The sequence below is a fragment of the Falco peregrinus genome, chromosome 11, assembly GCF_023634155.1.
Source record: "Falco peregrinus isolate bFalPer1 chromosome 11, bFalPer1.pri, whole genome shotgun sequence".
Taxonomy (NCBI): Eukaryota; Metazoa; Chordata; class Aves; order Falconiformes; family Falconidae; genus Falco; species Falco peregrinus.
The window spans coordinates 25,720,032-25,863,712 of record NC_073731.1 but is presented as its reverse complement, the minus strand read 5'-3'; the positions used below and the strand labels follow the sequence as shown (position 1 = coordinate 25,863,712).

The window sequence follows — 143,681 nt, the reverse complement described above, 5'->3', positions numbered from 1 at the left end:
ATTTTATATGGTGTATTCTTCAACATTTATAAAAAGTGAAGGATGGAAGAAAAAAGTGCTCCATGTTTCTCAGGATGGGTCTTGATGTGCCCAGTTTAAACGACAGAAACCTCATGAGGTTGCACTGTTACGCAAGCCAATTCCTATTCTACCACGTCGTGTTGTAACCCATCACCAGTCCTAGACTAAAGTGACAGGCTAGGATTTGTGGCCCTACTGAAATTTGGCCCAGGAGGGACAGTGAGGGCTGGGTCTGGAGCAGTCCGTGGGGTACTTACTGAAGAAGAGACCAACAGGGTTCAAGGCTTCAGCGGTGCATCTGCCCCTGGCACAAGGACGACCCAGCTCACACTTACCCCACCACTTGTAGGACTGGACAGCCACCAGTTCCCACCCATGTCCTGCGGGTTCCTGTGCAGCAGAGGGTCCTCTGACTCACATCTGCATGAACATCAGCCAGGGGAAACCCTAAAATAGCACCCTGCAAATCTGAACGGGACAGGGGAGGGAGAGAGTCTGATTACCTTCAAGGCAAATGGCCTTTCAATATCAAATTCCCAACCTCGCAGCAGCAGGAGCCTGACGATCTCTGGGGTTCAATGTGACACCAAAGGGGGTGGGGAACAAGTCACTAAATGGTGCGTAGTGACCTAGTACCACTGCCAGTGGGTGGACAGGCTGGAGAGCTGCTTCTTCTGAACAGCGAGGCTGTGGGCCAGCTCCGGGGCTCATCCGTGCAAGCACGGAGCACTCCAGCGATGGGGGCTAGCCTAGGAGCTCATGCTTTTCGGAAACACACTAAATAAACAAGCGGACCAGGGATTGGTAACCACTGCTCCTGTAGGAAATCTATGCAATGAAAAAGTCATCAGCCCTGCCTTTTTTTATCCATTCCTCTCATTCCTCAGATTGAATTTCTTTCCATGCCATGCTTTCCCACCCCTCAGCCCCCCCCCCTCAAACATCGGTTCCCTTCAGAGCTGCAATATTGGCCACCAGCAAGAAAGAAAAAGCTGATAAAAGATGATACACCACTCTCATTATTCCATAGTTTTCTCTTGATAGATTTAGAAAGGTCCCGAATGCAAAGAGAAATTAAATCAGCAGGTAGGAAGACAGATGCAAAGTGAAATTCAAGATGCTGGAAAGCTGCTTTTCTCCAGAGGTCCTACTCTTCCCTCCGTCCGGAAGACAGGAAAGAGCAGACTGTTCATGACAGAGGAGAGAAAACTTCTGGGGGTCTTTAGGGGGAACTCAATCAAAGAAATTATTTTCCCACAGACCAGAGCTGAGCAAACCTTAATGGCTTTTTCCTGATTGAAGAATAAACCAACTGTTAATTTATGACCTGAAGTGTATATAACAACACTCCAAATGTTTTCCAGTTCTGCAAGTAGTGATGCTCGCGTCCTTTTTTTGGGTTTTATTCTTGCCAGCTAATTTAGCTAACGGGCTAAATATTCCTCACAAAGCTGTGGCTTCAAAAAAAAGAATGCTTAATTAAAAAAAAAGGCCAGCCATGTGTTTCTAGCATAATATTATACGGGTACGCATAGAGATCCACATGTATTAGAGATAAAGTTAAGTGTAAGCACATGGCGGGCTGGCGGGGAGGGCGTTTGCGTGGGGAAACCAAGGTCCCATGTGCAGGTTATTAGGGGGGGGGGGGGGGGGGGCAGGAATCCTGTACGGTGGGAGCAGAGGCAGCGTGGAGGGGGTGCAGGGGGGGGCCGGGGGGGGTCAGCACACACTGTCACTGCCGGGACATCCTGTTAACTGGACCTCTGTGGAATTGATAAATAGCTCTGGATCACTTTGTTTATTTAAATGGAAGCCCAAGTTTTAACAGCAATAAAAGGCAGGCTAAATAATTCTCCGGGCTGGCTATCAAGACGAGTATGATCTCTGAAATATACGGACTGCACTGAAGAAACTGAACCCCACCGCCCTTTTGTTTGTATGCACACACTGCTTGGGCAGCCAGTATAAATTGTAAAATAAGATGACAATATTAGCATCTTCCCTTGGCTTCCCCTCGCTGGAAGCGAACTGCAGAAGGAACACTACTCAGGCGTTTCCTTTATGCTTATAAGTTAATCGAGAAACATCAGGGAATGGAACGGTTTTATAGCTTTGCAGTAAAATGCGCTACAACGCGCAGACACCAAGTGGTTTTACAGTTACCTTTCCAAAGTGTGGCAAACTGAAGAACAAGGAGAAAATAAGCCCAACCAATGCTTGCCCCTTGCTCTGGGAGGCTGGCAAGGAGGTTGCAGGAGAAAATAATGTGTTTGTGATTTCCGAGCCGGCCGCCTACGGACAGAAATAACAACAGTAATGAAGCCTCGGAACATCTTGAGCAGTTTACGTGAGGATTGTGCTCAGAGTATTAAGCTCCACCACAAAAATTACACGATCGCTGTTGTTTCAAAGGCAGGGCTCGATCCTGCCACGGGTGGGGGGGGTTCTCCCTGATGCCTTTGGCAGCCCCGTCCCCTGTCCCCAGCCCATGTCCTGCTTAAGCCGGTTCCCCCAGAGAGCTCCCTGCCCTTGGCTGGGGGTGGGTGGGGGGGGGTGGGGGGGTGTAGTGATGGGTAGGCCCGGGGGAGACTGAAGCCCCCCGGGGCAGAGCCCGGCTGCTTGGTGCTGGACCCCCTGTAGCATCCCTCTTCCAGGCTGAAACTTTAGCACCTCTTACACCGCTCTAAAGAAGGCAGTCGGAATTAAAAGAACCCCCCAAATAAACCCGCCCCTCCTCTCACACCTTCGCCAGCCAGGCCTGTGGAACGGGGGAAAGGGGGGAAAACCTCCCACCATCACCCACTTAATAACGCGAGTGGGCCCCCCCGCATCCTCCCCTCCAGGTACTGCCGGGCAATAACACTGCCAAGGACCCCCCCCTTCAAACGCTAGTGTGAAATGGCCTCCTGCCCAGCATCCCTGCCCGGCATCCCTGCCCGGCATCCCTGCCCGGCATCCCTGCCCGGCATCCCTGCCCGGCATCCCTGCCGCTGCTCCCCAGCGCTCCATGCTTTAGGTTTGGGAGCCGTTCCCGCACCGATGCCTTTATCAAGAGAGAAGAGAGAGGCATCGGAAGGGAGCCCGGAGGGTGGCCGGGCACCCTGTGGGTTTGCAGCCCCGGCTCCCCTCGGCAAACACCGCTGGTGCGTTTTGCTCTTCATCTGCCTTTCACCCGCTCCAACGTTTATAGCTAAACAAGTTCACAGTTTACACACAGTAAAACGCCGATATTACGCTTAATGCTTGCGCAGAAAAGGCTGTTCGCAGGGATCCTCATAAAAGCCCCTTTATTTAGTTTCGAGCATTTTCTGGTAATCAATAAAAGTTGGCTGTTATCTCCCGGCGCATTTAGCGGGGAAGTTTATTGCTTGCCGGGCGGCTTAAGGGCGAGACGGGAGTGCACCATACAAGGAAGGGACTCCCGAGTCCCTGCATCCGAGCCCCGGGTTCATAAAATATAACCATCCATTACGCTGCCGATATCTGGAGCCAGCAAATATATACAGACTATAAATTGTCGCCGGCGGGGTGCGGGCCGGCCGCGGGCGCGGGGGCTCTGCCCGCCCGCATTCCTGCCCGCGCCGGGGGGGGCGCCGGGGGGGTCCCCGGCCCATCCATCACCGCCGTTATGACTCTGCGATGCAGCAAATGGGTTGTGTAAAGAGGCAGCGTTTGACAAGGTGGCATGGTTATCCTGTCCAAATGATGCATAATATTAGTATTAGGGCTTAGATCATCGCATGCTTTTAAAATCATCACCGCTAACTGGGGGTAGGGCGGGGGGGGGGGGGGGGTCGGGGCTGGGGCTGCAGGGGGCAAAAGTTTCCATGTAGATAATGATTATAGATGATGGGATTCATGAGGAGGGGTGCTCGCACAAATAAACACGTCTACTGTAGCCGGCGAGAGGGGCCCGATCCGGCCGGGGCCTCCCTCCCTGCCCAGGGCGGGTTGCGGGAGCGAGGGGCGGGGGGGCCGAGGCACCCCGCAGCCCGGGGAAAGCCATCGGGGCTGTACCCCTCCCACCCCCCGGAGGCGTCCCCAAGGGCTTGCTTGAGAAGAAAGCAGAGACCCTCCAGCCCGCACCCGCCGACGGCTAACCGGCCACGGCTGCGCTGACAGACACCAGCGGGTGGGGGGCGGGAAGGGGGTCTCCAGGGCGGGGGAAGGGGCCACTCGGGCCAAACCGTCCGCACCGGGATCTGCCCCTGGAAACACAGTGTGGCGAGCGAAAATTTCGGGGAGACGGGCCGGCGCCGTGCAGCATCCCATCCTCCTCCTTCCCGCTTTCCGAGGCTGGGGCCAGGCACGGGCTGGAGGCTCGGGAGTCCCGGCGCGGCTGGGGGTCTGTCCCGCTCCCGCACGGCTCAGCGCCCTCCGCAGCCCGGCGTGGCTCGGGCAGGGCAGGGCCGGGCGGGCCCCTCCGCCTGCAGCAGCCCGCCCGCCGAAGGGCTAAGGGAGAGAGTGCCTGAGGCGAGGGGAGAGGGAAGGGGGAAAGGGGGAGCCCCGGCTGCAGCCTTCCCGGTAACCCCGCCGCCGCTTCCCGGGCCGGGGCACCGCGCAGCGCCCGCTGCCCGCGAGTCGCCGTGGCAGGCGGCGTTTTTCCAGGGAAAACGGCTTTGGGCTGCCGCTCGGGCCAGCAAACGGGAAAGGAGGCGCGGGGGGGGGGGTTGAGAAAGTGCCTCCGGCTTTGGCATCTGCGCTGCCGCCTCGCCCGGGGCCGGTGCCGGGGCACGGCTGGCGGAGCTGGGCAGCAGAGCCCGGGGACAGCGGTGCCGCGAGGAGGGTTAAATCCCCGCTTGTCGTGATTTATCAGCCGTCTCTGACCCCTGAATAGTTGACTTACATGGTTGGTGACACATTACCCAGGAAATGGGGCTGGCGTGATTTGTGGAGTGTCTGTGCCCCCCCTCCCCCCCCCCCAACCCCCTCCCCTCCCCAACCCCCTCCCCTCTTTTCTGCTGCTGGGCCCAGGAAACCTCCTGCCTCTCCGTCCCGCCCAGCATCCCCGTCCCCTCCATCACCCCCATCCCCGCATGCAGGCAGCCGGGGTAACCCCCACGGGCCCGGCCCGGCCGACGGGGTGGTCCCGGGCAGCCTCCTCCTCTAGGCGCTGGTCATCGCAGTGGAGGGGGGGGGAACAGGCGATGGCAACGAAGGCCGGGAGAGATGGCCTGGGATCAGGCATAGCTGGAGGGGTGTGATGGCTGCAAACCTTTGATTTGGGGTTTGCCTGGAGAACAGGGGTGGAGGAGGGTGGCCTGGGTTTTTTAAGGCAAGCAGAAATTTGATTATAGCGTACGGCAGAGGTCTGTGATTTGCGGTGAGCGGATTTCATTAACTACGGCCGTTTGAGTCTCGGAAAACCCGGTCAGGCCCGCGGGGCCAGGGACGAAGCTGACCCCGAGGGCGGTTGGCGAAAGGGGCTCGGCCGCGGCGCCGGTTCTCCGGGCCGGGGAGACCCGCGACGGCTGCGGGGCTGGCACAGCCGCGGGCACTGCCCTGCGGGTCCCTCGCCTCGGCCTCCCGCAGCCCCCAGGGCATAGCCCGGGTGGAAGGGAGGGCGGGGGGCGGCCGCTTTCCCCGCTGCCCCGGCGGGCAGGGGCAGCCCCGGCCCCTGCGCTGGCTTTCTGCAGGGAGGCCGTGGGGCGCAGGGAGCCTTTCGCCCCACCTCCACCCGTGTCACCTGCTGCAGCCGTCACCGAGGCGAGAGGAGGGTGGGTTAGCTCGCCCTACCTCGAGGTTTAGCTACGGCGGTCCCATTTTTGATGATGATGATGGTGGTGGTGGTGTGGTGAAGGAGGCAGCAGCGGGCGGGGGGTGTCCGGAGCGGCAGCGCAGCCCGCCCCTTCGGGGGCTTTCGGGCTGTCCGCCGGCGCAGGAGTGGTATCGGGTCTAATTGCCGTCAACGAATGTCACCGGCAGAAGGAAAAACAAAAGCTGCCTCCAAAGATCCCGGAGCAGAATTTGGCAAGGCTCCTAAAGACACCAATTAGCAAAGGCTAAACCCATTAATGAAGTGGCGGCTCTCTGGTTTCAGCCAGGTGGTGCAGATCAGAGCGCCTGTATCTGCAGCAGAGCTCCGCTTCCCTCCAGCCAGGACCTCACAGCAAACCTCCACATCAATAATACGCTTAATGGATCTCATTAGGGCTGGGGCCGCTGGTCCCGGCCTGGGAGCAGGGGGGCTGAGCGGAGCAGGGGGGCAGCACTCCCCCCGCGGAGCGACGGGCTGCCTTCCCCGGGGGGCGACGACCGGGCGGGGCGGGTACCCCCCGCAGGTACCTGGCTCTCTTTCTACCTGTCCGAGCCCGTGGGTTCGAGCAAAACCCATTTTCAGCCGCCTCTTTCGAATCAAGAAGACCTTGCCGTCGCCTCGCCGGGCTCACACACCACCACCACCACCACCACCGCCCCTTTCCCCTTGATCCGAGCACTCCCGGCCCGCCAAGCCCCGAGCATCCCTGGGAGGTCGGGCAGCGGGAGGTGGCGGGGGGGGAAAGGGGGGTGGTTGAGGGGGGAACGCCTTGCCGCGAGCACAGCAGCCCCCGCCGCGGCTGTGCAAGGGGAGGGAAGGGGCTCTGCACATCGATTTAGGAAGAGCAGCGTCCAGACCTCACCTCTGTAAAAGGGGAGAAGGGAAGAAATATTTCCGCTTCTGCTAGGGGAAAACAAAAAACAGGGGAAAAAAAGGGAAAAAAAAAGAGAAAAAAGGAGGAAGGAAGGAAAGCTGGGGTAGGGTAAGCTCGGCCGAGGTGAGCTAGAATATTTAGCTAATGGAGGTGGACGATGAAAGGAGACTTCATATTTCTCTCCGAGGAGTCTCTCCAGGTCCGCAGCCGAGAATACACACAGCAAACGTTGTGCTTGAATTATAGCTGAGGGTTTGCTTTATTTGAATTCACTAGTGTTTATTTAAGAAAGTGAATAAAGGTTTTGTGTAAACAGCCATTATTTCTGATGAGCGCTCAACAGCAATAAGAAGGGGGTGGTTTTTTTAGTCGAGATTGTGGCAAAAGTTGACATTTCGGAGATTGCAGTTTGTCTTGCCGACGCCAGGCAGTCCCGAGGCATGAGCTGCAGGGAAAGCTGTGTGTGCCTGTGAGTGTGAAACGGCGATGCCGAGCGAGCCGGGGTCTGAAAACAATTATTTTTTAAGACATCAGCTTAAGCCCGACATTAAAATAAAATAAAAATATTTTCCTAAGGAGCGGGGCCGGTCTCGCTCAGCTAACGAGGGAGGCGAACTCAGGTTTCGCTGCCGCCGGCCCCGCGCCCGCGGGCTCTGCCGGGGGGGCAGCGCCGACCCGGGGGGCTGCGGCGGACACCCACCCCCCCCGGGCGGGGCAGCGGTGGACCCCAAGGCGAGCTCCTCGCCTGGCCCTTTTCGTACCGTAAATCACTCGCTTGAAGCATTCCGTCTGTTTTGGTTTATTATTGTTATTTCTCTCGTCTTCTTCTAACGCGGCTGTTATTTCCCAGATTGACTCGAGTCTCTTTGGAGATGGGAGGTTTTTGGTAAGAAAACGGGCGAGAAGGAAAGGATCTCGTTGGACTTAATACAGCGCCCGGGGAAGGTGGTGATTATTGGTAAGGTGCTCCCCGGGAAAGAGCTCAGCAGGAGCTGGCTCTGAGCAGCCCGGCTGCGCACCTCTGCGGGTGTGGATGCTCGTAGACGGGGCTGGGATGCCGGAGGGGCACGGAGAGGCCTCCCGCTTCGTTATTAATCCGATTTCCCACACATGCCACGCAGGGAGGAGGCAGGGAAACCTCCGCTCGGCAATGCGTATCGTTCCCGTGTCTTGATCTCCCGTACAAGCTCTCATCTGAAATAAGCCCGAAAAATCTCTGCCGGGCACCGGGGAGGGGAAGCGTGTGCTGAAGAGCCTGTCCTGGCCGCGGGGACGGGCGGCAGCGCGGGGGAAGCCCCCCAGGCCCCTCCGAGGGGACCCCGGCCCCGGCCAGGCGGGGAGAGCCGCGCCAGCACAGACCCGTTGCGGGTTGGGTGTAGCCCATGGGATTTGGGTTCGGCTGGCACAGGTCTGAAGAGAGTCACAACGGATTTAGGGGGGGTAAAGAGACCGCCCGAAAAGCTGCGACCCCCAGTTGAAAGATCGTCGAGGAACCGGATCGGCGGGGGAACCGCGGGCTCGGGCATTTCGCCTTCAGAAATAACCAGCATCAAAATCCTTCCGTGTTACCAGCGATAATAAAGCAAACAAAAAAGGGGTACCCCCCGAATTTTTTTTGGACCTGTCTGGGGGGGGTGGTGGTGCATTGAGCTACGGACAGGTCGACTTCGCCGACGACCGGCGGCCGGGCTGCCTGCAATCACGACACTATCCAGACTTTTCTCCGCAGAAACGGAGCAGCAACTGCAGCCTCGCAGGACCGGGCAAACTCCCTTCCCTGGCGCGACGGGCACAAATCCCTCCACCCGTTCATCTTTCACTAAACTCGTTTTCGTGGGTTTGCTCTACCTGCCCGAAGAAGTGCACAACGGGAGCAATGGGTGGAGAGAGATTATTTTTTCCCTATCGGTGGGAGAAAGGAAAAAAAAATTCCCTCCCGGCCCCGCCGCTTGGCCAGAGCAGCAGCCCGAGGTGCGCGGAGCACCAAAGTCGGGGGGCGGGGGCAGGGGGGCGGGGGTGGGGCGGGGGTGCACGGAGGCAAATTCAGGGGCAGAGCGAAGGAAATTTACTCCAGCCTTTCATTCGGATCTGAGCATCTTTCTTGGTAGCCTGAGTCCCAACAATGTTTTTTTCCCCATTTCACCGCGTTATCTTAAAAAGGTGCCATAAAGGCGCTGTTTCTGCTTTCTCCCCGATCCGGGGGCCAGGCGGGCATTGCTCTCCCGTTATTTAGGGAGCCCGGCGGGACGGTGGGTGTACAGCCTGCCCCCTTCGCTTGGAGGTGCGGATTCCTCTAACCCAAAGGGAAAAACCACTTTCCCGACTCGATTTTCCTTTCTCATCTGAGAAGAGCCACCTTACACCCCTCTCTCCGCACGGCTTAGTCTTTAGGAAGCAAAACCAAGAGGCAAATAAATCCCTGCGTGTCCCCAAGCCGCACCACGGCGGTTTATCGGAGGCCAAAGAGTCACGTTTCGCTGGACATCTGTCCCCAGCTTCCCGTGCTGGCGGGGGGGCACGGCCCGCCGCAATCCCCGCGCTGCTCCCCGGGAACAGCCGCTTTCTGGGGCTGGAAGCGAACTGCAGGGCCCGCTCCGCGCCCGAAAAGCCGTGACACCCCCCTTTTCCTCCCTGACTGTGTCTTCAAGGCAGAACCGATTTACAGGCCCCTTCCAGATCCTTCCCGCCGCTTCCCTGTCCCAGCAGGGCTCGGCCGGGGACGGCGCCCCGGGTGCGTCCAGGGGCGCAGCAGAGCTTCGTGCGCGCCCCTCCTGGAAATGTCCCAGCCCGTCGTGGCTCTGGCGGAGCCGCTGCCCGCTCCGTTACGCCTAATTTACCATTTCACCCGTCCCCTCTTCGCACAGCCAGACGGCCCCTGGGCTCGCCGCTGGCCCCAGCTCTTTTCCCCCTAGCGCTTGTGGCGGGGGGATGCTGCCGGCATTGCCTCCTCCCTCCTCAGGTGTTGGCTCGTGCCAGTGTCCCCCTGCTAGCAGGGGTGGCCTCGAGGAGCGTGTCCTCCCCAGCAGACACACACACACCCCGGCCCCAGAGGATTTCTCGCCCAAGCCCTCAGGGAAGCAGCAGGCGAGGGCCAGGCGCTCCCTCGCCACCGCATCGCCGGAGGACACTGGGGATTTTTCGGTCTTTCGCCTTATTTCTCCTTCTCCCCTTCCTTTCTGGCGGTGTCACAGGCTCAGCGCCCGTCGGCCTAGTAGAGGGCTTCGCTTCGCCTGCCCGAGCCCTAACGCCCCTGGGCAGGACCGGGCCTGCCCCGGCCCCGCGCGCATTGGCAACGGGATTGCTCCGACGGGGGCCCCACCGGGAGCGCCGAGGCCGGGGGCTCCTCACCGCTGCGGCTTTAACCGACGCTGCTGGGGCTGGAAGGAGGGGGAAGCAGCCAGGCCGAGAAGCGGCTCCTCGCCCTCCCCCGAGCCCCGGCAGCCGCCAGCGCCGAGCACCCCGGCGCTTTACACACTTCCGAGGAGCGAAGCGGGAGATGAACCCGAGCGGAGCGGGCGGGCGCCGGCCTGGACCCCAGGGCAGCCCCGGCAGAGCCGCCCGGCTGCACGCTCCCTCCTGGGGAGGGCAGCCAGCCCGGCAGCGCCCGCCGAGGGGGAAAAGGGGCCGCCGCGACCCTCCCCCATCCGCCGGCGCAGCGCCGCGCTCCCGCCCACCGCCGCGGCCCGATCCTGCGCTCGGGCACCGCGCCGCGCGCGCGTAGCGCCTGCGTGACGTCACAGCGCGCCCCCCCCGGGCCGCACAGTCACGCTGTGACGTCACAGCACGACCTCCCCACCCCGCCGCGGCGGTTTGCGGAGGGCTGCGCGGCAAATCGGAGCGACACCAAAGCAAAGCCAAGCCAACATGCAAACACCCCCTCGCACCCCTCCCCCGCACCCCCCCCGCACCCCAGCGCGGCCCCGCCAGCTGGTGGCAGCGCCCCTGCGAGTGGCGGCGAGCCGGGCAGCCCCGGCCCGGGGGGCACCGCAGCCCGGCAGCCGCCCCGCGAGGGACATATATGTGCATCTACAGATGTAATTGGCAACTTTCTCAGCGAGGCACAATTTTGCGTAATCAAATCCGGTCGTTGTCATCGCCTCCATTAGAAAAGGAAGGGGGAAAGAAGAAAAAAAAAAAAAAAAAAAAAGGAGGAGGCTGCCTCGGGAGGCTTTTCGAGGCGAGGAGAGACAGCGGCTGCCTGTGAGCGGGGCGAGGGCAGCTGGGGCAGCCTCACCAGCCCTCGGCCCTGGTCAACAGACTGACGTGGTTACAAACCATAGCAAACATTTTATTTACAGGAGATAGATAGATATATATTTATATATTTTGTCAGTGCAGTATTTCTTGGCCAGATTATTCGAAGCAACACGTTGCAACCGATGAGGACGTTGGCAAAATACTTCACATTGTAAATTGTTGGGGGGGCGGGGAGGGGAGAGAGGGATTTCGGAGCAAGGTCTCGAAGTCCCTCGCTCAGGTTTTCCTGGAGAGGACAAGGGGCGGGAAATGGAGAACAAAATAAAATTAAAAATAAAAATTAAAAAAAAAAAAAAAGAGAAATCCCGCTCTCCTGCGAGCAGCGTGGAGGGGCAGGCGGCCGCCTCACGCACAGCCATCCCGGAGCCGGGGCTCCCCGCTCCGCCCGCGGCCCCGGCCCCTCGCCCCGGGCCGGTGCCGGGCCGGCCCCGCCGCGCTCCCGGGGCGGAGGAAGGGAGATAAATTAGCGCGCAGGTCCCGGGCGCGGGGCCGCCCCGTCTATAGGCCGCTCCGCGGCTCGGGGCTGGCGGCGGCGGCGGCGGGCGGCGGCGAGGGGAGGCCGGTGCTGGCGGAGGGCTTGCCGAGCCCGGCGGCTTGCAGGCTCCGCTCGGCGCCCTCAGTCCGTTCCATGTCGCTGGGGGCCATGTCGAGGGATTCGGCGTCGCTGCTGTCGCTGTCGCCCTCGGAGCGGCTGGGGCTGTGCTCGGGCTCCCCGGCGGCGGCGGGCGGTGCGGCGGCTCGTTGGGCCTCCGGCTCCAGCTCCGGCGGCGGCTCCTTGTCCTTCTGGGCCTGCGCCTCCTTGGAGTGCCGCCACTTCATCCGCCGGTTCTGGAACCACACCTTCACCTGCGGCCGCGCCGCCCTCAGACGGGCGGCACGGCCCCCACCGCGCACCGCACCGCTCCGCACCGCGCACCGCACCGCCTTCCGCCGGGGACGCGCAGCGCGGGGAGAAAAGGAGGCGCCGGCCTCACCTCCCCCTGCCCACACCCGCGACCAAGGTGGCTTTTAATTTTTTTCTTCTTCTAGGTCGTGTGTTTAAATACCAAACGCGCACCCCCTTCCACCCGCCGTTTTCTTCCCCCCCCCCCCCCCCCCCCCTTCTGCTTCTTCTTCCAGGAAACCAAATCTTGCTCAAGAAACCACAGCGTTATACAATTCTGTGCGCTGCGGGCCCTCAATAGTGGAATCATTACAGAGTGGCGTTTAATGATTCCGTTTGAAGAAGAATTTTCACTTCCCCAGAACTAAGGATTTCACAACGCGGGGAGAGATTTAGAAAAAAAAAAAAAAAAAAAACAAACCAAAAAAACAGAACAGAAGAAAAAATAAGGGACATTAAAAATAGTGTCTTCTTTTCTACTTCCTTTGACCTAAACTGCCTCCTACAGCGAGTTGCACTTCAGCAAAGCGCACACAGCTGATCCGCCCCGGCCCTGCTCGGGCTGCTCCGCGCTGGCCCAAACGAAGGCGAAAGCTCCGCGCCGGGCCGCGGAACGCCGGAGAACCTGCGCGCAGGCGGCGGCCGGGCCGAGGTGCCGCTCCTCAGCCAGCCCCGGCGGAGGTTAAGGAAGTGAAAAGGCTTCGCAGCCCACCCGCACCCCCCACTCCCTCCCCCGGCCGTACGCCTCCGAACTGGAAGTAAGATTTGAAATAAACCCGAAGCCGTTCTTACTTGAGCATCTGTCAGCCCCAGCATCGCCGCCAGTTGCTTTCTGTCCGGTTTGGTGACATATTTCTGGATTTCGAACCGTTTTTCTAAACCTTTCCTCTGCAGGTTGGAAAAAACAGCCCTGGACCAGGAGCGTTTCCTCTTGTACGTCTGGGGCAGCGTGTCCTTGGTTAAAACTGCATATGGACCTGGGGGTGGGGGGGGTGGGGGAGAGAGAGGGAGACGGCGTTATTAATACCGATGCCTGAAAGGGAGCCTTAAATCGATGGAAATACCGGCGGCGTGCGGGGAAGGCCCGGGCCCGTTGCCTGCCCGCCCCGCCAGCCCGCGCCTCCTGGGGCAGGGATGGAGCCGCTCGGCCCCCCGCGTCCCTTCCTCGCCCCCCGCCCGCCCCTGCTCTCAGGGCCCAGCTATTATTTTTGACCTAGACGGGACGGTCCTCTGGGTCAGGCCCTAGCCAGCTCTTCCTTCCCCCCCCTCGCAGCCCGACTTTCGCCCAAAATCTGAGCCTCGCTAGAAAACGTACGCCCTGGCCTTTCAAAAGAGTCTGGCAAGCCCCTCCGGGAGGAGAGCGCCGGGGCCGGGGGGGCTGCTCCGGGACGGAGGGCCCTGCTCCACGGGAGGGTCGACGAGGGACGAGATGTACCTGGAAAAGTGTCTTGAAACTGGTGCTGAACTGAGCTCCTTGGGTTTGTGTTTAAGGGACCCAGGATAGCAGAGGCCTCGTTAATGGGCTCTAGAGACGCGAAGAACTGGCCGGCGGAAGGCTGCAAGTTGGGGAGATGAACCCCAGTTTGGCGGCTGGTAGTTAATAAGGAGGTCAGATCTGTGAGCACAGGAACAAGGAGAGCTCTGTTACACCGCGGTCCGTTCCGGGCGACGGGGCCGGGGGGGAGCAGGTCCCCGGCCGGAGGGGCTGGGCGGGAGGACGGGACGAGACGACACCGGGCATCGCCTCCTCGCCCCAGGGCTCTGCTCGGGGGAGGTGGCCGCGCCCCGGCCGTCGGGCATCCCCGCTGGATTCGCTCCCTTGGTGAGGGTGTTTATACGCCGCGGGGGGAGATGGCTTGCAGCGAACGCCTTTCAAACGGGCTGCGCCCTCGGGGCACAGAGCCGCGGCCCGCTCTGGGACGCGGGGGCCGTTTCACTCGCTATTTTTACGCTATCGCTATTTTCCCCAGCGGCGCAAGTCCTGTGCCGCGGGCTGCTGCCCTGCTCGGGGCCGGGGGGGCTGTTTTAGGGAGCGCTGTTAGAGACTCGGCTTTCTAAGGCTTTGGTGAGTAACTCTTTCTCCCGGCTAGCTGGGGCAGCGTTCACACCGCGGTTCTACTCGCTATCAGCACCGACAGCAGAAATCAGAGAGCCCCAAGAGCGCGCAAAGCGGGCAAGCCACGTTCTCTACCTCTCAGCGTGTTGCCTTCCTTGACTTTGGGGTCAAACTCCGCCGATAAAATGCGGTCGATGCCGAATTTCAGGTCCTTGCTGGCGGGCGCCGGCGCCGAGCCGTGCGTATGGCCGCCCGGCAGCCGGGCGGGGGCCGGGGCGCCTCCGCCGCCCGCAGCCGCCGCCGCCGCCGCCGCGGGGGACCGGTGCTGCGGGGGGCGGTGGTGGTGGGAGTGGTAGGCGGCGGAGAGCGGCGAGAGGCGCGGCGGGAAGGCGGCGGCGGGGGCGTCGGGGGCCACGACGGGCGTGGGCCGGAGCGGCGAGGCGGCGGCGTGGAAGGGAGCGCCGTGGTGGACGGCTCCCAGCGCCGCCGGCATCCCGGTGCCGGGACCTCCGGGCAGGCTGTCGGCGGGTCCTCCCGCCGCCTCGCCGCCGGCGTGGAGGATGTCGGCGATGCAGAAAGACGGCTTCTTCGCCGCCGCGGCGTCCAGAGGGAAGCAGCCGCCGGCTGCCGGCCCCGATGCCGAGCAATACGCCGCTGACCACAAGCTGAAGTTGGAGGCGTAGAAAGGAGCCAGCCCGGCCGTGTACATCCTGCCCGGGGAGGGGACGCGCCGCTGCCGCTGCTCAGCTCCCGGGTGCGCGCCGCGGGGCTGCCCGCTGCCCCGGGCGCATGGGGAGGGATGGCGGGGCGAGAGGCGGCTGGCGGAGCACTTGCCGGATGGGCAAGAAGGGGGTAAACCCAACCGCCACCAACAAAAAAAAAGAAAAAAAAATATAAAAAAAGGAAAAAGTCCCCAGAAACCCACGGCGAGAAAGAGCGAGCGGGCGAGGAGCGGAGCGGCGCAAGCAAAACAAACCCAAACCAAACCCCCTTTCCTCGTACTGGGGGAAAAAAAAATATCCACCCCTCCCCAAAACTTTCTCTGGCAGCGACACTCCCGGCTCCGGAGCAGCCCTTGCTCCCTCCCTACGCCCAATCCACGATCCGCGGGGCCGGGATGCACCGCCCGCCGACACGCCCACGCAAGGGCCGGGTCGCGGGTACGGGCCACCGCGCCGCCAGCGCGCAATTTGCGCGCTGGCGGCGCGGTGGCCCGTACCCGCGACCCGGCCCCACCCGATGTGCCCCACAAGGTACCCACCTCCCCCCACCTCCTTAAATTCCCCCCTCGACTATTAACCCCCCCCCCCCAAAAAAAAAAAACCAACACCAAAACACCTCCATGCTCTTGCCGCCGCTGTTTCCAAGCGTTTGAAAGAAACGCGCAAGAAAATTCTTGGCCGTTGCAAGCAGGGTCGCCCTCTTAGAAATTATTCCCAAGGAAATGTGTTTCCTTCCCGGATAAATGAGCCTTGGATAGCCTGGAAGAAAATCATCTTTTCTTTTTCTTCCACGCACGCAACATACGTATTGATGAGAGCTCTGAGTTTTTCTGGGCCCAGGGCACGTTGGATCCTGTATTAGCAGCGACTAATTAATTTTATTTTGTCGATAGTGTAATTTTATAGATTTTTACCGTGTTCTCCAGCCTGGTGGCTGCATCTGCTTCCACACCAATTTCAAATTAAAAACTAGTTTGCATTTTACAAACCTTTGACAACCGAATTACCCCCATTTTTTTAAGAACACAATCTATTCACTGCAGTAGTTCAGGGACAGATTTATCAAAGCGTCTTTTGCCCTGTTTTTCTCCCCTCTAACACCCACATTTGTCCCGACCTGACTCTGAAAAAACACGTTTAATTAATAAACACGTGTATTTAATTTTTGTTTTCATATACGTAAACGAGTCGCTGCCGTTTTGAGCAGGCTCGCGGGTCGGACGATTGCAGGTTGGCTTTGATTTTGTTTTTTAAAAAATAATATATTTTTAAATAGCTTCCCGACTTCTGAAGGTTGTCGGGGAACCGCCAGAAAGGCAAAGTATTTTTCTTTCGCCAGGTATGAAGACGTAGCTCCTGTGCGAATATTGAAACCACCTGCGAGCGAGGGGAACGCGGTCCTCAGCCATAATCCCGCGCAGGGGCAAAGGTGAGGCTGGTTCCCCCGGACAAGCCAGGCACCGCTTCGCTTCGGTTTTTATTAACGAGACGAAACCGAAAAATAAAGACGGGCTGGCTTGCCGCAGCGCGTCCCGAAACCGACGGCGGCTAGAGAAAGGCTTGGTTAGGTTTGAACTTTTCCTGCTTCGACAGCGGAAAGCCCCTTTTCCTTGCATCCCCCGGCCCTTTATTTATGATCCGAGAGCCAGCCTCTTGCTCTCAAACCGGATCGAACGACTCCAGTTTCCCCCGCGTTTCCCCCTCGCAACGAAGCCGCCCGCCCGCCGCCTCCCGAGCCCGCCCCGGCACTGCCACCGGCACCGGGGCTGCTCGCCAGGGAGGAAAACCACACCACGGCGTTTTGTGTTGGCTATTATTATTATTATTATTATTATTATTATTATGGTTGTTATTATTTTAGGAGCTTATTTCAGAGATCCGCTCGCCTCGCTGCCGTGCGGCGCCCGGCGGTGAGCAGCACCGGAGGGCAGCGCCCGTTTGCGGGGTCCCCGGGCAGCCCCAAGCCGGGGCACGGCCACAGCTGCGCTGCCCCGGCGCTGCCGGTGCCCGGGAGCGCGCTGGTCCCGGTGCTTGGCGTGCAGAGAAGCGCTCCTTCCGCGCTGTCCCCCCGCGGGGACCGAAATGCCACCAAAGGGAACACTGAACCCGTCGCAGCAAAGCACTTGCCCCCCGGGCAGGGCCTGGGGAGGACGAGGCAGTGGGGGACCCCGAGCCGGGGGGCAGGTGCCTCCCCGGGGCCCGCTCGCTCCACGCCCGGCCGCGCTGTGCTGCGCCCCTGCGCATCCCCCGCCGGCGCACCGAGGCGCACCTGCCTTTTCCCCCCCCGGGCCTCTCCCGGGGGACAGGGCTGTCCCAAAGGCCCCCGCAGGCCTCCCTGCCCGCGCACCTTCCTCCTCGGCGGCCGGGGAGGAGCAGGGCTGCGCGGCCGCGCTGGCCGGGGGGGCGGCCGCCCCTCCTCCCCGCGCAAGGAGGGAGAAGGCTGCAGGAAACCCGGGGCTCGCTGCAGTCCAGGTCATCTCCTGTTTTTTGAGAGGTTCCAACTCGGACTAAATGAGCGGATGTGCCTGCGAGATTTGTCCCAAAATAGAAGCGGCTTTAGTATTTTAGGATACAGCAGAAATCCTTATTTCTTCCGGAGAAAAACTTCATAATGAGCGCGAGCACTTCCCTTTTCAATATTTGTGCAACTTTATCTCGACCAGCAAGTTGCTTTGGTGACGCAAATCCGCCCTTGTGTATTGCAACTACAAAAATAAATGCAAGGAAATCAATTCCCTTCTAGCAATGAAAACATAAATATACAGCTGCGACTTTCCCCTTTAATCTTGCTTTCCGAGGGACTCGAGGAGGCGGCGAATAAACTGTGCAGGCGGGAGCGATGCCTTTTTTTTTTTTTTTTTTTTTGAGGAATGGAGTCTCGAAGGACCCCCTTTTTTTTTTTCCTTCCCCGAGGCCGACAAAGGAGGTGGAAAAAAAATTATACGAGCCTTACGAGGGGAAAATAGCAGCGCTAACCCCGAGGCGCTGTAGCTCGGCGGCCCCACCGGCGGGCAGCCGGCCGGGAGCATCCCGGAAAGGGCCGGGCCCTGCCCGCCCGCGCCCCACCGGGGGGACGGGCCGCTCCTTCGGCCGCCCCAGCCCCTCCGAGCTCCCCGTGCTGAGCAGGCCGAGCCCGTCGACCCTGCCGGGGCAGCCGGAGCCCCCCGACCGCCTCCCCGCGGCTGCCAGCCCCGAGCGGTGCCGGTCCCCGACGGGGGCTGTCGCCCCGCCGCACGGCCCCCGCGGGGTCGGGGCCTTCCCTTGGCTGCAAGCAGCGCTGGGCGGCCCGGCCGCGCTCCCTGCCGGGGGGGCGGGGAGCCACGGGCGCCCCTCCGAGCCTGCCCAGGCTGCTGCGGGGTGCCCCCCGCCTCCGCCCTGCCCGGCGGCTCTCAGGCTCCTGTAGGCGTTGCTCATACCTCTATCTGTATAGCCGCACATATATCTGCAATATATAAAAGCACAAGGCAAATATTTTTTACAATTCCTACTCTCTCTCCCTAGCAGTCCTTTTAAAAGCAACCATTTACACCTCGTGGCAAGTCCTTCGGGGAGGCGGTTTGCTGGGGTGGCGTTACTGGGCTGGCTGCCGCCCCCCGCCCGCCGCCGGGGTCCCGCCGCGCCCCCCCCGCCCCGCCCCGCCCGCGGCCGCGCTGCGCCGAGCGCCCGGCCCGCCCCAAAGCCCGTTCTCTGTCGCCACCTGCCGACACGGCCCCCCCCCACGCCCGGCACCCCCGGGACCTGCCTGCCCCCCCCAACTCCCCCCGCCCCCGTGCGAGCAGGCAGCGAGCAAATTTTGCGAGCCAAGCGCAAAAAAACCCCCAAACCCAAACACAGCTCCAGCCGCCCAAAGCGTGCAGGGTGGGCAGGAGCGTTTTGCAGACTGGCGGGGGTGGGGTGGGGGGGGAGCCGTGCCCCCCCGCCCCAGCACTAGGGCCGCGGCTGGATGCGGGCTCGGTACCTGCAAGGCTGCACAGCAGCCCCGGCGCGGCAGGCGGGACCTGCCCGCCACCGCAAGTGAATGCAGTGACGAAGTGCCGCAGCAACTCGACGTTTCCTTTCTATTGTTTCACGCGTTACTTAGTCGAATACCTGTGTCAGTGAGTAACCACTCGTGTTATGTCATCCGCCGAGCGTGAGTGGAAGGTGCCCGAAAACAGGCAGCATCCCGGTTTCCATGCGGTACGGTGGGATTTCAAGTCTCCTGCAGGTGCATTTGCACCAGGATTGGAGTCTGGGTCAGAGTGTGCTTTTGGAGGGAATCACCTGATCCTGATCACCTGCAGCTTTGCATCACAGGGAGGTCTCGGGATGCACAAGCAGGTATCCTTGATGAGAACTGAGTCCATGCAGCATGCTAAAATGACTCTGACACAAAAATATGTCTGAAATGTGTATATTGTAGATGTCTGAAAGCTCCACGGGGTTTTCTGCACATGAGCAGTCCTGAGAATTGTCCATGTGATATGGCAGAATAGGTCCCACTGGATATAAGTCCGTATGTTGGAGTGGATGAAACCCCAAGGCACCCAGCTCCAGGGACAGCACGGTAGCCCCTGAGCTGGAGCCTGGTCCTCACACTTGCACATGGGCACTCCGCGTCTTTCTTTCAACTGCTGGTCTGATGAAACGCATCAGATCACGTGAAGCTGACGGGTTTCGAGTGGAGAGACTTTTTGCATTCCTTCAAATGCTGTGTAGTCCCTCAAGTCCCTTCAGAGGGGACCTGAAAACACGGACTCCTCTCTGTCCCTGAGTGCCTGGCTGGGAGATCTGGGATGTGGGAGGACACCGCACCTTTCCACAGCCATGTTTACAAGAGAAAGGGGTGACCTTTCCTTCCTTTCTTTTTCCTTTTTTTTTTTTTTTTTTCCCCACAAGAAAAGCTGCAGATACATAAATCTTAAAGAAGGGTCAGGGTAATAAATAGCAGTTGGAAAGAAGTGCCTCTGCACAGCCCCGGGAACGCAGGCTGCGTTCTGAGGAGCGGAAGGGTCAGGACGGTCCCTTCCTCGGGGTTTCCTACGAGTTAGAGCAGGCAGGTCCTGCCTGCTGTCCTGGCTTTTGTGAAGCCCATTTTTAGGCATCTGGTGCTGTGCCGGGAGCCAGGCACTGTGAGCCTGCAACGCTGTAAAGGTTTAAGGTGCTCGAGGTTGAAGTGCCAAGTCTCCCACACTTGCTCCATCCTTGCCTGGCTGCTCCTGTACCCAGGAATGTCAAACTGCAGAAAATTAACTCTGCCAGTAAGAAAAGCTTTTCTGCTGTCATAGTTCCCCAAAGCAACTTTTTTATCATGTGGCCAGCCAGGGTGAGGGAGCTGGGGAAAACACATATTTGGGGAGGGGGGGTGACAGGACAGTCACCCATTAATTAAAGTGCTGCCTCTTGGAACTGCTTTCTGCAGTCTATATGGGTCCTTCTCACCTGGAACGACCCCAAGTTTGCTTTCATTTCCATCAGCATCACTGACTTCACAGGTTACTCCACTTTTACACTGCGGTCAGACTGTAATCTGCTTGCAGACGGAGTTATTGCGGGCTAGTTGCAGGCTAGTTGCGATTCTTCGGACCACACCAACAGAGAGGGCTGCAGAGAGCTGGTCTGCAATTAACCCCCAGTAGCTGATTAAAGGTGATGTGCAGAAGTGCTGACCCACTGCTCTAATGTGCAACCGCCGATGAGAGAAGCATTTGTATGCACGCTCCACATTTAGTTTGCACAGTTGGCAGTGACTGAAAACAAGCATCGTCGCATAAAATGATGGCGATTCGACTCTCAATGCAGAAAGATCAGCCACAGGTTATTTCCTAAATCCAACAGGCGAGTATAATTACACCTGTTTTCAGCTGAGACCCAAAGGGGCAGCTCTTTAACTGAGACAAACTGCTCTGTTGAGGACAGGCTCAGTGTAACTTGGTTCAAGTTGCATATTTAGGTGCAAGTACAGATGGAAACTGAAGGAGGGATTTTCTATTCCTATAGTGGGTCACTACCCCTATGATCTTGTTAGAGCAACCCCATCTATTTCCACAAAACCAGGCTAATGCTTTAGGCCCACCCTCCAGCAGCAGCACATCGAAGTCACAGTGCAGAAAAGCTGTTCATTATTGAAGAAGGAAATACTAATAACTGCCTAATAAAAGTTTTAGTAAGAAACAGTTTCCTCCTTCTTGCCAACAGTGGTCAAAAATGTGGGGAAGCTGGAAATAAAGCTATCAGAATGCAGTCGCGTGAAAGGCAAAATCAACCCCTGAAGGAAGTCAGGTTTCTAGAAGAAAATTACTCTGTAAAATTCATCTGGATTTGAGAACAGTTACTGTTTTTCTTCCAACCCTCCTTTCATGTTCTAAGTGGACTTAAATGCAGTAGGTATACATCAGTCCAGCTTTAAAACCAGCTCCTTCCTTACTATTAGCATATATAGAATCCCAGCAGAATAATGCCATCAGAGCCCTTAAAAAAACATCTCATTTTAACCGTTTTTGCCCAAGAGAGGTGCTTTCTGGTGGATGCCAAATGCAAGTGCCAGCCAGGGAAGTTTTACAGTCCCATAAGCAAGCATGCCAGATTATACAGCACATACATCACACCCTGCGGACCTGCCTCCCACACCAGGACCGAATCTGCCGTAGATGAAGCCCAGCCATCACTTCTCAGCCCCGTGGGCAGCTCACGGCTTCCCTGTGCCAGGCCTTGGAAGACCCAGGTCCCCTCCCTGTGAAATACCCGGGAGGGTGAGGAGAGGCTCTCGGAGCTGAGCAGCGTGGCGTAAGGTATCCCCTTCCCCGCTGCGGGTCTGGGATGCTGCCTACAGCAATAGCCATTCCTCCACGCCTTTGGCAAATGGAAACGAAAACAAAGGAGGCACAGTCAACGGAGCAACACAGCACACAGGGGAAGTAATTTCCTACTGATACCTCTAACACATCATTTTGTATCTCGATGCCTGGGATCTGGTTACCTTTATCTTAGCCAAAAGGCTGTAGTGGTCATAAAATGTATTTTGCTTTTACTTCTTCTAGAAAACTTTATCATGAGATTTTGATTATCTGTCCTGCAGCAGTGAATCCCAAAGGTTCATTATCTCCCATGTCTGCCTTCACTGTCCTGTCCTCAGCTTTTTTCCTAATTTCTCAGCTCCTTGAGGCATCCATTCATCCTGGAATTGTGAAACGGAGAGAAAAAAGGCAAGGCTGACTAGTTTTTCCTTTCATTTGTCACTGTGTCTAACCCAAATGTTTACCCTCGCCCCCCAGATGTATAAACTCCTTTCCAAGCCAAGACATTCTCATTTTCCCAGCTAAGCAATCTGTTTCATTTTGAGGCCACGCTGAACGGTAACACAAATCTCAACACAAAGCCTCAGCCTCACTTTTGCAAGGAATAAAGACATCGAAGACGGTCTCATTACTGCGCCCTTTCCCCAACACTAACGAAGCAGCACCCTCTAGTGCAAGCTAACAATGAAATCCTCAACAACAACAACAACAACTCTCCCGGGTCAAATTCAGTCTTGGTGCTTCACCACTGGGACCGCTGAGGATGAGCTCAGCCACAGGGCTTCTCCCTCCTGCCCTCTGAATCTTTCACAGATTTCCTCCCTAGGACCCCCAACGGGTGCTCTGGGCACCCGTCGGATGCTGAACATGGCCCAGGTGTCTGGCAGACCCAGGCAGCAGCAGCGCCCGCAGGCAGGAGGCATGGACTCACCATCGCGCCATGCTGCTTTCCTTTCTATGGGATGCTGCTGCCTGCCGGAGCCTGGAGGTGAGAAATTTTCCTTGCCAGGAGTCTGTGTCACATCTTGGGTGTTTTGAGAGCTGTGAGAGGGATCCTACCTGGTTGGAAAGGACTGGGGGCAAAAGAGAGGGTGAACAAGGGGTCAGCTGATGCAGGGAGGGGGCTGAGCCTAGGGCTGGCGTGGGGAGGGGGGACCGGGACTTGCACACAGAGAAAGGTGCTGGGAAAGTTTGTGCTAAAGCTGGGGACTAACTGGGTGTGAAAGCAAAGACTGAGGGCAACACGGTGTTGTATTACTTCTGGTGCACTTTTCGTTCATTACTAGCTCTTTCCATAGGTTTCATCAGTTTTATTGTCGTTAGGAGGAAGGAGAACAAGAAAACGACACAATTCTGGCAGACCCCGAGCAGGGGGTGGCCTGTGGGGTGAGCGAGGGGGAGCGCGGGGTCATTCCTGGATGCCATCGGCCACAACACGGAGGCAGGGTAACTGTGTTGTGTCCTGCACAAAATCCCATTGCCCAGGCACGCATCTAGGGATTTTATAAAAACACAGAGCTCCTCTCTCACGCTCTAAAAATAACAGTGAGTAAATGGCTACTCAAGATTTTGCAAAAATTAAAAAAAAACATACCTGGTTAACCAGAGGTGGAAATTTTCTCTAGCATTTCAAGGCTAGACCTTCCTTTCATTAAGAACTAGGAGGGAGCTGCAGCGCTTAAGCCAGGGAAGGAGAGTAAATCCCTCGGTGTCAAGCCAAGGTGATGCTGAGGGTCGGGAGCTGGCGTGTGCCCACACACAGCTGGGGCGAGCGTACACTGTGGGCACATGTGGCTCCTCACAGGGACATACCAAAGCCAGAGCCCCCGGGGAGAGCAGGCAAGGCACCAGACCTAATGAGCTATGCGGTGGCGTTACCTACTTCTAATGCCGCTTCTTTTTTAATGTACCGGGCATGCTGTGAGTCCAGCTGTGGCTTCAGCACCAAAGGGAAGTGTGGGGAGCGACGCTTTTTCTCGAGATGTGATAAATAACGGCTGGGGCTGCAATTTGGTTTTGGGTAGCGCTATTTTTAGGTGGACGACACGGAGTTCCAGGGTGAGGTTGGACTGTGCGGGTAAGGGGGTGGAGGTGGCCTGAAGCCATCTCAGCACTCTCCAGATGTAAGGCTGCACTGGGGAGGAAGCAGGGGCGGGTGGAGGGAGGCTGGACCCCTTCCCTTGCCCAGCCCGAGCAGCCATGGAGGCCTGTGGGAAACAGGGCAGCAGCGTTTTGTAGTGATGCTCCAATTTTGCAGAGCAGCCCTTTGCCCCCATCCCCATTCCCTACCACCTCCGGGGGCGTCTGCACCGTGGCCGGATACGTCCCTGCTGCGCAGGAGAGGGGATATCTTACAACAGATGCAAAAACCCATAGCGCTGGAGAGAAGAAACGGTTCTCTACCTTCTCCATCTCCACACTGTGTTTTACTATTCTCTTTAAATGAAGCAAACATCATTATTTCCCGTTAGGTGTTCCTGTTGCAAGAGTATTTCATTGAAAAATGGTTCTTTAATGCTAATGGGAATTAGACTCCTAGCGTGATTTATATTAATACAGCATGTGCAGTTCCTTAGTACACTCAGACCCAGATGGGAAATGGGATATTATTATTTTTTTTTGTCCTTCCACACAACATCTGATGAAGTGCTCCAAGCATACAATTTAACAAGCTATTCTCCTCTGGCCTTACAGATGAAAAATAGTCCGTTGTGTCAACTCCTCAGATGCCTATTTTTACACCTTCTGTTTGTTCTTAGTTTGACGTTGTTAATCACGGTCCCACCAAAGCCCCATTGTTCAGCTCTTCAAGAAGAATGTTGTTATATTGACTGTTTGTGCGTCAGCCTAGCTCTCTCTGGAGCTGCACTTGGATGAAATTAGATAATTTCCATTAGGAGAACAGGCATTATTAGTCCCCAATGCCAAACTGAAAAGAGAGCCAAGATTACTATTTCTGGCCGTGTTCACCTCAGGAAGGAACCTTCTCAGCTTTAATGGGATTTTGCTATTGTTGGTTGCCTTCTGTTTGACACCGGGCCAGCAGGGTTGAAAATTGTTTAGAAAGCTGCATGAAATATAATAGAGCCCAAGCCATTTGCTGCAGCACATTCCAGCGTGATGTTTATTTTGAAAAAAAAAAAAAAGGAAAAAAAATTATTGTCCTTGGCAGAAAAAAAAAATCCCACTAACTTGAGTCTCAGAACATATGCTTCTTGTTGCTGTTGTGCTTTCAAAATGTGCTGCCAGGATTGGCGCGTTATGTACAGAAGTGATAAATCTGATACTATTTGTAATGATCCACGGGACTTGTAGATGCAGATTACAGGCAGGGATGGTGACTTTACGACAGGAAAATGAAGCGAGGGATGATCCCAGGTCAGGCCAAAAGGAAAAAGTCGAGTCCCATGTTTGTCAACAAAATGGGCATCTTCATGTTCTGTGGCTGGGTTTTCCCATCTGTAGAATGGGGTCAAGCCCACATCCCCACCAGCTGAAGAAATCAGGAGGACACGTGCGCCCTGGACTGCCTTTGTGCGTGCCAGGGGTCTTCTGAGCCAGGCTCAGCCCACCCCCAGCCCCGGGTGCACAGCCCTGCCATCCCACCAGCCACCTTCCCCCGGCAGGGGCCAGGCTCTGCTGTCGCTGTCACCACTCGCAGGGCAGCTCTCCTTCCCCCCTTGGCCGTCACCTCGCCCGAATGCCTCGCCTGCATCTCAGGACGCTAATCCTTGACGTTCAGTGCCAGAGTGGGGCTGGTGGGCTGAGCTCGAGCTGAATTCCCCATGGGGCTCTTTCTGGTCCATATAGTACTGTTTTGTTCTCTGAACGCCGTCTTAAAATAATTATTAATGAAAGTAGAGTTGATTTTGGAGCGAAAGTTTCCGGTTCCTTGGCATTTCCAACATGTAAGCTATCTAAGGGTATTGAAATGTGGGACATTTTTTGGATGAGATCAGAATCCAAAAACACATTTTCCCTCCAGGCCCCTTTGGAGCCAGACCCACCTTTACCGCACTTTACCTCTTGTCTACTCAAGCCTGTAAGAAGCTGAGCAAATAGAACAAAGTTAGCCATCTTTAGAAAAATAAATAGAGCCAGCAATCTTCAAAGCCTTCAGCTGAGGATTCACACCACAATGCCGGCGCTATCCCTGGGCAATAAACCAGAGCGCTCTTGTGTTTATACAACCTAGTGTTTACTTCTATTTTAACCCGCAAACATCCACTGATTGCATACTCTTGGCTCGCAACCATCCGCCAAATAATTAAAAATACAATTAGGCTAAAAGAAAAAAAAAAACCCAAACATGGAAGACGCCAGCCGAGACACACCAAGCTGCCACCCGCCGGCACGGAGCTGCTTCAGCTTAGCCAGAGCAAAGCGGTGATCGCCCCCAGCAAGACCACCACCCGAGCCCCTGGATAGACCCAAAGCACCAGCCACCCCAGTGCCTGCCCCCACGGAGGCTCCTGTGAGCTGGGCTGGCAGGCACGGCTCGAATTTGGCAGGTCCTGGGTGGGGATGACCCCTTCCCGTCCTTGCTCATCTCCCAGATCCACTGTCCAGTGCTGCAGGCATTTTTAGGAAAGGTCAGGTCTGAAGCTGACCCCAGGCTGTCCCTGCTCAGAGCATCCTTTGGCACCTGCCTGACACAGGAGAGGTTTTGGGTGGTCTGTGGGAGAAGACGCTGCCCCTTCCCCATGGGATCTGGTAACTGGGCTTCTCTGGGAGATTTCCTAGGTCTCTTTCTTTCCCCACCACCCCAAGCCGCAGGAAAGTGCGGTGCCACCACACAGGTCACCCACTGGTTTCACAGCCCATAAGGAACAAACTGGTCCCGATGTGACCTGTCGCGGAAGGTCACCCCCAGCAGCTTGCAGAGGCACGTGTCCCCCCAGACCCCATCCTAACTGCCACCGCTGGCAGCTGCAGGCAGGGAGGCCTTTGGTGTTTGGACCATCGGGCTGAGGTTTATGGGTCCCAGGTGGAAGTGTCCAGATGATGCTCAGGTCCCTGTTTTCACCCCTCAATAAACTCTGGAGCTGACTCAACCAGAGAAACGTTCCAAAGTTGTAGATTAGACAGAAAATAATCTGTGTTTACAAGGCCAGGGGAGCTCATCTGTACCCTGGTCTCTCTTCACATAGAGCATTTGTCTTCTCACCAACCTTTTTATTTTTTTTTCTCTTCATGCTGTGAAATGTTCATTGTCTCCCGCTAAGGAAAGTTTGATAAGGATCTTGCTGAGAGTGGCTTTTAGGAAAACCCATTGCTCCGAAAAGGAACCAACCATTGTAGAGCCAGCACTTCAAAGTTATAGCAGTATCTTGGTTTTTTGTACCAAATAAATAAATAAAATGAAGATGAACAATGTGTTTCCATTTAAGGGGGAGTGTGGGAAAATCCAGGTCTCATCAGACTGGGAAGCGGAGTGGTATATGCTGACTAAGAGACTGGAAATAGCGCGGCTGTCAATTGAAGGAATTCAGGGTTGAATAATCACGTCAAGCAGTCAACGTCAGATGGGAACTGTGGCCCCAAACCTGTTCATTTGAACTTGTCAAGATTCACATGAGAAAATCCACATTGACTCCACATGTGGCTTCAGGGTAAGCTCAGGGCCGGGTCACCCCATCCCTGCTGCGAGCCTCCACGAGCGTGTGCCCGCCTGGGCACCCACCACAGAGCGACGTCTCCAGCGCAGCAGGTCATGTGAGTTGTACGTGCTGCCTTATGTTGCAACCAAAACTGGTGCCTGCCCTTGTAAAACCCCTCTCCTTGGCTTCAGACACCTCTGTATGGGAGTTCACTGCCCTGTGGTTCAATCTATTCATCCCCTCAGCGCTTTTGTTTGGATACAGGGCTGAGGTCCTGGATTGCAGAGGGACTGCAGGTCACTGCCTTTGCCTTCCCTAAGGCATCTTCCACTCTTCACCCGGCATTGGCTGACACGTGCTCAGGCTCAGTCGCATGCTACAGGTCTAAGGGGAGCACAGGCTGTGTCCAGCGTGACCCATCGTCAGGATGGTGGTGGTGGTGGTGTGATGCTAATCCTTGGCTGTTCCTCCATCTCACAGTGGCACTTCAGGGTGGGGGTGGTTCAGCTGCAGGAGATGGGGACCTGTACCATGGCCCCATCCTGCACCCCCAGCACCCCCAGTTCAGCCCAGCCATCAGGGATGGTCCAATGTTTTCTTTTATGGATAATTACCTTTTTTTTTTTTCCCTTAGCTGTTGAGGAAGGGAGAAAAGTGCAGGAGACATCCCATCCTTTGGTGCTGTGGGACTTGGTGCTGTTTAAATAACAACAAAATATTGAAAAGGAAAAAAAAATTGCAGCGTATCAGCATGTTTTTAAGGTTGGTGGGAAAAAAAAGACCTTCTAGTCCCAGTGGTATCAGTGAGGAAAACGTCCATTGGATTCTAGTTCTTAAAAAAAAAATATCTGAGTCATGCAGAAAGTGCTTGGCTTGGGTAATGTGGTTACTGGAGCACTTGGTGAGGGGGAAGGGAAACACGAGGCTAGTCCGGAGCCTCATCATGGCCTTACGAAAATTAACACGTCTGTGAAGATGTGTCCTCTACCCAGAAGGGTGCTGCTTGCCCAGGGGAAGAAGAGGGGGAGGAGAAGGAGGGATTTTTCGCTTCCATCTCACTCCAAACTTGCTAAATTCAGCCCTTCATGTGCTGAAGAACTTAAAAATCACACTCCACCTGGCAAGATAATTTTCCCCCCTAGTCACCAAAGGCTGGAAAATGGGTGTCTGTGCTGTAGGAATTTTTCTGAATAGGTGATGACAGTTACAACTTTATTCCTTTTCCACTGTTTTATGGAGATTTAAGTGAGTCCTCCAGTCTGTACCCACAAGAAAGCCCGCTTGCCAAAGGTGTGATCGGGCAGAGACCCTCCGCACCTGTGGGGAGAGGGTGCTAAGTACATATATGTTCACGTATGCATGCACGGGCAAAGGGCAGCACCGCAAAGACACAGCTGGGAGGACAGAGCCAGGGCAATGAAAATGGAGGAAGGGATTGTGGTATTTCACTCTTTTCCAGAAAGAAGCTTCTTTGAAGGTACGCCAGAACACAGAGACACCGCGGTGGAAAAGGGATCTGTCCACCTTACCAGTTCAACTGGCTTACAGTAGATCCCTGCTGTGGATTGCAGGCTGCTCCCACCGCGGCTGTGCAGTGGCAGGCTCTGCCTCTCCCACCCCTGGCTGAAACGACAGTAATGGCAGGAGCCATCTCTCCTCTTGGAGATGCTGGGGAGAAGCCACCCCCCACCTCGCTCCAGAGAGCCAGGAAAGCCGAGCAGGGAGCCGAGCAGCCCCCGTGCCGGGCTGCCTACCCTGAGCCCAGGGTCCTCCCAGCCTTCCCAGCCAGCAGCCGTTTCTCCCAGGGCACGTTCCTGTGACTTGGGTCGACTGTAACGCTGCTGTTGGTCTGAGGGTCAGATGAAAGCCTGAATTCCGCTGCAGCTGGCCCGTTTAGGAGCTCATTCCTCAGCTTCAGGCTTACTGCTGGTGTCTTCATCCACCCCCAGCTACAAGCGAGCAGGGATTTCTCTTGCTTCTTCACCAAAAACATCCCATTTTTCAGGTTTTCAGTAAAACTGGGAAGTGTCCGTGCATGTTAAACACTGTTGAAAGAGAAACCTTTCATTTTTATCAACAGTTCCCAAGGACACAAGGTTTCTCAGCAGCTCTGTGGACAAGATATGTGAGTGAGAAAGACGAGGGTTTAATCACTGTCCCTCAGCCAGGCCAGGTGGAAGGAAGATGTTTTTTTCTATGCCTTAAACAAAGGCCTTATTTCCAAAAGAAATTGGTGACAGTGGCTGCTTAACTCCAGGCAACAGTGGGATGCATCATTAAGGGACGGGGTCCTCCAGCTTTCTGAAACATCGGACCTCTGGGGTGTGACAAAAGGAACCAGACAGAACCACAGTCCCCTTAAAAACAAACAAACCAACCCAAATAAATGGGTCAGTTTTTGCCTGTCACCCACACGCAGGCCTACGAAGGAGTCCCCCAAGGTCCAGATCCAGCTCTACAACCCCCAGAAAAAACACAACTAGAACTTCAAGCTGGAGGCATCTCTCCAAACATGCTGCAAATCCCTTTGCAAAGAGAAACACTTCAAAATCCTTCTATTTGTGATTGTCCCTCCAAATTTAAACACACATTTAAAAAATAAATAGGGCATGGGTGATGTGCCGGAACAGCTTGCTGCTTCTCTCTCTCTCTTTTTTTTTCTTTTTTTTTTTTTTTTTTTTTTTTTAATAAAACAGCCTTAAAGAGGCCCCCTCAAATGAGTTCTGTTCATTTATTTTTCTTGGAAACTTCCAGTCTCCTTAACTTCTTTTAGACACATAAGAGGTGAATGATTAAGTTGAAACTATTATCTTTGCAAAGAACATCTCTGCTGGCTGCCGGCCAAGTGGAGAGGAAAAGTGAAATGAAATAAACATGCCGGAGCTATTGTGTCCCCAACCGGTCCCTGCGGCGAGGTGCTGGGAAGCTTGGCGAGGTTGAAAGGAGGTCCCTGGGTGGGGACTGTTAATGAGGCAGGGCACATTTTGGAAGAACGTTTTTCTGGCCAGAAATAAGAGCGTATGAATTACTTCACGTGAGATGAAGTCAACCCTCATATAAACAGGTGCCACTTGGAGCTGCAGCGCGCTGGTGGCTGCCCCTGCCAGCTGTGGCTGCCAACCTCCTTCCCTTGGCCACCCCTCCAGAACATGAAAGCAGAACCTTTGCCAACGAAGGGCATGAAATAAATTAAGCTTCCAAGTGCCCTATTTCATGAGACAGCATAATGTCCACTACTATTTCTCCTGTCTCTGGATGGGTGCAGTGCTCTGGGGCGGTGGGCAGGGAGAGGGACCCTGCGGCGCCGGGCAGCAGCGAGGAGGGCAGCGGGCATGCTCTCCCCCCCGTCCCCAGGACACGCAGTGATATGAGCCCCCACGTGAGATGTGTGCCCATTACTGCCGGCTCTGCCACCGGCTGCTGGTCCTCCGGTCGGTGATAGCCTGTGCAGCTGTTTCCCAGCTGACACATGAGCTTTGGGAAGATGCTGCCAGGTGAGTTTGGGAAGGACTGAAGCCTTGTGCATAAAGAGAGGAGCATCCTCAGCGCCCAGCTCCTGGGGCTCCAGCAGCTGTGGTTACCGCTCTCTGAGCCTCCCAGGACAGCACCAAGACGCTGCTGCCTTGGCACCGAGGAAGCTCAGGGACGCATCCAGCTGTTGGTGCAGGAAGACACAAGCTGCAGCTGCCTGGGGGGATGGTTCGCAGCCCCAGAGTGACCCACTGACAGCAGACCGCTCGGGGGAGGGGCTGTGCCAAGGTGCCAGCAGTCAGCTGGACTGCTGGCCTCTGCATGGGCACACAGGGACATCGAGTGTGACATCTCACTGTGCTCATCCTTACAAAAAACCCGGGCAAGTGTGCGTCTGGAAAGGTGACAAACACTTACACTGTTACAGCTGCATCTGATTCAGAAGAAATTACATGATATCCTGAAACTGAGGTGATTTAAAAGACCTAAATAGTTTGATCCAGCTTGATTTCCAGACTTCAGACTATGGAATTCACTTGTCCTTAAGAAAAACATGAGATGCAAAATACTTACTGATTTATTACTCCAAAACCGTTACAAGAAATACTTCAGTATCTTGCTCAGGACAGAGACACCAGTAAGTTGACAGGCAGAGCAGTGGGGTTCACGCAGGCAGTTACACAGGATACATATACTGAAGCTGCTCCGAAAATTTGTCTTACTTGCTAATTCCATTTGAAAAGATGACTTGTAAGGTATTGGCAATTGTCCCTGGACCTGACTGAGTCAAGGAAAAGCTTGCAACGACCACCACAGGCCCACATGTCTCACATACCAGTTGACTGTTGCTTTGGAATCACCCCACTGGATTACTTTTTTTAAATAAAAACTAAACCAGAAGTAACATTTACGTCACAAGTCACATCTGCTCCTGTAAGTACTTTCCTGTCGGCTGTTTTCGGCAGAGAAGGAAACCTAACAGAACTGGTATCCAACAATGGATTACAATTCACCTCCTTAAAATCTCCTGGGTTTCTGAAGGGCGTAAACCCCACGGCACACAGTTGATCCTCAGCACGTGGCCACGAGGACGACAGAAAAATCAAATACTTGGCTTTGACAGCGTGTTTACAGATCACTCACCGGGAAAGGAAAGCCTAGAAAATCCCTCCTGTGAATCTCCTATGTGTGCACATAGCCCTACACAGCGCAACGATGCCAAAGTCCCCTGCCAGGCTGAGCTGCTGCAGGAGAGGGAAACCCACGTGGAGCCAGCGGTGCTGGCTCATTGAGGCTTCATCTTCAAGCCACACACCATCAAAAGACCAACAGTCCAGCAGCAATCGCAGCGCCCGCACACGTGTGCAGAGCGATGGTACTGCAGCCAGGGCAGGCTGTTTAAGTGTGGGTCACTTAGAGAAGTGCAAATAACCTGGCAGACTATAGAGAAAGAGAATCAAAATTGTGTTTGCAGGTCATTTCCAAAGAAAACACACAATGTGCACAAACAGATGAGAAAGGGTGGGTTTTCTGCAAGAGCAGAAGCCGGGGATGACGCAAAGATCCTTTGTGCTATACCCTGAGCTCAGATCAGCTAACGGATAACTTCCCTTGCCTTCTCCAGAGCAGGAGGAACAAGAAGCAGCATCTGTTTGCTGCTTCACCACAGCCAGGAATTTCTTTGTTTCGATTTAAGACTGTGATAGGTAAATCATGAACCGTGTCAGCACTAAAGCACAGAAAATCCTTATTCCCTTACTGCTGCTACGTACCCTGGCAGAGGTATTGTCTTTCCAGCCTGGATGCCCTCCTGGCGCTGCAGCAGCTCGTTCAGGCATCAGATGCTCTGCAGAGATATCCTGAGCAGGGCTGAGCCCCTCCCCGGGCTTGCTCGGCCCCTTGCCCTGCAGCAGTGATGCACCTCTGCACACAGGGAAAAGGTTTCTTTTCCTTCCCTGCACAGTGGGTGCCACTCAAGTTTTATATTCTTAATTTTTTTGATGGCATTTGGTCCCCATGGTGGCAGGCACCCACAGCCCTGGCCAGCTCAGCTCAGGAGGAAGCTTTGGCTGCATTCCTGCATCAGCTGTTGGGAGAGAGCGGTGGTGACTTTCCCAAGCAGATGGAAAAATGATCTCCCAGGAACACTGGATCCAGACATTCAGTGTGACTTTCAGCACCAAGTCTGCAGGGACTGATTTCTGTGCTACAGCTGTCAAGACCAGAGCACCAGTCCCATTTCATTCATCTTCATTTTCTTCCTTTTTCTTAAAGCAAATCTAAAAATTATTCCAAAACTATTGTTTTAACAGACACGCAATAAATCAGACTTTGTAAGGGGAGAACACTGCTGTTCCTCGAGCCAAACGCATTCTGTATTTCCTGGCCAAGGATGGTGACCATCAGGGCAAGCATTACATTTCAGCTTTGCTTGGGCCTGAAGTCAGTGGCCGGCCAGAGGGTCTCCATCTGGAGTCATTTTATAGCACTAGAACGGTTCTCCTCCAGCAGCAGCCACCGCCTGCTAATATAAAAATACTTGGGAGAAAAAGCAATACATTTTATTAGGTTGGTAGGAGGCAAAAAAAGCTCTATTCAAGACTTCCATTAACTTTTATGAATATCTCCAAAGAGATTTATTTTTATAACATTGAAGCAGAAGTATAAAACCCAGGTTTCTTGACCCTCGCAATTACGATTTCTCACCAGAGGCAAGTCCAGAGTATCCGTGGCCAAGCCCTGCTCACCTTGTTCACGCGGAGAGCACCTCTGAAAGCCAGAGCCTGGCTGCAAGAGGAAGGGTGGCCCTTGGCTGGCACCCAGGGGACCTGTGCTTGTATCTTGATGCTGCTGCAGGCTCCCTGCATGACCTTCTCCGCACCACTGGTTTGACCTGGTGAAGTTCAGATCCGCTCCTGGAGTCCTACCAAGTGCCAAAGTAACCCATGCCACTTCAGATCCCAGCCTGCAATGATCAGAGGTCATATTTGCCTGAAAGTTTAGCATTTCTACCCAATTAATACAAGGTGCCCTCTCTTGACTTCAGTGTCTCAGCATCCACACTGTCCATCCAAACACCCACCAGCCCTTTCCAAAACCCTCCACATTGCTGGCCGTTGCTGTCTCCTGCAGCAGGGCGAGCTCCTCAGCCTGGACACATCAGATAAAAATACTTCCTCTGATCCGTTTTGAATTTGTCACCTTCTAATTTCATTGAATGCCCCTTTGTTCCAGTGTTATACGACAGGATCCCGTCAATCTATTTTTCTCGAGACTATTTATTATTTTCCTTCCCCTCTTAAAACCTGAAGCAACATTACAGAAGGAAAAAAAAGAGGGGGGAGAAAAAAAAAAAGAAAAAAAAGTGCTCCCCAGGAAATTGTACTAATAAAAAAAATGATTATACTTCATGGTGTGGCCTTGCTGCTCTCTACAGCTGTTGCAAACAAAACCGGTGTGGTGTTGAGCTGTCAGGACTAAGGCATCACACATGAGATGCTCACGCATGGTCCAGGCAGCCCAGGTGCACCGGCACAAGGAGGGCAGGCACCGGGAGCAGAGCGATGGAGGCACCAGCCGAGGCTGCGCCCACGAGCACTGGCAGCATCCCCAGCACTGCTGGCACAGAGCTGGGAACGTGTTTGTTTGATTTTGAGGCAAACCCTGAGGCACTTCAGCAGCGCAGCTCCCACCCGGCTGTTGCTGCCAAGAGGGGAAGGTCCCTCCGGTGCCCAACCAGGTCCAGATGCTCGAGAACCACGCTCTCACCAACCCAGCAGGAACAACACAAATATCACTCTGACGAGTTAAAGCCCCTCGACAGGGAGCACTTTCCTAATGAGATTTCAAATACCAGCTGGGCGCAGTCGGCTGGCCAGGGTGTTTGCAAGGTCGCTGCAGCAGGCGGCTCCTGCTCCGAGCAGCTCTGGGGATGTGCTTTATGTTGCAGCCACTGCAAGGTGTGAAGCAGAAGAGCCCCTGGCCCCCTCCCCAGGCACAGCTCCATCCCGCATTGTTTATTATGTTTTCAGCTGCATTTTGAAAGCGTGGCTTTCTCCATTGATACACTGCCCAGTGACTATGCAGCTCCTATTGGGAAGGTCTGGGGAGCCCATGGAAACTGGGTGAGATGGCCCATCACACGCAGGAGCACTGGGACCAGACTCAATATTGGTGCAAGCAAGGTGATCCCACCAGTCCCCTGCTGGGCCTTCACAGTCCAAGTTGATGAGTACCTGCTCAGCCTCGGCAGCAGACACGTGTCCCTGGTTGCCCAGCCCACCATCCACCTTGTGGCCAACAATGTGGCCGTGAAATACCAAAATGCTGAAGTAACAGCTACTCCTCCCAGCAGTAAGCCAAGAGACAGCACTGACATTTTTTAAATAGCCCTGAGGTAAACAGGGCTGCTCGCTCCTTGTTCCAGGCTGGCCACAGACTCAAGACTTAGGACGACACACGGATTTATACTGGGATCACCGTGCTCTGCCCCACCACAAAAACCTGGTTGCCTTTCACCTTCTGCCTTCCTTCAAACAAGCGGAACAATAAAAGCTCAAATTCTGCAGTGCAGGTTCTGCAGCCATCGCACAAGTGACCCCTTCCAGCCATTCCAGCAGCTGCATCCTCCCAGCATCCAGAGGCTCTCAAACCTCTGAGCAAGACGACCCTGTACCACAGGGGCCTGATATTCCCTGAGGAACAGCCCAGGCCTTCAGAGTTCCGCGTGAATACAACCACCAACAGCTCCTGGCACCAGGTCCAGGGCCACGGAGCGCCAGGGCAATGCGGTCAGCACAGCACCGCCCGTCCGCCTGCTTCACCCAGCAGGTCGGCAAGGGGCTCCCGCAGGGTGGCCAGGGCACAGGGGCAGAAGCAGCAGCTCACCCATCCCTGGCTGGAGCAGAAAGAGCAGGGCTGGTCCTCCAGGGCTCAACCCAGACACCTGAGCTCACCCTCTCCTCCCTGGAACAAGAGGACTCCGGCCTTGGCCCCTTACCCAGGCTGACGCCATTTACACTTTCCTAAGGTCCTAAGCAGCCTTGAAGGGCTCAGAGCAAAGCACGCAGCGAGCAAGCACGGTACAACCAGCCTGTTCAGGTACTTGTAAATTAGGAGAAACCCCCCCCCATGGTTGTCATCTCTGGACATTATCCCCCACAGCGTGGACAAGGCTCCCTTTGCCGGAATGGCAGGCACGTGTCTTTTCTGGGGAAAGACTGGCCTGCTCACTCTGCTTCCAGTGACCGCGGTCCCCGAGGGCAGGACGTGCCGAGCATGAGAACAGCACACATTCTGCTCAGCACAGCACTCTGAGGCTGTCCCCCACCGCAGCGAGGCAAGCAGCTGAAGGCAGCTCCATTTGAAACTTGGGAAGATGCATATTTAAGGGAGAACAATTTTTCCAGTCGGTTGTTTCACGTCTCTGCAGTTCCCGCTCCCAGCTTGAAGAAGCTCCACGAACCATCAGCAATTTGTCCAGTTTCAGAGGAACATCAGAGGCCAGGGACAAGGAGTCAATCTCCCTGTCTCTCTCGTTAAGTGGAAGGGTTTGGGGGATGGGGGTACTGCCTAGCCCCCGGGCAGGGCAGCAGGCTCAGCCCCAGGGCTCCCCGCACCGTCCGCTGTATCCCACTGCCCTCTACCCGGCGGCGTGGGACGTACAGCGCGGCTGGAGCAGCCCAGCCCAAGCCCACCCCTCGCCAAGCAATGCCATCAATTATAAAAAAAAAAAAAAAAGAAATGCATCCAGCCCTTAGGACATACCCTCTTTATTTTCTCAAGACTCATGCCACAACGCCCCGAGTAAGGAAAATGTGCCATTGCAAATGTTTATAACATCTGATTTAATGTTATGCAGCTTCTCCCAGCCATAAACCAGAACAAATACTCCCAAGATTTATTACATCCTTCCTTCCAGGGCCTGAAGCAATTGTACTTGATTAATTCAGCAGTTAAATGGCACCAAGCAGAAGCTTGATAATTTTGCATCCAGGATTCCTAAGACACATACTGTTTTCCGCAAGGATTTAGGTCTAAAACCAGAAAGATGAGTTTCTAAATATGCTCTTACCCATTTGCATGGGATAACAACACACGCTGGATATTTTCTCCTTGCAGAGAGATGCTGAGCAAAGTTTCTTCTTGCTCTCTGGCAGTAAGAACTCCTCATCACTTTGTACAATACCTGTTCCTCAGTGTACATTCTGGATACTTGTCCTAACAAGTATTCTCAAACTTGACTTACTGCAGTGTCATTTTAAGTGACAGAAATATTTCTTCAGTTAACAAGAATGAGACCTTCCGGTGCATTTCTCCCGAGCTCAACATCTGCAAGCAGAGTCCAGAAACTTCCCTTTGCCCCAACCCCATGCACAGATACCCAAATTTGCCTCCATTCTGCTTCCTTGCAAATCTGTGACGGCATTTTGGAAGTTCATTCTTTTCCTTGCTCTGCATGAACACCTTGCAGCAACGTGTCCAGGAGGGGAGATTCAATTGCACTGGCAGCACGCTGGCGTCAGAGATAGGTATGGTGACAGTTCCCCCCCCCACCCCCCCAGAAAGGCACTGGAAAAACAGAGACCACAAGTTTCTTACACACTGCCCCAGGACCTCTCAGACCAGGTCTATCCACATGACAAGAGCCCTTCAAGTGCCAGCTTGGAAACATGGACAGGAGCTGGAAGAAAACAGGTAGCCCTCCTGCTTCAAAGCTTCTTCCAGGGTCCCATCATGCCCCGCAAGTGACCTGTGTCCCCAAGAAAGGGTGTAAGCCAAGGAAGAAAGCAAACCTGCCTTTTGCATAGAGTTAATGAATTTATGGCAACAGAACCAGAAAGGAGTGCTTGCGGACAGTGTATCAGCTCTGAAGTGCTCCAGCAATTGAAAACAGCGAGCCTATTTTATATCATCACTGCAGTGAGCAGGGGGCACCGAATAAGGTGCACTTCGGTTAACAATAATGCGCAGAATTTATTGCAAATTAATCTGTTTACTGTACAAAGCAATTTGCAAGCACTGTCACGCTCACAAGTTTTTTTACTGTTGACTTTTCAAGTATTAAAACCCCATCGAAACAGTATTAATTGAATGCTCCCTATGCCCTTCCATATCCTCAAAGACATTTACACATCTTCAAGTAATCCAGAAAAACGACCGAGATTGTAGAACAGTAATGACCCATTAGATGCAAACAATACCCATTGGAAAATGCATGTTAACAGCGGTTTGACAATAATGTATTTGAAGAGACACAAAAAATTGCAGAGTGTATAGACTAATGCTTCAATTGATTTGAAATATGGTCTAGCATTTGTCTTGGCTGCATTAACAAGGTCTGTTTTACCAATACATTTGTATTTATGATGACTAAGGGCAGATTATAGTTGTTAAAATTTGTCCTCCTGACATGAAAACACTATTTTGTCATTAATACATTTTGTAGCATAAACTATGATGTCAGGTCAATGTAAAGGGTAAAAACTTTCCTAAAGTATGCACACATCATTTTTTTTAAAGCTATTGAGCCTAATGGAATAACAGAGGTCATAATAACAAACCATTACAGCTTTGGTCTTGGCAACTATGTCCACAGAAGAATCCTCCAAGAAACAATCATCATTTCTCCAATGTTATGGCATTAGGACGACAGGAATGGTTCACAAATGAGTCATGTGAGCCCAGAAACGCAGTAGCTATGTGAAAGCTGAGCAATCAATTATTCAATTGTTTACCAAGAGCTTTCTCAGCTGACATTAACCAGAACTTCTTAAAAAGAAGAACTTTACAGCTGTCCTTGGCTGTCCCATGAGGCTGCGCTCAGAGGCTGAAAAGATTGCTTAATTTCTCTGTAAGTAATCTGGTATTTTTATTGAAATAAACAACAATATATGGATTAATTGAGTGGGTTCAACCTGAGACCCAGCAGGTGTCAAAATATCAAAGACCCAGGGCTGGGGTGACGGTAAGATGGGAGACCAGGGCAGAGAAAAGGATGGTTTAAGCAACCAAAACTCTAGCTCTTGCTCAAAACGCAGTACACAAAATCCCAAGTGAGCTGTCCTGTACGTGGCATGTTGAGGATACAGGGATACATCTTGGTTGCATTAATACACATAAATAATCCACTCTGATTAAGTTACTTTTTTCTCATTTTGTAGTGACTGTTTACCCTAGATCCTATCAAAGTTGTTACACTGAAATCTTGTTCAACCACAAATGAGTAAGATTTAAAGAGGTTTAAATAACGCACCTTCAACTCTCTTTAATCTATGTTCTTTTTACCTTTTTTGGTTCGAACGACCCATCCAAACCAGGGAAAACTGCCACATGAAAGGAACTGAGAAAATCTGGACATAAACACAGCGCAATCAAGTGCAAAGCAAGCACATTAAAAGAGCTGATCTGAGTGGAGTTAATTTTTTTTTTTTTTTAAACAGTTACTTCTACATGCTAAAGCTATGAGGAACGCTAAAGCTTTGGATAAATGCAGAGAGCAGAAAAATGTTTATACATGGGACTCTACCACATTACATCTGAACTCCATTAATATTTCTAGATGAAACAAAACTGAGAAAAACCTGGAACAGTAAAGTCTTTCATGCTGAACGTGCCCATCACGTCCAGGGTAGATTCTCAAGATGCCATCTGTGAGACCAAAGAGAAATTATTATGGAGTTGGGGATTTCAGTTTTTCAAAATTGCTAGCAAATCAAAAATCCTACCTTAACCTTTTGATATTTACCCTGATCAATCAGCCTCAGCTTAATTTTGTTTTCTTTTTCAGACAGAACACACAAAAATGTGTGCATACTTTAGGAAACGTTTAACCCTTTACATTGCATCCACCTCTAGCAATAAGGGCAGTAGAAAGTACACTGTTTTAACAGCATACCTTATTGGTTGGACTCGATAATCTTAAAGGTCCTTCCCAACCTAGATTATTCTATGGTTCTTTAAAAAGCCTGTTATATTCCTAGCATTTGTAGCAAGAATTCAGAATTTGTCAAGAAGAGCCTCCAGCAGGATTTGAGCTGTGACGAGGCACTGCTGTGAAACCCGCTTGCTGAATAAAGAAGAATCTCACTTTTCATAGGCTCTTTTAGCATTTCTAAGTGCTTTACCTACCCACCCTACACATGTTGCTCGAACCCAGTGTCCCTCCTCCATCATTTATAAAAACAACTGAACAAAAATCAGCAAAATCTTGCACTTACTGGAAGAGCAGCTGGGATTGCTAGAGTGCCTCGGTAGCCAGGGAAAAGCTTGGAGAGGACCCAGGAGTCCTACTTTTACTTCTTCCCCCAATTATGCTTAACGATACTGACACTTCAGATAGTTTATTACTAAGCACAGCTCCGTCTTCCTGCTTTATGAGGAAAGTGAGTATCAATCCACCTACGTCAAAGCTAAAATGCAGGAGGCTCAGAAAGGCTGCGCAGGGTCACTTTAGGCTGAGCTAGGAACAGAATCCCTGCCTAAACAAAAGTCTCAGCTGTTTCACCCCACTACTCTCCTCTAAATGATTATGCCAGCCCTGTGAGCTATAGGCTGTCTATAGGTAAAATCCCACCCCGTCTACTTTCACTAACAGAAAAATGAAGAGATACACTGTGAACAAACAAAAAGCGAATGAGAATAGCTGCCTTTCTGCATTAGCCACTACAAAGAGGAAATTCAGGAGAATAGGGAAATCCTGGTTCCAATCATGAAGCTACAGCCAGAAAACAGATGGATGAAATGTGTATCACCACCCTTCCAATACATTTATCTCTACACCATGGGCTACTTCTCAAGGTATTTAACCATCTAATACAAAAGTCTGTGTAGAAGGAAGAGTCAACGTTGCTTTCGATAGACCCGCCTTGAAAAGCAATTGCCTCTTCTGTCAAACGTGTGACTGTCACCTGAGAGTTGTGGTTTGGTTTGGGGTTTTTTTGTGCATATATGAGTTTAGGGATGGAGGTGTACAAAACACACGTAACAAAGACCAGGAGCTGATAAAAATGAGAACGCATAACATGAAGCCATGTATATCTAGATTGCTTTTAAAAAAAATAAATACTGCATTTAAACAAACTTTTTAGCATTTCAGTTGATTTGAGCTCCTATACGTGAAATGCACTCTAAGTATACACACTGTTCATTTGCATGAGGTCTGAGCTGCTTATTCAGATCAAAGAATGAAGAAGTCACGAGTAAAGAGTGAGAGTTATCACTCACAAAAGGTTGAACCTTCCCAAGGCCACCTCTCCTCAAAAGGGTCTCCACCTTCGGAATATCTGAGTTACAGTCCTATCTGCAACAGGTAGTATAATACTTCATGCAGTTAGTTGGAAAATCAATCCCACATTGTGACGTATGAAGGCACAGACCCCAAGTGAGACCCCCCAGTTGCATACAGATATATAATCACTTATCCACCCAAGTTTTGCTCTAGAATATACCTACCTGCAGCAAAGCACCTTTGCAGCCAGTTCACACTCCACCAAGCTGTTTACTCCCTCCCTGCTCATCTGAGAAGATCTCTTCTTCCCCGATACTTAAGCTGTGGGAGGCTTTGGGCAGCCCCTCACTGCACACAGGTGTGCACAGAATTAATTTGCAGGTGAGCTGAGAGCGCCACGTTTAGTGTTGGTTGTTTCCTCACTACATTTTCAGGTGTAATCACTCTGCAACCTGGCACCCAGACAATGAAAAAAGCCTTTTCTCAGAAAGGGCCCCTACACTACATATTAATTAATTTTCCATGGAAATAATGACACGACATGACATTATTTCTATACAGTTCTAATAAGTTAATGGAAACAAATAATGCTACACTAATGGAGCTGCGCTAGGGTGAATGTAAAGTTGCCACCTTCACCTTCTTTGCCCCAAACTGCTAACTGGGAGCAATGCAAATGAAATCCCCATCTTCTGATTTCTTTCACTTTTCCCAAAGCCATTTTTGTCACAGATGATTAAACCTTCCCTGGCACTCTGACTACTCTTCTCCAGCAGCCCAGTTTGAGGAAGGGTTGACTACAGGCGGCACATCAGCAATACAGCGGTAGCCAGCTGCTGCCCCAATATATTCTTCATTTGGAAACCAGCCCCGACACCCACCCAGCTACCATGTGGCTGGTTCCTGGCTCCGGGAGATCCTAAATCCGTGGCCTAATTTTGGACATCCTTCTCAGAACAGTTTCCAGCCCCTTTTTGATAAAAGCTGATCTTATAATCACTGCAGCAGAATCGCTAGGTTTCAAACGCTGACACAGCACTGCTTGTTTAAATATCCCATTGCTAAACCACCCTGCCCCTTCCCTCCTTTGTCCTGCACACCACCACGCTCATGGAAAGAGCCACCTTCAGTGCTTTAGGGTTTCACAAACAGGCAGCGATGGGTACGGGCTGCAGGAGGTTGCATCTCCTCCCGGCACCTGCCCAGAGGCACAGCGAGCTCCAGCTCAGCACTGGCCGCATCCTGCCTGAGATGCTCAGCCCCGCTCTGGGAGCAGCAGAGCCCAGCGCTGTGGCACTCACCCTCTGTCACTTTAGCGCTGGCTGGAGTATCTGTGCCTTTCGGAAAAGCAGGGGAAAACAAGGTCTTGTGGAAGTCAGTGGGAGGCTGAGCAGGGATTATCCATCACCAGGCACGTCGGTAGCTCATGGGTGTTATGGAGAGACAGCAAAGGCAAGGAACAACCACACGAGCACCGGCAAGCAAAGACAAAGTAAAGCCACAAGGACAGATTAGCACAGGGGAAGCAGACAGGTGGCAAGGAAAGGAAATTAATAAAGACTATCACAATACAGATAATGATGCTCATGACTAAGTGACTTGCCACAACCATTTAACAGCATTCTTTTTGGTTGAGAATATTTTTTCAGGCCATTGCCCAAGCTGTAACTGCACAGAAAAGAAAGCAAATTTCTCTCATCTAACCTGTGTTCTAGTGAATTGGTCTGCTAGAAAAAGTACCGTAAACAAGAACTGCCTTCTTTGTCATATTCCTTCTGTTTCACTCCCCCACCGACCAGATAAAAATACACTCTGAAATAAAATTCATATTCATTTCAGGACTGTTCTTTTATTAGAAGGAGCAAGCTCATGCTGTAAAGAAAACCTGAAGATTGAACACGGATATATCACCTGGTGACATGAGAGGAAAGAATAAATAAAGTTTGTCAAGTCCTAAGATCTGTGTATGGATAATACTTTGCCAGAAGTCTATGTGATGCAAAACCCAAATGAGAAGGGAATATGGTAGTTATTTCAGAAATACAGTTTGGAAAAAAATATTTGCAGATAGCTTTCAAGAGAAATGTATTCCCTTGCTCAGTTTTTAAGTGGGAGCCTGGATTCCCTCCAGCCAACTCCATGTATGAGATTATCTTTGCTTTCTTCAAACCGGAAGGACAGAGGCACCTCTTGAGGATGGTTTGGCCCTGGTAACTCCAGATTCCTCCTCCAGACGCTGCAGCTAGGTGGGAAGTTTTCTGGAAGGCATGTCTATGCTGAAGTGCATCACCAAGCAGCTGATGCTTTCAGAAAGAGCCTCCTCACTGGAAGCGAAACCAGTTTATTAAGATGATTCAGAGAAGGATCATTTAAGCTGTACCTTGAGTACCACTAAAAGTTAAACTCATCAGCAGAAAAGCAGAAACACTGTTTCTTAAACACAGTTTTTAGCTGGCACTTTTCCTCCCCCCGTGATAAGAGGGCAAAATATACTGCAGCATAATGTGTTGGCAATGCCTGCTTGTGGATGTGCAAAGCTTTGCTTTCTCTCCCAGCTCATCATTAGAAACCCCTCATCTGCTGCCAGAAGAGTTGGGTGCTTTCGGAATTTGCAAGGAGCAGAGAAGTGTATCTGGGAGAACCTGAAAGGCCACAGGTTGCCTAGTATGGGTGGCCTTGTTCCCTGCTTTTATTATACATTTTTCATTCAGTGAGTGAATTGAAATGCTCTGAAACAAGGAAAGCACATAAAATCAAACTGTTAAAGGTCTGATCCTCTTCCTATTGAAAACAATGGCAAAACTTCCACTGATACACTGGGCAGGCAATTCAACAGTAAAACAACCAGCGGGGTGTTTGCAGACACACCCCAAACAAGCAGCACATGGGAGAGGAAGATCTCTCCTAGGATCCCAGCCAGAAGAGTTTCATTTCCAGTAATACCAACACCCCCAAATACACTAAGGGAAGCAAAGCTCCCTGAAACATTCAGCCCAGGGTGATCTGAGCTCCAGTAACGGCAACAGAGCCCTGACAGGTGAGCAAGAGCGACTCGATTCAAATGTGGGTTTAAAGTGAATTTATACTTTACCAGTAATTTAAGATCTTAACTTTTTTATTTATTTAAAAAGCAGCAGCACTGTCAAACAGCTGACAATAAGAGTAAAATGCAGCTTTACCTCTTGAACATCTGGAAAAGGATAGGGGTAGGAGAACTGTTTGCCGACAACTGCAGAGCTAGCACAGATTTAGGACCCCGCATTGCCAAACGCAAAACCTCTCCAGGCAAAAGCGAAGAATCCTCAGCTGAATCTGTCATCTGGGATGCAGCAAAGGACATCAGTCCCTCAAATTAATGATTCCCTTTCCTAGAAACCTACGCTTTGTTGTATTTATGGGAGCTTAAAGTTCATGCACAGTCCTAAGGGAGGCTAGAGAGCTCAGGGTGAATTCTTTTATCTGGGAGAAGTTTATGAGTTTTTTAAGATGGTTGAAAATGGGCAGAGTTCAGTTTATTTTCATTGAAGTCCCTTACAGACACAGTCCTTATTTATCCACACAGACACTCTAGTGAGCAGGTACACAGCAGCACAACACATCAGGACTTCTTGGAGTGTGGACGTCAGCTAGAACAGGTCTCACAGCAAAAGTGCTATGTTTCCAGTGCTCCATTTTTTAATATAAATAACACAGTAATAAAACCAGGGATGCTCCTGCGTGGGAAGTTTATCAGGCTAAACAGCTCACAAAAAACCAGAGCTCTGAAGAAACAGCACAAATCCCTGAGATATTGTTCAACAAAAACATCTCGAAGAAAGGGGAAAGGCAAAGAGCATCTGTAGCACACTGAGATCTCAAGTCCAATCCTACTCACCTTACTCAGGTGAAATCAGTCTTCAGTTTCAGGTCTTGGAGATGCTCACTCTTGGAGATGCTGGATGTATGGCTTCTTAGGGCTTACAAAACCTTAACAGTTCAAATAAGATAACTAAAAATGCCTGTGCTAAAAATGCCTGTGATTCAGCCTGTGTCTATTCAAATGAAGAGCTACTGAACTGTGGAACATGTCAGGAACCACAAAAAGAACACAAATAAGGAATGAGTCAGTCTAGAAGCAATTTCCAGTGGAAAGGGAGGGTGAAAATGTACTATATTGTGCTGTGCGATTTGACAAATATAGATGAAAGCTGAAATGAAACCATGTCAGTTTGTTGCGCTCTCTGGATAAGCAAGGCTCATTCAGCTTTTCATTGTGTCCACAGATGACATATGCTCTAGGTTGGGTTATTTTTTGTTTTATTTTGTTTTGCCCAGAAGGTGCAAGAGTTCAATAACAATCTAAATCACTTCTAGCCTGTCTATTCTTTGTACGGAGTTTTCTATCCAAAGTTATCTATTCCAGCATAGGCAGGAATTAGCATTTGTTTTTAATGACTTAAAATGCCAGATCTATACCGTAAGTGGCTAAACCCATAGGATACACTGTTTTAAACACCATTCCAGGCCATGCCTGCTGGGCCATACCTACCTATGCATACTTCTTACTTACATCGCCCAAAGACCACTTCTATAGTTGGAAGAACGCATCAGCACAGGCCAGCGTGTTTTCGTAAGCAGGGAAGAGGGACGTCATAAAACACATCTGTGCTGCCAGCACCCTTGGGAAAGGACATCACTGCTGTAAGTGCTGCACTTACACATCCAGAAAGAATTTACAAATTAAACCAGCAACGCAAAAAAATAGAACAAGGGGATGGAAAGGACTGTGATAAATCATCCAATTTCATCCCTGCTCTAAGGCAGGATTGGTTACTATGATATTTCTGGGCAAGGTTTGTCCAACTTGTCCTTAAAAATCTCCAATAGCAAAATCCAGTCCAGCTTCTCCCCCTTTGCCACTCAGAAACGTTCTCCCCATGCCTAACCTGGATGAGCTCTGCTGCTCGGCTACCCACAGACCTAGGGCTGCCATACCTGCAAGTCTCCTTAAATCCTTTCACACCCTAAACTTATCAGGGCAGGCTGCTTGGGCTGCAGCAAAATGAGGAAGATGGGACATCTTGCACAGAAGCCTTCTGCCCTCCTCCCTGAAGGAACAAAATGCTGGATCCACTGCAGCTGTGGATCAGCCTTGACTACCCATGACGGTGACACACCATTATCACCAGTCTTTGCTTCAGAAAGGGAGACAACTACAGCCTACACCTCACGGGAAGAGGAGCTAAAGGTGTTTCTACCCCAGGAAGCCAAGTACAAGGCAAAAATGTCCTCTGTAGCACCAACCCAGTCTCACGGCACAGCCAAGCACCAAGCAGACACCTTCAGCAGGATTCACGTTATGTCCATGCTGCATTCAACCCAGCCAACCCTGGGTGCCAGGTCCACCCCGCACCACCACGGGGCTCCCGGACCCAGGTCTGGCGCAGGGTGCCCCCCGGCACGCCGGGGGCTCCTGGATGCTGCCGGCTCACTGCACACACCCCATGCACTGCCGGTGCCCAAAAATCGCCTGGCAGCCCTCCAGAAGCCACTGCTTTCTGACTGTGAAATGCTGGCAGGAGCCGGGCTGTCATTACCAGAGCACTTTGCTGCTCGTGTTTCACCCTGCCCCTCTCCGAGCAAGAGAGGACGGTTGCCCGTGCCCCTTGGGGGCCGCAAGAAGCCCAACGGCTGCCAGGTGCAGAATTAACATGCCCGCGGTGCTGCAAGCCCTTTGTGGGGCAGCTGCTGGAGTATTTTACGTGACTCCTGGCTCTAATTCAGAAGGGGTCTCCTGCCCACTCAACAACATTTTCACGAGCTTGTTACCACCAAGATAAAAACCAAGAGAGACTGGAGACTCTTATCCCTCCACCCCCCGCTGGTGCCACCTCCAGCACACACAGGCAGCACAGCACTGCTGGGCAGCAGCGCCAAGCAGGATGGTACCAGGGGCTGAGCCATGCATCCTGGTGCCCAGAGGAGGGATTTCCCTAGGGCTCTTCCAAAATGTAGTGGAAGTCCATTTATTTTTTTGTAACATGCACAGAGTGCTTTCTTCCACGTCTTCCGATCCATCAAAAGGATGTTAAAAGAATGATGTTAAAAACACCGAACTTCTGGCCAAAAGGAAGGCATGTGAGAAGGCAAACCACTTCCAGGAAGCCATGCCCCTCTCCAGTACTGCACACCCCAGGAACACCAGTACCCCAGCACCCTTGCTCAGGGTACGCTGCCCAGTCATTACGCACCCACGTGTCCACAGATAACTTCTCAGTTATTGCAACTATTCACATGTCAATTCAGCAACCATAGGTTACTGCAGATAAATCCTGCCCCCCTGACTCCAGGAAAGACTCCCTGAAAGAACTGCTTTGTCGAACGAAGCGTCATTTCTGCAATGTCACTTAGGCCTGCCTTGAGAGCAGCTCCCAGAGATCTAGATGATTGCTTTCCCACTTGTTTAGTCCCTGTTGCAGAATTTGTGAGGGTATCTTAAAGCAGAAAAGCAGCTTGCAAGATATTGCCTAAAGTAGTTATTCCTTTTCAGAGACTGACAGTGTGCACAGCTTTTTTTTTTTTTCCCCCAAGAAGCTGATCTGTGTGAAATCTTCATGCATTTATTCTCACCCTTGTGTTTCTGCCTGGCTTGTCCCATGCAGTTGAAGGAAGGCTCCCTAAAGCACTGGTTCCAGTCACAGATCCAACCGAAACAAAAATAATCATGCACAAAACTTCACTTGGGACAGCTCTGAAGAGAGAATCTCAGTCCGTTATTTATTTCTTGGTGCTGCTGATTGCCAAGATTTTTTAATTTCAATATGGTGTGGAGATTCAAAGCAGAGAAGCAGAACCCCTGACACCAATGGGATTACACATAAATACATTCACTCTAACCCAGTAAGCCTGGGACATCTTACATCCCAAACTGATTTTGCATCTTTCTTTCTCAGTATATATCATCCTCAAGAGGTAGCTATTTGGCACGCGTCTACAGTAAAGCCAGGTGATAACATTAATCAAAAGCTTCTGTGACAGCACAGGTACAATCAACATGTAGGAAGGCGTATCGCACTGGAAAACCCCACGTCCCAGCACAGTGCACCTAAGAGATCACTTGGGAAAGACAGGGAAAGATTTACTGAAGCTGCAAAACCTAGATAAGCAACGCCATTCTCCAGAGAAGGCCAGAAGACAGCCTTCCGCAGAGAGCACCTCCCAGTCACAGCAAAAGCTAAAGCAGACTACACACTGCAACTGGCCATTAGCACCCACCAGGCCGGTTTCCAGTTCCACTGGATACCTCTGGGGATGCCACCCGTTGCCATCCAGCATGCAGAGGCTTCTTTTACAAGGCTGCACAGATCTGCACATGTTGGAGCTGTCACTCGGCTCCACAGCACAGGGGAAGGCTGCAGGACCAGTTCCTTGTCTCCGTGCACAGTTACCCCCGCAGATGCCACTGGGATGGCTGGTGGAAACCCCAGCTCACCCCAGCATCACAGACTCCCTCACAAGCACGTACACCTGCGACGCAGCCAGGTGCAGCCCACCAGGCACTGGGGGTTGGTGTTTCCAGGATGGGGCTGCATTTACGACCATGTGCTCATCTCTTTCGGAACCTGCCAGGCACACCGGGGTAAAACATGGAAACCAGCCAGCAATGGCGAGGGTCCTGTGTTCTCGGCAGAACATGCCCTTATCCAGCAGAAACACATTATCCCCTGGGCCTTATATCAAACTATTTCCCATTCTAATGAATTATGATCGTTGTTCTTCTCCCTTTCCTTCCCCTAACCTCACTACACACTAAGGTGAGCGGAGTCCCAGTGCCATCCCACCACCTGCTTCCCACCCGACTGCACTACACCCTGAGAGAATATGTGAGCAACCGCACCAAGAGCCACTGTAGGTCTAGGAAAGATTTTCAACTTGCAGAAAAGGTGACTGAGTACTCAAATACACTAAGGGATGCACCATCTGTATGACAGAGAGGGATATGAAGTGCAGCAGGGAAGCACCGAGGCCAGACATTTAGAAAAAGCTTCCTTTAAGATCCCTGACACTAGGTAACTTCCCAGTCACTAAAGATGGAGAAAGGAGAAAGAAAACTCAGCCAAGAATCACAACTTCATCCAGGGCTGGGACACTACGTACCATCTTGCTTTATTTCACTGATGCCAGGAGACTTTTAATCCAAAGGATGTACCAAAAGTGACGCCTCCATTTTTATTTTTTTTTTAGTGGAAACCTGCCAGGAAAAAGAACAAAAAAATCCATGCAAACATCTATAATAGGTTGTGGTGAACATGAAACCAGAATAGCAAGCCAGGGAACCTTCACATTTTGCAGGAACGGAGCTTCCATTCCCTTACACAAGTTAAATATGTCATTCAAAAGGATTTTCTCATGGGAAAAAGTAAGCAATCAGGAATGGAAATAAAGTGGTCAGAGCTGATTATCTTGCCAACTTGAGATGCCTTCCAACATGTGTTTGGGGCAGGGGAGCCTGACAAAATGAAGTATTTGAGTATGAATGCAAACCATGCCATTTTGAAACAAAGGTTGGTTTCTTATGCATTCAACGATAAATATGCATGCATGCATATATACACCTAGACACACACACTCTGCAAACAGCTGACCACAGTAAGGGTTTAAAAGGGATGCAAATGCAATGTCCATATTGCATTACCCCCTAAAGAAAGTGAGAATTTGGAAGAATTGAATTGCTTTCTCAAACCCACATCTGTGTTGTATGATTTTTGCGGAGAACTTCAGGTTTTTGTGATTTTAGGGGGAATATGCAGATTAAACGTTGACACTCCACAAATAAAACCTAAACAAAACCAAAAGCATTGTCTGAAGCCTATTATAAATAATGCACAACCAAATTTTATTTTTTCAAAGGAATAAACGAGCTTGGTTAAGTGTGGTTGTATTCAGACTCACCTGTGGGCATGCTTCCCTTCCCCCCTTTTAAATTTGCATCTTGATGTCTTCAAATCCAGCTCCAAATCCACATTGACAGCTCCACCTAGATGAACAGATAAAATACACTGACCTCTCCTACTTGAATTAACAGAGGATATATTAAACAGCACCTGTGGGAGGCCCCTTCAGAATGGGCCAGAGACACATACTTTACCCAAACCTACTCCTTTTAAAAAGGGCAAACAATCCCAAGGGGACCGGGGAGGGCAGGAACTATCCGTGATGCTAATAGCTTTAAATATACTCTATTTTCTTCAAACGTAGCTGGCATCAAATATATTTATGTACGTAGAAAGTTCAGCAGGGTAGGAACAGCTATTTTTGGGTTGCAGAAATGTCAGAGGAATGCAAGCTAAGCATTGGTGTTCCAAAGCTCTTGTGAGGACGCTAAACTTGACAGGGCTTTTTAGGAAAACGCATCTTTAGTAAAAAGATGCTGGTTGATAGCTTGATGATGATTACATGTATTAAGGACTCTACTTGTCGATCAGCTATAGGTCTTTTCTACTGTTTGGAGCTGTGTTGTTGGGAATCTTTTTCACAACAAACAAACCAACCCCCCAGGATTTTTTGGTTTTAGGGGTTGGGGTTTGTTTTTTCTTGGGGGGTTGGGGTGTTGGTGTTTTTTTTTGGGGGGGTGTTTTGTTAAAGTTTGTTTTTTCTTTTTTAAGTAAAATGAATGATATTTTAACATACCTGTGCAGCACCACTTTCAGAGTACAGTTGGAGCTCAGCCTCCTGCCATGCTGGAGGAAACCTGCTGTACTGGAGTGTTCGAATAAATCCCAGCTGCCATCTGCCTCACACCCTGCCCGCAGACCCGGTGGCATTTGGGGCTCAGAAGCTCTCAGCCAGGGCCACGGATGCCCAGGTCCCAGAGTACTTTTAGCAGCAGCAGAGTTGCAAGCAGGCTTTGGAAGCACAGCGCTTTGGATACACTGCTACCTCGGACCTCTCTGGGTGCAGGAGCTAACCACTTCTGCTCTCCGTGCAAGAACATTTACCTATGCCATCTGTGTTTGCAGTTTCTCTACAGCTGGCAAGTGCAACAGAATAAAAGAAGGGGAACTTGTTTTCTTTTTTAAATAAGCACACTAATCTTTTTATTTACTCTAACAAAAACTTTGTATCACCTGTCCCTTGAGCTAATTGCAAAAAGGTTGATATTCTGCTCTACCTTACATAAACCCAAGGAATGGAGAGTTAATATTGACCATCAAACCACACAACTGCAAACACAGTGGAAAATTTGTATTTTGAGCTCAGTCTTTACCTTTGAAAGCATGTAGGACATTGCTGGTACTCTTATTAATCTCTCCCATGATCTGCTTGCAGTCCAATTATTCCTGTAGCATTTGATCTTTCACTAAAAACCTAAAGTTTCCAAAGCACTACAGGCAATGCCCTGTGGCCCATGATATGTGAAGCCAGATGAAGCAGGAATTCTCCAAGCCTGAATTTAATGTCTATTGCTTTGTTTTCTGCAGTTAAGAGAAGACTGCATTCTGTGATCTGTCCAGTTTCTTTCAGTCCTACACTTCCATGAGTGAAATCTTGGTAAGAGAAGAGATTTAGCGATCACCTCTTACTCACGCCAAGGTGATACAAGTAGGTCTGTCAAAAATAACTGTCCACGAGTCAGTGCATATAATGGTTCCTGCTATGACTGAAGAATCATCATTCTTCATAATCTCTGGAATCCAAACCTCAATTAACAGTGAATGCAGCTGGTTTTTGGAGTTAACAGCAAAGAGGTTATAAGGGTTAGTGCATCAATGAAGCTTGGTAATTGCTTCACCGTGCTTATTATCTCGCCCCTAAAGAGAGTGAGAACAGTCAGCTGGTAAACAAGCAGTGATAAACTGTCAGAGCAATTTTGTGCACTAGAGCAGATACAGTTCTTCTCTACAACACCGACCCTGGAGAAAAGCAAAGTTTCACTCGGCTAGGTGCCTAGTGCATAATGGTCCAAGGGTGAAGGAGAGATGCTTTAGCTTTACATAGGGGCAGAAAAATGAGAAGTTCTCACCCAAACTCTTCACGATGACGTACCACAGCCTTCTGCGGGTCTATTGTCTGCACAGGTAGGAGACAGTCCCCACCTGCTGTTTAGCTCAATTACTCACTTGTGTTTTGATCTCCTGAAGTCAATGTGATGAGCCATTGCCCACTGGGAGCATGGCATTCCTCAGGCCAGGCTACAAGCCATTGTGATGCATATCGGAAGCTGACCTACCCCACAACTAAGGCTCATTCTCAGTTTGTCTGCACAGACACACCTTGAGAACGTGCAACCACCCTGTTCCCTGCCTTGGTTCGCAGCCCCGTCTCTTGCAGCTCCAGCCCTGACACCCCCCCTCTACACACCTGAGCCTCACCCACCCTTCCACCCAGCCCTGTTCCATGGCCTGCCTGACCAACAAACTGCCACTTGCCATGCTGACACCACCCTTCCCTTCGCTGTAGATGGGCACCTCCGCAGCTCTCTGCTTCACGGCTCCATGCCAGTCTCAGCCGTGGCAGATGATACCCGCTTTCACCACAAGTTCAGTCCAAGCTTCATTGCTAGGCTTGACTGCCCACATCCTGGTTGTAACCGTCCCAAAGAGGCATTTCCCAGCTAATGAGCCAAGAGGTATTAACCCCTGCTTCACCAGCACTGACCAGTACCGTGTGCTTCCACACAACACAATGCAGTCACGCTGCAACATCCAGCACTCCCCTCTGCACCTCCATACACTGCCCAGGCAGCAGCTCTGCTAGCAGACTGGCATGGCACTGTTGCAAGATACTTGAAAAGAAACACCAACAAATAAAAGCGAGGAAAATTATAAGTACATCTATAGGTGAAACCTCTTGTCCCATACCTGGAAACTCAATACAAGTGAAGATTCTGGCTCCAGAATCCAACTATTATCATGCTGAGTAAGCAGATTTGTTTCAGAGGAGGCCCAGGTCTGAAACCCTTACTGACTTCACCAATTTCTCCAGGTAAAATGCAAAAATAATTACTAGCAACAGTGACACTCAAAGTAGAGATTGTTAATATTAACACAACGGCTATGTAGAATATATAGAAACAATAACCTTTATGAGGTATCAGTGCTGCTTCTCTTCCAGTTGAAGGGAAGACTGAAACATGTGGGTTTGATGCCTGCATTATCTTTTAAGAACCTTGTCCAAAAGAAACAAAGGCTGTAGTCCTCAGCCCTGCAGTGGCCCAGCACAGGGCATTTCTTACAGATCTCAAATGAGAATAAGGCAATTTAAAGTGCTAGAACAGACCAGAAATGATCAATCTGTGGCAGCCCTGTTTGAAACCTTTTCCACTGGTAGTGGCAAGGGCCAGGAATCCCTTTACTTCTTAGGGAGAAGTGCAGCAATGGCTTTGGAAGGTTTTTTTTCCTCCTTAAGATGCAGAAGCATAGATATTTCTCAGGATTTTTTTTTTTTTTGGGGTGGGGGGCAGACATGCCTGAAGATGTACCCACCTCAAATCTAAACCAAACAGGAAATTTCTGCCTGCAAGGACTGTCTTCTCTGACGGTCTTCTGCAAGAATTATGTTGGTGCAATTAAGTGCTGTAAAAAAAAGTTCTAGCTTTATACTTAAGAGACCTGAGATAGGAAACACGACCTTCTGTTGACTTGAGTGTGCAAACTTTTCTGCTTTCAAACCCATTTTGACCTAGTTTCATGTGTCTGTGGAAAAAAGAAGATAGCCTGCAAACAGACTACTTAAATCTGATGGTTCTGTTCTCTTATGCATATAGCTTCCTCTGGTTAACTGTGTATTTTCCTGAACTTAGAAATAAGAATTAAAAAAATAAAAATAAATCATCACTGTTAATTATATATGAGGACCTGGAAACAGCAGAAGTTAAATATGAAACAGAAAACAAAAGAAAAAAGAAGATTCACAAATTTTACACCTTAGAAGAGTTTGGATTCATAGAAGTTGATACTTTTTGTTTTCTCCCTCCAGAGTTAAAAAAGCAATTAACATTTTTTAAGTAGACAATTTTAAAAAGTGTTTGATGATTGACATGTTTTCAGTCGATTTCCTGAACAGCTTAGGAAAATCAAATACAATTCCTACAGTTACAGCAGTTCAACATTTATACGAATACATTTATACTGTAATGTTTGTAAGTTATGCTCTCCACTTCCCAGAACAGCCCTCTTTCATCACATAATTGATTTAAGTGTCATTGTGGCAGGTGGTGTACACTAGAGGCATACCTGATTTAGGATTCTAGCTTCTAAGGTGCTTTTACAGGGATAAATCAGTTTTAGATCCATGGCACTTTCTTACCAGGCACGCAGATGCAGTTTCTCATTGGAAAGACAGTTCCGTTTCCAAATTAGCCCAATTGACAATAGCCTATTCCACACAATTTAGGTTACATAAATTTTAATGTGGTGCTAAAACAACAGTGAAAAAAAATTTTCTGGCTAGAGGCAAAACTTCAGCTCTTTTCTTCTTTCTTTTCCTTCTGCTTCTTTGACTTAATGAAGAGACTCACACTTAAGCAGGCTGTCTTTACTTAATAATGCCATTAGGAATTCCCCAAGGTTTCAGCTTCTAATATTAAGGATCTTTAACATACGCTTTTCAAAACTGAACTTCAGGATTATTTCCTTTTCAGAAGACACTTTTTCTCTTACTTCCTCCCACTAGTTTCTGCATCAGGCATAACAATACACAAAGATGCATCGTGCAGTCTGAACTGGGCACTTATCTGTCACAGAAAAACTTAACACTTACAGAGCACTCTGCTAATAAAAGAATATTCGAAGCAACACTGAGCTCACAAATAAAACTACCTTCCTCATATGCCTTCTTCATGCTTCATACCTCTGTCTGAATTTGCTCAAAGGCTTAACAGCTTTTCATTTTATAGGTCTGAGTTCTGAACATGCCGCAGAATTGCAGTTTCATATTCATAACAGAAAACAAAGACTCTAGACACCAAATTGTGTCTTATTTATCCCTCTTCACACTTAATTAGATTCCTCTTTTTGTCTAGTTAACACACTTCCTAGATCTAGTAATCCACAACAAAGCAACAGGCATTTGAAAGATGGCTGGCTTTTGTCTTGGAGTTCACTTATTTTTTTAAAAAAAGTCATATAATATTTAAAGTACTGCTGCCATAATCCAACTAGTTTCCTGCCCTCTCTGTTTTATGCAGTATAAAATATAGCAGAAAATATAATTATCAGCCTCCTACAAATGGCTGACATTTTAGTTGTAATAGGGGCAGGGGAGGGGGCAACCAGAGATCTAAATGCATAACCAGCAAGGAGGTCCACACGCTCAGCCTAAAACTGCAGCTTTCCAACTATCTGCTTAGCAGCCTGCCTTACTATAGCAAGAGATGCACTGAGCCAGAGAGGAACTATGCATGAACACAGAGCCACACAATATTGGCCTGGGCATCAGCTTCAGTGGGGCAGGCTCAGAATTAGATCCATCCCAATAGCTTTTCTTCCCCTCCAATGTGCGTGAAGTGTCTGACACAGCGAACACCTAATTCTTTCAGTCAAACTGGAAGTTCTACTGATACGTTACCAAATGCATCACTCCCCTACACCCTCGGTGTTACAGTATGCTTCACAGGAGAAAAAAGATCAACGGTTCAAACTCCATCAAGCAGAGGTCATAAACTAAACAAACCCACAGCCTTACACATCATTAGCCAGTGTTTCCACCTCTAGACTAGAGCAGCATTCAGTCAGCTCGCAATCCTCCTTCTGATTTGCTCCAAGCTTGAAAGACAGTAGCAATCTTCAGAAAACAATTGCAGGGTAAGAAACATTGCAAAAAAGTACCTCCATACATAGATAGGGTTAAGATGATTAGGATCAAAGAAGGGTGGAATCTAACACAGAGACTTGCCACCTGCACTCCACATTCACTTGTAAAGGCAGTTCCGTAACCAACGCATTTACTTAATGCTTGGCATGACTGGTTCTGTGGTTCTTCATAGGCACTGAACGTATGTAATACATGCCCTTGTACATGATTTTGGATTCTGATATTGAGCCTGACATAAAATTTTAGGAGGCATGATACCCACAGTAGTGCTGTGAAGTCTGTCTTGGATCAGTTTCCTCTATCACAGCCTCCAGAAAAACTAAAGACATGGTTGCTACCTGCGTGCTAGTAGATTACATGATCTGAAATGACTGGCACTTCCCAGCCTCAAAGACCACCCTGCACCTTAGGAACGTAGCACAAAAAATACTGCAAAGAATAAGAAAAAGTTATGCTGGTGACTATGTTCATGGGAAAACAATTTGCATATCAAAGTGAAAAGGCATCTTCCGATCAAAGTCTCTCTCATTACTGGACCATCTTGTACACAGGGTCGCCAACTCGAATCGTTCCAGTTCTGTCAACAGCAAAGTACCTCCCAAAGAGAGGGCTGGATTTGTATATGTGTTGCTCAGATGGATCACATAAGCGGTAACTGCAGAGAGAGAGCACCCCTTTAGAATCAGTGGTAGCAAATTTTAAACATCAAAATATCAGTGATGAGCGAGAGGACATATGAGCAGTGATGCCCTGTTTTGGCCACTACGCTAGACTAAAAATCAAATAAATATTGTAATTAAGAGAACCCAGCAGTTCAAATAGAGGAAGAAAAGCCTGTCTGTATGCACACATCTGTCTATAATACACATACAAGAGACATTCTAAAAAGAATTGCCAAAGTTGCAAAGTCAGACCTTTAAATACCTTAAATAACTGTTACCCCAGGCATTCATCGTAGCAGAGATGAAAGAGACAAGGAATGTAAGGTTTGAAAGAAAAAAGAGAAAACTTCCTGAATTTTCTTACTATATAGAATTGCAGAAAGTAGAATGGAAGCCAATACACACAGACCTTTACACTGCATTATTATGTCCCACACATACCTCAAACCACTTTTAAAACACTAGTCTAACATCTGTTGGGATCTAGCCTAAATCCACTCCCACAGCCTAAGAAGCACTGGTATTTTTACAACCTTTTCAGTGTTTCCAGAGGCTCCTTCCTGTCCAGGACCCCAGTGTCTGGGTTAACAGTTGTTAAAATACACCTGCAATGACAGACAGCACCAAATCAGTAACAGCTTCTTATCATAAATCTCTATACATCTATATAAAATAATGGTCTCAAATGTCTACCTGGCACAACACACCGTCCCTTTCATCTCCACATCACCAATGAGAATGTCCTCCCAGGTATCCTGAAGGAAGGTAAACATGCAGAGATTAGGCATAGCCACATGCAACCATTTTTGCCAGGGTACCACAGTCATTCCTAGAAGCAGTATCATTCCAGACGAGTACCTTTACTTGTACCTTCAAAGTAAGTACAGTTCTATTACGGCACTATTCTAATGAAAACCCTACGGTTACTGCATTCATCCAACTCAGGAACAGCTAGTAATTATATCTGGAAAGAAAGATATGCAAATAATAAATCCCGTTCTGCAGTGTGCACTTGTCTGAACCTAAAGCAAGCTTATTCTTACTGTATGTATGATAATCTGAACTGTGACGTCTGTTAAGTCACCAGTTTTGCAGGTAGAAAATTTTTAGTAGAAGTAACTTTTCACTTCTTGTCTACACAAGCTTTCTATTGCAACCTCTCTTGGAAGACAAAAACCCATTCCGACTTTAGGAACTTCTTAGATTTGGGAAATTATCAAATATATCCAGAGCAAATTCTTTGGAAAAATAGCAACATGACATAAAAACACATAAACACCAGCATTACAAGTTCACTTCATCACCAGATACCTTCCTAGGTAGCGTTTTTTGAACTACTAGCATATTGTCAGAGATGCAGTGATAGACTGCAGTATTGCAAAGGTCAGTTTTACTCCTGTGCCAAAGGCTATAAAATATAAATTAACAATTTGTAAATTGACAGTGTGATATCACTAATTGATCAATTACAGCATGCACAGCTTTCCCTACTTTACACTTAAAAGACGAGTTTTCAGTAACAAGCCTGTCATTTAAATACACATATTTTATCCTTTGCTAAGCTAAATAAGCATTCGCAGACCCGTCTCCTCCCTCAATCTTTTATATGCACTGATGTGAGCAGCAGCTGTATCTCTCTGGAATACAGCTGTAAAAATCACAGGCTGGCAGCTTTCCTCACCCTTGTAGGCACCATCACACAAGGAAACTGAGTTACAAAGAAACACAACCAAGCCTTCAAAAAGACATTTAAGACCGTTATTTTACCTCCTCAAAAGCACTGCAATCTGTCACAAGAATATTTGGCCTGAAGTTCTGTATCTTAACCTTCTTCTCCAGCCTGGCATTTAAATCGTCCAGTGAAGCTTCTGAGAGGATCAAGACTGGGCTACAGTCAGGATAGGCAACCTGCATAAACAAACACAAACAAATCCTAATGCTGCTGTAAGAACACGCGAGGAAAGTTACTAAATGGCAAAAGGGCTGATATGTTGGAACCAGTGGCCACATATGAGCCTGCCCGTTAGGCTGCTTCATTCACGTTTTAATTTTCCTGGAAGTAGGTTAACAAGTAAAATAACATACCCCTTCCTACTTCAGTAACCACGGCAAGTTTCATTTGCTCAAATTGTAAAAGTAATCTTCTACTTAAGAGAACTTAACCAAAATTATTTAAGCTACCACAACTTCTTACAAAATAATACTGTATGCATGTCCCAGATATTTATTCTGGATGTTACAGACAGAACTAGTATATCAGTAGAACACGTCATGAAATGTACTTAAGATGTTTATGGACCTGCTGAATTTACCTGGTTGACCATAACAAACTAACTGGATTTTTCTATATGATTAATCTATCCTATCACAACACCAGAGGGAGTTTCACATGCAGAATAGCAATACTAAATTGCAACTGTCCATTCGTCAGTCTAAATTTGCTTGGAAGCAGGAGGGCTGCCATTGTAGCAAAGGCGGCCAACGAACAGTATTAAAAGAAAACTACTAAATATGCTAGTTCCACAGACAAAAAAAAAATTAAATTTGGCAATAATGTTAGTATACAGCCCTCCTCCTGTCTTTCTATTATATTATCCTTCCCTCTACCCCCCTGTACATGCCTTTACAACCACAAGAAGTTGAGTGTTGAAATAATTACACAAATAATTCTGCCCTCTTTTCCTGCTGGGATCCCTGAACGTCACCCCTCCTAATCTGACATCCCTTTTGCTGAAACCTGGTCTTCTGTATTGGTCTCAGTGTCCTCACACAATAAATGCATATCTATAAAAGTCCATTAATTGAATTCTTTGTGCAACAGCAAGCAAAACATCGATGTCCTATAGATAATACCATCACATCGGTAAGGCAAGGTACTCACAGTTTGCATTTGCTTAAAAAGCTTATACTCATCAGGTACAGTTCAAACCACCTTCACATGAGAGAGTTGTTCAGACAGAAAGAAGGGCATCAGTGGCTCCAGTGATACGAGGATGCCTGAGCACAGCACCTGCTTTCCCTACCTCCATTAACTTTCTCTAATATCACACCTTCAAGCCTTTTCCCACAAAAAAGAGAGAGAGGAAACATCTGTAACCTTCTCTGGACTTTAATTCCTAGGCCCACAACTACAGGCCCCTGGGTTAAGCATTGTTCCTTTAAATATGAGGTGACAATTTATATCAGTGTACTCCTAGACCTAACAAGGGATAAGGAATGGAGTATTTCCATGCAACACAGATTAAACCATCAAAACATCTTTAAAAATGTAACTTTTTTTTCTATTTGCTGTGGCACAACAGGAATGCTGTTCTGCAATATAATAGTCACTCTTTAAATATTAGTATCAGGCTCTTTAGTTGTGAATGGTCAAAAGCTTACAACAGATTTAAAGTAAAATTTAAGCAAGTCATCTCATCATAGAAAAGGAGAATATTCATGTGATTTAAGCACATGACTACACACCTACTAAACTTTGCTAAACTGGGGTCATTCACCAATGACAGAATGGACAGGTTTCAGTGGGTGGCTGGGAAATGGTTAAAAGAAAGTACTTCTGAGAAAAAGAACATTCATTACCTCATCTGTGTTTCGGAAAAGTTTTATTATGTCCTTTGACTTTCTTGGCACCATGGAGGGCTCAAAGTGCACCAGTCGATACGGCTCTGAATTCAGGAAAGTGGTGATCCACTGAGCCACTTCATCTCCGCAGTCCCTGCCTTGGATATCCAGTCCAAACACCCTGAAGAGTCACAAGATGCATCAGCGAGTTAGCTTGAAAGCCAAAGGGTCAAGGATGCTTATTATTCAAAGGCAAACAACTTGTTTTAATAGCAGTAGCAAGACACAGTAAACAAACCACCTGGATTATAATGAGGTGAAAGTCAGGTCTATGAATTTGGCACGAGAATCATTCCCAGCGTGCAACCTGCAAATGTGGCCACCTTGTTTTGAAAGCTAAGTAACATGGACATGGCTGGACGACGCCAGTTGGTGAACGAATGAGCCAAGAAGTAGCCTTTAGGTACCCAGAGCTAACTGCCACATCAATGACCAGTCACAAACCTACTTGCTGGCCACACTTTCAGCAAAAAAAGGGTCTACTCTTGTGTTTGTTTGCATGTGATTGCAACACCAAAAGATTTCTACCCAGAAATCAACTGAAAGGTAGCTAATTTCAGAAAACGAATGACAGTTTGAAAGGATGAGGTTAGTTACTGTAACTGACATTTGTAAATGTTATTAATTGTGCATGTCCCCAGCTGTTAAGGAAACTTTCCTCCAGACTTTACTGCTGTAAAAATTTAGCCAGAGCTGAAACTCTTAAGCCCAAACTTAGCATACAGAATAGCTTAGTACCTTAAGCGTGGTCAAAGGTTTATAATGGAAGCAAAGTCCACGAGGCACAAAAAGCCAACAGCAGTGGAATACAAACAAGTTTACACAACGAACACTTTCTTGGCAAGAAAAGGTAAACCTCAACTCATCCTTTTATTAAACTTCAACACCAATCATGAGTAGTTTTACTACTCTTTTCACAGTAGCAATTTTGACCCAGAAGCACTGCAGTTTACCTCTGCAATCATATCCGGGACAGTTTAAAGCACAGAGATGCCCTGGCAGTCCATCTAGCCTGAGCCCAGCTCCTAGGAGCCCTCCTTCACTCAGCTGGCAGAGAGATGAATCATAAGGGTGCTGGCAGCAATGTCCCTGCTCTGTTTGTTGGGATCCCTGTATCAACTCTTGTGTCACAGGTTGGGATTAAGTGCCATTGCCCCAGACAACATTCAACCGCCTTTCTCTTCCCTCCATTCTCTCATTCCCTGTGTGCCTTCTGGCTGGCAGGACAACAGAGGTGAGAGTCTTAGAGCTTCCAACACTACTGTTTCCTACCCATGAAGCAGATCTACCCTGAGCACTCGGTGGAATAGGGATAATGTGATTTAAGTATTGCAACACATACAGACAAAGGGCACAAATGAACATGAGGCTTCTTAACCAGAGGGCTACAGAAACCCTCTAACATCTGCACAGATAGAAACTGTACCTACACAATGGCTTCAGTCCTACATTTGACCTCCTCAAACACAGGCTTTTTCAATATCCACATTAAAATCTGCAACCGGACTTGACAGCTTTAAAGACCAGCATCTGCACAGCCTTTGGAGCCAGACACGCTATTGCACTGCCTTAGCTCCGAACTCCCGGGCACGAGCTGGCACCAGTCTGAAGGCAAATACAAGTCCATGCAGAGGGCCTTGCTGGCAGAGCGTACTGTGCAGTAAGAGAGCTACTCCCACTCCCAAGCTGGAAGGCAAGAAACTAGGAGCAAAAGCCAAATCTTCGTCTGGCTGAACATAGTACTACTCTCAAACCTCATTCTTACAAATGGCTGAATGGATCAGAAAGAATCTGCCTTGAGCTGACAAATGGTAAATTGTTTAAGCACGGCAGTCACACAAAATCTCAGGATTCTTCCTGTGAAGTACAAAGCAATGTTTAGCTATGGGTATTACTAATTCCACAACCTATGACACTCCCTACAAAACCAGACAACTCTGTTATTTTTAAAGTCCATTTACACGCATCTAACTTCTGCTTATTTGCATTCCCAAATTCTAGCAATTTTAAAACAAAGAAAGGAAAAAAATAATAAAAAAGAAAAACAAATCACTGAGATCTGAAGTTGGAAAATCCAAGACAATTTTTCATTACTGAAATTTATTTACCCTAAATATTTTTCTAACGGCACAAAAAATTTTAGAAAAATAACAGCTTGAAAACCGCATGTTTTTGTAGTCTACGCCATTGGTTAACATGTAGGCATTATAAGCAGATCTTTAAGACTTTAAGTCCTATTTCTCCATAGGAAATGCTATAATTTGTAACTTGCACCTGCCTTGTATAAACAGAGATACTAAGCTATGCTGACCATGGATTTCCACAGCAACACATTTATGCTAAAAGCTAGCAAACACAGTTCCTTTCCAGCAGTCTCTTAATAGCAGCTGACACATTAACCTTCTCTGCTACCCAAAGAAAAAACACTTATCGGTATCTTTGTAGGGGCTAACACCATTAACAGTTACTAGTTTTACATGCTAATTGACATTTCAGCAGAGAAAAGGCTTCCTGCTTCTCCCTGGCAATTTTCCCATATGGATTTCAATACATGGATAAAATAACTAGGCCTGCATTTACACACCGAAGCTCTAAGCACACAGCTAAATGACTATGTTTGCAACCTGTTCACCTGAAACCCCTTTGAGATAGCACCTACAGGGAATGACCGGCTCTCTGGGGATGCCTGTCCTTCCCCTTGACCACAGAGCGAGCCTTGGGCAATCAAGTTTTTAATTTAGGCACCTCAGTTAAACGCCTGCACACAGAGGTGAGGGAATCCAAACTCCGATATCTCACTAATTCCAAATGGCCAGCATGTATCCAAATAATGCTGGTGCATATACTAGTGGTGATCAAGAATTACCAATATGCATGACTCAGGCTGAGATGCAGTTGCCCACCCAAGATCACTGTTCATTTGGCTGATGTATAACATATGGTCTTTGAATACTGTGTCATCTTTTCTCAAGATTTGTTTCCACCAGTGTTTAGCAGATTAAGACCAGCTCTTTTGTTGCAACAATCAGCTCTGGCCTCCTGTATAACACGCTGCAGAGAATTCCACAGAATCACACAGTGGTTTGGATTGGAAGGGACCTTTAAAGATACTTAGTTCCAACCCCCTGCCACAGGCAGGGACACCTTTCATGAGACCAGGTTGCCCAAGGCCCTGTCCAACCTGCCTCATGAGCACTTCCAGGGATCAGGCATCCACAGCTCCTCTGGGCAACCTGTGCCAGTGCCTCACCGCTGTCATCGTAAAAAATTTCCTCCTTATGTCTAATCTAAACCTACCCTCTTTTAGTTTAAAGCCATTACCCCTTGTCCTGCCAGTACAGGCCCTGCTCTGAAGCCTCCCCCCATCACGCAGATGGGGACGCAGACCCATGCAGAGAAGCAGCAGCACCACCCAACTTTCACCCTCTAATTTCTGTGTAGGAAAACGCAAACTAACACACGATCTTGAAAAGCAAAGCGTGTATGCGAGGCAGTATTTAGAGAGAAGGGAGAGAAACCCCCCTTCTTCAGTACCTGCAGTTCAGCACGCGATTCTTCCTGGGGACCTTCACGGGCACGCACAGCCTCTGCATTTCGGGGGCCTCCAAGGTCAAGTGCCCATCTTCACAGCCGACAGAAACGAGGACCAGCCGCGGCTCCTGGCGAGCGGTGACCATGTGCCCATCTTCCTTCGTCACAAGCCAAAACCTGAGGGCGCCGGGGGACAGAAACACGCCGCACCGTCACAGGCCGGGCCGGACACCGCAGGTGCCCCTTCAGGGGGCTGAAGGGAAGCGCTGGCGATGCCGCAGCCCGGCCGGTGGGGGCCTGCCCCCGCCACGGGCCGGCCCGGGCCCCCCGCCTCCCCGCCGTACCTGTCCCGCAGCTCCCCGCTGCGCAGCCCCATCGGCGTCACCTGCGCCCGCGCCACCGCCATCCCCCGGCACGACTTCACCGGGTACACGAAGAGGTTCAACACCGTCCCCACCCGCTGCAGGCGGCGGCGCGCCCGCCTCCGCCCGCCGGCCCAGCGCCAGGCCCCCAGCAAGGCGCCCAGCGCCGCCAGCGCCGCCGCCCCCCACAGCCAGCCCGGCCGCGGCCGCAGCCAGGGGCCCAGCGCGCCCCGCGCCCCGCTCATGGCGACTGGGCCGCGGCGGCGGCGTGGGGCCGGAGGGGCCGGGCGGAGGCGGGTCGAGGGCTGGCGGCCGCCCCCCCGCGGCCCAACGCGCCGAGCGGGCCGCGCCCGCCCCGGCCTCCGCGGCCTCCGGTGGGAGAAAGGCCGCGCTGGCGGCGCCCGGCACGGCAGCAGGGAGGCCGCAGCCGCGCGTTCCTGGCGGCCGGGCGGTCGCTCGGAGCAGCGTCGCCGGGAGAGGGCGGGCTCGGCGGGGAGAAGGGGGAAGGGGTGGCGAAGGGCCGGCGCGGGGGGCAGCGCCGAGGCTGGGGGGTCCCGTGGGGTTTGGCCGCCCCGGGGTGCCCCCTGCGCCGGCGCCTCCCTGCAAACTCGCCAGGCCCCGCCGAGAGGGTCCCCCCATTGCAGGGTCGCGGCAGGAGGCATGACAGGCCGGGGGTACGCCATGGTGTGGGTGGGAGTCACGCCAGGCCGGGGGGATGCCGTGGCGCGGGTGGGAGTCACGCCAGGCCGGGGGGATGCCGTGGCGCGGGTGGGAGTCACGCCAGGCCGGGGGGATGCCGTGGCGCGGGTGGGAGTCACGCCAGGCCGGGGGGATGCCGTGGCGCGGGTGGGAGTCATGCCAGGCCAGTGGGAGGCCATGGCGCGGGCGGGAGCGGTGAACGCCGCTGCCATCACACATCCCACCTCACAGGCAAAGCAAGAGCCTGGGCTGTTGGTTTCCCCCAGCTCCCCCTTGCAGGAATCTGGCCAAACTCACGCATCTAAAATTTTAGGATCAGTGTGCCGAGACCAAAGCCCTGGCAGGCAGAAGATGGGGAAGCTTGGCGCTGGGCGTTCCTGAGCGGTTCGGACAGCCCAGCTGCCATGGGTTGCTGGAAGTACTATGTCAGTGGCATCCCGGCGGGCAGGAACGCTGATGATGGGGCTGTTTGGGGCCTCTGGCAGCAAGTGTGTGTGGGTGGCCAAGCCAGGGGGGCTCCTCGCAGCCATCTCGCCTCAAGAAGGGGGCTTGATCACAAGTCAGGATCAGAAAATGTTCCTGCTAACGGGAATCACTGTAGCTGGCAAAAAGTGTGGTGTGATTTGTGACAGCCTGCTGGTGGATGAAGGCAACGTGCTGGATGTCAGAAGCAAAGGCAGTGACAGCAGATCCATCTGTATTGGCAAGACCCCCAGAGCCCTGATCTTACTCATGGGTGAGAAGGGAGTCCATGGAGGAGCCCTCAATCAAAAGGTTCACGATATGATTGTGGACATGAAAGCATGAAGCAAACAGCACAAAAGAGACAGACATCATCTGCCCGAGCGGGGGGGCACAGTCATTGCTGTAGGCCAGAATGGAGATAAACCTGATTTTGTTGCAGATGTCTTTGCCTGCTTCTTTTGGGGAGGGTGTGCTGGGCCGGCAGCAGTGCAGGGACACCAGCAGTCTACCAGACCACCTGTGGTGCAGCAGGGAGTGAAATGAACATTCCACATCAGGATGCTCAGTATTACTTGAGTGGTCTCCTGGCCACCTTGGGTAATTGCTCCCTGTTATTCCCATTTTACTGACTGATTTGGGGGTGAAGGTTTCTGATAACATTAGCTTTGGGAAAGGACAGGAGAGAGGGCAACCCTTGTGCCCTCTTGCTCAACACACTGCTGTTTAAATCATGCCCTAAATGCCAGTCATTGTTTTTGAGACCTTTCTGCTTCTACAAGTAGGACACAACACTAAGAATAAGCAGGACTGGTGTTTATTTTGAATTTCCCCCTGAACAAGCCCAGTTTGTTCTGGAGATTATTGATGAGCAGAGCCTTGTGCTGCTGTTGGACTGCATGGGAGGCACGTGCAGAGACAGTGTGCCACCTGCTCACCTTCCACATAATTTGAAACCCCTTCTTAACGCCGCTTTGAGAGCCCCTTGCGCTCTTTGATAACTGTTAATCTTCTCATTTAATATGGAGTCAATATTTTGTAATTTAATTTAATTCACATGGAGATCTTTAATCTGCAACTGCACCCGCAGGAGCAGAAAAACACTGTAAGGAGAGCCAGGCATCTAATGTATTAGCAAATGTTCAACAAAACTGCAGTGACTGCCTAATTAGTAAGCACCGCCTGATAAGCAGTGTTTACAAGCATGAATCAAAACAAATTAACGTAAGTACTAAAGGGATAAAAACACAAAACCACAAACTGGTTTTAGAATCTAACAATAAAAGCAATGCATCAAATGCAAGAAATGAAAAAAAAAAATATTATTTATGTTGGCCACAAGGTTTTTAAAAAGCATGGGCACTCCTGATGAACATTCATGCTTATTTTCACAAGCTTAAGGCAAAAGTAAGTAACTGTCTCCTCTGATTTCTCAAGTACTGGTGTTGCTCTGCTGTGCAAATCACAAAATGCAGAAAGCCTTTGCCCTCTGAACTTTGGTCTACAAGGCATCAGAATGACAGGATTTGGAATAAAGGAAAAAAATTAGGGTGATTTATTGCTTGCTCCCTTCTTCTGGGTGCGAGAGAAAATAGATCTGGAGTGTATACATATTTTGCTGGCATGAGAATTTGGAGAAGTATGGACCTATATAGCGTGATGGTGGTGTGAATTGCTACAGCTCCTCCCTAATTACACATTACAGGCAGCACAATGGTATACAAAACCAGATTCTTTCAGTTTGAAGGACTAAACTGACTAGTTAAGGACTAGCTAAATTCAGAAATAACAGCTTTGCTAACAATTGCATATTAATTTAGAGAAAAATTTCTTTCCAAATCCAAGAAGGACCTTACATTTTCATTCTCTAAATCTACCAGCTTGGAGCCTAGTGAGATTTTGTTCAGCCCAGGCCCAAGAAGCAGCTGTCACATTCAGCCCTGACTTTTCTTGGAGACTATGGTGTGAAAGAGCTTAAAGAGGAGTAACAGAAGGCGGCAGCATCTGCATAATCTCTCCTCTCCTGCTGTGATACAAGGAATGTAAAATCAAAAATAGCTGCAGAGAGCACGGTTGTGGCTTAGCATTTCAGGTCTAAGGCTGCAGCCTTGGAAGAAAGCCCTGTTCATCCATACACCAGGCACCTCAGAAAGCCTCCAGTAAATAGCTTGACCCGCAGGTTTGTTTAATCCTCCATCCCAGGTACACCTGTGCTTACCTAGCAGCCACCAACTCCTGCTGCTGTAAAGCAATGTGAACAGAGCCATGCAGACAAAATGCAGGTATTGCTTTTGCTACAGTCCAAACGCAGCATCTCATGTGACAGAATTCTGTTTGCTGTAGCCAGAGCGGGCAGGGTAAAAGGAAGTGACTGTGTTTTCAACTGCTTAGAACTTCATCAGACTTCAGGACAGTTATGCTCAAATTCTCTGGACCAGGTTCTTGCCTCAGGCTCCTTAAAATGTGTCTGATCAGATGAAGGATTTGCAGTGTCGGTCCCACAGCAAACTGGGGCTGGGCACTCTCAGTCATGAAAGCGGGAGATGCTGGCCTATCTTGAAAAAAACCCATGGTGTCTGCTCAGAAGCATCCACATGACACATTTTCAGGTGGAACAAATACTATGGGGAAAGTAGTGACATCCCTGCCTTCAGATGCAGTAGGCAATTGGAGATAATTCTTCTAGAGTTAAACCTGGACTCTCTTGTAGCAGCGGCTCAACCAGAGGTCTAAGATGAATGATGAGGAAGGAGTTGAAAGATCTTACTTGCTTCCACTAAAAAAAAGACAAGTGACTAGGGTCTTGTAGGTCTTCAGTATGTGCACAGTGCTGTACTTTGGAAAGGCATAAAATATCACCCTGAGGTGGAGATTTGGATGGGCATTAAAAAAAAAAATAAATAAAAATCCAGTAACAAAGACAGCAAAATGCTTGCCTAGAATAGGTGACAGAGTGTTAGGACGGAGCTAAATGCAGGCTGGGCTTGTCTCAGTGAAGGAATAGGGTTAAATGACCACACCAGGGATATGCCAGTTATTTTTCCAGTGAATCTGATAGTTCAGCAAAAGGCAGGGACGCGGAGATGACGTGGCCAAGCATGCAGTCATCCTATGCTGATTTTAACAAGATATGATGAAAATTATATTACACCCACACAAGTTATATCCTTCTTCCAAACTTAGAACAAACAATAAATTCAAAAGATCTTCATAGAGAGGAGAGGAGGATAAAAGCATTGCTGTTTCCTCTTAAAATCTTCAAAGAAATCAGAGTTCAGTGAGTCATGCACTAGAAATGAGCCAAGTGAAATTCATGTATGGAAAAATCTCAGATGAATAATTGGCGATGATAGAATTTAAAATAGAGCCATTAATGATAAATGCCTTTTAATGGAGCCAGAGCAATGAGATAAAGGGATTTTGTGTGTGTGTGTGATTTTTTCTACACAGAGAAGCATAATACCAAAAACCCAGGCAGGTTGGTAGACTGCTTTGTTCACTGTCCAGTCATATAGGAAGATGAATTGAAATTTTTCTTTTTCCTCCAGTCAAATGGGAAACTTCAGTCTCTTTAAATTCACCAAGACAATACAGAAATGGTTATTCCAGGCAAATGTTCGTCCCAGTATTAACTAACACAGGCTAATTTAATTTTTTTAGATTTCATTAAAATTTTAACCAATAAAATTAAATTACCATTTTAATTTTAATTTAGCATTACAAGTTCTCCCAATGTTCTGTAAATGCAATTCTCCAGGTGAATATAATACCCGCCAGGCAGCTTCAGGAGTCTGAATAGTCAGGGTAGAGCTGCATGTCATCTGGGAGAGCAGGTAAGGATGAGAGGAGAGGCTTTACCGGGGAGCAGTGCATTTATTCTGCAGCACAAGCACTTTTGCAGCTATGGTTCAGCAGCCATCATGGGGAAGGATGGGATTCACCAAGGGCAGGCAAGTCCATGCCGTGATTCAGCCACAGCTGAAAAAACAGTCTGATGCTAGCTTAGCGTCCCAGGAAAGCAAGGAACAAGGATTCCTTCATGGGCAGCACAGACAGGGGGATTCCAAAGTATCAGGAGGCAAGTACACACGGCGTGCTGGAGCTGGGGTCCAAGGCAGCTCCTGGGGGAGGTCATTCCAGCCTGCCGACCTCCATTCCTCCTGCATTTGAAATCACATGTCCTGCCTCAAGCAGTTGTGATCCCTCCAGTGGAGGATGACCTTCAGAAGCGAGAAGTGGCCGTGGTTCATCCCTGTCCCTCCACTGAAGCATCCTTAATGAACGTTTCTAAGGTACAGCAAGAACCTCGGGACAAAGCGTAATGCAGTTTCATGTGTTGAAGGAAAAAAAAACCAGCTCAAGAACAGTGTTCTACGGCTTTATTGAAACACGTGCTTACAGGAGGCTCTGGGTAGAAAACACTGGTATATGGAGACGCACATGCCACTGCTGGGACCCAGCATCCTGACGATGGGTGTGGACAAACCGGGAGGCCAGCCTCCGGGAGGACGGGAAATCCCTGCAGGAGATGAATCACAAGGAGGCAAGCTGACAAGGCTGGAAATCTGATTTTTTCCCAGGAGATGGCACTAAAGGACAATCGCCTTTCAGCCGGTAAAGTGCGAAGCGGTGGAAACTTTGCTGGGGGCCAGACTGCTCCTCAGGTGCTTCGCGCTGCCACCTTCCCAAGGCGCTCCTAGCAAAGCTTTACTCTTAGTGTCTGGGTTTTTAGCAAGAGTGAGGATGTCAGTCTCTTACATCTCCATACAGTAGGTAAATATAAGCTTTCTGCCTCTCCTGGCAGAATCCACCCACCGGACCAAGGACCCAGGAGGTTTATCCTCCAGCCCCCTGCTCACAGCAGGGTCAACACGGAATTCACACCAGGCTGCTCTCCACTTTGTGCAGTCATGTGCCGTGAGAGCCCCCAGGGCCGGACGCTCCCCAGGCTCCTGAACTAACCTCTTCTCATGCTTAATTACCGTATTACTGGGTTTTCCCCACCTCGTATCTGGCTGGAAACTCCCCAGTTTCAATTTATGGCCATGGCCTCTTGCTGTCTGGCTGCAGACCTCAGCAAAGAGCCTGGCTCCATCTTGTTGGCAATGCCTTCTTAGGTCTTGAAAAGCTGCTGTTGGGTCCCTCCAAAGTCTTCCCTCCTGCAGCTGAACAAAGCCGGAGCCCTGAGCCTCTCCTCGCAGGCGACGCGGGATTTAGGAAGGAGCATTGCCCTCCCTGAGCTCAGGCTAGACTTCACCCCCAAACAGGCCCGGCAGCCTGATACTACTTCCTATGAAGAGAATGAAAGGAGAATTTTATTCCTTTACTTTCTTTTAATTTAATTATCTTCATTAATCTACAACCTTTTTAGGGTCTCTGTTGCTTTTTGAAGAAAAACTATTTCCAAAGCGCACTCTGTACAGCTAACTGCAGCAGCTTGGTACACATTTTAGGAGCAGTTTTGTCTCAGAAGAGGCCAGTGCCTAGCTAACAAGGGGCTCGGGGTACAGAAAAAGAGAGAACTGGTTTTACAGCACCCCAGTGCAAAACCTGCCCTCTTGCCAGTCTTGCAGACCGGCAGAAGACAGAAAGGTCGTTCATCCCTGAAGGGAGCCTTGGCCGGGGACTGGCAAAGCACCGAAGTGACGCGGTGTGGCGTGGTACGGCTCTCTTCAGTTACAGCACTTCAAAAGCAAGCTGTGCAAGAGGGCTTCCTTGTGCTAACCTCGCAGGACAAAGGACAATAGCTCTGCCATTTCCTCAGAGCCTACGGTAAGCCCGATAGTAATTGAATGCCCTGGAAAACCAACAGAAATAAGCTTTATACTGCTCTGTGACTCACCGAACAGGCACTAGGAATGGCCAGGGATTTAATTTAAAAGCGACTTGCTAGGCTGTCACGTTAGTGGAGTTCATTCCTGAGAGAAGCCTGGACCAGTTGACTGCTTCTTGCCACGCTTGCATGTAGTCAACTTCCTGAACTTATTTATCCTGTTGTTTGTTATAGGACATGGTGAAAGGCGGGTGGAAACCTGGGGACACACACTGGGTAGCACAACAGCACACCGCTGAAAACAAAAACTTGCAAGGTGAAGTGGTGGGCAGAGGTGCCAAGCAAGTGCCTGAAGGGAGGAACGTATTTCATCCAGCTCAAACATCAAAGCTTCCCCTCGTGCCCGCTGTACCGTAATATCTGCCACATCCCACCTTTGTCTACTAGAGGGTCAAACGCCTGGTTTGTTCCTCAAAGGCACCAGGCGAACCCATTTTAATAAGGAGCCGGCCTGTGCCTGTGGGTTGACAGCTCTCTCCGCTGGGGTGGCTCCTCCAAAGCCAGCCTCATCAAGAGCACGTGAAGCCCGTGCAGAAGCTGCAGGTGAATCCTGGGCTGCCCTCCTGGCTTGGCACGCCGTCAGGGCTGCCCCGGCGAGCCCAGCCTCCACGCCGGCACCAGCCTCTCCTCCGGGTCACCTGCAAACTCCTAGCACAACAGCTCTACTTCAGGTGGAGGTTGCCATCTCTTGCTAGCTCAGCAGGATTGCTGCCCGATGCTGAGCTAGGTGGGGTATATTTCCTCACCTATTATGTCACTGAGACAACATTTAGCAACAGCGCTGCAGGACCTGCCCTGTCCCACCTGTTTGCGTGATGGCTAAGCCAGACCTGGCGCAGCAGGGATGCTGCCGTGATTGACAGGAACTACAGCCCTCTGCCATCTATCCCGCTGAAAGAAAATCAAACCTCAGGCCTCTGCCCCGATTCAGATTTTCTAGACACTGCTGTTGTCAGCTGGGGCTGCTGAAGAGAGCAGCAAACCCTCAGGCCAAGGTTTGGCCTCACAAATTCACTCCACCAGCTGAGGAGTAAATTACTGCTCAAGGAGAACTGATAAGCAGCACTAATTGGTAGCCTCAGTGAGAACCATCAATTCATTCTGAGGAAGGAAAATAGGCTGGCACAAATCACCAGCTGTTTTATAGCAACAGCATAGGTTACTTGCCTACTTTATCTTTCTCCTCTTCGTTTTTGGTCTATTTTAGAAACACTGTTCAGCAGAAGCTGACTCACCAGTATGCATCAAGCTTTTCTTTTCTCAGGCTCACACAGAAGCACCATTTACATATCATTTGGGTTCTGCATAGGTAGCAACCGCGTTACTCCCTTAAAGTTGCTCCCGGTAGGCAGAGACCATAGGTTAGCAGGCAAAAATCAGTGGCAACAATTGTGCTGAGCAAGCGGTTCATGAGCTGAAGTTCATGTTTACCTTTGTGGAAAGTCCCTGCATTGAATGGGTTGGACCCTGGGTGTTGCAATTGCAACAAGGGAGCAGCCTTTCCACTTGGAGGACACAGGGACAAATAGACGGACACTCCTTTCTCACAGAAGAATGGAGACACAAATCTCCCCCTGCACTGCTTTAGTCATTTAAAAAAAAGCTCTAATGATTCATGTTGTAAAAGCACTGTAAAACATAGAGTGTTGTAAAAAAATCTGTAGTGAATCCCAAAATATACAGGCTGGCGTGGCACGGGGATGTTAGGACAGCTCTGTTCTTATTGCAAGACACAGCAGTTATCAACACCCTCTGGCATGCTGGTGGGGCAGATTGAAGGGATAGAATCTGTCCCCACCAGGAAGCTCAAGAGGAACAACCAAAGGCATGAAATCAATGACTGAAATCCCTTTGTGGCTATTCCTACCCCAACCCTAGATCCTCTGCAGCCTCATCTCCCCACCCTGCCTTTCCTGTGCGTTTCCATGCAGCCTGGGCTACAACTGGCTCCTTCCAGCAGGGCACGGCAGAATGCCATGGGGATGTTTACACTGCAGCTTCCCCTCGCTGCCTGGGCCACCACCGAGAAACTCCTTTGTGCGCCTACTCGTACATGTAGGTAAACACATGACATGGACCACATTACTTTTATTTACAGTCCAGTTAGAAAAGAGCAATAAAAAACCCACCTTTGTTTCATCTGCTACATTGAAAAGAATTAGTGAGGCTTGCAAAGACGTGCAAACCTCTTTGTTCAAAAAAGGCAAAGAAAGCAAACAGCATTTTTTTCCAGATAAATCAACGCCTTGATTACAAAACCCAGTATCAAAACTAGAAAGATCTATAATACAGAAAGTGGTAGCAGAGAAATAAATAATTTCCTTCTACCACAAAAGACAGAAAAAAACCCCAAACCCCCAAAATTTTGAAGGCACATCAACCCCCTTGTTTCTGTGTCATCAATACAAAATTTATATCCCTGGAGGTGTGACATGGAAGCTGCTCCATCCGCACCATGGAGCCGAGCCATCTGATGTTGACATCCTCTAGCTAAACTTCCACAAATGGAAACAAAGATGGAGCTGGCAGGTTATGTGGCCCCATTCTTACACCAAACAGTTGTACATTCTCATACCAAACGCTGTATGTACTTTTTTTGCAGACGTAGTTAATCATTCATTTTTTTTCCTGGCGAACATCACAGAACTGGGTGTTCTTATGCCCCAGCTTCCAGAATCAGGTATATCAGATATAAAACCAGCTCTGTCAAAAAAATACATGCAGATTGCACAGCAGCAGAGGAAAAGTTTGAAATACTAATCACAGTGAACCTTTAATGCCCCCAAATCAGAAGACAAACACACCTCATTTTCTTTCTGGATTTTTGCATCGGCCTTAAGACATAAACTCATTATGCCTAGTGTTTGAACTGAACAGCTGCAATGCAGCAAAGCTCTCTGCGTCTCAGACCACAATCCATCTCTATCCAGGTACATTTTTAAGTATACTCATAATCTTAACCCTCTGAAGGAAAAAAAAAAATACTTCAGAACCCCAAAGACTTATCTTTTCCTGATCCCCTGTTACCCGTTTCCTCCACTGCTCTGACAGTTCCTCTCACTAGCCAGACTCAGACCTCCACCTCCCCACCTGCTCCTGCATCCTCTGTTTTCTTTCATTTCTCTCCCCCTCATCTACTTGCTTTTCCATCCATCCTTGGCTCCCTTCCACACACAGCGCAAAGCTCTAGAAAGCCAACTCATATCTGAGAACAAACTTCAGCTCAATGAATTGAAGATTATTTCCTTATCCTTGCATTTCTTAGACCTGATCTGATTTCATAAAGCGCTGGAAGTTTTTGCAGAGAAGAGCCCCCAGTCCTGGAGAAGGGGCTGGTGGAGGGGCTCCGGGCTGGGAATGTTTGTCCAAGAGGTTTCTCAGGTGCGGGTTTCAGATTTAATCCTAAGAAAGCAGCAATGTCCTCAGGTCCTCCCCTGTGGGGTGCGTGGAGCTGCGCTAGCGGACGAAGGATGCCACCTGAGCCGCCACTCCGAAGGGAGCAGAATAGGCCGTCGCCAATCCTTGCAGGCCGACCACCAAGTAGTGGCATCCCTTCTGCAGAGCTTTGCCGACGTTCTGCAGAGAGAGATGGGAGAAGGGGATTAAAAAAAAAAAAAAAAAAAAAAAGAAAGAAAAAAGTGGTGATGGAAAATACCTTCACATAAAATCGTTCTGACAGCCAGCATCACTGACCCAGAAAATTAATTTCTCCTGTAGCTAATGAGGGCTTGAGCATGGAATAACATTTTACCATCTATTTTTATACAGAAACACACCCCCACAGAGTATAGTTAGACCGAACGGATGCAGCCTCCACAGGAAGCCAGGCTTTCACATGGGCTTCTATTCAAGAATAAAATTAGTTTAAGTTCATACCTAGTCTGTAGAGGTACATGTTTCCCACACACACGTTCTAAGATTGTTAGTATCTTCTAAAAGCATGTAAGCTGTTAAAACTGGTCCTGAACAAGGCAGCAGTAAACCACTGAGAATACTTCTGCGGAAATTTCCTTGTTCTTTGTCAAAACAAGATTTTTTTGGTCAAAATAAGAATGTTTTGACCCAGTTCCATGTCTGTATGTGTTTAAGAACTCATCCGTATACTGTGTTAGAGACAACTCACTACAGATTACTTAAACTAAAAACCTTAATCCAATTTTAGTTTCACTCTTGATCGTTTTTGCTCATATGGCTGCTCGTGACTGGGGAATTAATACAATGTGGTCAGTTTGGGAGGAATATTGGAATTAACTGTTAGTAACACTCGCTGATTGTGGGGGACTAGATCAAAATCATCTCTTGTAATATGGAAAACACTGAAACAGAGAATATACTCTTAAATGGGTGAAATCCAGTCAATATCTGTTATGTTACTGGGATTACTGGGGTAGCTGGATTACAGTAGTACTGCATGCCATTACATAGCTGAACTGCACTGTATTTACTCCTATGGAAACTGGCTTGATGTGAGTTAAGAAGGCAAAATCAAAAGGCAGCTCGAGCCCGAGGACGGAGAAGGGGACGCGGGGCCTTCCCTTCCCACACCTGCCCCCGTCCCACTGCGCCACACCAGCGACCCCTTTCCTCCCTCCCGCCCCGCACGCAGCTCACCCACCCGGCCCGCACCTGTCGTCCCTCACCGCCGGAGCCAAACTGGCAAACCTGCCCCGTGGGGATGTGGCCTGAGCAATACGGAGGGGAATACGCGGCGTCCAAGAACCGGCCTGGGCTCTAAACGCCGTCCCGACGCCCTCATGCCACCAGCACACACAGCAACAGCAGCGAGGGCGCACTGACGCATGGCTGCGACGCAGCAGCACCCATCAGCCGGCGGACTGGAGGCTGATGGGGGTTTACTGGTGTAAGCTGTGGTTTACTGGAAATCACAGTGCTGGGAACTCGAAGCATCAAATCCATCAGGAAAGAGGAAATATTCATCTCTTTATGAAACAGTAGTGTTGGTCAGGCAGCTCATGAGTATGTCTTACACCTGTAAACACTGTGAATTTCGGAGTAACTTTGCCAGCCTAACCAGCATTTTCTGCGTGTCGGACATCACAAGCGTATCATCGTTTTTTAAAAGAATGCATAGAAAATCATGTCTCGTACTGGTATCTGTGATCTCTCTGGTAGGAAAAGGATTCCTGACACCAGACGGATTTTTTCCTACTAACACCAAAACTCTTTTTTGCTAGATATCCAAGACATACTTTAACTGTATTTGAGTGACACGAACAAGTGGAAAATAATCAAATGCTTCCCAACAGCACTTTTGTAACCAAAGGCACCTGCCCGGGGGGGCCACACACAACCCACCACGCTGCAGGGCTGGCGGCTCCGCACCGCAAAGCCACAGAACCATTTTGGTCCCAACCAGGTGCCACACAAGGAAGAACATGTTGTATTTTTTTTTTTTTCTTTTAACACCTACCAGTGATTTTCAGGGGACACCCAACGGGTGAGGTGGCAATGGAGTGGGGAGGGATGGTGGTGCCCTTCCCTGCGGGCACTTGGGCAGAAGGAAAAATCCGCCCCAAACCAGGGCAATTCGTGGGAAGTTTTAAGGAACAGTGTCAAAGCAATGACGCCGGGGGAAACGCTGAACAAAGCCGGGCAAAGCACTCATCACATGGATCGGCTTAGTGTCATTTTTGCTCCCAACCGGCAGCTTTTCCCTGCGCTGATCCCGGCCCGGGGGGCTGTCCCGTCCCGCCCGGGGGGCTGTCCTGTCCTGTCCCGTCCTGCCCGGGGGACTATCTTGTCCTGTCCTGTCCTGCCCGGGGGACTGTCCCGTCCCGCCCGGGGGGCTGTCCTGTCCTGTCCTGCCCGGGGGACTATCTTGTCTTGTCCTGTCCTGCCCGGGGGGCTGCCTGCCCGTCCCGGCTGAGCTCGGCGCCCCAGGACGCAGAGGCCCTTCCGAGAGCCCCTCGGAAAAGCCCGTGCCGAGACCCCCGGTGCCCCCCCCGCCCCCTGCCCTCACCTTGCCGTACTTCCTCAGGCGCTGCCCGTAGGGCCGCTTGCGGGCGGCCCGCGGCGGGTGCAGCGGCTCGTAGGAGTCGGGCAGGAGGGCGAAGCGCACCCTCCTGGCGGCAGCGCCCTGCTCCTGCTCCTGCTCCTGCTGCTGCTCCTGCTGCTCCTGCCCCTGCCCCGCCGCCTCCTCGCCGGGCAGGATGGAGACCTGGTCGTCGCCGGCCCCGCGGCGGGAGTAGCGGCCCCTGGCCTTGGCGCCCAGCCGCGCACCCACCGCCATGGTGCCGCCGCCCGCCGCCGCGCCGCAGGTGTGGCTGGAGGCGGCCGCTGCCCCCTCCCCGGGGCGGGACGGCGGCGGGAAGCGGCGCTGCGGGCCCTGCCCGAGGAAGCCGGGCCGGGGCGGGCGGGTGCGGCCGGCGGAGCCGCGGCGGCGGGCGGGTGGCGGGTGGGCTCCGGCACCCCCGGGCCGCCGGCGCGGAGCACCTCGCCTCGCTGGGGCGGCGGGGAGCCGCTGGGGCAGCCGGGGCTCGCTCCGCCGGCGGCCCAGGGGAGGGGCAGCCCGGCTGCCGCCACCGCGGGGGGACACCGAGACCGCCCCGGCCCGGGTCGCTGCCTTCCCCCCGCAGCCCCGGCTCCTGGCAGCCCCGCAGTGGCGGTGTCCCCGCCGCAGCCCCGGGTGGCCGTTCGGCCACCCCTGGGGTGCCGCAGCCGCCACCCCACGGGCAGCCTCCGCCGTGGGTTCTGCCCGGGTGCGGGCCGTGCCCGGCGCTGGTGCGGGCCAAGAAAGCAGAGCGGTGTCGGGAGCATCGATGTCATTTATCGAACCGGTTGGTGTATTTATCGACCTTTGATAGACGTGCAAATACTTCAGCTAAGCAGATGCAATAAGGGTTCAGACTAATCCTTTCCCGTGGATTTTTCTTACCGAGGAACAAAGCCTCGAGCTGGTGTCGTGTGTGTGTGTCTGTGTGTGTGTGTGTGTCGTCCCCCCCCTTCCCCGAGACGCAGCCTTAAGGCTCAGCCAGTGCCTCCGGTGCCTGGCGTTGTGACCTGCCCCGGGGACAGCGCTTGGCCACCGCCGCTCCAGCCGGAGAGCTGCAACGGGCGGCTCGGCCGCTCCTCGGAAGGGTAGAAGGCATGGGCCGAGTCTCGGGTCTGTCATCGTAGGAAAAGTGCTTCATCCTTTCCCCTGTTTTATATTAAAGGCATCGGCATTCCTGTTACCCTCACCAGGTTTTTTAAGTTACATCTCCAGGAGGTCGAGTGGAGACCTAAACCCAGGAGAGGGTGTCATGCTCAGTGCACCTGTCCCAGACACCTTCCACAGGCCACGTGTGGCCCTCGGCACTCTCCTTCCCCCGGGCTCCCTCCTCCAGGCTCCGGCTGCGGCAGCACCCGCAGGGCCCCTTTCTGAGCCACCCAAGTTCTTTCCCCAAACCTGCTGGAGCCAGATGCCGAACTTGCCTATGTCCTGCACCTGCAGGTGTGTCCTCGACACCACGGAGACAGTGAAACAGAGGAGCACCACGGGTCCTGTCCCGAGTGCCTGTTGATAACCCCGTGGCCGGCAGCCTGAAGCAGCAAAGGACAGGAGTTACACTTCGCATGCTCTGCTGCGTTGCTGTAGATGTGCACGCGATACTTCCTTAAATGGTTTGAGGGACGAAATAATTGCTAGATTCTGATTAAGTAGTAGCATCAAGAAATAAAAGATCGGTAATCTGTAAGCAGCTGTTGAACGGGATCCTTCATCTTGTTAGCCTCAAGGTCTCCTGAAAAATTTTGAAGGGAAAAATGCATTAAGTATTTTTTCTGGGACTTTAAAAAGTGTTCGCATCTAGGTTTCTATTTATAGATCCATTACTGCATGTATACTTTGCCCCTAAACAAGAATTGCAAAGATAGTCAAAGGTAAGCGGTCTTCTCAAGACGGGTTTGTACCTTTCCCCACAGACTGGGTTTGTACCTCATGAGTTTCTTTCATTTTCCAGAGTTCAACTGTCAAAACCTCAGGGAATATGTCTCTCAGCTGGGATTTACTGTCTCCATTTGCATGGCACCAGGGGAACCACAAGTTCTTGGATTCAGAGGTCCAGAGCACCTCTTGGGTGTGTGACGCTGGGTATCCAAAGCCACGTGTCTTAACAGCTCATGGAATCTTAGCATCATCATAACTACATAGCATTAATGATGCCACTTGGTGCTCAAGCATTATTTTTCATCCAGAGAAGCAGAAGCAAATGTTTATAGTCCTTTCATTCACCCATATCCGTGTTAATGTTTTAAACTGGACTGCATGAAAAGGGATCTACTTAGTTTGGAAGTGTCTGCGTACCTTAAAGAAAGCAAGCAAAAAACCAACCCCAACCAAACCAGCAGAACCATGTGGTATTCCAACTGCTCCCCCCCACCCCGAAATGCTGCCAAGAAGTTACGATCAAACACATAAGCCCCCTGAAGATCCATCAGAGACCCATCACTTCCCAGAGCCGTGGAACATGACGTGGCATTTAACTGTCTTTTGGATTTCTCAGGATAACGCCACACTGACATAATGCTGCACTGATCCCTCCCATGTGAAAGTCAAGCTGCATTTCTGATCCAAATGTTCTTATCTCATTCTTACCCAAGGAGTAACTTACACGAAACAGGTATGTAACAAGGCAGCAGTTGAGGGACCCAAAAAACAGGCACTGAGGATTCACTATGCAACATGTCACTGATTTCCACACAAAGTACGCTCTGCTTGCCAATAAAGCCAGCAATTCTGAAAAAGCTCCTTTCTCAGATCCTCCCGTCTTATTCCTGCCAGGCACAGGAGATTTGGAAAGCCAAATGATGAGTTTGGGTGCAGCTACACCCTTCACACAGATCATACTCCTTAGTGAATTTGCTAGGGAGAGCATAAGGTGGTTCACAGCTCATCTTCCAAGAGGGCAGAAGGAAGGAGGTCAGCAGGGTTGGGGAATCACGGCAATTTCACATCGCTGGCAGGCGCTGGAAATATTGCCATTAGCAAGCTGTCTGTATACAGAAACATTACACCGGCACTTTGGGGCGCAGCGTTTCATGGGAGAGTGGAAGTAAAATTTGTAGCCTGTTCTCTGGAAACGCTATCTGTGTTTTGTGGAACATTAATACATCTCCAGTTACACAAAGTGCCGAAACCCAGCAACAATCTAGGGCAAAGTTAGCTAGGTAGGCACGGGGCACGTAAAGCAGGGCGCTATCCTAAGCGCTTAATCTACCCTCTCGGCATGACCTATATTTTTGCTACTGAACGCTCCAAAAAGGCAAAGGGTTTTGTTTCATGACTAAGTTCGTATGTGATCTTGGATTAACCTCACTGTTACGTTCCAGCGGTGTGTTTTCAAGGATAACTAAACATTCATGGACGTTTACGGGTAAATTGAGCAGACACACAAACCCCTCCTGAGGCTGGCTTTTGGTGAATTTCTGGAGAAGCTCGTGGACATCCATTTCTGAGTGCTAAACCACCGATAGTTTCTGGACAGCGCAGGACCACAGAACCAATGCAATGCTAATCCTGAGTTCGCACGATGCTGAAGATGAAGCCTGGCCTCCTTCAGCCTATTTTGCTACCTGCAGTAATTACTGCGCTTTTATAAAGGGCAAACAACAAGTATTTTAGTATGAGAACTGTTCAAGTAAGTTTTAATAGAGTGCACCAGTGAATCAAGATGACTTGCATCAGATTTTGTTTCAATGAACATCAGATGAAAAAAGAAAAGGGGCTACAGTTCTTTCTTTCCAACACCACCCTTTTTCTAAGGCAACAATACACGTCCATTTCCGAACATAACTGTTACATAGGAAAGCTACATCACAGTACAGTATGTAAAAGTCCATCTCGGTCAAGAAGCCATTAGAGAATGGCACATTTACTACACTTACAGCCTTCTAACTTAGGGTTACAGAGTTTACCACATCTTTTTTTTTTTTTAATTTTTATTTTTTAAAGTGACAGTTTCTTAATGAACTTTCTATTCTTCACAAGAGTGTGCAGATGGGGCCCATATGTTGATATTACAGTAATTACGACATTAAATAACATTGCACAACCAACCTCTATGGTTAATTCAGTACAAAATAACAAGTATTAAAATGTACCAGTACTAGTGGTTTTACATAGTTTATAATCATTCATTATGAAGGAAAAAAATGTGGGTGTTTTTTCTTTTTTTCTTTTTTGTCTTTTCTGTAGGCAAGTGCCTAATTACAAAGCTGCACATTACAGGCATAATGATGTGGAATAAATACAAGAAATCTGGTAAAATATTAAACACAAACAGGTTACATGGGAACAAACTGTACAACCACGAAAGCATAAATCAACAATTTATCATTATAAACAATGTATGTTTAGCTGTAAAATATTACGTGGAATTGCATGTACTCTTTGGGGGCACATGTTCCAAAAGCCAAGCTAATTCCTGAGGTGGTATTATTAACTCATACAATTGGTCAACACTTCAGATTATCTTGTGCTATTAAACAGTCCCAATATTAATATATTTCCATAAAATGGAATTTCGAGTATTCTGAAGGCAGCAAACAAGTGATATTTTACACCATGATATTCAAATGAAATAATTACGGTTCTCCATTTTGGTGCTACATTTGTTAACGGGCCATGGGAGTGAGCACTGTAATTTGCAGACAGAACGTCACCTACGCCTGGTTTCTGTTCCCCCACAGCTCTGAGCTGGCCCAAGGCAGAGCAACGTTTTTAAACTGTAAGTGCCAACACTGTAAACATGTTTGTATTTTTTCAACTAAACACTGTCCAATAACAAGGAGAAGAGCCAAAGATAAGCAGGAACAGTCTCGTGTAGAACAAAAGCCAATTATTCATCGACTTTTGGTTCAAATCATGAACGATCTTTAAATAATTAAAAATGGTCATGCTACAGTTGTGAAAACTATTTTTGTGCATTTGACTCAGGACACAAGTTTTTTAAAAAACGCACAATAGAGGTAAGACTTATAAAACCCACCAAAAATGTAAATGATAGGGAAGAACTTTTCCAACTCAAAGCATCAAACATACATTTCTGTGCAGAAATCTAGACAACTATACAAGATCTGAATTTAAGCAGTCATCTTTTTATTATACAACTCTATGAACATAAAATGAACAGAATGCTCTATATACTTACCTGTACATGTGAACATAACTTCTTTAGCTACAGTTATTTAATATAGGTCATACTGGATTTAACTTTACAATTCTGAATAACTATGTATAACCTTATTGCAATAAGGACAATTTCTACATGGGGGTTTCACAGGCCAATCACATTAGGCGCAACCAGTACATTCAAAGTGTAGATCATGTATGAATCTTCCCTGATCCCAAAAAATTTAGGTTCTCTTTACAGCTTAAGCTCGTTTGCTATCTTGGATGCAATGTTCTTAAATGCGATAGAAGTCCCAGATATTCTCTTGAAACGAACTCCATTGAGCGACAATCGCGGCAGTTTGCAGACTTCCATCTCCCACTGAACAAGGCTATCTTGTCGTGCATCACCGTGCACACAGAAGAGCAAAAACCTCTCTTTTTGTTCGTAATCACAGTTATTAGCATCTAACACTTTCCGAATCTCTCTCATCATATCGTTGGGGTCCATAGAACTAGTGGTCTTCATACTCCACGTGAACCGCAAGGAGCGCGGCTTCGAATCTTTGCTGTCCTCCTTCTCTCTGTCTTTTGGCTCCCCAGAAGCACTCCTGGAAGAAGTGACATACAGAACAGTCAAAGATACAAGGGGTATAACCACGACACAGAAGAGAAATACAGCTCTTGAACAGGGGTTTCTAAACTGCAATTGGCACACCGCTAGTCACAGGAAAGCGAATTCAAAGAGTCAGATGGATACTGCTGGAACGGCTGTGCACCATCTCCTGCATGTGCGCGTGCTCTGGCACAGTGCTGGGAGCTGCTAGAGCACCGGCGCAGCTCCCAGTAGCGGCACAGGAGCAAAGCACGTTTGGAAACCCCTGCTCCAAAACGTTCTGATGACATGTGCAATGGTAATTGCAGCAGACACACGTTACTCCGTACTGCTCCAAAGAAAGTGGAATCTATGTGAAAGCATGACTGAGTTTCTGCTGATTTCATGATCTGGAGCATGCCATACACCAACAGAACTGAAGTTGAGGGACACAATCCTGAAGCATAAATCATACTATAAAAGCAGCAGCAGAAGAAATCCCACCCTGCAATTCACAAGTCCTCAGTTAATTCCCTCCCCTCTTTTCCACCTTTTCCCCTTTTGCATTTATCACGTATTTTTGACCTCTCTCTGTGTAAAAAGACCTTATGATAACATGCTTTCGTTTAATTGATGAAGCAGAATTTTGCGCTGTAATTTGGTTGTGAACAGCTTGTCTGTCAACCAGTTGAGCACACAGCCAGCAGCTTTTTCACAGAACAAACAGTGACATGTAGACACAAAGTATTTTCAGTTGACACAATGACTTGGACAAAATTTCAAGGGAGTGATTTCCAATGAATATTCTTACTCTGATGCTTCCCTACCAAATAGATTACTTATTCCATTGTAGAAATCATTTTGAGAAACAGCACTAATTATTTTAAAGTGATTCCACAGCCAGCTACTTCTGTTTTTGTCCCAAGTACTTGAGATGCCTAATGCCTCCCCATCCGTCACAAGGGGAAAGGTGCTGTTCTCATTTTGGTAGTCTATAAGCCATCGCTATTCAGAGAGGAGTCAAAACAAGCATTTTTAATTTAACTTTCAGAGTGATCCCCAGAGAACCACAACAATATTAAGGGATAGAGCATGGCAGGGATAAGATCTCAAACGACTTTTAGCCCAAAACAGACACTGTAGGATGACAAAAAGTAGAGGAAGCTAGAGAATGAAAGCAAGAGCTGAAAGCAACTTCACACTTCATTTCATTTGAACATTTGATTAATCTCTTTTCCCTTTCCATGTCAAGAATTCGACAGCTAATAGACTTTGAATTGCAAAGGGCTAACATAGATAGAACGCATTGTGTATTATACAATGTATCCTGTTAAGAATGTGCTGGTTTTTTTTTTAAAATAAAGGCCTTCTGTTTTGAAAACTAAGTTGGTACTTTCTGTAAGTGACCAGTTTAGAATGCAAACTACAATGCCTGTTCATTAGAGAGCATAAAAATAAAAAATTATGCACTGTGCTAAGCACACCAAAAATGCAGAACCAAATGCTGAAACATGGCAAAAGAGCAGATATACTGGAAAATGAGCATATGAAGGAATGCTTGATTACTAACAAAGCACCTATAGAGTTATGTACAGCAGTTGCCATACAAATTCAGTATTTAGCAGTCACCACCCTTTTTGTCTGAGTGTCACTTATGTCTCGGTGCAAAGTGACATTCATTTCTCAGGGACTATAAGGTGTTTACTTCTGGCAAACAGCAGCTTTAGTAATGAACAGAGTATGTAACTATAGTAAAAATTTAATATATACATATATATACACAGACACACACACAGTATACTGCATTTTCCACTGAAACCAAAAGTAAACACCATTAAATATTTATAAGCCAAAACATGGTTTTAAGTGCCTGAACGATTGGTTAACTCCTACAGGGGGCTTTATTATTCAAAGGGATATGCTTAAATAAAATTTTGTATTAAATACTTCGCAAGAAAGCAAAAATGAGGGATAAAGGACCTCACCAAAACCCCCTCCCCCTCCCCCCCTCAAATAAAAAACATTTTTGAAATGCACATTACTTAAGCACTATTCTATTTTACATCCTGATTAAAAAAATGTTTAAGAAATCAGTTAAACCTTGATGCGAAAGACCTAGGAGCGAAGTATTAATAGTGGCTCCTCACCTTGAGGTGTCAGTTCTGCCACTGGCTTCGCCTTCACTTGGATCCCTCAAAACAAAGTTAAGGTTGAGATTCAATGATAAAGGTGAAAAATAAAAGTTAAGAAAACCTACATCTAAAGCAATGTTAAATAGCTACTGAACCAAAAAAAAATAAAATAAAACCAGTAAAATATCGTCAAGCCTAATACTGTTTAATAGTATTTTTGCACAGCTGTAATTTTAATTTCCCTTTATGAATACCTTTGCTTCTTTCCACTCTGACATGTAATTGTTTAATGTTGGTGTTTTTAACTGATGGTAAAATTAACACGCTGTCGACCTACTGCAGACGGAGCAATGGCCACATGTAATTCCAGCAGCACAGAGGAGCAGCGGCTCAGGGTGGTGCAGGGGGGCTCCACCCTGCACCCTTCTGGGCCAGACCTTTAGGCCTCGGTCCGTGCCCAAGCTTAAGCACGTTCAAGTAATTAAAGATGTTCAAGTAATTAAAGACGTGCCTAAGAATTTGCGAGACCAAATGTTTGGAGCCCAGTTCAGAAAGGCGACTTCAACGTCTGCTTAACTTTAAGCAAATCAGCTGTTAACACTGACTTGGGTAAGATTATCAGTGAGCTTTAGGTTACACATACCATTTTTTTGTCTTGTTGAATTAGAGCTGTACTTTACCAAGTAACTGTTTTGTATTATGCCTTTTTAGTCTGAAGCAACTTGAAAAACATCCATAGATTGTATAAGCCAACCTAGTACATTCCTAGTGTTGCTGTACAAACATGTTAGCACCCATTTTCAATTAATACTTTCAAAACACAAACACTTTAGTAACTAACATCAGAGGTGTATCATTTGACATAAACCGTTAATACAAAATACCTCATTACCCTATTCATTAAAGCATTGTCATTATGTTTTTATTTAAATACTTACCAGAAAAGGCATTTACCTTTGCCAAAAGATAGTAAAAAACTCTTTCATGACACCTTCTAATCAAAGTGTGCTTTAAACAATAATTTCCTGAACAGTAAGAAGTTAAAAAGTATGCAGTTATGTGACCAACTAAAAGAACAGCAACCCCCTGCCCTGAAGCTCCACCCATATAATCCCAGCCACTCAAAGTCTCAAACAACCCAAAGTTTTAAAAAAATAAACACACAACAAAACAACAACAAAAAGAATCCACCAGCAACAAAGCAAACAAAAACCTCTACATGTCCTTCACTATAGGAAAATGTATTTTTAGCAGTATAAAACATAACAGGAAATTGTATAAAAATGTTCTATAGTAGAGGTCATTTTAAAAGACATCAATTTACAATGTTAATTCTAAATACATAGTTTACAATATTATTTTAATACTGTAGTTTAACATAGTGAAAGAATTAATTCTTTGGCCTCACTCTTCAAAAAAAAAAAGTTCAAGATACCATTCCCTGTAAATCACAATGAGCTACAACGCAAAAAACCAGCCTGTGCTCTTGAAATTGGTTAGTTACTTAACAGAAAATACCTTGCTTGCCATCTGGAAATCTACACTGACAACACAGTTGACTAACTTAATGGTAACTTTTTTTTCTTTTTAAAACCAGAGAATAAGCTCTCTACCCCCCCAACTATGTAAATGCTGGAGGTACCAATAATGGAGGATCATAGTCCTGTATCTTCAGGTTTCTGAAAAAAGAAAATAATTCACATACTTTTTTTTTTTTAGTTTATCATAGGAGGTATTACTTAGACACACACTGACACACTAACAGCTCACCAGGTAAAATGAATTTTATGAAGAACATCACTGCATTTCTAGCTTTCTAACTCTTTTTCTCTCTTTTTTTCCCTTGTAATACCACCTTATGAAATTCATGATATTTTACTTACAAGTTTATGACTACTAGCTCAACTTAGCTTTGAATTTGTCTTTTTTTTTTTTTTTTTAATACACAGAAATAACAAGAGTTCAGTACATAACAGCATGATTCTACAAAGAAAATAGAGGTTTTCCAGATACAATTCTGTTATAAAACACAATAATGCAGTATGGACACATCCACAAGTGGGGTTAAAAATTATAGGTATATCACTGTTAGAAAGAGGCAAACTGAAAATTAAGTCCCCTTTTGGGAAAGCGATTGTAACTGCTAAGTCAAGAGTCACTTGATATTAAACAATGTATTTGAAAATCTTTCCCAGCACCTCTCCTCACAGTATTATTACTGTTAGCATCATCACAGGAATGAACGCAGGTCCAGGATGTGTGGGTTTTCTCCTTTCAGAATCCTGAACTTACACTTGAAGAGCCTGATAACCCGATATGAGGCTGCATGAGATTGAAATACTAGTATTTCCAGACATCCAGACTTCTGCCCACTTCTAAACTTTTATTCAGATTTTAGAATTCCCTGAAATAATCTGTTAATACCAATTCCCTCTAAGCACAGCAATAAAGTCGTAAATATAGCCCTTGCCAAAAACTAAATCCCATTAAAAAAGTGAAGTATTATTAACATTAAATAATGACTGATTTTTAAGTCACTGCTTTCAGTATTTAAGTTAATTCGATTTTAACGTAATTGTAGCATCTTTGTATTTTAGCTGTAAAGCATGAGCAAAAAAATCTTTTGAGTAGTGCTCTCTGGCTCCTTTAACATAAAGCAGCAGAACAGCTCATCAAACATAATGGTTACAATGCACACAGAGAAGTAAAACAAAGCAGGTTCTAGAAGGTAGACACAAAACAAGCAGCATTCTAGCTAAATTTACATTTACTTCAGACTTAAACTGGAAATTCTCAATGACTTTGCAATTATGGCCCTAGTTATAAGCTGGGCTTTTATTTTTTTCTCTTAAAAATCGAGGTACTAACCTGCGAACAAACTTGGAAGTTATCTTGCTTATTATACCAGTTGATGTCCCTCTTCTAGCATGTGCAAAAGCACCGGTTTCATGTGATGGTGAGGCGGGCGGTCCATTGTAAGTGGCATTACGCCGCTCCCTTAGCTGCTCACCATGGAAAGTGCTTCGACTTGAACTCCCCCGAGGAAAGCGGGTTCGGTCTGGAGTGGTAGTGCTAATACTATGAGCAGACGGGGAAGCAGCAGGCACTCTTTGAGTTGCACTGCTGGGAAAACAGAAGCATAAATAAAGAGAAAGACTATGCTAGAAACCCTCCTACATGATAACCATTTCTCAAAGACAGGAAAGAAACACCACTTTTGATTCTTTTTTTTTTTTTTTTTTTAAACCTGAATCTGCTGATTTGCTTTTATGATTCATACTTAGAAATAATCAAGAGATATTTTCATTGCAAAATCAAATTATCTCAAGTAGTAAGAGCAGTTAAAAAAATATACACAGATAATAGAACACAGGAAAAAGGTAGAAAAGCCTGTAGTAAGATCTGAAAGTGTTCCCAGCCCTCTTCCAGAAAAGTATGTTCAAAACTTTTTAACACACAAGCACTCCAAAAACTTAACAGATATTTCTTAATAAGTAATTATCTGGCACAAAACAATGTGTAAGGCTGTTTGGGCAGTTAATAGTAAAAGCAACTATACTATTGTGCTTTTAGACAGAAACAAGCCTAGCAATCTACAAAACCAAGATGTTAACATTTCAGTATTTCATTTGAATTTATGATCGTCTGTGTTGTACGGTCCTGCTGTATCAGTTAAAACTCAACTAGTTCAGTTTTGCAGAAGCTTCCAGAGGGAGGCAGTCAAGGAACTTCTTTAACTGTATGCAAACATGCGTGATGAACAAATTCAGGCTTAAATACCTACACCACTTAAGTAAGCTACTGTTTCGAAGCAGAACACAACGTGACAGTTTTGAATAGATTACTGGAGCTTATCATGAACTGAACAATAAGATTTTTGAAGTGTACAACATTAAAGAAATAATAATCAATTCATTACCTTGGTCTGTAAGCTTCAGTGCCATCTTTGATGGTTGGCAGTGTAACTTTTATAGGATGACCAGAGGCAGACATAGACTTTTGATGTCGAGGCCGTGCTGATACAGCAGAAGCTACTGCAGAGCCTGCAGAAGATGTGCTGCTCGCAGACATTTCTGTTAGGCTTTTACCATGGCAGCAAGACAGGAGGGACAGGCAAATGAAAAGGGAAGAGAAAAGTTAATGTAAAACCCCACAGAAAACAGGGAAAATAACAACTAATTTCTTCTTTTTGAACATAGCAAGTACTGTTTAAATAACCAGAATGCTGAGCGACCAGGCTGCCTTAGTCAGCTAAAGTGAAGAATAGAGAATTCTGAGAAAATTATGTTCATCCATAAATCAAATCACCATGTGTGTTAAATTAGGCCTTTTCATTCCTCCCAAGATTAAAGCTTACAGACACATTATTCAAAATAATAAAGGAAGACTACAAAGAGTACATGGAAATAGTAAAAACTACTGAAAAAGAAATTCACAAACGATTTGAATAGATTGATTAAATAGATTCTCCTTTTGTGAAGTGAACATCCTTATTTTCAGTTCAAACTCGAACACCTAAAAGCTGAAACATTTGGAACTGCTGTCACATTACCACTTGAAAGTGACTGTGCTTTTAAAAGACCAAGTTGTACTTCTCTGGACTGTCCCAGCCACTGCTAGGCTGAGCCAACCCTTTCAAAATACAGTTCCTTCTACTGGTACTGTTATTTCTGCTTTGTCTAAGTGGCGAGGAAGAGATGAAAGTAGTGGCAAAAACTACTGTGTTACTGATTTTTTTCAAACAAAAGTCAAATGACTTAAGCCAAACTAAAGCTTTGCCTCTACCAGCATAAACAAAATTGCATTAATAATGTATTAGCAACAACAGTCCCAAAGCTAAAAAATATCTGTAGCAAAGAGGTAAAGATTTCGGATGAATGATCCGATGACACAAGCAGTTCAGCTACATCAAACCCAAATTCAACTGCAACACAATGTGTTGTAGGAAAGGCAAATAGACAACTCAGAAGAAAGTTATCCTTCGCTTTTCCAAATATACTCAGACAGCTGAGCATATTCATTGCACTCATGAAAGGAATAGGGATTAAGAGTTGTCTGTCTCTTCAATATTAAAAAAAATAAACATTAAAATGAAAAACTTCAAAATAAGATCCCTTCTCATTAGTTTTTTGTATTAAATCTATCGAAAGAAAAACTTTATCAATCTTTGAGATCATAAGAATTGTTTTAGTATGTATTTTAACCCTAAATCTAAAAAGCATATGTTCCTTCTTTTTGAAAAAGGATTGTTACAAACTTTGTTCAAATATTTTAAACTATACACAAAAATTTGGAAAGATGCTTTTTAAAACACCCATTTAATAACTTGAAATAAATACTGAAAATTAGTCTCCTGTTTTTTAACATACCTCCTTAAAGCACTTTAAATAGCTGTGCTGTACTTTACGTGTTCCATAGCTCATCATTTTACTATAGATCAACAGCCCTATGCTCTTCCTATTTCCAAAATTAAAGGCGTCATTAGAAGATTAACACTAAGACAGAAAAAAACCCCCAAACTAGTTTACTAGATTATGTTATTTCATGCTAGGGATTTTTTGGTTCATTTTATCTTAACTGTTTTATTTAAGTACCTAAACCCCCAACAGAGTAAGATCTATTGCTTTAAACTAAAAAAAAAATCCAGGTTTTGTTACTCTCCATTAAACCCAATTTTTTATTTTTTCAGTCAGGTATAGGGGTTAACTAACACCAAGGATGAACAAAGAACATATTTTTAAAAACTGTAACTGTGGCAGTCTTAAATAAGATAGTATTTAACAAAATATACTAAACTGAGTGTAAGTATCATCCCACATACAGATACAAAATGGTTACCATCACTACTAAAATACTATTTAGGCCAAAAAAAATGTATCAAAAAGGATTGACAAGTCTTAACAATTTAAACTTTTTGAGTGACTACTAGGAGAAGTAAAAAAGGATCAGGCTACACTGTTAGGGTGATCCATCTCAAGTTATTGCCTACTTAGTTGTGAGCATAGTTACTTTGTGTTGGAGGACAACCCTTGGTAATAAATGTGATTCCATAAAAAGAGGCAAAGGCAGATCTACACCATTAGTTATGATATTTCATCACAAACATAGAAATTGTGGTGGAAAATGAGATGAAAACATACAGTCAGACTTCATGTATTTCACACCATGCTTCAGCTTTACAATGGTACTGACTGACTGCATAACCTGCTGCTTCCGTGCCGCAGTTATTGCACCCAAATTAATAAGCAGGGGAAGTTGAAGAATACCTGTTGTCCTTCCCATTCTGTATTGCAGAATAGCGATCTGAAGAACGTTCACAAACGTAAGTGTTCCTCCTTGTCATTCCACTACCAGAAAATACATTACTCTAGAAGAAAATTAAGACTAAAATTAAATACTTTCTTATACTGTGTATTACATTGTTAAAAAATGCAAGCATTGGAAACAAATCAAGACAGAGTTTTAGCCATTGATGTATATGCTTAATGCCTTCAAATGTACTAGGTTAATCTATTGACACAAATGATATATATCATCAGCTATTATCTTCCGGTAGCTCATTCATCATCTCATTACTGTACCAGTGACAGCACGCTAAAAGAAATCAGAGAAATTTAATTTTGCTGACACTTGCTTTACTAATTATTATTATCCAATTCCCACATACTGCGTTACTGAATTATTGGTCTCTGGGATTGAAGGAACAAACTGGAATCCCAGAGAACACATCTATCAAAAGCTTCCCTGTGCAGCCTTACAGTTTGTTGCCCCCTGTCAAAAGAGTTTTCAAGAGAAAAATGAAAATATTATTGATCTGTGTCAGTCAAGCCAGAAATTATGATGCAGATAACATGGCAAATAGCTCTTGTAGCAAGAAATACTGATGGGACTTTCTTTCTGTTACAAATTTCAGTTGGCACAGACTTCATAAAATACCTACAAACATTCTCCTCTGCCACCTGCCATGCACAGACTAGCTGCTGAAGATTTACTTCGAGTACATGATGTACAGTTCTCAGTTTTTAATACAGTACATACTGGATTTGGGCTGGGAGAAGTTTGCAAAGGGCTAACATTACATAGTGATGCACGCTGGCAAAAGAGTTCAAATACTCTGAGCTTGGGTACTGTAGGGCATCATGAACTACACAAGATTTACTGTGTGTTTAGGTTCCCCATAGCTACAGCTTTTTGGCATTAGTATTGTCCTGCAGAGACTACTGAATAAACTGTTTCAAAGCCAAATAATAAGGAAGGTTAACAACTGCAGTAACTGTTTTTGAAATTGAACTCTCGTAAGTTAGACTAGTATGACTGAAGATGATAAATATGTTCTTAAGAAGTCCTGCCTTCACTAACATCATAGTTACCCCCAAAGTTGCACAGAAGTATTTTAAAATATTATCCACATTAAATTAGTTTTGTTCATTTAAAATGTCTGAGTTTTAAAAATACTAACTTTTTTTCTGTGGAAGCTGCTCAACCTTAACTACTGGTGTAACATCAGACGCCACTATTGCTTAATTGTGCCCATACAAAGCCTTCCTTTCACAAAGTTCCCAAAATAGTAACAGAACCAAAATGTACAAATACTGAAGTTGCTATTGGCAAGTAAATCCACTTCTCATTCTTCATAGCAAGGATACTCCATTTAGTTAGTTCTCACAAAGCAGAGAAATATTTTTGACATATCAGCTTGTGCCATACATGACTGTTATCAGCTTTGGGGCAATATAGTTTTGGAAAGGCTCAGATATGAAATCTAATCTTAGAAGTTTCTGCAAGCAACCCACACAGCCATAGTTTTGAAGACTCTTTGTTGGGGGGAAAAAACATTTAAAATTAGGAAAAAAAAATGTTTTTTGCATCTGTGGATGTATTGCGAACACAGCCTGCAGAACATTAAGAGTTAAATGAACTTCAGCATTTAATTTGTTTAAAGAGAATTCTAGCAGAAACGCATATTGTCTTCAGAGAACATTCAAGATGGGAGCCAGCACATAGAATCCCAAAGGACAATGAGAATTCCTACTGCCTGTCAACTGTACTATAAGATAGCCAGAACTTTTGTATTTAATACAGCATGTCTCTTAAATAGCAAACAGTATACTTGAATCTTAAATTATGATTCATTCATATTTCTGCCCAGACCCACCCCCCCTTGAACCTTGCTCCCAGGTAGGTCTTTAAAAACCTTAAAACTTAAAAAAAAAACCCCAAACACTTAAAAAAATATTTTTCCATTGTGTATCCTAAATACTGATACTACTGCACACGAACTTCCACAAGGCAAAATAGATACTTTCACATCAGAAGAGAGAGATTCCTCTATGTGGAAAAAAGATGTCTGAGGCAGTAATACTATAGCAGTTTACAAAACTACAAATGATATTGTAACATTATTACAAATTATATTATAACAGAAGAACTAGCAAATTAATGATTTCTTAATACAAGAGCTAGGTTGTAACTAATACCATCAAGACGCATACACACGAGGGAACAAGTGTGCTGTTCTCCCTCACCCCATTTCTGAAGTCCAAAAAAATGAACTGGTTTCAGAAGGGTAAACAGACAAATTTACAGAGAAAAACTGCATGTGGGATATTATGCAGGATTATTCAAGATGAAATCTCTGATTCAGGAAGTCCCTCGACTTCCTTGTAGATAGACATACATTAGAAACCAGAAAAAGAGGACTCTACATTGGTTCTGTTCTTTCATTCTTTCCCTAAATATCCACAGTTTGTCTTGAGAGATCTTCAGTCTGCCCAAGTGCAGACATTCTCCTGCTTACTGTTATGTCAGTGTTAGAAAAAGTAAAGTTGTGGGGGGAAGGGAAAGGTTTATTTTAAAAGACATCCACTGTAACCTATTTCTGTCTGTCAGTAAAAGTTGCCAGAAATAGACTTAGTGGCTTATTCAGTAACCGTTATGTCTATAGTAACCTTATGTGGCAGATTTTGTTTAAATAGGGAAAAATAAATATAACAAGCCAAAAGCACACACACTCACGCTGGGAACTGTAGTTGATTTCTTTCTTTCTGGACCCACAAGTGGACTTGCAGCCATCTCTCCTTTGGATCCCACTGTAGTGCTGCTGAGTTTGCGTGAGACATCCTTGTCCCAGTCTTCTTTCTGTTCACTTTCCACGCTGTTTGCCTGAGCCCTTTTTGTGTATGACACAGCAGGAGGAATTGAGGGACCAACTGCCAAATAAAAACAGTATTAATAAATACCTAAAAATAATCACTGCATTTTCCTTGGCCAAAATAGTCTAAATATAATTCCCCGAGTCCAAAAAAAGCATTTGAATAGCTATGACTGCAAACTCAGCACATATACCAACCTATTAAATTGAGCTTTGATGGCCTACGTTCTTTTTACCCACTCTCTCTTCATTACCAATTTGCAGTTCAGAACTAGTTCCCATATTACATCAATATGTAAAACCTGAAATAGTATCTTCATCCTCATTTTAAGCTCATGCTATTTGTGCAATATTAAGAATAAAGGAATTCAACGATACTTTTCAATTTTTTTCAGTATTTTTGCTGCATTTTTTTTTCTCTGAACACTATGAAAGATCCTTTTCCCCTGAAAACCCTAGAACTACTTTGTTTAAAAGCATGTTTATACTTGGAAAAACAACAGTTCTTTCCCCCTCATTCTTTAAAATGCACTGGGGCAAATCCTCCATCAGTAGATTTTTACATTCCCTTGAAATAAAATCAAATCAGCTATTGATCTTCACAATATTGGTTACTTTTTTGGAAAAAACAACACCACACTAACACAGATAGAGAATAGTAAAAAAAAAAAAGGGGGGGGGAGAGAATTACAAATAACAGTGTAAATTAGGCAAAGAAAAGGGCCAAAGATTTTAGAAGTATTTCTAGTAATTTGATAATTTTCTTTAAATGACAGGTGATTTTTTTCCCCTCAGTGTTTTAAATAGGCACTCTTTTTTGATGTAACCACTTTCACCTGAAAATGCTTCCTGAATACTTGGTAAAACTGTTGTCTCTTGGAAACCAACAATTTGGCCCCAACTCCAAATATACTGATAAACATAAGGGTTTGCTCTTTTGAGTTTATCCAGACCAGTATTTTGCTATTACTTCCTAAACAGGAAACATCTTCAAGCTCTTATTTAGTGAGCCAATCAAGTAACAAGTCTGAAAAATCAAATCTGTAAATTACATTGAAGCATTCATACAAATAAAAGCATCACAGCGGAGCATGATGAGATACACAACAAATGCACAGAGTGGTGGACCTGCCAGGTTCACAAAACACTGCACATTCAGACTTAATTTGTGTATGTTACTTTACTTGTTGGAATGTCATCCCCACCATGATCACTGAACCGCCGTTGTTTTTGATTAGTTGATATACTCCGTTGGACCTTCAGGTGAGCGGGAGACTGCACAGAACTGTTGTTAAGGTCACTGCTAGGACGAGACCTTTGACCCAAGTTGCTGCTGGACAAGGACTCACCTCCTTCAAACTGCAAGAAAAAGTTTTTCAAAGCATTAAAAAAAAAAAAAAAGTAATTCAACATTATTGGTACTTTCACAGCAAAATAAAGCCCAGAGTTCCAATCAAAGGCCTTTTATTTTTTAAATTTAAAATTGTCTCTAGAGTTTAATTTTCTTCAGGATTAACTTTATCACTTCATCTCTGTTTAATGTGCTTTAAAAACACGCAGCTAAAGCTAAGAAGTTAATAAATGCTCAAAATAAAATTAGAAGAATCTTGACCATGACAAAAGCCTATTTTAAAACCTAAGCCAAAGAATGTCTCCTTTTGCCTTTTTTATTCAAAAAGCTTAAAGAGCATTTATAGTTTCAGAACAATTTCAAAATGCATTGCATTGAGTTAAAAGGGTTAAAAAAATCAAGTGCTACTGATTCAAGTATTCTTTACTGCCTTGAACACATATTTATAAGATGTAACTCAGCCACCAGTTTGCTGATATCTAAGAAGCCTAAGCTGTAAGCAAGAGCAGTGGAAAAGACAAATATCCTCTTCCAAGAAGTTTGAGTCAGAAATCATTTTAGACCAATTTCCTTCATGCTCTGCCATCACAAGGGAATTCTGGTTCAGAGATGTTGTGGGAAAATGCACTCAAGGACGCACATATCAGATCTACACTATCCTGGAAATGAAGGAAGGGCAAGGAAGCAGCAGGAAAAAAAAGTCCTTAATAAAAATAAATCCCTTGGTCTCTGCTTGATTCCTTGAAAAAACGTTGTGGTTCCCCCCCCAAAATCTACAGGTCCCTCTCGTTCCAAACCAGTCAAAAGATTTTCTATCACAAATTTATTAGTGACTATGATGCAATTATTTATTAAATAATGCAATATACTATAAAACAGTACACGAGTGAGAAAGGGTGAGTACATTTCTGGGAAATAAAGGATGTCACATCTGAGAAGAGTAACTGCTCTCGTCAAATTCACTACTTCAGATTTTAACTGTAAACACACGTGACAGGAAGAACACTCAGCATTTACATATCCAAGAAGATGTGAGAAGAGAAAGGCATTAATAAGTTATCAATCACAATTTTTTAAAAAGAGGTGTTACAGAATAGTTCATAAAAACATTGACAACCAGAATATTCAACTCAGCCAGATACAGAGTCCAAAATAGAAGATGTAAATTAGGCAGCACTTACTTCAGGTGGTTTTCTACCTAGAAGCAGGTAAGTAGCCATGACTTCATCGTACTTTTGGTTTACTAAAGATTCATGGATTTCTTCTCTTGAAAAGCCCATTGTGACCATAATGTCTAAAAATAAAAAGAGCTAGATAATTTAGCAGAATAATTGCTTGGGTTTACTGACAACTTCAGAACAATGAAAACAGAGAAAAACTTGTAAGTTAACAGGTAACTAGGATTCAACTCAACCAGCATCATCTTTGCTGTGCAAAAGCAAAAAGGCTACAACTCCTCTCATTGTTATTTTCTTTTTGAAAGCTCTCAACTGTGTTTTTCAACACAGTTCAACAAGTAAAACACTGGCAAATAGAATTATGAATAGCTACAGGGCCAACACAGGATCTTTCTCTGGCCACGGCAGATAAAAACTGTTGCCCTCGAAAAAAAAATCTGTTTCCTTCTGCCTGTTGCATTCTGTAATCTTATTTGCCTTTTTCTGTGCTTGTAGATTCACGTCAGCTCAGTGAAGTCACAACAATAGTTATAAGGAGGGCACTGTAATGAAATTTCTCATTTAAATAAAAAGAAAACGTTTTACTTGTACAATGAGTTTGTATCTCTAATTCGAGAAAAGAGTTTAGTTTGACTTAGAAGATAAAATTGTGTAAGTACATCAGATGCAACATCCTTGTTAAAGTCTTACCTATTCTCTTGGTGTCATTAAAATCTGGTTCAGGCTCAGTATATGGCTTTAGTTCTTCTTCTTCATGGCCAACATTCATCCACCGATCCTTCATAATTTGCTAAGAGAAGAAATGAGCTTTAGGTTGATGTGCCATTTACCATACCTGATTAGATCTGTACTAGCTGGTCTGGGGAAAACCAATTTAAAATTCACAATGATCTGAATGCTGCTCCTCTCCTCACAACTTACAGTTTCCTCTTATCTTTCACATAATTATGTTGCCATTAGTTCATTCCCCCCTACTATTTACCCTTTACAATACAAGCCCTCCACCAAAAATATAAAAAACCCAAACTACTGAGAGAAAAAACTTGCAGCTCCAGCACACAAATTTTTTTTCATTTTGTACTCTTCCACTTCCACTATCTCTTAATCTTGTCTTGCCGAGTGCCTGACACTCATGCCCTAATCTTGGTTAAGATCCATAGATGTAACTGCAATACCAACTCTATCACAATAAATAACTCCTTCAAATAACAACAAAGGAAGTATTTAGAAACTAAGGAATATTTCAGGAGTGTGCCAATGCTTCCTACAGTCATTAATTTCAAGACTGTGATGCCAACTGGTCATTTTTTCCTATGGATCTTCTCACTGCACCTGACCTAAATACGTTCACAGTTTGGCTGGAGGGAGAAAGGCCTCTTAACTCTATCTATGCCGTGCAGATATTTACTTTAAAATTTTCTCCCGCATTCTTTGCAAAGTTTCCCTTCTGCTGTGGCCTGGATCTTTTATATGCCTGCAAGACTGATCAGCTGGAATCTCTGACCACCAGAATTTCTCCTTAAGGACATATTCATCTTTAAAACAGCTAAAACCAATTTCCCTCCTACAGCAACAGGAACACATGCCTCTTTAGGGACAGATGCTAATATTGCTCACTAGATTGACAGAACAGTGAAACAAGTGCCAGCAAGTCAAGTTTCCCACAGGCTCCAAATATGCCTCGCAAACACTGAATTAAGTTATTTCTCACAAAGAGCAAAAGACTCAGTTTTCCACTGATATAACCAAATTCTTTGTATGTAGTGCTGCTGCCAAATTACAGACCCAAATAGCTGTATCCTTACAAGAACAATACAGAATTTTGCGCTCCGCCCAGTTAACATTTTGCTGACTGTAAGACTTCAAGATTTGTTCAAAGTTCTGCCACAGAACTGAGTTTTTTGGCTCTTGAGGAGGCTAAAGGGGAAGGGATGGTGAATACACATTGCTATATTGCATTTCTGACACACAGAGTACGAATCTATTTGACAATAGACTTTGGGGGAATCTATCATGTTACTGCAAGGCTACAAATCCGTAACCAAAGAGTACTATATAGTATCTACAATTACAAATTTTTTTAAAGATACTGTTAAATCTGAAGTTTAAGCACAATGAGGTGTTTGGATGACAGGAATCACACTGCTCAAATCCTGCCTCCCTTTCTTGATCCTTCTGGAACTAATAGGTTAACCCAACAGCTCCCACTTAAGAGTTTTTCATGTCTCTTCGGTAGGTGGATTTATAATTCAATGTAATCTGCTCTAGCATTCCACCTGCTAAACATCTGAACTTTTGCTAGCTTCTGTCTTTTAAATACATGATCTCATAGGCATACTAAGTTACTGTACAACTCCTACAACAGGCTCTTACAATCAAGCGTTTTGAAGTGACAGAAATGATCCCATTCCAGGTTCACTACTACATCTGTGTAAGTTCAGCTGGGCTTCCAGTCAGCAGATCAAAAAGTAGTAGCCTAGCAGCCTTGGTCAGGGTATTAAAAGGTCCGACCCAAACTGTATTCCTTAATGATCAACCCAAACTGAATTTCAACCAACCAGATATTATTGATGAGGTTTCCTTCAATTCTCAGGAAAACTGTCTAATAAAGACCTGGACTTGCTCAAGACCTGTCTGTCTCAGTATTATCCGCTTTACTACTCTTTGTAAGCGTAAATCTGCTCTGTGGGTATTTCACATTGTGTTGCTTCAGAAGACTGGGGCGGGGGCGGGCAGGGAGGAATTTGTTGAAATGCTGATAATTAAGAGAGGTCCACATATTTTCTGTCAATGCATTTTTCCCATCTCTTCCTGTGAAGATTGACTGTTTTACAACAACATTCTCTTGCTTCTGAAATGTTTTGTCTCTGTTACAACCATGAAAAAGACTAGGCAAACCATTTAAATAAGATTTGCCTGGTCCTTACCAGAGGAAAAGTGCCAAGCCTAACTCATACGGTGCTGATCCTGTGTCAGTCTCAGCTTTGAGGCTAATGTGACTGACAAACATTGTATTGGTCTGCGAAAAACATGAATGGGAACTGGGCAGGTGTATGGCTGGGACTGAGCAAGTAATTAAAAGACAAAGCACAAAAGTCCCCCTACCTAAGGTGATGTTGTCTTTCTACCTTTAGAAACTTAATAAATATGAACTTTCATTGTAAATATGCGTTTTTAGGAAGTGCTCAGACAGAAGAAATAGTAATTTCTTTCTAAAGCATGCATCATAGCTTTCTAATACAAGAAACGTGATTTCAGGAACATTAGTTTAAAAAAAGTTTATGATGCTTCTCTTCCTCAGATTAGCATACTGATCAATACCCGTTATCATCAGCATTTTGGTACTGGCTCAAGACCCCCTGTTACACATAACACTTAGTTCCTCTCAATCTGACAACTACACCGTTCCAGTGAAGCTGCTATCCAACACCTTTTTCCAGGGATGGGAAGGAATTTTAGAAGAACTGGATAACACTGTAATATCTATAATGAAAGTGAAATCAGGTCTGAAGAGAAACTGCTGAAAATCCAGAGGAAAGGTCAATAAAAGGAAAATCTATTTTCCTAAAACTTAAACACACCACAGGAAACAAGTGATCTTTCACCATCTTTGAGTGACTACGCTCTTACCGTTTTGACCTCTAGACAGTAATAAATGCAACATAACTAGTGAATATCAGTAAAGTAGAAGCCACCATTCACTATTCTCTTCAGCACAGATTTTATCCAAGTTAAGACTATTTATAACAAGTAACAAATCAGCATCAGCTCGAAATGTTACACGCAGACAGAGCTCAGTGAATGCATGCTTCCTTGCACAGGTAGCATCCATGCCAGGAAGCATAAGTCATGCCACTACAAATAAAAAGCTGCTTAAATGGGATTTATTCTCTGGAACACCATCCACTGCTGCGCAAGTATGCACAGAAAGATGAAACAAAAGTCACTGGTGATTAACTCATGCAAATACTATTTTAAAACCGTTCTATTTATCTTCTGCTCTACTTTCATCTCTATGGTAAATAGATGTTATTTAAAAGTCTCTCTTCATGAAAGAATTCAGAAAATAGAACACAGCAGCATTTAGAGTGAACTCTACACAAAATATTTGTTATCAGCTTCAGAGTTATCCGGCAAGTATATACCACTACAGCAATCCTGAACAAAACAGCCCCTTAAAAACACTGAACCTTTCAGACACCTCACAAGTTATGCACAGATCTTCTCTTAATACCACAAAAAGAAAACCCAATTTACTAACAAAAAAAATTAATAATAACTGTAACTCCCTAGAAATCCTCAAAACAGATACCAGAAGGGGGAAAAGAAAGGACTGAACAGAAATAACTAGCAGTTATTAGCTTATCATTCAAAGAGTTCTTTGTTTTAGTGCCATAATACAGATAAACACTCACAAAACCCCCCACATAGTTTTCTATCACAGCTGTTCTTCTTGCATCTATCCTTTTTAAGAAGTCATGCTGGAAGTGGTAAGTTAATTCATAAATGCTTATGGTACTGCCTGCTGCTGGTTTTTGTTTTTCTGAAAAACTCCAAGAAGGTATTTACAATCTTGTCCTACTTTCCACATATTTTGAACTAGCTTCATTATCTGACTGAAACAAGTGGGAGAAGTTTGCACTTTGAAACACTCTTAAATGATAGTCTTTAGTGAGCTGCAATTAAGGTTAGACTTTCATTCATTAACACTTTCTATTTTCAAGCTGCACTGTTTCTGGGACATTTCCTCAATTTTTTTCAACAAGACTTGTGGGCCCTTAAAACAGGAAGAAGGTACCTATTGTGAAAAATAAAGAAGTCTTAAGCAATTATCCTGTTTTGTCCTTTCTTAATCTGAACCCCCTTTTTTTCCAAGATGAAATTACTTACTTCCAAGCTGCCTCGTTTTATTGGGTTCAGTACTAGTAGCTTCTTAAGTAGATTTTCACAGTCTGTGGACATATAGAATGGAATGCGGTACTTCCCCCTCAGTACTCGCTCCCTCAGTTCCTTTAAAACAAAGTTTTAAAAGGTGAGCCTTCTAATGACATAGAAGATTTAAAGAGAGTAAAAGCCAAGCTTTCATATTGTAACTGTACCTTTAAATTCTGACCATCAAATGGCAACGATCCACTCACTAGCGTGTACAAAATCACCCCAAGGCTCCACACATCCACTTCAGGACCATCGTATTTCTTTCCTTGGAAAAGTTCAGGAGCGGCATAAGGCGGGCTTCCACAAAACGTGTCCAGTTTATTACCAACTGTAAATTCATTACTAAAACCAAAGTCTGCAATTTTAATGTTCATGTCTGCATCAAGCAGAAGGTTTTCTGCCTAAGAGAAAAACAAAAGAGGAAAAGGACAATTTATGTATCAGAATAACATCAATATATTACAGTGTATCATTTACCACTAAATGCAAAGATGTTTCTTCTTCTAAAGTGGTTCACATCTGTATCCTTCTTGCAGAACAAAAGAAATTAATCCCCCTGAATACATTACAAAGATTGAAAATGACTACGTTTACTCAGGAAAATGTAAGTGTTAAAAGCAGCTAAACAGACTTAAGTCAGCTAGTGAGTCAACTAGGAAGATTTTCTTTTCTGGAAGAAGTAACTTAGTTCAGCTTTAGACAGAAGTATCTAGGCATCTCAGAATAGCAGTTTCAGATTTTGACAGGTTCATGCCAATTTCTGATGCCAAGGAGCATAAATCTAATCCCAAACACCACCTACCATTTTGGTGGGGTAAACGTTAGAAGGGATTTAAGACTTTGAAAGAAAATCTCTTCTGCTTACAAGATGAAACACTTCAAGCTACGTGCTGTATCTTAGCATTCTGTACCAGAAAATTCTCTCCCCTTTGTTATCAATGTTTGCTTTAGCAGTAACACCACCAAGGTGTTTAACACGCAAGTATTACATTGTGTATGAAAAAATGCACGTATTATACATCTAAGAATATTAATGCCTGTGCAGCAATCACCATGTGAATGCAATGCGTCACACAGATGCAAGTATTCCGGAACCTGGAGAATCAGTAAACAGAATCTTATACTTAGTATCAAAGGTAGGTCAGATGATTAAAAGAGCTAGGTCAGAGAAATACTGATACATTACCGGAAAAAACCAAAGTGCATTTCTCACAGCGCAAGGATGCTATGCAAGGAGCGCAGCAGAACTGGGCCATGTTCACTCGTATAACTGGGACCCAGCTCCCGATCTGCTTATCAGCAACACAGGAGCAGCACTGAGCAGTGCAGGAATCCTCCTTTTTCAGCAAGAGGACAGAGACATTTAACCAGAGCAGAGGACTCGCCTAATTGCCAAACATCAGTTTTATAGCAAACACAGACACCTGTCATTGGATGTTGCACTCAGAATTGAGCTCACAAAATAAAAAAAGTCTTAGGTCAGGATCGGAGAAGCAGCAATAAATTTGTTAGTTGCTTTTATTAAAAGGGTAAACAATCTTGTTTGCATGCATTTTTTTTTAAATTTTGTTTTTATTTTTAAAAATTTCACTTGCACTCAATGAACAGAACAGGAGACAATTGGCTACCAGTATATCAAGGCAATAGCTACGTGAGAATTCAGCCTTTATCAGGAAAAAAAACACAGCACATTTTTACAAACTAACTTTCCTGGAAAATATTTTATTTTCTCAATTCATGACCTGTAATCTCAGCTGGTTCCAGCTGATGTGCCTGCAGACAGACTCACAGAGATATTTTCCAGATTTGACAGCCTTCTACATTACTGCACAAAGACTTCATTCTCCTTGTGGTGAAAACATAACTGTCAGTGCAGCTGCTCTGCGATTACAATAGTCCTCCCAGTTCAACAGTACTCTGCTACCCAAGTACCCCATGCTTTTAGGTTTCTTACTTCAAACACACATACCAAAACCCCCTTTTTAATATGCCAAATACAAAGACTGTGCTTTTGTTGGTTACATGCTCAGAGCAAAAAATATTAACAGTCACTGAAAAGGTAAGATAAGTTCTGTGCATCACAGGATAAGCCAAGTTGGAATTGGTTGTAGGCCTTTCTATGCAAGCTGTTTATCATCACAGAAAATTAAAAGGACACAGTTTAAGTACCCACAGGCCTTGCACTCACTCCTCTTCTGCCAGAATAGCCTGGACAAGCTTCCACAATTTCTTGTGCTTCTTCCTAGTTTAAAGTAACTTACATTTGATAGAATTTACCCTTTCTGATATTAAGGCCAAAAAGGCTTATCAAAAATCTCCAAAGTGCTGCCAGACATCCGCCCTGCGATACCAACAGTGTCAATTGGTCGGCATGCTGATAGCATTGAGAAAGTCAACAGAGGCAGATACAAAAGCAGACACAACTTTAAAGTTGCTTCTGCCTTCTCTGCAGCTCCATGAGAAGAGTTTTAAGTAAAACAGAGATAACACATAACATTTGAAAAGAAGAGAAAGTGAGAACACCTCCTCAAAGCCAGATGTTTAGGCCTTTTTTCTTTGGGTAATGTATTTTTCATTGGCTAGGCTGAATGGCTCTCAATCACATCACAGCACCACGCTTAACTTTTCAAATTAGTCTAGCACAACTCCATCCAAGAGAGGACAGAGAGAGAAAAGCAGACAAAGACATTATTTTGGAGCCTGCCTGCCTGTCTTGCAAATAGGAAGGAGTTCAGCAGCAGAGGACTCGTGACAGATGGTAAAAGGGATCCTGTGCGAACACTGCGAAGCGGTTTTGGATAGTCCTGTGACCAACGCGGTGAGCTGTACGCGTGCTATGGAACTAAGAAATGAGAGAAGGGTTGGAGGTTGTAATGGGCTCTGGGAGGAAGAGCGAGATGCAGGATGCTAAATAACTGCAGGGTTTAGTGCAGTAAGGCTCACTAACATAGCTGGGCTGAGCAAGCCGGTGCCAAATAAGCAGGCAGAGAGGGCTAGCTCCCTACTGCCAGCCAAGCACAGGGCTGAGACAACCAGTGAAAGCGGCTTATCCAGCCAAGCCAATAGGTCCCTAGGCGCAGCCTTCTGGAAAGCTCAACAACAGTGGCTGCAGTAAGCTCCAGGGAGCTTGACAAAACATTCATGGGCTTCAAACCACCATGCAAGATGGGGAGGAATTTTTTTAATTAAGATTTCAATGAGATCCAGCCCTTTCCTTCCTTGCATTCTGACTTCAGAGTGGCCAGGCACCTCCTTCATTGTCAGATGACAATGGTCGTGGGGCAGGTAGGACTCCGCAGAAAAAGATGCATTATCCAGCACCATATGCACACGCAGGAGCTGACAGATTGACAGGTATTAGGGAACAGATTTGTGAGAAAGAGGTTGTAAGCATGCTGCAGTTTATTAAAAGCAAGTTAAGACAAAAGATACTGGTGAAAAAAAAACCCCTTAGGAATTATTCAACCTCAGTTTTTCACAAGTATTTAGATACATCAGTAAAAAAAAAACCTACACCAATATCTTCTTTGTAAATGTACAAGACGAAAGCAAGAGCACAAGCCAACTTTTAAGCAGGTGAAGCTCTTGTGTCCACGTCCCATGGTTTCTAAACCTGGCACAAAGACAACTTCAGGTTGAAGGCTTAGGTTGTACCTGCAATGGCTGAACTCTTTAACAGGGTCTGGTACATTTATACAGATAGATATATCAGAAAGCATCAAAAAAAGAAAAACCAGCCAGGAAGTCCAACTTATTTCTGTTTACATTTGATTTATTTTCTGTCTGAATTAAACACTAGAGCATAAACCAGAAGTTCAAATGGATTAAAAACCTAATATATTTCTTACGAATCACGAAGAAAAGATCATTTTAAGTATCTTGCAATATATTTTAACTGAAAATATTTTAATTAAGTAGTGCTGACTGGTATCACCGAACTTCTGTAGCTTCGCAGTGTAGATATCTGCATGCCAGCAGTTATAATTCTCTGGAGAGCAAGTCTTTTTCTTAAAGCCAAAACTGGAATGAAAGTAACACATGTTCTATTCTTGTCTCCCCTGCTCTACCAGGCAAACTACACCATTTTTGTGCTTCAGAAAACTGAGAATAAAATATAAGTCATAATTCCCTCATTCACATGTTTGAGGCATTCAGACAGTAGCAAGGACAAGTATATAGAATGAAATTAAGTCATTAATTTCTGCCAAATAGAAAAATGAAAAATAAGTAACAGCCTACCTTAAGATCACGATGAACTATGCATTTCTGATGACAGTACTGCACAGCAGATACAATCTGAAACACCAAGATGATCAGTGAAATACTTTATTTCAATCTCGGTACAAGTTTTCATACATAATTTAGTAATTTTGGTTCCTGATACGATCCAGTAGGACATAAGGAATTAATAAAAACAGCTTGCATTTTAGAAAAATATTCATGGAAGTTTCATTAAAGCCCAAATAATAAAATTAAGAAGTCCCTAAAAGCAGCTTATTTTCTTATTAAAAAAAAGTTTAATACATACTCCTCAAGGTAATAGGAGAAACATCTATTTTAAATACAGATCACCGAATACCAATAACTATAGAAGAAAATTATTCCATCCCAACCCAACAGCCAGATGTACTGTCTCAGATTTTATCTTCTGAAACATTTGCAGCATACCTCTGCAATTCATCCTTAACAGAACAGTTCCTTCAACATTTTCCTATACATGCGTTGCATATATATAACAAAAAACAAGTCCGAAACAGCAAGTTAAAAGCAGTTTCTTTACATGCTAATTACATAACTTAATTCTGAAAAATACCCAATTTTGTTTATTTATCTAATTAAAGCTTTTCACAGAATAATCACTAAAAACAGGGTAAGAAAAAGATTAAGATGAGAAAGTTTGTAATAAGAACATGAAAACTTGTTATAGAATTCCCTTCATATAAAAAGTGTGACATGACACAGCAATACCTGTCATTGTATCAACATCTCTAGATAGAACATCTGTTAAAATTCTAAAATACTCAGAAAAGGATTAAAACCTCAAGTGAGTCACAATAAAAAACGTGGCTCTTAGGAACATCCACTAAAAAAGAATGTACAACAGTGTTACTATTTTTAGATAGTACGTAGGAAGCAGTTATTTTTCCCTTCAGGGATTTTTTCCATTCTAGCTTTAATAAACATTATCACAACAATGAATATTTTTTTAAAAGTAAAAGAAGTATGCTCACACTCATCTCTATCTGAAAACACCATAAATAGAAACAAAAGGAAGATTGAATGTTAATTCCATACCTGCCTGAATTTTGCACGAGCCTCTTTCTCTTTCATTCTTCCATGTGCAACTAGGTAGTCAAACACTTCTCCTGACCACGACAAGGACAAAACATCAGTCCTATTGTCCTATTGTCCTATTTTATTTTTGACTGTCATGCACAACTGTATCATGCTTGAAAACACCCCCCACCCCCCACCCCCCCCTTTTTGAACAGAAAGGAAATAGAAGCAGCCAGGAAAAATTCCTTTTTACTGTTTGCACTGCATTAAATTTTTCAGACATGTCAAGAAATATAAAAATGGAACCCTCCCTACTAAGGCTTCTTCAATTTTTAAAATTACTTAACACTGCGAAACAAAAAAATAATTTACTTTAATCACAAAAACCCATTCATACTGCATAAGACACACTGGGAAACAGGCAACTTCTTACGTACCAGATTTGTTTCACATCTCTCTAGTGGCTTCACTTAACAAAATTAACTGTATTACTTTTGTTTTTTCCTGCTTCTTCTCTTTCTAACAAAGCTGCTCATATGCCCTTCAGATCCCCATCTTTGTACTGTCTGATGAGTAGCCTTTCCTAGCTGGTCACTAGCCCTGTGGTGGATTCCCTTCCCACACTCAAACATTCCCCATTCAGATGCTAAGCTGCTTCTCAAGCGGGCACCCACTATCCTTTACACTCTTATGATCCTGCTGGTCCCCCTTCCAGTGTTCCTTATTCTCATTCCTCGAGCCTGCCTCTCCAAGTGCTGTGGCACACATTTTCAAAATAAAACAGGGCATCGGTGCTTGCCTAAATGTAGCAGATTAATACTGAGCCAAGTTTTTGCCGGAATCAGTACCAGATTACCTCCCAGCATTCCAGTACAGAATATGAACTACCCTTAAGCACAAGCCTAATAGGTTACAGAACGTGATGCAAGCAAGCAAGTGTGCCCTGGGAGGTCTGCTAGGACTGTTGTGAAGGCCAGACAGGAATAACTGTTTAACCATAAAATCCTTAAAGCATGTATTCCTAGGCATGCAACTAGCACAGTTTTCTATATTGCAGTTTATCCTTAAATCAGAATTAACAATCTACTTACCACCACTGGCATACTCCATTACCAAATACAACGTCTTTTCAGTTTCAATAACTTCAAATAATTTTACTGTAAGAAAAATGAATGAGAGAGAGATTGCAGCAGGGAGCAAAAGCACAGCACAAAACCCCTATACTCATTAAGTGAGTATACTTTATGGCCAGTGATAACACTAAACCATAGGAAAACTTTTAATCCTTTAGGTTAGCATTCTTTTGAGGGGGAAAAAAACAAAATTAATTTCTAAATCACGGTTGACAATAAGGCACATTAATTCATCATTTTCTCAAAAGTTTATGCATACTGTACAAACAAGGTCATGCTGAAATTAGGGTTTAATTTGACACAGACATCTTTAAGATTATACAAACCTTCCCGGATTCACTAGTAAACTGCTCCCAGTTAGAAATCTGAGATTCTGACCAACTGAAAACTGAGTGGATACCAGAAACGTTAAGTCTGAAAGACTTTCCTCAGATTGTAATAGTAACCACTCATTTAAAAACACACACACGCCCACCGCCACCCCCAAGAAAACAAAAAACAGCGGAAGCTAAGAATGCTGGAAAAGCAACAAACAATTCAAGGGATGAGAAGGGAGTGCCTAGCATGTAATAACTTGTACACCTCATCCATACCTTGTATGCAACAAGCCCTCTGGCCAATTCAGGACCATTAACTGTCTCTGGAACAAGACTGTCCAGCCCTCCTCAGCCAGAAGAATTGTCATCACAAAGTAGGGCCCTGAAGCTGTGGGGTAGGTGAAAGAACTAAAGCAGAAAGGGAAAATTACATACTTTGTAATTCTAATTTTCTGGAAATATCAGTCAACGGGAGTCTTTCCTAGACTGAACTAATGGAGTTTTGCTACTTTCACCCAAGAAACTCATGCTTTTTGGCCTCCAGAGTAACTTAAATGGAAGAGGGGAGTTGGGGCCCTCAACAGACTGGACTGCTCAGCATCTCCTACTTTAAAGCTTTTTCGGACTGAGCAGTTTATCTCCTCTGAGCAAAATTCTTGTTTCAAGCACAGTCAATAAAAAGAGGTGAGTGACAATGAAGTATTTACTGAATGCTCATTGTCCTATTATCTCAAAAAAGTTTAATGAACGAAAGCATAGCAGTAAAGTACATTCAAATAAAGCCAAAGAGAATAAAATGTAAACAGGATAATTAAGAAAAAAAAAGACAAAAAAAAAAAAAAAGACTTTGCAGAAATGTAAGGTCCCTACCAATATTGGGATGATTCAGTATCTTCATTATTCGTACTTCTCGAAACAACTGTCAAGGAAGCAAGACAATTTTCTTAGTGTGTTTATTAAGGAAAAGTTACACAAGATATGCTATTTTAGATGGCAAAAAGAAGCAACATAACCCCACAGAAAATGGCATTAGCATAAAATACAGATAAATAGAGTGCAATGAACTTCAGAAAACTTAATCTGCATCTTATAGGTCACATAAAAATAACCACTACCAACTGCGTATCAAAACCACACCGATCTTTAAGCTTTACATAGACACAGGTAAGTTTTATAGCCCCTTCTGGAATTTCACATTGACCAAACCCAACAGATCATTCACGTAAGTTTTTGTTATATCTCTGCTTCAATTTCTTTGGTGACTTCCAAGCTCAGCTAACTAACTACTCCTGAACACAAACATAACTGTGGGTGAAAATACAAGGTGTAGTACTACAAAAAAGTCAAATGCACAGTTGTTAAAACAGAATGGGGTATCAGGAACCCTGATGTCCCCCCGTCCTACCACTCCACAGAGGTGAAGCGGGCAAGTTCGCTTTTCTCACAAATACCAGATTTTATACTGGGTCTCTCACAGTGATGTCCTGAAGATTTATGATTGATGAAAGACCATTTTATGATCCCAAGTCACGTAATTAAGAACAACTGGACAAACTTATAGTTTTAAGTGTATATACTTAAGACAATGGTGGGTTTACTTTTTTTTTTTTTTTAAACCAGAAACAAGAGGTCTTTGCTCTTAAATTTCTAGCACTCCTGGGTTTATTGATTAAATAAGAGGTGAAGCAAGACTAACCTAGGTGCTCAGAGGGAAGAAGGCGAACAAAAGGAATCCAAAATGACTATATAGTTCTGTTACTCTATACTTAAGGCTGTCAATACTGATAAGCTTGCACTGTTTTACTTCAAGTGAACAGCATATCCCCATCGTCAAATCTATTTACTCTGCTGCATGCTCTTTAGTCCCGCATTGGGCTGAAGGAAGATGCTGAAAGGAAGGAAGAAAAGCCCACTGGCTTCCACGTAATGCTTACATTTTGGAAACATTTTAGCACTACAGTCCTCCTTAGAGAGAAAAGGCTCAATGCAGAAATGATGTCTCAGAGACAACTCTCTCCATTTTCAAAATCAGTCCCATTCGTTTGGATGCTACCTTTGCAAAACAATGATGCAAGCCAGAGAGCAAACACCTCCTCAAAGACTAGCACTTTAGTTTCTATTTTATGACAGCTGAGGCTACAAGCCTACTTGTCTAAACAAGTAATTAAAACTCTTGTTTAGACAACATTGATGGTTTTTTACTCCATTTGTACAACTTGGTCATAACAGTTCTAAAATTCTGTGGTTATTCTACAAGATTATAGAGCAAAACCTTTTTGAAATCCAGCTTTTGATAGAGTAATATTGCAGTTATTGTTTTACATTATTTAATTATTTCAAGATAGTTACTAACTACTCACCTTATAATTGCCACTAAAACAATTTCAGAGGGAAGCAAAGACTACAAAAGCATTTTTCTGAGAAAACATGAACAGTATGATGCAGTTTGTTCAAAATGTAACACATGGGTATGTAATACTGTGCACTAGAATTAACTTCAGCAAATTCTTGTTGCCTCATAAAGTCAGTTATTTCCAGGAAAAAAACATCATACCAGGCTGTTCTTTGTGCATTTTTTTTCTTTTTTTGCTAAATATATGAAAGTCTTGCACAAGAAAAAGTTTCTCAGCTAAATCAGTATCAGTTAGTCAGAAACTAACAAATTCAAACCAATAGATGGCACAGCTTCAGAACAGCTTCTAAGCAGGTGTGTGGAAAACTGCAATTTCTGCAGAGGACTGGAAAGTTATTTCATAAATTAACAGTATTAATGCTGGTATAAAAGTTACAGCAATGAGTATGTGTCTTCATAAGCAGGCTTAAAATATTAGACTTCTATAAAAAATAATTTCATATTTAGAAAAAAGATCATTTAAGAAGCAATTTTACGTGTAATGTGAAGCACATAGTAAATAAAAAAGTGCATTACTGTAATCAATATTCTCACAGATTTTTAAGTTTACTATTGGTTTAAGATTCAAGTTGATTTCACAGTGATATAGTTTGTTCCACACAGTATGCAAATTCTTTCCTCCATAAAGGAAAAAAATCTACTAGGAAATGGACATAAAAGTCTATTTTCCTCAAGACAGAACAATACTGACCTCTAGCCTGATGCAGATACTTTGTTATATGAAAAAAATACTTACTTGCTCTGGTTCTGAATAGAAGTCATCACCAAGACCCAAAGTATGGGCTTAGGTTTATTTTGCACAAATGCCAATAAAATTCTTTACAACATCTTGTATTATATATCTTGTTGAACAGACATTTTTCAGAAAGCTGAAGTGTATGTTCTCATATAAAAGCAGGTACGCAGTCATGGTGGTCACCATGGGTACATCAAGAGGAAGTTGTTCGTCAGTCTTTCGAAAGAGAGCAGCTATTTTAAGGCAAATTCTAAACGAACTCGAAGTCATGAGGTGAATTTGGGTATTTTCTTGCTGGTTAGCAGCTCAGAGGTGAGCTGCTGCTTTGGGGATTTTTGACTCAAAGGCACTTTTAATGCTGGTCAAAATGCATTTGCATGCTTAGAGCAAGAACTGGACAAGGCTGAAATAGCTGAAGTTATCTTAGGTGATGCTCATCCACACAAATCATGTCAATCATAAGCTGAATGGAAACTGATTATTTTATTTTACAGAGGGGATGGCTTCAGCCTCCCTACAAACATATAAGAGCAGGGCAATAAAGAAATCAGCAGAGTAAGAATTGAAAGAATAGTTGAAATCTTGGAATCTACCTGCAGGTACCTGGCTGACTAAATCCCTTGCCCTGAGAAAAGATTAAAAAAAAAGACCCTAAGTCTTTTAGGTAAAACAAAATTCGTCTCCCAGCTGTCTGCCCACTGCTGAAACTACAGCACACAAGGCAGCCACCTTCACAGGGAGACCTATGTTCCTCAGAATTTGTATTTTGCAGTTGTTACTGGATTCTAACAAGTTCCCAGCAGCTGCTCACTTTGAAACCGACATTTTCAGATCTTTTTCTGAAGTAACTCAGGTCTAGGCACCTTGCAAATTAGGCATATGTAATTTAGGTATTCCGTAATACTGCTACATCACTAAGTCAAGCAGTTTTGCTAAAGCTGCTTGGTGTAACAAATACCTTCCAAAATACCTTCCAACCCGGGAAGAAAGAAATTACTTGCAAGGCTGAAAGAACTGAAATAATGGAACAGCACTGTGCAGAGACCACAAACACAGCCACATTACACCTTGTGTAGTTCCTGGCCCATACAGTCCAAGGGGATGTGTAAGGGTCTCTAAAATGCAGAGTGGGGAGAAAGATCACAGAAGCCTACTTCAGTACAGATGTTCAGACAGCAGAGGGGGAGTGGGATGGAAATTGGGCAAACTGTGCTCTGGAGTCCTGGTGTATATTCAGGATTTTATTTGGTCCAGTATAAATGCACATTTATACAAATTAAAAAAATGCCGGCATTCAGTCCTCCAATTTTCTCTCACAACAGAGAAACAATCTAGAAAATCCCTGAACAATGGATAACACCTGAATAAAAGCATTAATGGTGTTCAGGTGTCAGAGTACATTATTTTACTTTACAGCTCTGCATTCCGTGGAGCACTGCTTTGGGAAATCACCCGCTGCCACCTTTCCTCTTGTAGAAGCATGCTGGTCATTAACACTGGTTATGTCAATAACTATGTATTTACAAATAGATGTATCTTTACACAATAGCCACTACACCCCTCAATAACACCCAGGATACATCTCTTCCTTTGTGTACAGTGGTATTAAAACAAGATCATGCCTACCTCCTACAAAAGTTTGTTAATTTTATAGAAATCTGGACAGAACAGTGAGATTAGCTCTCCTTTCACGACAAGGCAAACCATAGGATTATAAAATGCTCTATTTTACTGATAAAAAAATAGTGCGTTCAGAATTCACATGCCTCTATTTTCTTGAGCAGCAGCATACTTCTCTCTCTGAAGGTGGCAAGTGCTCCCTGACTATTGTCCCCCCATCCCACCACACACTTACAGGACTGCTCTTCATTCTTAACCAAGTGCTACCATTCAAAAAAGCTTTCGAACAAGTATCTCCTTGTTGCAAATGGGTTGTAGCCTCAGCTTCACTTAATAGTAGAGGACCGCCAGCACCATACTCAATTCATAGAACTTGGACCTATGGAAAAGGCACAAGGCTTGAACAATCGATTCCTGCTTTTCCAGTTTCATTTTCCAGGGCACAGACTGCAGAAATACAAAGACCTTCTGTCACACCATTGCTAACACTTCTAAATGCTGTCAGGTTGACATCTACGTTTAAGATTTACTATTTTAAGTCACTACAATCAAAATAAAAATCTTCAGTTAACCAAAGTTTTTTCTTGCTTTGAAAGATGTGCTTGAATATGTCTCTAGTTTCCAAGTCATTACTGAGAATGGCTGTTGCAAAAAAAGCATAGCTTTCAATAGGTAACATATTGAAGTTGTTCCAAACCTTCTACTTCTTTGTTTCTGTTCTGCTTCTCTTAACAACAGAAAGAACCAAAGTTTGAGGCTTTGGATATGTTTAAAGAATAAAAAGAAGCCTGCTGACCCCTAAAAAGGGAAAATTTGAAATGCCACTTGCTAATAAAACCTATTAGGAAAGCAGCACCTTCTATTCCACTAGCAGTCTGCAGAAGACCAACGGAATGCTATTTCAGAAACAGCCCTAGTGAAGCCAGTACAAGATGACACTGTAAAAGTAGCAGACATGCAGAAAATAGAACAGCTATTTTGATATAAATTCCAGTTATGATAAAACTCCAATACTTACCTTTGGGTAAAAATTACAATCATGACAGTGGAAAAAGCTAACTCAGTACAGTATGTTACTATCAAGACAGCAAGTTCACAAAAAAGCCAGCTTTGTCTTCTAAACAGGTGCTCACCGAGTAAGATGGGAACCACATACTGAACAAATTGAAAACAAAATAAAAGGCAGTGACCTTAATTCAACATTGTTTATCTATTTAAATAGATAGAGGTCCTGAAGCAAGAAATGTAATATAACTTAAGACTATCGCATTGCATGCACAAGGATGCAAAGTTAAAAATTCACGAGGTCAGCTTACTTGTGTTGTCTCCTAACATTTGATGGTTTAAGTTAAAATAACTGCATCTGTGAAGTGCCCTGCCCATACTATATGGCATAAACAACATTGGAGTGGTGAAGAACAAACTAAACACTTTCCTTGCTTTCATACCCGTGACTAACTACAGACCCAGCTTGTATGACACTTGCAGCAACTGACGTATGTGCTCAAATATTTCTGTTTACAAAACAGAACAGTGCATGAGAAGCTATGATGCCTCAACTCATTTTACTTAATTAGGTCAGTAGCAAGTACTATGGCGATACCTACTTGCACTTGGCATCCTTTATATTGTAGTGAGCAGAAAGGGGATGGTCTTGTGAATGACCCTGTACCAAAGATCCCTATATTTGTCTTGTTTGATTAACAATAACCAATAGTGGTTGAAAGCCTAAACATTTTGCTGACCTGCGTACAATTTACCCGCTTTGAAGTTCTAGAGACTGTCCTCTCAACTATGCTAATTTAGATGGGTTCACACTCAGGAGTGGTATTTTTGTGGCAGTAACACACTCCAGTATTCACCTACAGACATTCCTTAGAAAAGTGTCTGTTCCTACTAAAACAATACTACTATTGTAGTATTCTCAACATTACCTCTTGAAATAATAAAAAAAAAAATCGACTACTTAACAATCCTATGTACAGTTAAACCTGATGACAAAATTATAAAATTTCACATTGCAGTGATACTATGTAGAACATGATCACAAACTTTATATAATAGCTCAGTGCAGAAAGAAAAACAGATGACTGCTTTCACAGAACAGAATAAGAATTTTTTTATTGTTTTATTTACAATACACAAATGACCTATCAAAATACTAGCAGAAGTAATTTTAAGCATGCTGATGAACCACCCTCCCACCCTCATTTGCTTTAAAAAACTACAGCTGCTTGAATGACTGTGCAAAAAACTGTGCTTAAGCTTACTTAAAAGCTTTCAGGAAATCAATATTCAGCTTCACTCAGAATTCTCTGAAAATTGTAGGAAGCTGAAGACATTTAAAGCTTCAAAACAAAGATTATTTTTTCTGAAAATTACAATCAAAATGTTACAAAGGAAAACTCTGTACAACAAACTATCACTTTCCAGTGTAAGCAGAAGATGCATGGTATAAATATTTCTATTAGCTATTGAAGAAGAATGGAATTGTGGTTAAATGACTAAATTTAACTTCTGTCCTTAGTTCTGCCATAAGATACTTCTAACTGTACCTAAAAACGTTTCTCGTTATCAACTTCCCACTCAAAAAACAAGTTAACAGCAGCAATGTCCTATTACATGAGTATTTTGTGCGCTACTTGTACAGTGTGACAGCATCTTTTGCAGGCTATGAAAGTTTCATTGATACTTGGAATGATTTATTGAATTATTTAGTATTTTTGTGTAAAATACAATATATTTATCATTAAAGCAATTATCCCAGAAGTAAGGTGTTCATGCTTAGTTTTCCAGAAAGTTTTATTATTTTTTACCCTCTCATTGCTCACCAATGAGACAAACTCACCCAGCTCTCCAAGTGTAAATACCAAGCTAGGCAGGAAACAAGCTACACGAGCAGCAAAGGATTTCCCCAATATGCTCTGTCACGTACTGCATCTGTGGGTCCCTCTTCACTAGCTCAAATATTAGCAAAGAGATTTGCTTAATACGGGATATAGGACTTAAGGATAGCAAAGCTTTTGCATGGACTCTGCACAGCAGGTTGAATTAAAAAAATAATCCTAAAGAACCCACACTCAAACAAAAATTCTACAGAAGAGAAATTAAAGCCAAGTTGGTTATAACTCCCCATAACCAAAGTTACACAATAAAATAAATGCAATGGCAGGCAGAGATAAAAGAACAGCATTAAGCCCTAGCCTCTTTCTCTCATTCTACAGCTACAGACAGCAGCAGCCTAGTATTTGTAAACAAAAAATATCCCAAATTTTTCCAATAGGCACCCTCCAGTATAACATTTCTGTGCTTCAGCTAAAACCAAACATATGTATAGTTAAATAGTAAAAAACTCCAAATCAAACAAAAAACCCCCCAAGGTTTTGTCAAAACACTTACTGTAATGGTTATGAAGGATTCTGAGTTTCTATCTACAGGCATGAACAAGAATGTTCTGATTACATTCAGTCATTTTGTCAATTTAGTACATGAAAAGTAATGCCAAAGGTCCCTGGAGTCTGACAGATGTTTTATTCAAGTTGAAATAATATAAAAACAAAGGTAAAAACCCCCAAACATTAAAGCCATGAAAACTGTCACTCTTACAAGTCCACAAAAAACAATTACTACATTAAAGAAAAATCCAAGAAAAATACTATCTTTAACAGCATTACATCTTGATTTAGTATTAAGACAAACTACTTATGTTCCTAATTAGATACAAATTTTATTGTCTGCAAAAAGTAAAGCTTTTGGAGGAAGGAAGAGCAAAGAAGCAATGCTTAGACAGGAACCACACAGAATAACTGCTCTCAGAAAAACTGCACATGCACACTACAGCAAAGACAGTAGCATACTGCTGTCTCCCAAGGCCATATGTACACAAAGATGGGTGTTTAGCAAAGTAAAGGGACCAAATATTTTTGTCAAGTAAATAAAAGATCACAGTTCAACTGTTTATAGAATTTCAGATATTATGGTGTATTTCTTACCTTTTGCAGACTAGTAGGATTTAGCTGGGTTTTATCTATTATTTTCACAGCAACCTTGAGGAAAAAAACAACCAACCATGGATTATTAAACTCAGAAAAAAGTTTGAACAAAAATATACTGCACCTCTGTAAGCAAAAGCATGGATGTGCCTCTATGACATGCATATATATCTGCTTTTATGTATTTTACCACACAAAATTTCCTCACCTATTGGGATCTACCAGCAGGAGCTCAGAACTTTGCCACCCAATGGTACCACCAAGGAATCAGTTTTATACTTCTGTCAGTGTTTGGACAGAACAATGTTATCTTGTCCACTGCAAAACCAGGCCCCCCAAACACAAGATCAATGTATCAATAGATTTCAATATCAAGGTTCTATAGATTATAAATATCAATGAAATTATCTATCAATAGATTTCTCTTTGGTTTTGGAAATACTTGGGGATGAACAGGTGCCCTCCCAGGCCCAAAATATCCCTTGATATGCATCAAACTTTTTGTTCTCTTCACCAAGAGGTTACATTTTAAAAAAAAGAGGCGAGTGGTTAGAGGGAGAAAACTCGGGCACCTCAGGTAACTTTTCCTATATCCTGAAACAGCCTCTTTGCATCTTCCTTTATGATGACAAAAAATGTGCTTTTTCTATTCAGAAGAGAAAGGTAAAACAATAGCAGAAATACTTATTATAAAGATAGCCAAAGAGAATATAAAAAACACTGTCAGTATTTTTTTTTCTTTTTTGGAAGGCTTACCTCTCTTCCAGTAAGTACATGTCTTGCCAGTTTCACTTTGGCAAAATTTCCTTTTCCTATTGTTTTCAGTAAGCGATAATTTCCAATGTGAGGATGCTCTTCATTGGTAGACGTAATGGAGTTTCTACATCGGGGAATGTTCTGTCTGCTACTTGACTTGATAGGCTGGACATGTGGTTCAGTGTATCCATCCACAGAGGTATGCTGGAAAGCAGATAAAACAGTTGCAAATTTAGCTACTTGGATTTTAGACAGTTGCAGCAGAATAGACTAAAAGCATAACAAGGTGTAAAGGGAAGTAATTTATTTACTTTCACCATATAATTACTAATTTTGGATGGTAGCCTAAGCAGAATATGCTGTCTTTGGGCTGAGTTTGATGCATGTCTCAAGAAAAAAAGTCTGCAGAAAGATTCTATCAGCTCCTAAAGTAAAACAAGGAACATCTAGGCAGTAATCAACAAACCATTGCAGACTTTTTTTAAATATGGAACTATGCCAAGCTACACACTATACCACTATGTTGCAAATAAACTTGTCTAATCATAACCAAATTTAGTGTTTTAAAAATACACAGTACAAAAAAATACTTGTACTTTGGCATATTTGGAAACAAGGGTTCACTCAAATTTTTTTTCTTAACTTTCTTCACTTGAACAACATTACGAGAAAGATTTTTTGAGGTAAGTTTTGCTCCCTAAACCTTGGAAGTCACAGAAGTTCTCATTCAAGTGACAAATAATTTACATCTTTATTTAAAAATAATAATTTATTCTTAAAAAGAAAACTCCACAATATCTTGAAAACATACTTTAAATCTCAAAAAGTCTGAAGAACTAAAAGGATGTTATTTTTAATGCATGCCAACCCATCATCCCACATTAAATGTTAGTCACCAAAATCAGCAGTGCTTCTGTACTCTTTTAACTTCCAAGTATGTAAGAGGCAAGATAGAGATGGGGCTTGGAAATGTTCCAAGGAGAAACCAAAGTAAAGGAAGATGTCAATGGGGTGTTAAGTGTTTCAGTATTTCAAATGCTTTCTATGATTAGCGGCAGATGGGTACAAATGTTTAACAAGTAAAATTTAGCCTCTAATCTTATAGATTTTAAGGCAGGCAAAAACTGTAGGTAGAAACAGTGTCTTCTCAGACTAGTTTTTAGATTTGTAACAGAAAGCCATGCTTACTCCTAGGCCACTCAGTTCCTGCTAAGCATCAAGCACCAACAAAACTCAAGGCACCTTCATATTTTCCCATTATTCACTGCTTCAATCAAAAAGTGGGTATCTCAATATCTCTGTGCAGAGCACTAACTGAGCCTGTTCCTTTACAGACCAAAGATTTCAAGATCTTTGACCTTAAGCTGAGAGCAGAGTCAGAGGAGCACTCAGCGCCTCAGCACTGGGAGGTTCCACTGTTCCACCCAGTACCCAGCCTAACGCTGGTCTATGCTGATATCACCTGTCATTCCTTACACAAGTAATTATTTTCTTACACAAAACACATTTTAAAGCACTGCTTCCAACTTCTATGTGTATTTATTATAGACCAAAGTCAATCCTCTCCTGTAAACACCCATGCTTACAGATAGTCCCACTGAGCCAAGCAGAGTTATTTCAGGACATAAGGACTAGTAGAGTTGGGAAAACTAGCAAACAGCTGCAACACAACCGGAAAAAACAAGGAATATATCACAACCTGAATATTCTTCCCAAATGTAGCACAGCACTGCTTACATCACCTCCAGCATTATTAATTCACTATGCCAGAAGGAGGGTCCTAAATAGAATTTTCTGTTGGTCTTCATTACCCACGTCTCTGCAAAATACTACTTTACCCCCACTGATAAACTGTTTTCCAAATCACTGCAGAACCAAGCAAGCCAGGCATGTTTAGATTCAGCATATCAGACAAATTTATTCAACCATGAAATAACATGCTAGCAATAGTATTTATCCTTTAGAAGCACATAATTAAAATACTTTCTTTGGGCTTGGAAAGAGAGGATCAGAAGGACATCTCCAGGCAAAGAGGCTTTGAAACATTCCTTCAACATTGGACACTAGTCGTACATGCAATAAACCAGAGCCCAAGTAGAAGTCTTGCCTAAGACAACACCCTGCAATATCAATATTTGTATGGTGCTAATAATGAATATTATAGCTGTACCTAGAACCCCATCCAGAGCTACAGCACTATGCTACACAAACAAGTTTTAGAAGTCTTTAAGCCTGTTCATGCACAGAATTAGATCTTCATTATTTGAAATAAAATGCCTACCAGAAGTACTAGCAACCCTAATACCAATTGCCAGTTTCACACGTTTCAGAGGATTAGCCTACTTCCAGTAGATACTTGAAGGTATCTTTCAGATAAACAGTTGGATAGGCAAGCAAAACCAATGCCACAGGCAAAGCAAAAGATGGCTTCACAGGACAGATCATCTTCACGCAGATTTAACAGGGAAAGCAGTTATTTAATCATGATGACAATGTAACACAGAACAAAATCCAAAGAGAAAAAAAATAAAGAAGGTTCATGGTCATGACAGTTCTGGATTTTGGTCTTTACAGGACAGAAAAAATGAAGCCCTCTGGATAGTTTCTTAATTATTCCCTCTTAGACAGACTTATCTTCAGAGTCAACCATTCTCCCCAGCTATGCCCAAGGATGACAGAAAATATGCATAAAGGCAGCCAAGTTTCTTAGTTTGTGAGCCACATATATATAGCATTTCTGAATTTGAACAGCACTGAATGAAATTCCAATTATTATTCTTAAGTCTTGCAACAGGCCTCCCTTTTGCACATAAACAGCTTGCTATTGTTGGAAAGTACAGAGGAATTTAAACTAGAAACTCATGAACTTCTAGAAATCAGCATTCAACAAAATCCAAACATAACAAAGTTAAGATGTTGAAAAAACCAACCAAGTTAGGTCAAATAACGGTATCTCAGAGATTATTTCCAAACAATGTTAAAGCTGAATTCCACAGAAGCATGCAATATCCACACTGCCTAGAAAGACAGGCTACGTAGTTTTAAGATCTTTCTGGTCCATTACAATACATTCATTCATTACACATCAGCTACTACGTGACTATTTAAAAACGCCATTTCAGAAGAAAAAACTCTGAATTCTGAGAAGTTTTTCAGGGTGCTGGAAACAAGTGGGCTGTAAAAACCAACATGCTCCTTGAAGTTCACTGCCATCTAAAACCAATTCCAGCTAACAACCTTCATTTCCTACACAGGATTTTAATTAGGGATTCTGATATTTCTCTAGCTACACTGATAATATATCTTTATATGTACATATGTAATGTAGTGGGAAACGCTGTCTTACTAGGATATCATAAACATGACTCCCTGTATGTTGTTTATGTCACTGTTAAATAAAATGTCTAGAAATAAACACATAAAAATTAGATGTTTCTTAAAATAAAATGCAATTTTAAACAAAAAAAGGTGCAGTAGTGACAAAACTTTAGAGCTGAAACAGTACATTAGAACAGCAATTTAGGTATTTTTCACATTAGTCAAGTGTTTTTAAAAAAATAAAGGAAGAGCACATACAAAACATTTACCACCTTTTCAGAAATCTCAGAAGAGTAATTCTAGTATTCAATTTTAGATTGCGACTGAAGAGAGCTCAATTAACAGTTATTACTCCTAACTAAGGTTGTTTCTGACACATTCCATTAGTGTTATTACAGAAAGTCAGTGGCATTAAAATCACAAGAGATTGACCCATTGCTTCCCGAAGACTCAAAGCTATCGTCTTCCCCAAAGCAGTTTTGCGAAAGCAAGATGACCCAACGCCCAATACATTATCTCTGAGAAAGTGCAGAATAAATACCCGCACCAAGCAGATACAACAAGTGTGGTCTACTACTTATTCAGCGTCCTTTAGTCACTCACCTAGCCACTGGAGTAGTATTCTCACAGATTATACACCATAATTAAACTTATATCATCACATATATTAACTGCTCTTACAGCTTAGTCTGAAATAGTCCCCAAAACCATTCTGGCCACCAAACGACACAGCCTTTCTCAATCAAACAACACCAAACGCCTCTATAGTCCTTCTGAGTAATAGGATAACTTCTACACATTGACCTGCCTACAAATACACCTCATATGATTAAGCAAACATCTTAGTCCTGAATTTTCCCCTTCTTGAATTACTGCAAGGCAAATTCCTTGGTACAGTCAGCCCATGGAAGCAAAGTATGCACATGAGGTGCTAAAAAAAGCACATCATCACACTTCCTCTTCTCAGTATTATCTCCAGTTCTGAACTTATGCTTCTTACAGCCAATTTTAATATTCATAGCTCCAAACATTTTCAAGCATGTGCCATACACATGAGCATTTGTAACAGCTGTCATGTTTTGCAAGGTAATCAAAACAGCTAGCCCAGACAGAGGGAGGTTGAAGAGTTTAGAAGACAGTCTTCTGAACAGCTCTCATCTGCCACAGCTTTGATTCACAATTCAGGGGAAGGAAAGGGGAGAAAGATGAGAAGTAATGTCCTGGATGTCCAGCTGTTTTCATGTTTTAACTGCTTGCTATCCCTAACTATTCCTTTAGGACCCAGGAACTTCTAGCAAACCACCTCAAACAAATATTTTTTTTCCCCCTCTGAAGTAACAATCAAAGTAAAGTAGAACCACCACATTTTTTGAATGATCTCAGTAAACCTCAATGTAGGAACCAACAAAAATGTTCACATCAGCTTGTTCTGCATCACATACCAAAAGCACCCAGAGGGTCAGGTTTACAGGTATGAAGCATCATGCAACTCTGAACTGCACAAGATGATGATGGTACGTGATCCATCAGCTACTGCCAGAAGAAGGGGATTCACTCCTCTCCCAGGTAAACCTCACATCTGCACAAACCCACAGCTTACCCTTGCCACATGTACCCGTTGCATCATACTACAATTACTAAAGCCCCTCTAATCTCAATCAAAACATTAATAGATCACTATCTACTCTAATTTTTTGTCTCTCCGAGACATGTGAAAAGTGCTTTGGAGGAGGCAACTAAAAGTCTGAATGCATGTACGTGTGATTCTTTTCATAATTTTTATCAGCAATTAAAAGCATGTTAGACTGGGAATGTGTGATAGAAACTTGGTTATTAAAAAAAACCCCAAAGCCAAAGCAATCAACCTACTCCACTGAAACAGGATAATATGAAGGACTTGGCTCAGAAAACCCCATGAAACAAGCAAACACACAGAGTGAGTGGAAAAAGTATATATAGATTTTAAATCAGATACCAAGGTCAACGCATGCCAGACAGAACAGAATCAGACAAAACCGTGATGTTTGTCTTTAACTTACATGCATACCCTGAACCTATTCACAGAGGCTTTCCAGAGGTGTACACAGAAAATAATCACACACATGCATGTGCATCTTGCTGTTTCTATCAGATTTACATAATATGTAGGAATTCCAGGCATGAACTTTTGAAAGTGCTTGAAGCTATCAACAACAAGAAACAAAGACTTTGAATAAAGCTGGCCTCAGTCAAGCATATGGAAACATTTAATTAACTGACGCTGTAACTCTGAAAAGCATTTTGTAAAACTTTTTTTAAAATCCAAACTATAACCATGGACTTCAATATATAGTATCAAGTGAGTTATTAAACAAATTAACTTCCCCTTACTCTTCCTTTTTTTTTTATCTCTTTCCTTTTCTTCCCAATTGTAATAGCCTGTATTTAAAAAAAAACAAACAACAAAACATCTTCAAAGCTAATAGTAAAACACTTCTATAGCAAGGTGAAATACAATCCCTTAACGTCAATACACAATGAAGATTCTTTTCTAAAAGCATACATACACACTTGTGATAGGCAAAATTACACTGAGCACTGAGTAAATCTTATCCTGTGCTTGTTACTATGGTACCTAAGCCCCTTAGAAGTTTTGATGGGGTTTTTTTTTGTTTGTTTCGTTTGGGGGGTTTGTTTGTTTAGGTGCTGAACATAGCTTTTTTTTTTTTTGACATATCAGAAATAAGTTTGCTAACTTGGAGACAGAATTATTTTTCTAATCACAAACTACACAGCATGCAATGTTTACAACTCTGTACTTGAAGCAATCTAGGACAGAAAACTGAGCCCATGATCTACCAGTGCAGGGCCAGACACAGCTAATTGTTTCAAGAGTTTACACACAAGGTTCTTCAGAATACTTGCAATTTCCATACAGTGACACTAAGCTGTCAAAAATCCTGTCCATGTTGTAGTAAGCTTTTGTTTTTTGGTTTGTTTTTTTTTTTTTAAAGCACAGCAGTGATGTCTCATGGAAGGGTGGAGTTCATTATCACATAGAATGACAGATACTTTTTATTTCAAGGATAAAAACACAAACAAAAAAAGGCACTGGTCCTCTCCTGAAAAGTCAGTCAAAACATTTCAGAAAAACAAATGCCTTCACAGCATTAAATCAGGTCTGGTCACCGAACTCAGCTAACACGCTTCCTCCTCTGGCTGGGCCCGCAGCCCTCAGCCTGGCCAGGGGGCAGGTGCAGAAGAACAGGACCTTCCTGCCTTTGTTCCATTTCACTCGGAATTGGCACAGTTCTTTCAACCTGGCACTTTCCTTCCTGACTCATCCCAAACACACAAACAAGATTTTCCAGGACTAATTCAGGACAGTCAGCCCATATCATCTCCATTAACTGCTACAACAAAAACTGAACCCTCCCTGTAGCCCTGGTGAAAAATGAAACTGGCCAGCTAAAAGCTGCTGCAGTAAACCACAGGCGGAACTGCGTGGGGGCAAAAAATATATTTATTTTTTTCCTAAAATCCTCTTCCATTTACTCACTTTTGTCATTTGCTATAATACTAGAAGCTACAGTCAGCCCTACCAAGCAAAGGAGTAAAACATTTCCTTTCTTGTCAAAATAAAACAGTTCACATCCTTCACCCATGAAACCTACATGAACCTGTGTTTTTGAAGAACAGCACTTACAGGAGGGGGGGGAAGGAAGGAGAAAAGCTATTCCTGCTCCAGCCTCCTGCATGCATTTGAACACTGCCCTTCACAAAGAGAGAGTTCTTTCAATATTTTTTGCCTTTCCTCAAGAGGTGATCAGTTTAACCTCACCAGTCTTTGACTATTTTTTGTTACATCTTCAAACCTGCCAGCACAGAGCTCCCAGTGCGTGTTCCCAACTGACCCAGGACATCCTGCCAGCACCCGGGAACACAGGCAGCTACAGAGCGCTGCTGCTGAATGCCACAGCACTCACAATTTTCTCAAAAACCCACAGTAAAACAACAACAACAAAAAAGAAATGCTAGTGTTGATCGTTAATTGAACCAACCAAACAAGAACAGGAACACACCCAGAAAGCGAAACTTCTGGCAAAGGAAGCTTGCAGGAGTTTTTATTGCACTTACAAATGATGCAGCCAGGTCATTTTTTCAACTGGCCTGATGAAAGGCAGGAGAAGAGAGACATGAAAAAATTTACAGTTCAGGATTACGTCAAGCTCACAGAGCTTCTCAAACATTTGCAGGAATACAAGAAGTGGAGACTAATATCAAACTTCAAAACAGAGGGAAGAAAAGCTGTTTCTTCAGTCTGGAGACTACAATCAGGAAACCTGAGGCTTGCCTCCAGACGAGAACAGCAGCAAGAGGCAAGGTTTACTCACAAAAGAGTGACCTGATTATAGCACCAAGTGTCTCTGACACTCATGATCAAACAACCAGTCTTCTGGGCCAGCTGAGGTTCTTTCTACAGAAGGAAAGCGTACATGCAGCTAATTGGGACCAGGCTCTGAATTCTAACTCATTCTTTCTCTCAAAGTTTATGAAATGGGAATTTCTTCCTTGCCGACTGCATACCTAAAACAACTCTGGAAGAGTCCACACATGGCATGATGGTCTTGGTGGTATCTAGTTCATTTTCACTTATGACCCCATCAACAATAAGGCCATATCTTTTGTCTTAACGGTACACAGTGCTTTGGTATACACCATGTATGCAATCATTGCACTAGGATTAAATCACAATGGAGCTATACTCCATCCATTAGAACACAGACCACGGGCCCAATGAAACAGAAACAAATGGCAAACTATTGATGTTAATGCCCGCATTGTACAGAACAACAAGGATTTATTTGTGAGAGCAACACTATCAAAGCCCAAGACATTTGTCTTCATACTGAACAAAGTGTCATTTAGAAATACATCCTGATGAAACCCCTGGAACTGTACCTGTATATATTGGAAAAACATGTGCTTGTATGAGAACCCTTTGTGATTTTATACTTGTAGATAACATTACTGTAGATACAAGTAATCACTCAAATATTTGTGTTTGTAGCTTTACTAAAATTATGGGGGGTAAATATTTGTGTTTGTAGCTTTACTAAAATTATGGGGGGCGACTTAATTATTCAGCCCCTGTTGCTTCTTATCAATTATTATAATCTAATTATACACTGAGTCAAGATTTATTGCCTACCCCCATCAGAATGAACCTTACATCGATGAAGAAACTACTGCAACAAGATGATCTGTGTAAACTGCTAGAACATGTCCAAAACAACGGACACAAAATTCTAATCAACATTCATCATGATACAGAAGAGATACACTATGTCTTGGAAAGAGTGAAGAAGGATGGAGAGCACACTGGTGGGAAACGCTTCTTGGATGGTCACTGACAGCAACAGGACTTTTTAATTTCACGTTTCACTCAGCCATGATTTTACTAACTCTGACTTTAGTATGTCTGTTACTTATAAATATATTATATATAAAGATCTGCTACATCATAAAACATATAATCCAACTTCAACCATCCAAACCATGCAAATTAGCACATTACAAAGAGCAGTGCTTGACTATCTACTTACTGTGGGTCTGTAAGTGTACAAACTACGAATATACTATTTATGGCACAGAGGCAAAAGGTGACCACACCACCACTCTGTGAGGGTAAGATGAGTTTACTATAGTCATGGGGTGGAGTGTGGTGGTGTGCTCCCCCCCTCTCTCCATCCTGACCTTTGTTTCTGTGACAATGCTCAAATGATAACCACCTGCGGCCATCAAAATGGATGTGTCTGGTTGGGATGGCTGTATCTGACTCAAAAGTGGATTCAGGGGGACATAGATAACGATACGATAGCTAGCCAAGGGCTAATCTGAACAGTGTGCCCACTTAACAGTGCTGGTCAAGGTCTGACTCAAGCCATGTTTGAAAGAAACTAACTTCTGTAGTCAGTATGCAAAGATGACCATTACTCCATGAACAGTGGACAGCCCAGGGACCATTGAGCACTCCTGCATGGCAGCAGGCTGCAGGCCATGATCTCCCCTTGCGTAGGGACGCCTCCCAAGGTTACTCCTTGAGGCTGAGAGATTCCTTGCCGCAACAGATTCTCTGTAAGTGATTAACAGCATGCTAAACTTTGAAATCCTAGCTAAGTAACATAGAGGACTGATAAACTGTTGACCAAGTCTAAGACTAAGTCTGGACCTAGCCACACCTAAACTCCCCTCTGAGAAGGAGTTTAGAACACAAGGGCGTCCTTTCTGAACCTCATGACTCAACAGGAGGACCTCCCTGACAGTTTTGTCTGACCCTGTCCTCTGTGCAGTAAATAATCAAGTATACCTTGCCAGCAAATCTTGTTAAACCACTGTTGCATTTACTATCAAACTTTGTTGAATCACTGTTTTATACCAATAAATATATTGCTACTTGTCTCTTCTGAGTGAAGTGCATCAGTCCATCCATGACAGCTGGCTGCTGAAGCCAACCCAACACTGCTCACATGCCTGCACCCACTTACAAGCACATTACCACTGGGGTGGCAGGACGGAAAGGCAAACCAGAGAAAACATAGCAACTCCTCTGCCGGGGTAACCTCCAGCTCCCTGAGCATGTGTACCCACAGACAGTTTCCCAAGCACCGGTGCAGGCCCAAGGAGGAAGGGGAACATCCAGTACTGGGAAGAGAGGGCCACATGTTAAGCTCTGCTGGAACCACACTGTCAGGACAGGAACGACATGGGAAAGAAAACTGATCACACCGCTTTTCTTGATAATCCAGAGGCAAATTGACACCAGTAGTGAAACTTTAGCTAGGAGATACTTATTCCCATTCTAAAACAAGGTAAAACCCCAGAAAGACGACAGAAAAAAAACCCAACAAAAACCACCAACCCTCAAACCAAACAAAAGAAATACCACAAACAAGTTAGCAGACTTGCTTGTTTGTGTTGTTTACCTGCACTGGGTGTGTGAGACAGAAGAGCAGACAATGTGAGCTTAAGAAGCTACCTTTTAGAAGTGACATGCATGGGCAAAGCACCTGTAACATTTCCACTACATAAAAGAGAAAATTAAGTTACTACTTAGCAAAGTGGACAGCATTTCCAAAGTCTTTACAGCCCCATTACTGGATTCATCCAATGATACATCCATCGAGACAGATCACCATCTTATTTTGCAGACTATTTTACCTCAAGGTCTTACTAACTATCTGGAGTAAAGCCTGCTTCTAAAAAGTGATAAGATGATCAATTAACATATCCAACCTGATAGCAATATAACCTAATTGATGCACACATGTCCTAGAAAGGAAACTGTGGGGCAGTACAGGACTCTGAGGAACATGTCAAGCTATGCTTCAAACAAAGTTACCCAATATTCAGGAGGATTTTCCAGTATTCTTTTGACATAGGGATCTCGGAAGTCTAAACTAAAGGGTACGGAGACTCATCTTAATTAATATTTCCCTTCATACAATACAGTACATACAACACAAATGTATTTAAAGTAGTTGGGCAACCAGTTAATTTGAGAATTAGAAGAGGAAAAAAAATGCATGGACCTACAGTAAATTACCAGGGCCTCTCTCATCCCTTCCACAGGAGATACGGCCTTCAAGGGAGGGGCAGGGAATTCTTCCTCACCTGGAAAGCACTTTCAGGGATGGCCTCTTGCACTAGAGCATACTAGCTTAGTTTCTTCACCTTCAAGGCTTGATAATATTTTCTATTCCATCTCTCTGCAGCAAGGCCTCCTCATGTCATTAACAAGTCTTACCTCAGAAGGCTGAAGTGCAGAGTGCCTACTGGACCCCATCTGCCAAGGAGATGCAATTTAATATTTAAGCCAGGATACAATCAGACTCAGCATTCTGCAGACATTAGTTTTTTTTTCATAAGCATAGATACAAAGGTTGCCTCTGAGTAGTAACACATATTTTGGCACACAAAACCAGCCACCTTCGTAAGAGGAAGAAACACCTTAAGATGGTGTAGGACACTTCTACCGATGAGCCTGCACTCAAGCAGCATTCAGTTACAATGGTTTTGTCTACCAAGAACAGTCTAGCAGAGTCTGATCTGACAGCAGGAGCCACAGGTGAAGTAAGTTATAAGGACCTCACTAAACTTGGTCTTCTGAAAGCATAACCCATGTTTTACACACAGAGCAAGATTACGATGATGTATCCAAGCAAGCTGATGTAATGGGACATGGTGAACTCAAAGGAAAAAAACCAAAGCAAGATGAAGACAGTCTTCTGCTGAGTGCTCTCTGCCCCGTTTTTGATATAAGTGTTAATTAACAGAACAAATAAAATGTCCTTAGTTGGGCTGTAGTAACTATTTACCTTTATGTGGATAATGCTACACCACATTTCAACTTAGCAAACACATTCCCAGCCTTGCACAGATTTATGCTTAACTTTAAGCTGTCCAAACACTGTATGCCCCTTGGACCTGCTCATATCTTATGATCAAAGAGTGTGCTCTACAGAGAGCTCAGACTACAGTCTCCTCAGAGCCCTATTCAACCACCTATTTTAACCTTTGAGCTTCAATTATTTATGATCACAGACTACCATGATTTAGCACTTCAGAAATATATGCAACTGGGAAGCTAAATTGAAAAAAAGGAAAAGAAAAAGCAAACAGCAGCAACATGCCTCAAAGGTTTTGTGAAGTATGTAACATAGCTAGAAAAAAAGAATATATTTCTTTGTATGTTTTACACCGGCAAACACGGTAATACAGTAGATAATTAACACTGACAATCACACATATACTGCAGATATCTGTCAATGTACTGAATTCAAACCATAAACAGAAATCATGTGTGAGTATAGCTGAGATGTAAATGCCAAGCACAAAAAAAAGAATGAACAAATGAAAGACTCTACGTTATGTAAATCAGCAAAGGAATTGAAAGAAAAAACATCACAGGATACAAAGAAAATCCTAAAAACAATAGATGCTGGATTTCCCCAGCCCATTAAAATAAAAAGGTCAGAAAATATGGAAGAAATAATGTACATGTATATAGATAAAGCTTAAGAATACAAGCAAAAGAATTCATGATTAAAGGGTTGAACAAAAACTAACATGTATTCAAAATATATAGTCATTAAAACAAGCAGCCAATCCAACAGAAAGTAAAAAAAATAATAAAACCAAAAAGTATGACTTTCTCTCTTGAGTCCTTGACAATCAGTGGGTGAGGAATCCCAGATCCCCAGCTATGGTCCTTAGACAGTACCCCAGCCTGCAAGCTGTCAAAGTCAGGCATTTCCAGACTTCTTTACCTACACTGTGAGGTACAGCAAAGAGAATCACAGAATGGTTTGGGTTGGAAGGGCCCTTAAAGACCACCTAGTCCCAACCCCCTTGCCGTGGCCAGGGACACCTTCCACTAGACCAGGTTGTTGCAAGACTCATTCAAACTGGCCTTGACCCCTGCAGGGATGGGGCACCCACAGCTTCTCTGGGTACCTGTTCCAGTGCCTCACCACCCTCACAGTAAAGAATTTCTTCCTCAAATCTAATCTAAGTCTACCCTCTTTCAGTTTAAATTCCATTTAAATTAATTTGATTTAAATAACCAGTAGCAGCAATGGTGGCCTCCAGCCCACCATTAGCAGTGGTAATTTGGTTCTGGCCTGAGCCGGACATACAGTTTGGGTAACACTAAAGCAACAAGTCTTACAGTCTGCAAATCTCAAATTGAGGTGACTTACCTAATCCAATGCTCTCTCATATTAAAATAGGAATTAATTTTATTCAGCCTTAAAGAAAAGGCAGGAAAGCAGAGAAGTCACAGGAACCCAAGGACAATGTCAGCAGGTGACAGGGACTATCAATCTCTGTACCAGCAACTGAGAATCCATCCTCAAAACCTTAAAAGAAAGTCACCCTTATGCAGACTTCAAATGGACATCACTGAATTATTCCAAGTCTTAGGATGGGTCAGACAGCAGTGTTATGTTCTTTCTTCCACCATCAGCCTGCCAAGGGCCCCTCTCAGTCCTCAGATTGCTCTCTGCCTCGTAAGAGATGAGGAAATCCACAGCACTGTAAGAGAGACGATCACATATCCCCTTGTGCCATGTTATGATCCCTGAATTATCACAGGCTCACTGGAAGCTCCGTCTGTAATATTTTTCCTTAATTTACCAAACTAACTAGAACCCTTCTGATCCCAGGGGATGAGAGCTATCGCATTAAATATCCTTCTCATTTCACCAAGCAGCTAACAAAGAATAAATTAATTTTCTACTGTTTTCCTACCACCCAACAGCCGACATGAAGTCAGGCACAGCTTTCTCCTCTTTCTCAAGAATTATCTGGAGGTAAACTTAACTCCAACAGTCTCCCAGTTTGCTTTCTTTTTTTCCTGTTTGTCACCCACTGAGCTAGTCTTAGAAATCTTTTCAATTAAGACAATATTAGGAAAATGGCTCATGCACCATTAATATTTCACTTTATCATAGTAACTTTAGTGTAACAGTCAACCGCTACATTTAATTCAGCTTCAAATTAACAATTGTTATGTGAAGGGAATGAAAACAACAGAGATGGATACAGGAATCCAGTTTCTCTCTTCTATGCTACTCCAGAATGCCTGACACCACTCACTTTGAAAATAATTCTATCAAAACAATATATGACATGCCACAAAGAAAGACGTTTAATGAGTAATGGTGAAGAGCCTTGTACACAGTACTGAAATATAAAGTTTTACAAAAGGTCACACACACTCACAAATAGCAGCAGCAATAATAATATTAATAATCATCATCAATATTTTATCTTGTAGTATTTATAAGCCCCCCAATTTTATTTTTATATAAGTGCTATACTTCTGCAATCACTGGATAAGCAAGAATAATTTTCTTAAGACCTTTAAATGCAGTTTTTATTTTATCAGCCTACTTTGCACAGGTTGAAGGATTAGATTTCCCTTAGCCTGTCTACAAACACTGCTGTAGGCATACATTCTCTAATAATTATGTCTTCCACTGACTAATTCCAGTATCTATATTAGATCGACCCTCATTGCTCATACCAACTTTCTGTAGGTAAGATTTCTCTGCACTATGCAGTAGATGGAGCAAGAGTTTCATTGTGAAGTGCTTTCATAAATGTTCTTTGTTCCTATGCATCTTACGTCCATCACTGGAAGAACTCTAAAATCAGCCAGCCTTGTTCATTTAATATCAAATTAAGAAAAGAAAATTTGAAAAACTATTATTCATAGGTACACCTGGCAAAGACTACTCAGAGACAGTATTATTAATATTTTCTAGTTATATCTCCTTGTGTTGAATGATTACAATTGTTACTCCTTCTGAAGTCTGATCTTACGGAGAAAATGCTATTTTAGTCCTTCACCAAGTAATGACATTTTCCTGATTTTTTTTAAGGACCAGTAGACAGTCCTTATTGTAATAATTGCAAGGGGAAGAAAATCTGATTACTGTTGGGGAAAAAGAAGAATTACTAAATAAAACCCCAAATGCTTTAAGGAATTCTATTACCTTCAATCGATGATATTATCTGGAATAGAGATACGAGTAAATACATTACACACGTAATCCATTTGTGGAGAACAACCATATCCTTTGCAAGAGCTCAAGGTAGCATTTAACAGGATAAGGTAATTTCTATGGCAAAAATCGGACTCTTCTTAACACACCATGATTCTCTAAATTTTTGAGCTATGCCTCTGCTTTTTTAAAGTAATGACAGAAACATCTAAGAATTAGAAAGATACTTCTATACAACTGAAGCCAAGCACGCACTCTCAGGAGGAATTTCAGATATTTACTGTTTAAGCGCAAGTAATTTACGCTGTTGCTACACGTACTGCAGTACACCCTACACCTCACTTCCCTAACTCTGCAATTCTTGCACGTTAAATTCCTTGTGGATCTACTGAGTTTATTAAGACAATCTCTCTCTACAAAGAGCGTTATAAAATTGTATGTCCTTTCTAAATAAACATTATAAAGCTCTGGTTACTCTCTGCTGTTATCTGAGAGAAGAAAGCACAGTAACTTTACCGGGGGAGGGAAGGAAAGGTAGAGTGAGGAAAACATAATCTAACATGACTATTTAAAGTTGTAACAATCCTTTTTGCTAATAATTTCAAGAAGAGCCTCCAAAACAGAAACAGCTCCGCTCAACCCACCCACAGCAAAGCATTTCTTCACTTTCTTTAGCTTTACAGTTCAGATTATTCCCATACTAAAATGTTCATTGGGATTCATACACAAGGGTATTATTTGAAGGATAAACAGAAGCTACAACTACATAGCTTTAGTAAAGCTTTGTATTGGTTTTGCTTATGTCATTAAATGAGCAAAACTGGAAAAGGTCCCAGAAAGAGTGAGAAGCATAAGGAAGCTGGCAACAAGTATGCAAGCACAAGCACAAAAGCATGTTAGTAAGCAAAATGTGGGGGAAAATAAGGGGGAAGAGGGGCAAGAATGTGATAGGCCAGGAAATTACAGACATTAAATGGCCAGCAACTTCACAATGGGTAAATGGAATCTCAGAAAGATCAATATTGTTACGTATATAAGGATAAAGCTGGTGTGGAGGCAGGTTACAGACTATCACCAGGTTTAAAATGAAATTGGTCAAATATTTGAAGGACTAAGTAAGAAAAATGGTCTATGTGATAACCTTTAACATTAAGATTACAAATCAATGGCCTTTTTCCCCTCTGAAAAAGGGGGGTGCCTGGAGACAAGTGAAAGATATTTTACTTTATTTTTCTTTAACTTTCTTCCCAAGTATTGGGTTAAGATGGAAAAGATAAGAACTAACAGTAGGGAAAGGCGGAAGCTGGGAGGAAAGCTTCCAAGAGAGCTGAAAATAGCTCTCTATCACAGTGACTAAGGCTGTGCCTCCACTTACAAGAAGGTGCATGTTTTACTGCATCATGAGTAAGGCGTGGGTCCTCCTACAGAAGCACAGTGGAGCAGAGGCACTACAGGTTTTACCATGAGGTTAGCCTTGGGCAGGAGACTTTACAGCAAGCCCTGCTAAAGCCTAATCTATCAAAATCTAATCTATTTCCTCCAACCACATCTGCCTAATGAAAGGTACCACTTCCCTCTAACAACCTTGCCTAATTTTGTCTCTGCTTGAGATTTTAAAAGTTATCATGCGCTACTATTACTTTATAATACAAAACCAATTAGACTTTGTCACCAGTAATATTATCATTACCTGTTCTTGCAAAAGATTGCCATGGGCTATCCAGTAACTCTGTATGTTCAGTTTTGTGAACATCAATGTACTACACAAGTGCTTTCATCAGAGGTGAAATAAAGTTCTGTCCTATTATTCAACCTATTCATATCACAACTATGTAGCAACACAACTGGACAAAGCTCCTTATGTTGAATCAATTAAAATATACAATAAGTTTGGATATCATCCTCTGCTTTTCTATGTTTTTCTATTTTTGTGAATTCTACAGGCCACATGTTTAAATGTAAAACAGGATTATTACTGTACTTACTGCCAACACACCATTAGGGTCATGGTGAACAAGGCAGACACTTGACGTGAAATCATGAACATGTTTCATTCTCTCCTCAGGTTAACTTAACTATGTTTATCAACCTTTATCTGAGAAATCATTTGAACTATGAACACATATCAAGGTATTATATCTACTGGGCATTCAAAATGACTGAACAATTTAAAGAATGTTTTACTGCTCGTTTTTTTGCAAGTGCTTCTTTAGATTTGGTATACAGATTAGAAATTTAAACAATGAAAATGGCTAAAGCCTGTACAGCTAAAAACTGTAACCAAGAGTCCTCTTTCTGACATATTGCCACCAGTCTTTTGAAGAATGCAAGTGCAAAGAAAAAGAACACATTTTTTTTCCCTTTCAAACCATGTTTTATTACTGTACTATGATTACAGGTTTCTATAACACGTCTTGCATTTTTCTAAAACATTGCAAACTTGAAATAGTTTGCACACAAAAGGACCAAGAGTCATTGGTATTGAGCACTTAAATCTTGAACAGCTCAGCAGGAGTCTTTACAAAAGTCATCTTGATAGTAAGCCACGTTAATGCTAACCAAACAAGTGTAGTAAGGTGTCTCATAAGCATAGGAACAGCAAGATAAGGAAAATTCCTTTTTCCTGGGATCCGTATACAACAAACTGCAGAATACCAGAACTTGAAAACACACAGACAATGCATTCATTCATTCCAACAGAAGAGTGCCTGCTTTCCACAATGATTCAAGTGATGTAAAGTGACTGTCAATCAGCTGTCCTGTTAAGATGGAGAATTTCAGAATAATGTAATGATCTTCTATTCTACAGAGATGCACAGAAAACCTGTGCTTTTGGGTTTTACATAAATACACACTATTGATCAATCATTACAGCCTAAGCCATGGCACTGCTCCATGAGCACGTCCAGTTCATTGCTTTAAAGGTTAATTGTAGCCCAGCTGAATTTAACTGTGCAGACACAGTTACTGTGACTACGAACATCTGTCTTTCAGCATAAGTTGGTGTTTTCTTTGAAAGCATACATAAAGAAGTCCCTGGAAAAATGCTCATCTGAAAAAAACCCAAAACCAACCAAAAAATCCCCAAAAACAAACAACCAAACTTTTCCAATTGCCATCAGTTCAAAAAGCAGCAGGATTACGTTAAGCACAGAGAGTGCCTTTCAGTGCTTCTGCCTCAAACTATTTTACATTGATAGCTATAGTGTGTTTGGTCAGTACTTAGAGAGAAGAGGGGGGAAAAAAAAAGCTGAAACAAGCACAGGGAAACTTGCCTTAACAAGGACCATCTTATCCCCTTGGAATTTTTAACCTTAGATTTCCTAGGATGCTCACCAAGACTAAACTGTATCACCACATACAGCTATGAAGTCTTAAATGGACCTCGAGATCTCACCAATCCTTTGATTCTACTATTTTACTAAACTATTCACAGAAAAACAAAAAAGGAGAAATTTTCTTTCTTAAATGAGATACAATTGGCCCATTTAAAGTTTAATTTAGCACTGAGCAGAGAGAGCACACAAAAAAATGTTAATTTTCAATGTGAAAAAAGGAGAAAAATGTTAACAATTAAACAGGCTTGGTAGTTGATGTTGAGAAAGAGCTTATTAAAACTCAGATGATTGAGTTGCATTATATCCATTACACTGAACAATGTGAATGTTTCAATAGAACTTTCCTGTTTTCATAGCTGTTTTCAGAAACATTCAGCTGTGGAGAACATTTCTTAATTTACCACTACCTAGAGGTAAGTAAACATTCAAGGATGAAGACCCAGAAAATACTGTGAAAAAAAAAGATTTTTTTTTTGTGATTCTGAAATTCCAGAAAGTCAAAAAACCCCCAAACCCAAAGAATGCCACAAAAAGCAAGCATTACATTTCCAACAGCAACAACAACTTAATAGATCATTTCACGACCACAACACAAATAAGCTAAGTTTGAAACATATCACTGTCTGCAACAGTTTACAAGTAGTATATTTAACCTGGAGGGCAAAACAGAGCATAAACACATATGAGAGAGAGAGAGGTTGACACTACTAAAAGATAATCTCTAAACAGAAGCAATAAAATGCTTTCTCTCTGATATCACAAAATCTGAAAAGTTTGCTCAAACTCTGAAGTTGTTAGTAGGTCGATTTGTAAGAAATGTCTTAGGGCTTTAGCTGCATCAGATTTCTAGCTCCACATTAGTAGTAAAATAATCTCTCCTTTTTAAAGGATAGTTTCTCAATGAATCTGGACAATAGTGTCTGAAGTTCTCTCTCAAACATCAGTAAGATATTAAAGGCTAGGTCTATACTGAATTCTGAGAACAAGAAAAAAACCTCTGCAACTGCGAATACAAATAATTGATCAACAACATAATTTAACAGAAATCACTATCTGCACTTAAATAGCTACTTTTTCTGTGTTTAAACTATTGGTGTCAATTAGAAGTTAGCAGGAGTTCGCTCTGCTAAACAACCGCAATTGTGATGATAGAAACTTACCACATTTATAGCAGAAACATTAATTTCAAAATATAATAGGGAGCCATGGGCGGGGGGGGGGGGGGGGGGGGGGGGGGAATCCTGCCTTTACTGATGTTTAAAACATTTTAAGTGCAGACTTAGAAAATTTTAAAAGCTATATTAATATAAACAGTAAATCCACATCATCAGAAAAATGATAGTTGAGACCCCACCAATAGCAGCAAGGCTCCATGGAACATAATCTCCTTGTTCTAGTTCAGCGTTTAACTCCACTGACCGTGTAAGTAGTTTTCAGAACACAAACCACAATCTATGTTTACCTATGAACCTCAAAAACCCCATGAAGTATGAAATTTAAAAAGTACTACAAACTGCATTAACTCTTTCTGAACTTCAACACTATAGTCTTTTATGACACCTAGAAAGAACACTGAAATGTGAAGCTACATTTTCACTTGTTTGTTCTGAAATATTTCTCATTACAGAAGGAAAACGAAACTAAACATCTGTGCCACCTGTTCCGTGACTCTCTATGATTCACACAGAAGATTAACTTCAAAATGGATAACATACTTCATAAGAAAATGAACCTTGCTCTCTCTGCGCACAATACTCTAGCTAAATGCGTTTTTCCCCACAACATCGGAGCTTGCTCAAGACCTGAACCAAACCAAACCAAAAAGTCTGCACAGAGAAAACACAAACCTTCAAAATAAAGATTAGAAGAACATACCCAGTTCATACCATTCAAACAAACATACACCTAATGGTGTATTCATGATCAAAGAAAATAATCTTACAACGAAAAAACCCAGGCATTCTCTACTTTGCTAAGGCCCATCTCCTGTGGATAAGAAAGATACAGCTGTACTCTTGAACCCATAAGGCTTGGAAACTAGGCCATTCTTCTGCTTAAGGCACTGAACGAAAGAATTCTTGTCAGATACTTTCTCCCACGCCCCCTCTGCCCAAATCAAAACCATGTGTTCTTATTGTGCAAAAGCAAATCCAGAAGGAAGAAAAAGAAAAAAAAAGAAAAAGAGAGAAAGAAATTAAACATAGTTTAATTATTACACCGACCTGACCACTCCATTCCATCCTCTCATCTCTTGCCCTGTTCAATTTTTTTCCCCTTTAAAATGCAGCTGTCCAGTAGCCTCCCCTATCAGAAAGTCATCTTTAACCACACCTACTTTAGCTGGCATCCCAGCCATCGCCCTTCCCTCGCTAGCTTGCAAATGGGTGTGCGTGTGTCAAAATTATAATTATTTGTATGATAATTAAGCAAATCACATGATCATCGGTCACTGTACTATCCTTCCTTAAAACTCCCTTTGCCATGACATCTCTTAATCACTCTCATACGGCACTGGCTAGGTAAGACCAACCACAATTCCCACATTCCTCCTCAGCCCTGGCCAGTGTTACCAGCCAGCACTCCTGCCTCGTTTGGTCTTTCTTCCGCTGTAAACATGCAAGATCTCTGCAACGGAATTAACAGACTTTTATGTGTCTGAAAAGTACAAAGCAAAATAATTCCTTAAAACTTAGCTAATGGGTGACATCACAACACAAATAAAGAGTAATACCTTCACAAATAATAGTAATACCTTCAAAAGATTAAACTACACTCACTGTAGGGAAAAAAAAAATAGTATTCTTACGCCAGACTAAGAGGTCCTTATGTCACAAAAAGCTAACTACAACATTCTCATTTTACTAAAGTTGTATGTAGCTGACTGTTGAATCTCTAGTCTTTCCTTATACAGAGAATGTATTACCAGCTTATTTCTTTTCTTTTCCCTTAATTCAGAAAAAAACATTCCCCGACTTAATGACATGATACAACACAGTATGAAAAACATAAAAGCCTCTCTTTCGTCAATTAATACCAACTCAATGAAAACAGAAGAGCTACTCTAGCTCAAAGCTTTTGATTTGTGTCCCTCTCCTTCTCCAGCCTCAGAAGAAATGGGAAGCTCAGTTTACCTAAACTCACCCCAACTGCAAGTGTTTGAATGCACTGAAACAATACCTACCGCAGCCTACTTACAATGTATCAAGAGGAAGCTGTAAATAGCTACATGTACAAAATCAAAACACAGAAAAATTATTATTTTTAATATTACTCTCACCCCTCACTTGAAAAAAATAAATCCAGTAACAAGCATGAAAATAATCTTTACCATACTGCCTCCACCCATTAACTTCCCCAAGTTTCCTAATAAACCATTCAACAGGAATAAATGATTGACAATCATACTCTACTTCATTTCCCCAAACATAAATTTCATGAAAGAGAAATAACATTTTCAATGAAAAATATTTACGGATGTATGCTAGAAAAGTTAAATATAGCACTGGGAGATGTAAAGAATAGTAAAAAGGAAAAGAAAAAGAAGGGTGTGAATTTCTGTAACGCAGACCTATCAGTTATACACATACTGTTTCACAACTGCTGTTTCCCTCCACCTGTTGTTTGTCCATTGTCGGCAAAAAGTCCCTGTACCTTTCATCCAGCTTTCTGATAAGACTTATCAAGTAATCTGTTGCATGATCTTACCCCTCCTAGACTATTTTCAAAGGGTCCTGTGGGATAAAAGGTACAAAGAATTATGGAAATAAGCATGTTTTTCACCCATCCCACCAGGAACTCCTGTAATTCCTCAAGGAACGTATATTCTTATAATAGGTGATATATGCAATTATTGTAATTTTTTTTTCAAAAAATCAGAACATATGCTTGCATACTCACTGAGAAAAGCACACACTGACATTTTTTTTATTTTCTATTATAAAGAGCACTGAAAGCAGCTGCCAAGAGACGGGGAGGGGGGGTGGTAGGCTAGTTTGCCATGATTTCATGCAACGACCTCACGCCACGTGCAAAGCACAGCTGGACGCGTACGTAGGTTTGTACTCAGAACCATCAATCAGCTCTCTCCGGGATACAGAGCTACAGTCTGTCCCTTGAGAGTCACACAATGGAGCAACATTGCTGAGATGGCCACGCGTATGAGATGGAAGAAAAGAGCGATCTCCTGAAGATCACCATTAGCTGTAGAACTTGGGAGAGCTTTGCTAATATACATACTCAGGAACTGCAAATATGCACTATGAAGACAGATTTACTTACCAGGCCAAAACCACTCATACTTACTCTGCTCTCCTCACTCCTTCCAATAACTTCTCCCTTTATTTCCAAGTTCTTACCACCCCAGTTACCCAGAGCTTACTAGCTACACTCTGCGCATCAAGACCCATCAGCATAAACACTTGCCAGTCCATTAGCGTTTATTAGCAGGAGGAAGCATATTAAAAGTAAATTAAGAGTCTCACCTCACCCTGACAGAGTCCATTTTAAATCAACAAACGCTACAACGGACCACCTCCTCCACCCACATTTTGCCACTTTAGCAGAAGGTCTGATGTAAGGAAGACCTCAGGTAGCAAAGAGGGGCTTCCCGAGGCTCCCTGACAGGCAGAACCAACAACCTCCAGATCTCTGCTCCAAAACCCAGCAGATGCCATACTAATAGCAGCACTACAATTACTTTGTGCAGATTTGGGAACTTACTACTGCACAGCTCTTTACTGTTCATCTGACCGGAGGATTATATTCATTAGTATTCGGTTACAGACTAATACCAAGATTTTCAGAAGCAAATGTACAATTTAGAGTATTTTGATATCCTGTACAAACCTGTTTTTTTAGATACCCAACACACTCTCTGAAATAATAAAAATAAAAGAATCCTTACTTATTTCTAGGTATCAAAATAGAGCATTCAAAAGTAGCATAACATTTGCTAAATGAACTACTAACACTGTAGCTGAAGTTTTCATTCTACAGAAGTTAGTGATGTTTGAGAATATTTCCTTTTGCCTTATGTAAATGTACTTTGCGAGTCTTATGTACTATATTACTGGATATGTGCATAAATATTTCCCTTCCTGTCTTCTATCTCTCATCTACATTCCTATACATGCTTGAATGGACACTCAGGAGTAACATGTATCGCTCAAACCTGGCCTTTGTCATTTAATTACATCTAAACTTTCTTTTTCATCTCAAGGACTTGTTTTCATTCTGACAGTAATATAGGACTCATCAGTCCACGAAGAGTAAGGACAGACCAAATGCATCTACTTGCTTTAACTTGTGCCCAGGCTGATATTGCTGTCAATTAAACTTCCACTGAGTGACTGATACTAAAAGCTCATTACAATGAAGACACCAAGGTAGGGTTTCACTTCTTTAACTATATTATCTCACTTGTTACCTTTGTCTTCCAAATTCTCTTCTCATATCCACTTTTCATATAATTCAGTAACCTATTCATCAGGCACTGCTGCTTTGGCTCGTACAGTAACAAACATTATAAGCTCCTACTGTTGACCTCTTCAGATTGATGCAATGCAAGCATACATCTTCTTCAACCTATTTCAACCCACCAGGTTTCTTACTGATCAGTTTCCACCCAAGTGGAAGCTGAGTGTGACTGCACGCGCCAAATCTCGTATGACTTTTTTCCCCTCCCGTGCATTTTGCCAGTTTCCCAAAGGCAACTAACGATACCTAGCACACATTCCAAACATACCTCTTAATACTGGTCCCCTCACCTAAAACAAAAATTTCACACCTCCTATACTACCCTCTCTTTAAATAAAAACCACTGACAGATAGGACCAGATACGGGCCAGGATCTTAAGATTTCTCAGGTACACCAAGACTGGTTATTTTCTGCGGGAAGACCACCACAACGGAGAACACCGCCATGCTCCTACTCCATCAAGTCCGGGTGGAGCAGAGGAAGAGCAGAAAGATGTTTAAACAGCACAAAGGAAGAAACAAACAATCAACTCGGGAGGCACCAAGGGCACACGACGACAGCCCCGCTCAGTCGCAACACAAAGCAAAACCAGAGGAAAACAGCAACGCCGGGGACCACCTTCGAGGTGCAAACAAAGAGCCAAGTACGGCTGACTCCCAGGCGGCGAGCCGGGGTCGAGTGCCAGGCAGCTAGAGAGCCCAGGGGTGAGTGCCCCGACCCCGGCACCGGGGTGCCAGCGCGGGGGCTGGGGGGCCCGGCCCGCAGCCCGCGGGGGCCGGAGGCCTCTCCCCGCGGGGGCCCGACGCCAAGCGCCCGTGCGCGCCCGCAGCCGCCGGCTCCAGCCAAGTACATATAAGGGCAGCCCGGCCCGGCCCGCCCAGCAACGCGGGGAAGGGGCTGCCCGGCCGCCGACCCCGCGGGAGGCCCGGGCCGCGGGCGGGCTGGGGCGACGTGGAGCCCAGCGCGCCGGACCCGCCCCGGCAGCGCCGCACGGAGGAGCCTGAGGCGCGGGCAGGCGGCGGGGACGGCCCGGCGCTGGGGACGGCCGCGGCCCGCCCACCCCTCGGGTACCTGGCCCGGGCGGCAGGGCAGGCCGGGCCGCCGCCAGGTGCCGGGGAGAGGCGGCCGCGGGGGGGGGCGGGGGACGGGGCGCGGCGGAGGGAGGCCCGGCGCGGCACTCACGTTCTCCGTGTCCCGCTCGTTGACGGTGGGCAGCGGCGTCCGAGTGGACATCTTGTGGGCCGCGGCGGCGCCGCGCCCGGCGCGCTGAGGGGAAGGCCGCCCGCTCTGTTTAGGCCGCGGCGGAGGCCGCCGGCCGCCCCCGCCGGCAGCCGGGCGCACACGGCGGGACGCGGGCCTCCTGCCGCGCTGCCGGCCCCGCTAGGCGCCCGGCGCCATGGCCTCGCCCGCCCGGCCGCCCCTCCGCCCGCCTCGCCGCCGCCGGGCTCCGCGCAGCTCGGCCGCCGGCTCCTCCTCCCTCCTGCCCGCTCAGGTGAGCGGCCGGCAGCGCAGGGGGGCCGCGGCGCCTCCTCGCAGCATCCGGCGGCACCGGCTCCTCCTCCTGCCGCTGCTGCCCCGCGCTCCCTTCCCCGTCTCTCCCCTCCTCCCCCTCCTCCTCCCCCTCCCCGCCCAGCCGCGCCGGGCCCGGCCCCGCCGGCCAGGCTCCGCCGCCCCGCGCCGCAGGAAGCGCCGGGCGGTGCGGGCGGGCGCGGCAAACGCGGGCGGGCGGGCTCCGCCGGTGCCGCCGTCCCTCCCGCCGCGGCACCCGTGACGGGTGGCACCGCGCCGGGCCCGGCGAGGGCGGGAGCCGGCCGGGAGGGCGCGCTGGGCCCGGGCCCGCGGTGAAGCGGGCTGGGGCAGGTGTGCGGCTTCGTGAGGGGGGCGGGCGGCCCGGTGCCCCTGCCTCAGGGCCCGCCGGCGAGGCCGGCCGCATCCCTCAGGCTGCCGAGATGGCGGGCCCGGGCGGAGGCCGGCGGGGCTCGGGCGGTCAGTCAGTCAGTCGCCCGGGGAGCCCCCAGCATGAGGGGATGCGGGACGGGGCCCGTGTGGGGGCCTGCTCCATCTTGGCGAGTGGGTTACCACAGGGACTCGGCCTTGGAAGGGGCGGTGGGGCAGCCCAGCCTGTCTCTGTCACAGTGCGGAGGCCGCTGGCCTCAGACCTGGTGGACAGTGGTGAAACCCAGGGTACACGGAGCCCAGCGTACATGGCATGGCTTATCTGCAGGCCCGCACCAGCCTCCCTCACCCGCTCAAAGCTGGGAGCGGATCAACAAGACTATGAGACATGTCCATCTGCTCGTGCCTGACCGGCACACAGTCCTCGAACACTTAAACCGATGACCTCATGTGCTTAAAATTAGAACCATACACATATTTTTGTCTTTGAGAAGTTACTAGTGTTTATATGGCAGCAGTGTTTGCTATAAAACCAGTCGAACCCTTCAATAATCTGTAAAAAAACCAAAACAAACCTAACAAAAAAACCCTCCCCTGCACCAAAACCAGAAGACAAGCAATGTGCCTGGATTTCCACTGCGATACCTTGACAGATTTTTGTAGCTGGGGCTGTGAACATCTTCAGAAATGCTGTGAATGCAGTCCTTGTTCTGAAACACCTTCCTTACGAAAAACACTTTGGAAGGCACTTGATGGGTTGTATGTCTCGTCTCCAGGAAGCCTTTATGTGCTTGTGAAA

At 45.3% G+C, this 143,681-nt stretch overlaps 5 protein-coding genes across 12 annotated transcripts; 1 reads left to right on the top strand and 4 right to left on the bottom strand.

Moving 5' to 3' along the window:
• Positions 1-10,669: 10,669 nt before the first annotated feature.
• On the bottom strand, positions 10,670-14,976 carry HLX (H2.0 like homeobox). 2 transcript variants are annotated; one of them, XM_055816635.1, is made up of 4 exons: positions 13,985-14,974; positions 13,229-13,408; positions 12,586-12,770; positions 10,692-11,756 (listed from the first exon to the last, which is right to left on the bottom strand). In XM_055816635.1, the coding sequence occupies exons 1-4, from the start codon at positions 14,556-14,558 to the stop codon at positions 11,409-11,411; spliced, it is 1,287 nt and encodes a 428-aa protein (XP_055672610.1). In that variant the 5' UTR covers positions 14,559-14,974; the 3' UTR covers positions 10,692-11,408. The 2 variants fall into 2 exon arrangements, with proteins under 2 accessions (XP_055672611.1, XP_055672610.1); XM_055816636.1 differs by lacking the exon at positions 13,229-13,408 and having other exon boundaries at positions 10,670-11,756; positions 13,985-14,976.
• A 38,584-nt stretch (positions 14,977-53,560) lies between these two features.
• On the bottom strand, positions 53,561-64,022 carry LOC101921181 (mitochondrial amidoxime reducing component 2). Its single transcript, XM_055816409.1, has 7 exons — positions 63,598-64,022; positions 63,257-63,430; positions 59,681-59,843; positions 57,869-58,009; positions 56,795-56,856; positions 56,635-56,706; positions 53,561-56,094 (listed from the first exon to the last, which is right to left on the bottom strand). Exons 1-7 carry the CDS (start codon positions 63,858-63,860, stop codon positions 55,968-55,970), a joined length of 1,002 nt encoding a protein of 333 aa, XP_055672384.1. The 5' UTR covers positions 63,861-64,022; the 3' UTR covers positions 53,561-55,967.
• Positions 64,023-64,664: 642 nt separating this feature from the next.
• On the top strand, positions 64,665-65,236 carry PFN3 (profilin 3). The gene is given in 2 exon segments (XM_013302763.3): positions 64,665-64,783; positions 64,785-65,236. Coding segments are annotated over 2 exon segments (402 nt in total). The 5' UTR covers positions 64,665-64,718; the 3' UTR covers positions 65,122-65,236.
• Positions 65,237-72,679: 7,443 nt separating this feature from the next.
• Positions 72,680-76,892, bottom strand: C11H1orf115 (chromosome 11 C1orf115 homolog). The gene is made up of 2 exons (XM_027793126.2): positions 76,590-76,892; positions 72,680-74,185 (listed from the first exon to the last, which is right to left on the bottom strand). The coding sequence occupies exons 1-2, from the start codon at positions 76,857-76,859 to the stop codon at positions 74,066-74,068; spliced, it is 390 nt and encodes a 129-aa protein (XP_027648927.2). The 5' UTR covers positions 76,860-76,892; the 3' UTR covers positions 72,680-74,065.
• Positions 76,893-80,225: 3,333 nt separating this feature from the next.
• Positions 80,226-142,537, bottom strand: MARK1 (microtubule affinity regulating kinase 1). Of its 7 annotated transcripts, none has more exons than XM_055816335.1 (18): positions 142,169-142,536; positions 117,306-117,509; positions 116,550-116,603; positions 108,659-108,707; positions 107,430-107,495; positions 106,357-106,427; positions 105,301-105,357; positions 101,226-101,462; positions 101,017-101,136; positions 96,817-96,916; positions 96,130-96,242; positions 94,782-94,956; positions 93,462-93,655; positions 90,713-90,813; positions 88,366-88,527; positions 87,315-87,569; positions 84,462-84,506; positions 80,226-82,330 (listed from the first exon to the last, which is right to left on the bottom strand). In XM_055816335.1, exons 1-18 carry the CDS (start codon positions 142,217-142,219, stop codon positions 81,976-81,978), a joined length of 2,409 nt encoding a protein of 802 aa, XP_055672310.1. In that variant the 5' UTR covers positions 142,220-142,536; the 3' UTR covers positions 80,226-81,975. The 7 variants fall into 7 exon arrangements, with proteins under 7 accessions (XP_055672310.1, XP_055672311.1, XP_055672312.1 ...); XM_055816336.1 differs by having other exon boundaries at positions 87,315-87,566; XM_055816337.1 differs by having other exon boundaries at positions 94,803-94,956.
• Positions 142,538-143,681: the final 1,144 nt, after the last annotated feature.

Bases quoted from the DNA above. Each gene is read 5' to 3' on its own strand.
- MARK1 (XM_055816335.1), bottom strand. From the start codon at position 142,219: ATGTCCACTCGGACGCCGCTGCCCACCGTCAACGAGCGGGACACGGAG. The intron at 116,604-117,305 runs GTAAGCCTTCCA...TTTTTCCTCAAG, and splicing joins ATGTACTTACTGGAAGAGAG to GTTGCTGTGAAAATAATAGA. The intron at 93,656-94,781 runs GTAAAGTAACAT...TTTATTTGGCAG, and splicing joins TGGGGATGACATTCCAACAA to TTGGTCCCTCAATTCCTCCT.
- LOC101921181 (XM_055816409.1), bottom strand. From the start codon at position 63,860: ATGAGCGGGGCGCGGGGCGCGCTGGGCCCCTGGCTGCGGCCGCGGCCG. The intron at 56,857-57,868 runs GTAAAATAACGG...ACCTTCCTTCAG, and splicing joins ATTGCAGTGCTTTTGAGGAG to GATACCTGGGAGGACATTCT. The intron at 56,095-56,634 runs GTTGTAAAAATA...CTCTCTCTGCAG, and splicing joins CCTCTGGAAACACTGAAAAG to TTACCGCTTATGTGATCCAT.
- HLX (XM_055816635.1), bottom strand. From the start codon at position 14,558: ATGTACACGGCCGGGCTGGCTCCTTTCTACGCCTCCAACTTCAGCTTG. The intron at 12,771-13,228 runs GTACATCTCGTC...CCCCACCCCCAG, and splicing joins GTTTCAAGACACTTTTCCAG to GTCCATATGCAGTTTTAACC. The intron at 11,757-12,585 runs GTAAGAACGGCT...GCGCGGCCGCAG, and splicing joins TGGGGCTGACAGATGCTCAA to GTGAAGGTGTGGTTCCAGAA.
- C11H1orf115 (XM_027793126.2), bottom strand. From the start codon at position 76,859: ATGGCGGTGGGTGCGCGGCTGGGCGCCAAGGCCAGGGGCCGCTACTCC. The intron at 74,186-76,589 runs GTGAGGGCAGGG...CTCTCTCTGCAG, and splicing joins GCCTGAGGAAGTACGGCAAG to AACGTCGGCAAAGCTCTGCA.